The 123,804-nt window shown below is 45.8% G+C and overlaps 2 protein-coding genes and 1 long non-coding RNA gene across 6 annotated transcripts; 1 reads left to right on the top strand and 2 right to left on the bottom strand.

Moving 5' to 3' along the window:
• Positions 1-25,640: 25,640 nt before the first annotated feature.
• Positions 25,641-65,315, top strand: TP53BP2 (tumor protein p53 binding protein 2). Of its 3 annotated transcripts, none has more exons than XM_077282171.1 (19): positions 25,641-25,784; positions 28,414-28,504; positions 43,824-43,971; positions 47,381-47,494; positions 48,301-48,380; positions 48,522-48,623; positions 49,430-49,604; positions 49,738-49,919; positions 53,118-53,282; positions 54,850-55,081; positions 55,321-55,431; positions 55,730-55,878; positions 56,598-57,015; positions 57,645-58,432; positions 58,917-59,054; positions 61,043-61,176; positions 61,451-61,617; positions 64,498-64,697; positions 64,789-65,315. In XM_077282171.1, the coding sequence occupies exons 2-19, from the start codon at positions 28,478-28,480 to the stop codon at positions 64,828-64,830; spliced, it is 3,372 nt and encodes a 1,123-aa protein (XP_077138286.1). In that variant the 5' UTR covers positions 25,641-25,784; positions 28,414-28,477; the 3' UTR covers positions 64,831-65,315. The 3 variants fall into 3 exon arrangements, with proteins under 3 accessions (XP_077138286.1, XP_077138288.1, XP_077138285.1); XM_077282173.1 differs by lacking the exon at positions 25,641-25,784 and adding an exon at positions 25,819-25,957 and having other exon boundaries at positions 54,877-55,081; XM_077282170.1 differs by lacking the exon at positions 25,641-25,784 and adding an exon at positions 25,819-25,957.
• A 373-nt stretch (positions 65,316-65,688) lies between these two features.
• Positions 65,689-66,400, bottom strand: LOC143804255 (uncharacterized). Its single transcript, XR_013221003.1, has 3 exons — positions 66,281-66,400; positions 66,080-66,110; positions 65,689-65,809 (listed from the first exon to the last, which is right to left on the bottom strand). It is a non-coding gene; the product is annotated as an uncharacterized LOC143804255 (long non-coding RNA).
• A 257-nt stretch (positions 66,401-66,657) lies between these two features.
• Positions 66,658-117,445, bottom strand: LOC143804254 (calpain-2 catalytic subunit-like). 2 transcript variants are annotated; one of them, XR_013221002.1, is made up of 22 exons: positions 117,097-117,445; positions 109,179-109,248; positions 101,092-101,210; positions 99,691-99,824; positions 99,132-99,300; positions 83,312-83,395; positions 83,118-83,203; positions 82,268-82,342; positions 80,516-80,676; positions 80,141-80,310; positions 80,010-80,021; positions 79,119-79,330; positions 78,685-78,721; positions 77,555-77,620; positions 70,341-70,398; positions 69,879-69,943; positions 69,529-69,597; positions 69,260-69,338; positions 69,013-69,129; positions 68,582-68,640; positions 67,400-67,519; positions 67,174-67,312 (listed from the first exon to the last, which is right to left on the bottom strand). XR_013221002.1 is itself a non-coding variant. In XM_077282174.1 (21 exons), the coding sequence occupies exons 1-21, from the start codon at positions 117,331-117,333 to the stop codon at positions 67,496-67,498; spliced, it is 2,103 nt and encodes a 700-aa protein (XP_077138289.1). In that variant the 5' UTR covers positions 117,334-117,445; the 3' UTR covers positions 66,658-67,495. The 2 variants fall into 2 exon arrangements, 1 of the variants encoding a protein (XP_077138289.1); XM_077282174.1 differs by having other exon boundaries at positions 66,658-67,519.
• Positions 117,446-123,804: the final 6,359 nt, after the last annotated feature.

Raw genomic sequence — 123,804 nt, 5'->3', positions numbered from 1 at the left:
CATTGCAAAAACAAACAAGATATTTCTCAATACACATTCCTGCCCGGGTGACGGGGAGATTCATGACGAGCCGTGGCAGACACCAGCGAGAGGAGGAAACAGCAGAGAGAGTCCCGGACTGTGTCCTGATCCCTGGCCATATACATAGGAGCACCGGGGGCGACGCACAGGGTTTTGGGGGGTCCTGTACCTTCATTGGCGGCATGAAAAAGTTGGTCATGTTGGCAGATGACTCAGCAGCCCAGATGTTTAGCAGCTTATTCCCTATTGAAAGAACGTGCACACTCGACCAGAAAGAGCATGCATGGATGTGGGGGGCTTGGCTGACAGATACTGACGGTGTTTGGACCCCTGTAGTCTTACTTGTACCCCTATGGCCACTGGTATCTTATACCAAGGAGAATGGGAAGTTTTTGAAACTTTTTTTTGCCAACTTTTCCTGACATGACCCCTGACCAGCCGGAAGCAGCAGCTTGGTTACAACCCTGTTCACATGTATGTAAAATAATAGTGCCCCAATCATAGCGCCATGCCCCGATTACTGACACCATACAGTGCCCATATAGGACCGGCCACAGCTTCTATACAATATTACCCCAAAACCGGGCACGCTGAAGACATATATACTGCGGTCCATGTTACCCCGGGGGGTCTATGGGAGGTTTGTAAGTGTCCCCCAGTTATTTGTGGCATATAATTAGCTCTGATGGAGAAACCCCCACATCTGAATGCCAATTAGGATGCCTATGATATGGAGACACCGCCGCTGCTCTTTATATGGGCACTGTATGGCAGTATTATAGTGACGTGGAATGGGCACGATAGGAAACACCTATTCATCCAGGCCCATGTGACACTACATGGGCTCCTTATGGCACTATTATTATGGGCACTGTGAGACACTTGTGGGCATAGTGTGGCACCGCATGGCACTATGCAGCTATACAGGGGCACCCTTGATCAAAATTACTGTTATTGTGAACAGTCAAACAAGTTGAAGATGAAATTATCTCTAAAAGGCCTAAAGTTACAGATGACACATTTCCTTTGTAGTTTAGGGGGAAAAAAATAATAATATAGTCATCTTTTATATTTTAGTTTCAATAATTTTTATTTTCAATAACATAGTAATTGAACAACAGTTTCCCTTACAAGGGAGTTCAATAAGAAAAACCATACATATATTAACTCAAATTCAAAGATACAAATATGACAAGACAAGAACATGGGGAGACATAAAAGAGGGAAAATGGGGAAGGTAATGAGATGCTGCACTTTATTTCGTGATAAGCTGCAGTATATTTACCAGACCAGGTTATACTATGTTCCATTTTATGAGTTCTGCCCCCCACCTCCCCGCATCCCACCCAACGCCGGCTCAACCCCAGTGTTATTAGAATCTCTCACAGGGTAATAGAGTCTCAAATAGATAAGGTCAAGGTTTGTTCAAGATTTAAGTTCGTGTTAAGATCCATCCACGGTTTCCAAATCTGGTAGAAGGCCTCCCACAGATCCTCCCTAGTCGCATGTATACGTTCATATAAGAGGATTGAATTCATTTTATCTCTGTCTGGACAGAGAGAAACGGCGACCTCCAGCTGGTAGCTATATGTAGCTTAGCGGCCATAAGCAGTTGGCCTATAAGCTTGTGGAATTTATTAGTGAATCCAGGGTATTTGGCTCCCAAGAGGAATGTGGCCGGGTCAGGTTGTATTGCCCCGCCATACATTTGTCCAATTATTAATCCTACTTCCTGCCACATACCCGAGGCTATCGGACATTCCCACTAAATATGCTTCATATCTCCCACTGCGCCACATCCTCTAAAGCATTGATCTGAAATGTTGGGGTATATAGCGTGAAGTTTACTTGGGACTTGATATGTTCTGTGTAAGACCTTAATTGATGTCTCTGCCAGGGAGGCTTGATGGCTACCCCTGGAAATTGTGTCACAGCATCGTCTCCAATTTTCCAAAGTTAATTGGATACCTAGATCTTCCTCCCACTGTTTCATGTATTGTAGTTTGTCAACACCATGTGCTGCATTGAGGGATCCGTATAGCAGAGAAATAGTTCCCCTTCCCAGTGGGTCATCCATGCATCTCCGTTCAAAGCCAGTCGCGCGAAAAGGGATTTTCCGTTGTAGAAACTGTTCCGCAAAATGGAAAACCTGATAGATACGGAAGGTTTCGCTAATGGGTGGATTGTATTTATGGAGGAATTCTTGTCTAGATAAAATTATATTAAAGGGTGAGCAGAGGTGCTTTAGAGTAGTAATTCCGTTTACTTTCCACCATGCAAAAGAGCGTGGGTCAAGTCCTGGTGGGAACATGGGGTTGCCGAAGAGGGGGGTCAGTGGGGCAGACCCAGATTGGAGTTCGAATTTAAATCTTTCCTTCCTCCAAAGGATTAGGGAGTGTGCTGTGAAAGGTGCTGTGATGTGTAGACCTTTTGGTAGTTTTTGTGTGGACCACATAAGGCCCGGCAAGGAAAACGGAAGTAGAAGGGACAATTCCAGGTCAACCCATCTCGGAGCACGGTCGGCAGCACAGGCATTAGTCAATTGGGCTAACTGAGCCGATTTGTAGTACAGTGTGAAGTTAGGCATGGAAAGCCCCCCCAGTCTTCTATGTATGAACATAGTTCTTTGACGGATTCTGGTTTTTTTCCCCTGCCAGATAAATTTTGAAACCACAGAGTGAACCTCGTGTAGGGTCTCATGGGGTAATGATATGGGGAGAGAGCGGAATAAGTACAGAAATCTAGGCAAAGAGACCATTTTAATTGCATGCAATCTGCCCAACCAGGTTAACTTCATGGCAGACCATCTAGTTAAGTCAGCTCGGAGATTTTTTATTAATGGGAGATAATTCCACTTAAATAGGGTCGACTTATGAGAGGTAAGGTTGACACCGAGATAAGTTATATAGTGTTCATTTTTTGTAAATTTAAACTGGGAGATAATATTTGTTTGCATGTCCTTAGTGGTGTTAAGAAATAGAGCTTCGGATTTGTCAACATTAATTTTGAGTCCTGAGATCGACTCAAATTTACGTAGAACTGAAAATAAATTTGGGAGAGTGGTGAGTGGGCTAGATAGAGTCAACAGTAAATCATCTGCAAATAAGCTTGCCTTATACTGTGCGCCAAGTCCCATAGGCCCAAGTATGTTTGGGTTAAGTCTTATTGCCTCGGCTAGTGGTTCCATGGCCATGGCAAACAGGGCTGGAGAAAGTGGGCAGCCCTGTCTCGTCCCCCTTTGTATGTTAATAGGAGTAGGCTTAGTTGACGGGAGTTTCAGATAGGCTGTAGGACTGTCGTACAATAGTTGGAGGCATGAAATAAGGGTGCGAGGGATGCCGAATCTGGATAGGACTTCAAATAGATAGGACCATGAGACCGAGTCGAAAGCTTTTTCTATGTCTAAAGCTAATAGTAGTAGGGGTTGTTTATGGTAGTTTGCTGAATGTATAATATTTAGATTTCTTCTAATATTGTCGGGACCTTGTCTATTAGGTATAAACCCCACTTGGTCACGGTGGATAAGGGTGGGTAGAAATTTGTTGAGCCTAGTGGTAATAATGGATGTAAAGAGTTTGAGGTCAACATTTAGTAACGATATAGGTCTATAATTCTTGGGAAGGAGACGGTCTTTCTTTGGTTTTGGGATTACCGCCACGTGGGCGATATAGAATTCAGGGGGCATCTGGGTGCCATTTAGTAAAGCATTACAGTAAGTTTTAATGTGTGGTGTGAGGATGTTTGTAAATTTCTTGTAGTATAGCGCCGTGAGGCCGTCAGGTCCGGGAGCTTTGGTTTTTTTTAGGTTTTTAATTACTGTAGAAATTTCGTCCTCAGATATTGGTGTATGCAGTTGGTCTATCGAGGAGTTGGGAATTTTAGGTAATTTCAATTCATCTAGGAAGGAGGATAAGGATTGCGGTGAAGAAGTCTGTGGGGAGGTATATAGTTTCTGATAGTAGTCTCGGAATGTTTCGTATACTATATCCGGGTGTGCGGAGATTCTGCCTTTGGAGTCTTTGATGGAGGTGACATTATTTAAAGATTCTCTGCATCTGAGCCTACGTGCCAACATGCCAGAAGGTTTATTTGCATATTTATAAAAAGTTGACTTAGTCCATGTTAACGCTCTCTCTGTTTTGTTTGTAAGAATAGTGTCTAATTGTAGCTTAGTGTCTCTGATTTGTTTAATCAGAAAGAGGGAAGTGGTGGCCTGGTTAGCAAGTTCAAGTTTCATAAGTTTAGTCTCTAAGCGTGTTTGTAATTCAGATCTTTGTTTCTTTTTATTGGACGCAATTTTGATTAGAGAGCCAGTAATACATTTTTTATGCGCCATCCACAATAGTCCAGGAGAAGTGTCATCAGTGGAATTAGTCTGGAAGTACAGTCCCAACTCCTCTTTAATTTTAGAGAGTGTAACAGGGTCAGTAAGTAAGGATTCGTTCAGTCTCCATTTGAATAATTTAGGAGTGGTGACATTGAATTTAAATGTTGATAGGACAACATCATGGTCAGACCACGATGATGGAATATGACGAGAGAATAGGACCGATGGGATCGTTCTTGCAGTAGTTAAGTGTAGGTCTATTCGAGAATAGGACTGGTGTGCAGGTGAGAAGTATGTGTAGCCCTTTACAGGACCGTTTAGTTCCCTCCATACATCGACCAGGCAGTTGTCTTTCATTAGGTGTTGGATTTTCTTTTTGTCAGCCTTTGTTAAATCCGATCGCTTCTGAGCGCTGCTATCTAATTTAGGATTAATGATAAAGTTAAAGTCGCCGCACCAGATAAGGTGGTCATACGTAAGAGTGGCTAGTTTTGATATAATTAGCTGGAAGACCGCTCTCTGGGAAGTTGCGGGCAAATAGCTATTAACAATGCAAATTGTCTGGTTTTGTGATGTTCCAAGAGTAATGAGGAATCTGCCCTCTGAGTCCGAATGTGTGCTGATGAGCTGAAATGGGAAGTTATTCCTAATGAAAGTGGCGACACCTCTCGTTTTTTTATCCCAGTTGGACATATAGTGTTGTGAATACTTGGCATCAAAGTGCTTAGGGTCATCTTTTATATTTTAAAATGTCAAAAGGAAAATGTGCCAATGCAAAAGTTTGGGCACCCTTGGAGGTTTGTGAGCTCAGATAACTTTGACCAAGGTTTCAGACCTTAATTAGCCTGTTAGGGTTATGGCTTGTTCACAATCATCGTTAGGAAAGGCCATGTGATGCAAATATCCCAACTTTATAAAAACCCAGCCCCCTCTAACCTTGTGCCAAAACACAGCAGTCATGGGATCTTCTAAGCAGCTGCCGAGCACTCTGAAAATGGTGGAGGCCACAAAGCAGGAGAAGGCTATAAGAAGATAGCAAAGTGTCTTAAAGTTTTCCTCTCCTCAGTTCGAAATGTAATTAAGAAATAGCAGTTACCAGGAACAGTGGAGGTAAAGATAAGGTCTGGAAGACAAAGCAAAATTTCAGTGAGAGCTGCTCGTACGATTGCTAGAGAGGCAAATCAGAACCCCCGCTTGACTGCAAAGACCTTCAGAAAGATATAGCAGACTCTGGAGTTGTGGTACAGTGTTCTACTGTTCAGAGACATCAGCACAAAAATGGCCTTCATGGAAGAGTCATCAGAAGAAAACCTCTCCTGCGAACTCACAATAAAATTCAGCATCAGAAGAATGCAAAAGAACATCTAAACAAGTCTGATATATTCTGGAAACAAGTCCTGTGGACCGATTAGGTTAAAATAGAAATCTTTGGGAAGATGTAAGAGCCTTAATTGGCAGGGATCTTTTTTGTGGAGGTTGGGTTAGATCCAGCTATCTATCTCCTAAATGTCTCTCCTAAAGGGATGGGGAAGAAGGTGCCTGATAACTCTTGACTGGAAGCAGACCTCTTCCCCTCTCATCAACATTTACTGAACAAAATTGATGACATTCGTAGGATGGAATATATGACGGCCTTGTTGGGAGCAAGAGTGGAAAGATTCGATACGGTTTGGGCCCTTTGGGACTATTATTGGGCTCAAAATGGCATCTAGGTCTTTTTTCTCTTTTTTTCCTTGTGAGGCAGTGAGCGGGGTCATATGCCAGGGTCACTATGTATCCCCCAGGATGCACACAGAAGCATATGGAGGCCGTGAGAGTGCATTGCAGTCACAGGTGTAGCTGTGATTGCAATGCAGAATAAAAGTGATTGTTTGTCCTGGACAAGCTATTTGTCAAAGGCAGATTTAGGAAAACCTGCTGTGGGCTTTTATTTTTTAAACAGACTACAGGAAGGTAGTAAGGCAGTCTGTTTCCTCCTCGGCCAGGTTTTCCATATGGCCTACGGCCATGGGTTCCTTGTAAAAACCCTGCAGCAGAGGGTTTGGGTGTGTCAGTTCGATTTTGCAAGCATGCAGAGCAGAAGGCTCTGCAGAGCTCCACCTGTGTGAAGCAGCACAGAACATAAGCGGAGCCAGGAGGCCTGGCACTCTCAGCGTACACTGCGGCACAGTCGCCCACGGTAACCAGTCCCAGTTACGGACTATGTTTCCCGGCTGCGATACTTTTCTGTTTGTGAGTACGCTGACCATTAACAGAGACTTTGTTTTTGAACTTTCCTGGGTCACTGCCTGTCTGTCACACTGCACCAACCGCACTGCATCACATATGGTTGGAGAATGTGGGCAGTGTGAACAGAGGCATACCACAAAGCGTGCAGCATGCACCAACCCCGCTGAACCACAATTTCTTTCGGACTTGTGTCTTCCCCTCCTATCCCCTTTTGTATATGTCTTGACTTTTATGTGAAGTTCAGTTTTCATATATTATGTAGCAGAATAAGGGACGGAGCTAGTTCACTACGGTGGTAAATATACCTTTATTAGGAAGTCTTTTATTATTTACCATATCACTTTACACTTTGCTTTCTCACCACTGGGGGGAGCAGTCCCTTTTATTCCATTTTACTGTACTTTGCATTGGAAGCTCCTGTATTTTTCTTTAGATATTTACATTGTTCTCTGACAGATGATGTTCCACAACGTAATTGTTCGGATTTTGGTTTCCAATTGTTTTTTTTAATCAGATACATTTTTATTTGGTTTGCAATTGTTAAATTATTTTCATATAGTTACCCTGAGGATAGTTAATATAAAAGGGACAGCACCGCGCAGGATCTAAGCGCAATATTAAAAATATCACAAGTAAAAGTGCAAAGCTGATGCACTCCCCTGAGGTTGAAGGAACGACGTATTGCCCCTGGGGAAGTCTCCCAAACCAAGGTCCGGGCTGCTCGGTCTGCTGCACGGCTCCTGGTCAACAGGGCGATCGTCAGTCGTCCGCAGGTGAAAAGTAAAAAGATGCAGAAATCCAGTCTGGTGCCGGCGATCCCGAGAATTGTAACATGTGATCGGCCTATTTTTTTTTTTTTTTTTATTATTATTATGAAATGTACCAAGTAAAAACAACCCGTTTCGCTCTGGAAAAGAAACTCACCAGATTCCATTTCTTCCAAAATGTGAAGGTGTCATCGTCTGGAGGAACAGTTATTATGGATAGACCTTAAAGGAATGATCTAAGACCTGACTAAGAACTGCAAGTACATTACTAAGAAATCACGTCCATCAACGCTGCAGCCAATCGCTGCCACTAAATGACAGGTCAGGTACCAACTGTGTCATACAGCCGGCATCTGCCTCTAACAGCAGAGATCAGAGCTAACTCAGATCTCAGCTCTAACTACCCAAATACTTCTGTCTAAACTCTAAACATCAACAGAGAAACAAAAAAGTTACAGGTGTCGAGAAACAAAAAAGTTCCAGGTGTCGGGAAACTTTTTTTTTTTTTTTTTTTACAAAGTTTTGATTTGTTTTTAATTCCAAAAAAAAAATATATATATATAAAAGTTTGGTATCACTGAAAAAGTTCTGATCTAATGAAACACATCGCCAGGTCATTTTTACAATGATCGCTGTAGAAACTAAAGGCAAAAACAACAATGGCGGAATTGGGTTATTTCTTTATTTATTTATTTTTCAACATTTCACCGCACATTGTTTAGTAAATCATTCGTGTCTTTCAAAAATACAAAGCATCCTGCAAAAACACATAAAGCCATGCAGAAATAAATGAAAATATTTTAGATTTATTTTAAGAAGCACAAAAACTGGAAAAAAACATTAATTTTAAAATAAAAAAAATATTTTTTTTCTTTTACTTAACTGCATGTATTTGCACCTAAAATATTTATTACAATTGGTTTTAATTAAAAAAAAAAAGTGCCCTGTTTACCTTCTATAGTCTCTGTGTTGCACTGTTTTTTTTTTTTCCCTGGCTCCAGGACGAGTTAACTGAGAATCCATCAGTGAGCTCATTCTAGTTTGTAACTATTTTTTCCTGTATTTTTCTGAGCTCTTCTCAGTTGATTGATGACCACAGACCACATCAAAGGTAAATGTGCAGAACAAAAAAAGAGCCAACTGGTGCAACGTTTTTAATAGAAGCAAAAAATAGTTTTAACCCCAAATATACATTGTACAAGAAAATAGTCTTAAAGTTGGACAACCCCTTTAAGAGCTGATTAGTGATTATACATTGAGCTCACTAATACAAAAAGTGCGTTGTGAGCTCCCTCTAGTGGTGGCCACAGTTACACGCTATCTTATCAATGATGAACATTCACTTTGAAGGGGTACAACAAGCAAAATATGGAAACATAGAAGGGGGCTGGCTTGGCCGTTGAAATTAGTAGTCAGACAGCCTCCTTCACACGCTAAGGCCGGCCTCACACTAGCGAGTTTTACGGACGTATGAGCGCATAAACTATGTCCGTAAAATACGCATAACACACGGCCCAATGATTCCCTATGTCCCAGCTCATATCTGCCGTATATTACTGATCCGTAATATACAGTCTTCTACGGCCGTACAAATCGCAGCATGCTGCGTTTGTCACTGTATTGCGCAAAAAAATCGCCAATGAAAGTCTATGGGGCCGAGAAAAATACGGATTCCACACGGACCAGCAGTGTGACTTGCAAGAAATACGCAGCGGTGTTAGTGAAAAGCCGGTAATTCAATTGTCGGCTTTTCATTTCTCCTTCCCAAACCCGACAGGATATGAGACATGGTTTACATACAGTAAACCATCTCATATCTCCTTTTTTTTTTGCATATTCCACACTACTAATGTTAGTAGTGTGTATGTGCAAAATTTGGGCGCTGTAGCTTGTAAAATAAAGGGTTAAATGGCGGAAAAAATTGGCGTGGGCTCCTGCGCAATTTTCTCCTGCGCAATTTTCTCCGCCAGAGCGGTAAAGCCAGTGACTGAGGGCAGATATTAATAGCCTAGAGAGGGTCCATGGTTATTGGCCCCCCGTGGCTACAAACATCTGCCCCCAGCCACCCCAGAAAAGGCACATCTGGAAGATGCACCTATTCTGGCACTTGGCCACTCTCTTCCCACTCCCGTGTAGCGGTGGGATATGGGGTAATGAAGGGTTAATGTCACCTTTCTATTGTAAGGTGACATTAAGGGCTCATTTCCACATGCGAGGCACACGTCCGTATCTCGCATGTGGAAACCAAGCTCTGGCGCCGGCACTTTGGAGCGGAGCTGTGCAGCTCCATGTGTTCCTATGTGGCCGCACGCTCCGCTCTGGAGTGCCGGCTCCACAGCTTGGTTTCCACATGCGAGATACGGACGTGTGCCTCGCATGTGGAAATGAGCCCTAAGCCAGATTAATAATGGAGAGGCGTCAATTATGACACCTATCCATTATTAATCCAATAGTACGAAATGGTTAATAAAACACACACACATTATTTAAAAGTATTTTAATGAAATAAAGACACATGTGGTTGTAATATTTTATTAGACTCTTAATCCACCTGAAGACCATCGTCCTGAAACAAAGTCAAAAAAACAAACAACAATATTCCATACCTTCCGTCGTTATGTCCCACGATGTAAATCCATCTGAAGGGGTTAAATCATTTTACAACCAGGAGCTGTGCTAATGCACTCGCTCGTGCCTGTAAAGCCCCGGGTACTGAATGGAAAGCAGGGTGACCTGTAGTTACCTTGAGTTGCGGTGATGCGCCCTCTGCTGGATGTCCTCATGAACTGGAGCCTTGGAAAAGTTCCCACGCTCGAGTTCATATGAGGACATCCAGCAGAGGGCGCCTCACCGCAACTCAAGGTAACTACAGATCAAACTGCTTTCCATTCAGTACCCGGGGTTTTACAGGCAGGAGCGAGTGTTTTAGCACAGCTCCTGGCTATAAAATGATTTAACCCCTTCAGATGGATTTACATCGTGGGACATAACAGCGGAAGGTATGGAATATTGTTGTTTGTTTTTTTAACTTTGTTACAGAACGATGGTCTTCAAGTGGATTAAGAGTCTAATAAAATATTACAACCACATGTCTTTATTTCATTAAAATACTTTGTAATAATGTGTGTGTGTTTTATTAACTATTTAGTACTATTGGATTAATAATGGATAGGTGTCATAATTGACGCCTCTCCATTATTAACCCCTTCATGACCGTGGGATTTTTTGTTTTTCCGTGTTTGTTTTTCACTCCCCTCCTTCCCAGAGCCATAACTTTTTTATTTTTCCGTGAATTTGGCCATGTGAGGGCTTATTTTTTGCGGGACAAGTTGTACTTTTAAACGACATCATTGGTTTTACCATGTCGTGTACTAGAAAACGGGAAAAAAATTCCAAGTGCGGTGAAATTGCAAAAAAAGTGCAATCCCACACTTGTTTTTTGCTTGGCTTTTTTGCTAGGTTCACTAAATGCTAAAACTGACCAGCCATTATGATTCTCCAGGTCATTACGAGTTCATAGACACCTAACATGACTAGGTTATTTTTTACCTAAGTGGTGAAAAAAAATTCCAAACTTTGCTAAAAATAAAAAATAAAAAATTGCGCCATTTTCCGATACTCGTAGCGTCTCCATTTTTCATGATCTGGGGTCGGTTGAGGGCTTATTTTTTGCATGCTGAGCTGGCGTTTTTAATTATTCCAATTCGGTGCAGATACGTTCTTTTGATCGCCCGTTATTGCATTTTAATGCAATGTCGCGGCGACCAAAAAAACGTAATTCTGGCGTTTCGATTTTTTTCTCGTTACGCCGTTTAGTGATCAGGTTAATGCTTTTTTTATTGATAGATCGGGTGATTCTGAACGTGGCTATACCAAATATGTGTAGATTTGATTTTTTTATTGATTTATTTTGATTGGGGCGAAAGGGGGGTGATTTAAACTTTTATATTTTTTTTATTTTTTTCACATTTTTAACTTTTTTTTTTAACTTTTGCCATGCTTCAATAGCCTCCATGGGAGGCTAGAAGCAGGCACAGCACGATCGCCTCTGCTACATAGCAGCGATCTGCTGTTCGCTGCTATGTAGTAGAAAATCAGGTGTGCTGTGAGCGCCGACCACAGGGTGGCGCTCACAGCTACCGGCGATCAGTAACCATAGAGGTCTCAAGGACCTCTATGGTTACTGTCCTGACACATCGCCGACCCCCGATCATGTGACGGGGGTCGGCGATGACGTCATTTCCGGCCGCCCGGCCGGATGCGGTAGTTAAATGGCGCTGTCTGCGCTTGACAGCGGCATTTAACTAGTTAATAGCGGCGGGTGATCGCAATTTCACCCACCGCTATTGCGGGCACATGTCAGCTGTTCAAAACAGCTGACATGTCCCGGCTTTGATGTGGGCTCACCGCGGAGCCCTGCATCAAAGCAGGGGAGCTGACATCGGACGTACTATACCGTCCGATGTCAGTAAGGGGTTAATCTGGCTTAATGTCACCTTACAATAGCAAGGTGACATTAACCCTTCATTACCCCACATCCCACCGCTACACGGGAGTGGGAAGAGAGTGGCCAAGTGCCAGAATAGGCGCATCTTCCAGATGTGCCTTTTCTGGGGTGGCTGGGGGCAGATGTTTGTAGCCACGGGGGGGCCAATAACCATGGACCCTCTCTAGGCTATTAATATCTGCCCTCAGTCACTGGCTTTACCACTCTGGCGGAGAAAATTGCGCGGGAGCCCACGCCAATTTTTTCCGCCATTTAACCCTTTATTTTAGCAGCTACAGCGCCCAAATTTTGCACATACACACTACTAATATTAGTAGTGTGGAATATGCAAAAAAAAAAAAGGATATGAGATGGTTTACTGTATGTAATCATGTCTCATATCCTGTCGGGTTTGTGAAGGAGAAATGAAAAGCCGGCAATTGAATTACCGGCTTTTCACATATATCGCGCTGAATGAAATATAAATACAGAATATATATATATGTGTCTCAATGATTATATATATATACTGTATATATGTTTTACCGAACATTTGAGCACATAAATCCATTAGATGTCAGTTTTGCAAGCCTGCGAGAAAATCTCGCAGTACGGATGCCATACGGATTACATACGGAGGATGACATGCGCAAAATACGCTGACACACCCTGACTACGGATGACATACGGACCACTATTTTGGGGACATTTCTGCGTATTACGGCCGTAAAAAACGGACCGTATTCACATACGCTGAGTGTGACGACGGCCTAATGGTCTGTTTTATGTCAGATACAAAGAGGAAAAGGACTTGTCAGGACTGGAGGTTGCGGTTGAAGAACTTTATTAGTAAGGTTCATGAAACTGAAGAATGTTTTCCTTTAGCTAGACCCCCTCCCCTTTAAGTGGCTGAACAGGTTGTAAATCAGTTTCTTCAGGTGTGACTTTGGTTTCACAGATATTGATGTATAAAGGACTGGATCAAGAATCAGGTTTCTCCGGTGTAATCACTGACTGATCCCGGAGTCATCCCCGTGCCTGGAGGGATCTTTCCAGGGAAGGCGGCGCACAGGTTTCTCATATCGTAAAATGCCCCAGACCGCCTCCCTATGTGCCCCCCATACACCTGCGCTGAGTATCTGATGTTCCTTCCAGGCTGTACAGATGTACTGAGATCCCTCAGGCTAATCCCATCCCGGACAACTCATCACGGTGACAGGAGACGGCTACGGTGCTCTATACGGAAGCTCAGGTTTCGCCACTATCTTCAGGGGTCGTTCCCACAACTTAAAGAGGTTTTGCATATCACAAACTTTGAACGACTCGTTAGTAAATACTTATTAAGCTATAAAATAGTCAATATATAAGACATTAGGCAGTGGAAAGAGCAATGAATGCTGGAAAGTGAAGAGAAAGAAAGTTCTAGTACCTATAGTGCTGGCAGAATGCTGATTTAGGGGGACTGTTCTTTTGATGGTAATATATAGAGGAAAGAGCAATGTATGCTGTGAAGTGAGGGAAAGAACATTCCAGCACTTACAGTGGCAGCACATGCTGATCAAGAACAACTGTCCTTTTGATGGTTAGTTATAGAGGAAAGAGCAATGTATGCTGGGAAGTGAAAAAACACAAGGTCCAGCACCTACAGTTCTGGCAGAATGCTCATCCAGAGGAAGTACCATTTTGATGGTAGGATACAGAGGAAAAAAATAATATATGCTGGAAAGTGAGGGAACACATGGCCCAGCACCTACAGTTCTGGCAGAATGCTCATCCAGAGGAACTACCCTTTTGAAGTGAAGAAACACAAGTCCTGGCACCTATAGTGCTGGAAGAATGCTGATAAAGAGGAACAGGCGTTTTGATGGTGACATAGAGGAAATAGCAATATATGCTGGGAAGTGATGGAAAAGATGTTCCAACACCTACAGTACTGGCAGATTGTTAATGAAGAGGAACCACCCCCTGGATAGAACATTACAAAGCATGAGAGTCAGGACACTTCCTGGACATATTATGACTCTTATGACTGTATACACTTTGACAGACATGAGCGGACAAACAGACAAGGACCTGCCCCCATTACGTGGTACAGGATGGATTCTGACTGGCTGACAGAGGGGGTTTCCTTTTTTAAACTTCTTTAGATGCCAAAGGTGAAATTCCTCTTCATCTTCAGCTTTTTAGCAGAGTCCTGAAGGTTTTCTGCCAAAATATACTGATATTTGGAACTGTTTATAACTCACTCTACGTTGCCTAAAACTCCAGTTACAGTTGCTCCAAAACAGCCCCAAAACACAATTATGTCTCCACCATGCCTCACTGTGGGTATGGTGTTCTTTTCATGATGTGCATTGCTGGCTTTGCACCTTTTGGGATTATGGCCAAAAGGTTTAACCTTGGTCTCATCAGACATAACGGGTTCCCCACATGCTTTTGGAAGACTTGATGTTTGTTTTGGCAATCATAGCCAAGCTTGGATGTTTTTCTTTGTAAGAAAATGCTTCCGTCTTGCCACCTGACCCCACAGACCAGATATATGAGGGATACAGGAGATTGATGTCACATGCAGGACACAACCAACACTTGCTAGAAATTCCTGCAGCTCCTTTAATGTTGCGGTCGGCCTCCTAGACCAATATTCTTCTTGTCTTTTCATACATTTTTGAGGCGCTTCCAGTTCTAGAAAATGTCATTGTTGTGCCAAATGTAAGCCACATCTTCACAGTATTCCATGGTAGATCTGATGCCTTGGAAATGTTTTTGTCCCCTTCTCCTGACAACGTTCAACCATGAGATCCTTTGCTGTGTTGTCAGCTGTTTAAGGACCAGAAAACATCAGGAAAATCCTCGTACAACAGCGAAGCTTTCCCTGGCGTTAATCAGAATCGCTGTAGAGGGTGTCCACACTTATGCAACCACATTACTTTACTTTTGTTATTTTTATTTACCCCTAAAAATGAGGTTAGTTTGTTTCTTAATGGATTTGTACAGATTATGGGTGAAGGGAAAAAGTTCTTTAATGACTTTTCTTGGTAGGATTTTTTTTTACATGACAAAAACCTTGCTGTATAGCAGGGGCATGTAGACTTTTTATAGCCACTTTAAGTAGTGATAAAAAAAAAAAATCACACAGTAAAAAAAAATGTTTTGGGAGTTAAAAAAAAATCCAAGTAACAGAAACCAGAAGAAATGCAATTTTGCCAAAATTAGTATTCATATTAACCCATTCATGACCCAGCCTATTTTGACCTTAATGACCTGGCCATTTTTTGCAATTCTGACCAGTGTACCTTTATGAGGTAATAATTCAGGAACGCTTCAACGGATCCTAGCGATTCTGAGATTGTTTTTTCGTGACATATTGGGCTTCATGTTAGTGGTAAATTTAGGTCGATAATTTCTGAGTTTATTTGTGAAAAAAAAAAGGAAATTTGGCGAAAAATTTGAAAATTTTGCAATTTTCACATTTTGAATTTTTATTCTGTTAAACCAGAGAGTTATGTGACACAAAATAGTTAATAAATAACATTTCCCACATGTCTACTTTACATCAGCACAATTTTGGAAACAAATTTTTTTTTGCTAGGAAGTTATAAGTGTTAAAATTTGACCAGTGATTTCTCATTTTTACAACAAAATTTACAAAACCATTTTTTTAGGGACCACCTCACATTTGAAGTCAGTTTGAGGGTTCTATATGGCTGAAAATACCCAAAAGTGACACCATTCTAAAAACTGCACCCCTCAAGGTGCTCAAAACCACATTCAAGAAGTTTATTAACCCTTCAGGTGTTTCACAGCAGCAGAAGCAACATGGAGGGAAAAAATTAACATTTAACTTTTTAGTCACAAAAATGATCTTTTCGCAACAATTTTTTTATTTTCCCAAGGGTAAAAGGAGAAACTGGACCATGAATGTTGTTGTCCAATTTGTCCTGAGTACGCTGATACCTCATATGTGGGGGTAAACCACTGTTTGGGCGCACGGCAGGGCTCAGAAGGGAAGTAGTGACATTTGAAATGCAGACTTTGATGGAATGGTCTGCGGACGTCACGTTGCATTTGCAGAGCCCCTGATGTGCCTAAACAGTAGAAACACCCCACAAGTGACCCCATTTTGGAAACTAGACCCCAAAAGGATCTTATCTAGATGTGTGGTGAGCACATTTTTTATTTTTGCAAGGGTAACAGGAGAAATTGGACCCCAATAGTTGTTGCCCAGTTTGTCCTGAGTACGCTGATATCCCATATGTGGGGGTAAACCACTGTTTGGGCGCACGTCGGGGCTTGGAAGGGAGGGAGCACCATTTGACTTTTTGAACGCAAGATTGGCTGGAATCAATGGTGGCGCCATGTTGCGTTTGGAGACCCCTAATGTGCCTAAACAGTGGAAACCCCTCAATTCTAACTTCAACACTAACCCCAACACACCCCTAACCCTAATCCCAACTGTAGCCATAACCCTAATCACAACCCTAACCCCAACACACCCCTAACCACAACCCTAACCCCAACACACCCGTAACCCTAATCCCAACCCTAACCCTAATCCTAACCTTAATCCCAACCCTAACCCTAATCCCAACCCTAACCACAACTGTAACACCAACACACCCCTAACCCTATCCTTAACCCTAACCACAAGCCTAATCTTAACCCTATTTCCAACCCTAGCCCTAATTCCAACCCTAACTCTAATTCCAACCCTAACCCTAAGGCTATGTGCCCACTTTGCGGATATGTGTGAGATTTTTCCGCACCATTTTTGAAAAATCCACAGGTAAAAGGCACTGCGTTTTACCTGCGGATATACAGCGGATTTCCAGTGTTTTTTTTGTGCGGATTTCACCTGCGGATTCCTATTGAGGAACAGGTGTAAAACGCTGCGGAATCCGCACAAAATTGACATGCTGCGGAAAATACAACACAGCGTTTCCGCACGGTGTTTTCCGCACCATGGGCACAGCGGATTTGGTTTTCCATAGGTGTACACGGTACTGTAAACCTGATGGAAAACTGCTACGAATTCGGCCAATCCGCTGCGGATCCGCGGCCAATCCACTGCGGATCCGCGGCCAATCCGCTGCGGATTCGCAGCCAAATCCGCACTGTGTGCACATGCCCTAACCCTACCCCTACCCCTAACCCTACCCCTAACCCTACCCCTAGTTCTAACCCTAGTTCTAATCCTAACCCTAGTAGAAAAAAAATATATATATATTTTATTTATTTTTATTATTGTCCCTACCTATGGGGGTGATAAAGGGGGGTTATTTACTATTTTTTTATTTTGATCACTGTGATAGGCTATATCGCAGTGATCAAAATGCATCTGAAACGAATCTGCCAGCCGGCAGATCCGGCGGGCGCAGTGCGCATGCGTCCGCCATTTTGGAAGATGGCGGCGCCCATGGAGAAGCCGGACGGACACCGGGAGGCCCGGTAAGTATGAAGGGGGGGTGATCGGATCACGGGGGGGGGACCGGAGCACAGGGGTGGGGGACCGGAGCACGGGGGGAGAGGACAGGAGGACGGAGGAGCGGACAGGACGACTTAGGGGGGCGGACCACATAACGGAGGACTGGGGAGGAGATCGGTGGGTGTGGTGGGGGACAGATTAGGTTTTCCAGCCATGGCCGATGATATTGCAGCATCGGCCATGGCTGGATTGTAATATTTCACCTTTTTTTGGGTGAAATATTACAAATCGCTCTGATTGGCAGTTTCACTTTCAACAGCCAATCAGAGCGATCGTAGCCACGGGGGGTGAAGCCACCCCCCCTGGGCTGAAGCACCACTCTGTTATGATCCGGTGGTAGGATCACCAAACTGACCTGACAGGTAACCAGAATAGTAGGACAAGCTCTGAGGATGTGGTAACTATACTGACCGCAACCCTGATCCTATCCACACACACTAAAGGCAGCCGTGGAGCGTTACCTGAAAACCTAGACGCCTCTTCACAGCCTGAGAAACTGGCTACCCCTAGAGAGAAAGCAAAGACCTCACTTGCCTCAGAGAAATAACCCCAAAGTTATAGACAGCCCCCCACAAATAATAACAGTGAGTTAAGGGGAAAAATACAAACGTAGAAATGAAACAGGTTTAGCAAATGAGGCCCGCTAACACTAGATAGACAGAAGATAGTAAGGGATCTGTGCGGTCAATACAAAAACTATCAAAAACATCCACGCAGAGAATGCAAGAACCCCCACACCGACTCACGATGTGAGGGGCGCACTCTTGCACCCCAGAGCTACCAGCAAGCGAAAAAATCACATAAAAGCAAGCTGGACTGAACTCATTATATACTGAGAAACATTTTCAAGGAAATAATGAGCAATATGAACAAGCAAGACTTAGCTTCTCCAGGAGGAGACAGGTCACAAGGGAGGTCCAGGAGAAATCAGAACCAGTACTGAATACAACGACAGCAGGCAACAAGTAAAGGTCCAGGTGAGTTAAATAGGAGCCAGCCTAGCAGGAAATGATGCAGCTGAGCCCAGCTACAGACCAGCCATATCGCTAAAGGCCACCAGAGGGAGCCCAAGAACAAACTCACACAGTACCATTCATGACCACAGGAGGGAGCCCGAGAACGGAATTCACAACAGTACCCCCCCCCCCTTGAGGAGGGGTCACCGAACCCTCACCAGAGCTCCCAGGCCGGTCAGGACGAGCCGAATGAAAGGCACGAACCAAATCGGCCGCATGGACATCCGAGGCGACAACCCAGGAATTATCCTCCTGACCATAGCCCTTCCATTTAACCAAGTACTGGAGCTTCCGTTTCGAAATACGAGAATCCAAGATCTTCTCCACCACATACTCCAACTCCCCCTCGACCAAGACCGGAGCAGGAGGATCCACAGAAGGGACCACAGGCACCACATATCTCCGCAACAATGACCTATGGAACACATTATGAATGGCAAACGATGCTGGAAGGTCCAAACGAAATGACACAGGGTTGAGAATTTCCAAAATCCTATAAGGACCGATGAAACGAGGCTTGAACTTAGGAGAGGAAACCTTCATAGGAACGTAACGAGAAGACAACCATACCAAATCCCCCACACGAAGTTGGGGACCCACACAGCGACAGCGGTTAGCAAAGCGCTGAGCCTTCTCTTGTGACGACGTCAAGTTGTCCACCACATGGTTCCAAATCTGCTGCAACCTATCCACCACAGAATCCACCCCAGGACAGTCAGAAGACTCCACCTGACCTGAGGAAAAACGAGGATGAAAACCAGAATTGCAAAAAAAAGGCGAAACCAAAGTAGCAGAACTAGCCCGATTATTGAGGGCGAACTCAGCCAAGGGCAAAAAGGTCACCCAATCATCCTGATCAGCAGAAACAAAACATCTCAGATAAGTTTCCAAGGTCTGATTAGTTCGTTCGGTTTGGCCATTCGTCTGAGGATGGAAGGCCGACGAAAAAGACAATTCAATGCCCATCTTAGCACAAAAGGACCGCCAAAACCTGGACACAAACTGGGATCCTCTGTCAGACACAATGTTCTCCGGAATACCATGCAAAGGAACCACATTCTGAAAAAACAGTGGAACCAAATCGGAGGAGGAAGGCAGCTTAGGCAGGGGCACCAAATGGACCATTTTAGAAAAACGATCACAAACCACCCAGATGACAGACATCCTCTGAGAGACAGGAAGATCCGAAATAAAATCCATGGAAATATGCGTCCAAGGCCTCTTCGGGACAGGCAAAGGCAAAAGCAACCCACTGGCACGAGAACAGCAAGGCTTAGCCCGAGCACAAATCCTACAGGACTGCACAAAGGAACGCACATCCCGCGACAAGGAAGGCCACCAAAAGGACCTAGCCACCAAATCCCTGGTACCAAAAATCCCAGGATGACCCACCAGCACCGAAGAATGAACCTCGGAAATGACTCTACTGGTACATCTATCCGGGACAAACAGTCTCTCCGGTGGACAACGGTCAGGTCTATTGGCCTGAAACTCCTGCAGCACCCGTCGTAAATCAGGAGAGATGGCAGACACAATCACCCCCTCTCTGAGGATACCAACCGGTTCAGAAACTCCCGGGGAGTCAGGCACAAAACTCCTAGAAAGGGCATCAGCCTTCACCTTTTTCGAACCCGGAAGATAAGAAACCACAAAATCAAAACGGGAGAAAAACAGCGACCATCGAGCCTGTCTAGGATTTAACCGCTTAGCAGACTCGAGATAAGTCAAATTCTTGTGATCAGTCAAGACCACCACACGATGCTTGGCTCCCTCAAGCCAATGTCGCCACTCCTCAAATGCCCACTTCATTGCCAACAACTCCTGATTACCAACATCATAATTCCACTCGGCAGGCGAAAACTTTCTTGAAAAGAAAGCACATGGTCTCATCACAGAGCCATCAGAGCTTTTCTGCGACAAGACGGCCCCTGCTCCAATCTCAGAAGCATCAACCTCGACCTGGAAGGGAAGAGAGACATCCGGCTGGCGCAAGACAGGAGCCGAAGAAAACCGACGTTTCAGCTCCTGAAAGGCCTCCACGGCCGCAGGAGACCAATTCGTCACATCAGTACCCTTCTTGGTCAGATCAGTCAAAGGCTTAACCACACTAGAAAAATTAGTGATGAAGCGACGGTAAAAATTAGCAAAACCCAAGAACTTCTGAAGACTCTTCACCGATGTAGGTTGAGTCCAGTCATAAATAGCCTGGACCTTGACTGGATCCATCTCAATAGTAGAAGGAGAAAAAATAAAGCCCAAAAAGGAAACCTTCTGGACTCCGAAGAGACATTTAGAGCCCTTCACAAATAAGGCATTGGCTCGCAGGACCTGAAATACCATCCTGACCTGTTTTACATGAGACTCCCAATCATCAGAAAAGACCAAAATATCATCCAGGTACACAATCATAAATCTATCCAGATACTCTCGGAAGATGTCGTGCATGAAGGACTGAAACACAGAGGGGGCATTAGAAAGCCCAAAAGGCATCACCAAGTACTCGAAATGGCCTTCGGGCGTATTAAATGCTGTTTTCCATTCATCGCCCTGCTTTATGCGCACAAGATTATACGCTCCTTGAAGATCTATCTTGGTGAACCAACTGGCCCCCCTAATCCGAGCAAACAGATCGGACAACAGTGGCAAAGGGTACTGAAATTTGACCGTGATTTTATTTAGAAGGCGATAATCTATACAGGGTCTCAGAGAACCATCCTTCTTGGCCACAAAAAAGAACCCCGCACCCAAAGGGGACGAGGACGGGCGAATATGCCCTTTCTCCAAAGACTCCTTTATATAACTCCGCATAGCGGCATGTTCTGGTACAGATAAATTAAAAAGTCGTCCCTTAGGGAACTTACTACCAGGAATCAAATTTATAGCACAATCACAGTCCCTATGAGGAGGTAGGGCACTGGATTTGGGCTCATCAAATACATCCTGGTAGTCCGACAAAAATTCAGGGACTTCAGAAGGAGTAGAAGAAGCAATTGACACCAAAGGAGCATCGCCATGAATTCCCTGGCAACCCCAACTTGACACAGACATTGCTTTCCAATCCAGGACTGGATTATGAACCTGCAGCCATGGCAGACCCAACACGACAACATCATGCAAATTATGTAGCACAAGAAAGCGAATCACCTCCTGATGTACAGGAGTCATGCACATGGTCACTTGAGTCCAGTACTGAGGTTTATTCTTGGCCAATGGCGTAGCATCAATTCCCTTTAGTGGAATAGGGAATTGTAAAGGCTCCAAGATAAAACCACAGCGCCTGGCAAATGACAAATCCATCAGATTCAGGGCAGCACCTGAATCCACAAAAGCCATAACTGAGTAGGATGACAGAGAGCAAATCAAAGTAACAGACAAAATGAATTTAGGCTGTACAGTACCAATGGTGACAGACTTAGCGAAGCTTTTTGTGCGCTTAGAACACTCTGAGATAACATGAGCAGAATCACCACAGTAAAAGCACAACCCATTCTGACGTCTGTGATTTTGCCGTTCAATTCTGGTCAGAATCCTGCCACATTGCATAGACTCAGGTTTCTGTTCAGCAGATACCGCCAGATGGTGCGCAGGTTTGCGCTCCCGCAAACGCCGATCAATCTGAATGGCCAAAGACATTGACTCATTCAGACCCGCAGGCGTGGGGAACCCCACCATAACATCCTTAAGGGCTTCAGAAAGACCCTTTCTGAAAATCGCTGCCAGGGCACACTCATTCCATTGAGTGAGCACAGACCATTTCCTAAACTTCTGACAGTAAACCTCTGCTTCATCCTGACCCTGAGAGAGAGCCAGCAAAATCTTTTCTGCCTGGTCTACCAGATTAGGTTCCTCATAAAGCAATCCAAGCGCCAGAAAAAACGCATACACATTTAGCAATGCAGGATCTCCTGGCGCCAGAGAGAATGCCCAATCTTGAGGGTCACCACGCAACAAAGAAATAACAATTTTAACTTGCTGAACAGAGTCACCAGAGGAACGAGGTCTCAGAGAAAGGAACAACTTGCAATTATTCTTAAAGTTTAGAAACCTAGATCTATCTCCAGAGAACAGCTCAGGAATTGGTATTTTAGGCTCTGACATAGGACTGCGAACTACATAATCCTGAATGCTTTGTACCCTTGCAGTGAGATGATCCACACTAGAGGACAGACTCTGAATGTCCATATCTGCAGCTGAATTCTGAACCACCCAGAGATTAAGGGGAGGAGAGAGGCTAGACACACTGCAGAGGAAAAAAAAAAAAAAAAGACCTCAGGACTTCTCTTATCCCTCTTCTGCGATGCATTAACACTTTATGGGCCTGCTGTACTGTTATGGATCCTGGTGGTAAGGATCACAAAACTGACCTGACAGGTAAACCAGAATATTAGGACAAGCTCTGGGGATGTGGGAGCTATACTGACCGCAACCCTGATCCTATCCACACACACTAAAGGCAGCCGTGCAGCGTTACCTAGAAACCTAGACGCCTCTTCACAGCCTGAGAAACTGGCTACCCCTAGAGAGAAAGCAAAGACCTCACTTGCCTCAGAGAAATAACTCCAAAGTTATAGACAGCCCCCCACAAATAATAACGGTGAGTTAAGGGGAAAATACAAACGTAGAATTGAAACAGGTTTTGCAAATGAGGCCCGCTAACACTAGATAGGCAGAAAATAGATAGGTGTCTGTGCGGTCAGTACAAAAACTATCAAAAACATCCACGCAGAGAATGCAAGAACCCCCACACCGATTCACGATGTGAGGGGCGCACTCTTGCACCCCAGAGCTACCAGCAAGCCAAAAAAATCACATAAAAGCAAGCTGGACTGAACTCATTATATACTGAGAAACATTTTCAAGGAAATAATGAGCAATATGAACAAGCAAGACTTAGCTTCTCCAGGAGGAGACAGGTCACAAGGGAGGTCCAGGAGAAATCAGAACCAGTACTGAATACAACGACAGCAGGCAAAAAGTAAAGGTCCAAGTGAGTTAAATAGGAGCCAGCCTAGCAGGAAATGATGCAGCTGAGCCCAGCTACAGACCAGCCATATCGCTAAAGGCCACCAGAGGGAGCCCAAGAACAAAACTCACACAGTACCACTCATGACCACAGGAGGGAGCCCGAGAACGGAATTCACAACACCACTCTCCCTGTCCCTGCAGATCGGGTGAAATTGCAGTTAACCCTTTCACCCGATCTGCAGGGACGCGATCCCTCCATGACGCATACGCTGCATCACAGGTCAGATTGGCACCGACTTTCAAGACGCAGCGTATGCGTCAAAGGTCGGGAAGGGGTTAATATTCAGGAATTTAAAAAAAGTATGTATGATGCCTTCCCAAGTTCACTGAGGAGGAGAAAAGTCAGAGACATAAGAGCAGCCTCAGGCCGCGTTCACACTGTGCGTCACCCGTCACCGATACTTCGGCTCTCGCCCCAAGGAACACGGAAACGTCTCACTGTGAGCAGCCGGAACGTTCCCGCGTCCTGTCACTCTGACTGCAGTCATGTAATGAGACACCAGACAGAAACAGGAGCTGCGAGGGAAGGATTACTGCTGGAAATATCAGGGTGCAGGGTCCGGAGGGAGCAGATACCAGGTGTACCACCGACCACCAGGGGGCATATACCAGGTGTACCACCGACCACCAGGGGGCATATACCAGGTGTACCACTGACCACCAGGGGGCATATACCAGGTGTACCAGTGACCACCAGGGGGCATATAACAGGTGTACCAGTGACCACCAGGGGGCATATACCAGGTGTACCAGTGACCACCAGGGGGCATATACCAGGTGTACCACCGACCACCAGGGGGCATATACCAGGTGTACCACCGACCTCCAGGGGGCATATACCAGGTGTACCACTGACCACCAGGGGGCATATACCAGGTGTACCAGTGACCACCAGGGGGCATATAACAGGTGTACCAGTGACCACCAGGGGGCATATACCAGGTGTACCAGTGACCACCAGGGGGCATATACCAGGTGTACCACCGACCACCAGGGGGCATATACCAGGTGTACCACCGACCACCAGGGGGCAGATACCAGGTGTACCACCGACCACCAGGGGGCAGATACCAGGTGTACCACCGACCACCAGGGGGCAGATACCAGGTGTACCACCGACCACCAGGGGGCAGATACCAGGTGTACCACCGACCACCAGGGGGCAGATACCAGGTGTACCACCGACCACCAGGGGGCAGATACCAGGTGTACCACCGACCACCAGGGGGCAGATACCAGGTGTACCACCGACCACCAGGGGGCAGATACCAGGTGTACCACCGACCACCAGGGGGCAGATACCAGGTGTACCACCGACCACCAGGGGGCAGATACCAGGTGTACCACCGACCACCAGGGGGCAGATACCAGGTGTACCACCGACCACCAGGGGGCAGATACCAGGTGTACCACCGACCACCAGGGGGCAGATACCAGGTGTACCACCGACCACCAGGGGGCAGATACCAGGTGTACCACCGACCACCAGGGGGCAGATACCAGGTGTACCACCGACCACCAGGGGGCAGATACCAGGTGTACCACCGACCACCAGGGGGCAGATACCAGGTGTACCACCGACCACCAGGGGGCAGATACCAGGTGTACCACCGACCACCAGGGGGCATATACCAGGTGTACCACCGACCACCAGGGGGCATATACCAGGTGTACCACCGACCACCAGGGGGCAGATACCAGATGTACCACCGACCACCAGGGGGCAGATACTAGGTGTACCACCGACCACCAGGGGGCAGATACCAGGTGTACCACCGACCACCAGGGGGCATATACCAGGTGTACCACCGACCACCAGGGGGCATGTACCAGGTGTACCACCGACCACCAGGGGGCATATACCAGGTGTACCACCGACCACCAGGGGGCAGATACCGGGTGTACCACCGACCACCAGGGGGCAGATACCAGGTGTACCACCGACCACCAGGGGGCAGATACCAGGTGTACCACCGACCACCAGGGGGCATATACCAGGTGTACCACCGACCACCAGGGGGCAGATACCAGGTGTACCACCGACCACCAGGGGGCATAGCGCTAGTTGTGAACGGTTCCCAGAGTCCTGCAGTCCCTAGTCACTGACAGCAAGCAGCGCTCCTGACCGTCCTGTGACAGAACACGGCAGTGTCGGGGATTTTTATTTCCAGGAACACTGCGGCTGCGCGGCTGAACACTAGAGTGCGCCTTCAGCTGAGAAGACGTTGCACGGGGGCCCGGGTCTGTCACCATGGCAACACATGTTTGTGCCCCTGCAGAGGGCGGCGGCCATTTTAACTTTTCACAAACTGCCGAAAAAGTCGTCGTCGATAGTAAACGCGACTGGGACCACCCGTATCCGTATCGCCGCATGTCGCCGATAATAGCAAAAAGACTAAAGTAACCGGAGAGGCGAGTCACGTGACGGAAGGTAACTAGGAGTGACGTCACCCGGGGGCGGGGCCGTGCGTCACGGGGTCGGGCGGCGCAGTGTCGGCCTCTCACGCAGCGGACAGACGGCTCCATTCTCCTGCGCAGGAGTCAGGACAAAGCTGGGGATCCCGGGAGGAGGAGAAGCTGAGGACGGGGCTGCGGAGGCCACAGGTGGGGCCGGGGCCCGGGAGCCGCCATGTCTGTGGGGGAGATAGTGGGGATGCCCGTGTGTTACGTGGATGTGGGGGGCTCGGGAGACCCCGGGGAGGTGGGGGAGGGGCTGGTCCTAGTGGAGACTTCTGCACCGGCCTAATAGCCTTCATGTCTCCTTCTCTACCAGTCCTCTGCTTGCTGTCAGTGGATGGAGGCAGAGCCGGGGTCCTGTGCTCATAGCTGCGGGGTTGTTACAGTTGTGTCCCCTGCGACAGATACATTGTAGCCGACCACTGTTGTACTGGGTGCAGGTGTCACGGACCCTCAGCTGTGAGGAGTGTGGGGGGTGGGGTACAGATCCGTCACACATAGCTCTGAGCCGGGGCGTTAGTGTGTGACTAGTGGGGGCGGGGGAGACGTCCACAACTAGGGGGACCCCAACCTGTGCTGCGATTACAGCCGCATTGTATGGGGGGGTGCTGGGGTACAGGTGCGTCAGACGTAGCTCTGAGCCGGGGCGTTAGTGTGTGACTGGTGGGGGCGGGGGAGACGTCCACAACTAGGGGGACCCCAACCTGTGCTGCGATTACAGCGGTGTTGTATGGGGGGGGTGCTGGGGTACAGGTCTGTCACACATAGCTCTGAGCCGGGGCGTTAGTGTGTGACTAGTGGGGGCGGGGGAGACGTCCACAACTAGGGGGGACCCCGACCTGTGCTGCGGTTACAGCCGCGTTGTATGTGGGGGTACAGGTCTGTCAGACGTAGCTCTGAGCCGGGGTGTTAGTGTGTGACCAGTGGGGGCGGGGGAGACATTCGCAACTAGGGGGGACCCCGACCTGTGCTACGATTACAGCGGTGTTGTATGTGGGGGGGTGCTGGGGTACAGGTCCGTCACACGTAGCTCTGAGCCGGGGCGTTGGTGTGGGGGCGGGGGAGACGTCCACAACTAGGGGGACCCTGACCTGTGCTGCGATGACAGCGGTGTTGTATGGGGGGGTTCCAGCATTTGGACCCCCTGGCACCGTTAGAACGGGGGCTGCTTGAGACAGGGGTGCTGTGCTCACCATCCCATAGACGGCGGACCTCTGCTGTTTGTCCCTCACTCCAGCGCTGGTCAGTGGAGCAGCTGTCAATCCTGCGGCTTTTATGTACGCTGATAACTTCTTATACCTGGAATACCCCTTTAAGAGCCCCGCATGGTGGCGAGGTGGGGGTCTGTATCACTGGTATATAGGCACTAGATGAGCTGCTATTTCTTCCCCTCCCCCCACCTTTATACCAATGAGATTCTTGGGTTGGATTCGTTATTGCATTCAGGCTTTTTTTCATTTGTTGTTTTTCCTTTTTTGTCTCTTATTCTGGGTGCCCACGATCCGGAACCAGCAGCGCTTTGGAGGCAGTGTATGTTCTCTGCGTTCTATGGAGCGCAGGTAAATCTGTGTGTGTTCACTGAACCGTGCGGATTCACCGCATCCAATACATTTCTATTGATGACATTTCTCCAATTTCTGCGGTCTGGAAAGACGAGGAGCATGGCAGTCTCCGCGGGCATCTGTGCACACACTGATAGAATGGCGGTCGCGGATTAATTGTGCAGGAATCCTGCAGTCATTATTATGGATTGTGATTTATTACCTGGGGGGGGGGGAATTAGACTGAGGTCACACTACCCTTCTGGCTTCCATCACGGATCTGTTTCATGACTGACCCCTATTTTGGTGGGATGGGTAAGCGCTGCATGCTGTGCTCTTCTTCCTCTTTGATGTGATGATATCTGCAATGGAAGATCCTGATTGAGCCTCTGATGGTGGCGTGAATACTGCAGATGTCTGGAATAAATACGGTTTCTCATGGGAGCGCTCTATGGCGGCACACAGTCCCTAGTACTGATGTATAGGGGCTCAATGTGCTGCTTTGTGGGGTCCGTGCATGCAGCCATGCCAAGTATGGGGATATAAAGGCCATAATTAATGGGAAAGTTCTGACATAGCTCTGCCCGTATACTGCGCCACTGATCTCAGGTCATTGCAAATCACTACAAAAGGATCTGTGATCGCTGGGGGTGTTAACGAATTGGATTGTTCGGGGGGGGGCAATCACTTCGATGTTATACTGCAGGGTGATAGGATCAGACATGACCTGGATGGATCAGTGGCGACAGGTTTATGGTCTCGCCAACGGGTATAAGGATTGACACTCAAACTTGAATGTCTACCGGACCCTCAGATGTAAAATTAACATATTTTATGTATGAATTCTTCACCATTTTCAAGAGCTCTGCTTTCCATCAGTGAATGGAAATGTGTATAGATCTAATCAGGATCCACAATTTTCCCCTCAAGAAGTAAAAATAGACCAGGGGAAGCCATAATGGTGAGGACTCGGACTCTCATCATTCCCGGTGATCTGTTATCAGTGGCAGGGCTGGTATGATGATGGGGGTGACACTCATTTATGCCTTTCCTTCTCTGCAGGTCCTGAATGATCGCGGTCCCATCATCACTTCTCTATAGCTGACGTTTCTTTTGGCTTCTATAAATGCGTTACGGGGCCAAGATGATGCCGGTGAGTACATGGGGGGCCGCACGGGTACGGCGGTGGGGGGTGTGATACCTGCAGATACGCCTCTGTTGGCTCTATGTAGGTCGTTCTGGCCAGTAACCCCCCCTTCGTGGGGAAGCCACGGTCAGCCACACGAACCCTGTAATACATGGTCGCCCGCGTTCTGTCATTGTAGGACCCCCTCTGTGAGCTCCATACCCCTATAAGATTGCTACAGGTGTCTGTAGTATCAGGTGAGACCCCCACCCCTTATTCTGCGGTCACCGGGGGTCTATGATGGTGTATTGTGTGGTATCTGGTTGCAGGTTTTGTAATGTAAATGGTCTTGGGAGTGTAAGGTGGGAATGTGAATGTTACTCTGTGCTTCTGTAGAACTACAAATCCCAGCATGCGTTGCCTTTTATTACTATGGCAGCTGCGGACTCAGTCCCGTATGGCTCAGGAATATCTCCAGATGTATATGGAGAGCAGTAGAGAGCGATTGCTATAAATCCGTCATGGTGGGTGCGGCGAGGTTATCCGCAGGTTACCGTCCTGTCTGCTCATCTGGGGGAGGCGCAGGAATAGGTAGATATTTTCTGACAGATCTGGGGCTGAAACATGTCAGCTGTTCGCTCTGTTCCCCCCCCCCCCCCCTGCCCTGGAACACTTCCTGAGACCACCTATTGATGTGAGTGATCACTGTGTAATACTTGCTGTCACCTCTGGGGGGAGTGCTGCACGGAAATTGAACACTTGTAAGGTTTGGCTGATTGCTGGGGGGGGGGGGCTCAGCGGTGAGACCCCCTGTGATCAATTATTGTCAGGGACCCATGTAACAAAAATGATTGTCTGAAAAGAACGACTATTATCTGCAGCCATCCGATGAAAGCCTGATGGCGACAGATTGCCGGACATGAATCTCGCCTTGCTGTTTTTGAGCAGAAAAATTACACTCGGCCGATCGCCAAGATCATATTGAAAAATGCAGTGCATTGTGGGAGAGTAAAGTTCACTCCGGCGGTGACTGATATAATGCCGCAGCGGAGATTGCATGTTGTACATCGGTTATGTCCAGCCTGTCCCTCACTGCCATTTTCAAAACTACAATTCCCAGCATGCCCTGGCAGCTGCAGGCTCTTGGCTTGCTGGGAGTTTTAGTTTTTCCACCGGTTGGAGATCACTGTTGTATATTTTTCTCCTGCAACTTTCTGTTCCCTTTTTTTTTGTCCTTCCATTCCTCATACTTAAAAATTCTGCTTGCTGTCAGCGAAAGACAAAACTGTCGTCTTTGCAATGTTTTGCATTTCGGTTCTTCCCCTCCAAGATCTCTGCTTGCTGTCAGTGAAATGGAACTCCTCTCTAGCTCCAGAATCTGTTTGTCACGTCCAGTAGAGTCGGACATGATCTAGTCGGGGTGTTCAGCCTCCGAATGCAAAGACGACAGTTTTTCAATGACGGCAAGCAGAGATTTTTATAATTGTCTAATTGAAGAACAAAGCTGATCAGAAAGTGTCAGATCTGTCCCAATATGTTACAGCTCGCTCCTATTCTCTCCGGGGTGCACGGTAGATTCGCCCCCATAATTTTGTGTATTATACACAGGTGACGTCATGTTGTTCCCGTATACAGGTGGGGGAGGGGGAGCCTGCGCCCATATAACCAGTTATCTCCCCTCAGCGGCTTCTCGCCCCTGTGGGATAATTACACACAGTAAAGAGACGTCTGCTGTTCTCAGTCCGGTGATCCGTAAATTGCTGCATTGGATCAGATGATTGTCAATAGGAGGTTCAGAGAAGCCTCATTGTGTGTAATGGAGCCAGTGCCGTATTGGGGGAAAACCTGCAACACCCAACATCCATGTCATCTACTACTACTCCAGTCATTACAGCAGAATAGTGAGTGCAGCTCTGGGGTATAATACAGGATGAGTAATGTATGTATACAGTCACTCTACGTTATATGTATGTTACTTCTGTATGAGGCTGACATGTAGAATAGTCCATGAGCCGGGCCAGATATCGGTACCACCCGGAGTGACTAATTTTCTTTGGTATTTTTAGGTAGATGCATGTCTGTAGTTTATTTTTTGATATGATAGCCCTTACATATACGTAGCTTATTAACCCCTTCAGCCCTAGGCCTATTTGTACCCAAGTGCCTAAGCCAATCTGACCTGTGCCACTTCATGGGCTAATAACTTTGGAACGCTTTCACCTATCCAAGCCATTCTGAGATTGTTTTCTCGTGACATATTGTACTTCACGTCAGTGCTAAATGGGAGTCAATATATTTTACCTTTCTATATAAAAAAATGCTAAATATTCGGAAATTTTGGAAAAATCGGCAATTTTTTAACTTTGAAATTCTCTGCTTTTTACAAAAATACTGATACCCCCCATAATAGTTATTAATTTACACTCCCCACATGTTTACTTCATATTGGCATCATTTTGAAAATGAAACCTTATTGTTTTACGACGTAATAGGGCTTATAGTTTTATGCGCAATTTTTCACATTTACAGCAAAACCCACTTTTCAAAGGACCAAGTCACTTCTGAAGTCACTTTAAGGGGCTTACATAACAGAAACCACCCATAAATTACCCCATTTTGCAAACTACACCCCTCAAGCTGTTCAAAACTCATTTTTAAAAACTGTTAACCCTTTAGGTGTTCCACAGGAATTTTAGCAGAATGAAGGCGAAATTTCAAAATTTCATTTTTTTTCCAGATATTACATTGTAATCCAATTTTACCTGCAACCTAGCAAGGGTTAACGGCAAACCCAAACTTGGTTACCCTAATTCTGCAGTTTATAGAAACACCCCACATGTACTCGTAAACTAAAGTATGGGCACACAGCACAGCTCAACACGGAAGGAGCGCTATGTGGTTTTTGGGTGGCGGATTCACTGGAAGAAATCTAGGGGGCCATGTCACATTTGAAGGCTGCCTGAGGTACACCCACAGTGGAAACCCCAAAAAGTGACCCTATTTTGGAAACTACACCCCCAAGGAATCTTTTAGGGGGTATAGTGACCACTTTGACCCAACCAGTGTTTCACAGTAGTTGGAAACACTTGGTTGAGAAAATGGAAAAAGTGCATTTTTTACATGAAGGTGTCATTTTAGGCTCATTTTTTTATTTTTAAGAGGTGTACCAGCAAAAAATGCACCCCACTATTTGTTCACCAATCTCTCCCGAACACAACAACACCCGATATGTTGTCGTACACTGCAGTATTGGGGAACGGCAGGCCTCGGAAGGGAAGGAGCGCCAAATGACTTTTGGAGTGCAAATTTTACTGGAAGAAATCTAGGGGGCTATGTCACATTTGAAGACACCCTGAGGTGCCCCAACACACGCACACACACTGACACATACACGTTCTGTGCTGAACAGGACTCTCCGGTCTTCTCTGCAGAGCTCCTATCTCCCTCTGCTTGCATGGAAAAACTTCCTTCCATGGCTAGAAGAAAACCATGCAAGGGACCTTCACCATCTGGATGAAACACTGAAGAACATCACAAACTTTCGCATCAGTGTGTCGCAGGGATCCTTCGAAAAGCTCTTGGATAATGAATCTTGCACACTTACCCTGAAGCTCTTTCAAGTTTATCTTGAGACCCTCAGAAATGAACAACTCTCAGCATTCTGGATGTCATACTTGGACATGGTCGAGACCATGCTGGCCCTGGTTCGAGCTTCAAGAGAAGGCAACTGGATGCTTCACCTAGGAGCAATCCGACAGATGATACCATGGTGTTTTGCCTATGACAAGGTCAACTATGCCCGATACCTAACCTATTACTATGCCACAATGTCTCGGCTGCCCATAGAACACCCAGAGGTCCATGAATACTTCATGCAAGGTGGCTTTTCGGTCCAGATCGGTAGCAAGAATCCTTTTGGACGAATTCCTGTGGACCAGACCATTGAAGAGACAATCAACAAAGACACCCAGACACCAGGGGGCACAAAAGGCTTCAGCCTCAAAGTTGGAGCTGTTTCCAGGTTCTACCTGACATCAGAGTACCGCAGTATGTACTTGAGGCAGCTGAGGGCCCTGGTAGGCCAACAATATACTGACTTCAGCCATTCAGACCTACAGGTGTCTAGGATTAGAAGAGATGAAGCCGATGTCCAATCTTTCGTTCAACTGCTGGAGACAGGTTGGGTGAACCCCTTCAACAAAGAGCATAATGGTGAACTTATCAGTTTGTCAACAGCGACTGTAGCACCACCAGATGTAGCCAAAGACCTTCAAGGGGCATACAGTATAGGAGAGGATGCATATCAAACATTCAAGGATGAGCGTTTGGGTACCGATAAGCCAACTACATTGTTTCATGACAAGATGACGAAGAACAAACTTAAAACGTTCTCTAACATCCAAATGAAGACACGCAGACAAGGTCTTGGCAAGGAGGTAATTTTGAAGGCTGACAGAAACCTATTTGGCCAGATGATACTTGTAGCTGAGAACAGAAAGCTACAAATGAGTGATGTCTTGACTCATCCCCTGGGTCCATTGCCATGGGCACTTGCCAATGGTGATGGGTCTATCCGCAAGACCAACAAGGCTGCCCTCGCAAGGGAGTTGGAGAGGAATGCTCGTCCTGCAGAAGTGATCCCCGAGCCCTCTGCAACCATCATTGATGGGATGAGCCTGGTTCAGAAACTGAAGGGAAACAATGCAACATTTGGCCAGCTAGCAGGCACAGCAATGAGTCGCGCTATCCATGAGGGTGCTAAGAGCAAGCGCATTGATATTGTCTTTGACGTCTACAAGGAGACATCCATCAAAGATACAGAAAGAGTCAACAGATATGAAGGCACAGGGATCCATTTCAAGAACATTCAACATGGGCACAACATCCAGCAGTGGAAAAAGCTTCTAAGTAGTTCCTCCAACAAGGCAAGTCTCATAAAGTTTCTGGTAGAAGAATGGAAGGCGAAACACCACAGGGAGAAGCTTGAGGAGAAGGAGCTGTATGTCACATGTGAGCAGCTCTGCTTTAAGATCACCAAAGAACAGTGGGAAGAGGCTGCTGACCTTAAGTCAAATCAAGAAGAAGCAGACACACGCCTCCTTCTCCATGCTCTTCATGCAGCAGAATCTGGTTACAAGTCGGTCATCATCACTTCGGAGGATACTGATGTCATGGTCCTGTGTCTGGGCATGTGCCACAAAATCCCATCCCACCTGTTCCAGAAATGCGGTACACAGAACCGGACAAGATTCCTGGATATCACCACTCTGAGCCGAACATTGGGAGGCAGCGTATGTGATTCATTGATTGGTATGCATGCATTTACAGGCTGTGACACCGTCAGTGCATTCGCTGGCCGTGGGAAGATGACGACACTCAAGCAGTTGAAGATGAACAAGACATACCAGGATGCCTTTCAGGAAGTTGGTCGTTCATGGGAAGTGTCTACTGAACTTTTTGAGAAGTTACAGGAAATCACCTGCCACATGTACCTGCCAACTACCCAAACAACTGAGGTAAACAGGCTCCGTTATCAGCTGTTCTGTGCCAGACGTGGAGTGGTAGAGTCAAGTCAACTCCCTCCTTGCCAGGACTGCCTTTTCATGCATGCACTGCGTGCAAACTACCAGGCTGCGATCTGGAGGAGAAGTCTGCAGAGCCAGCCATGGGTTGCAAACCCAACAGACTGCGGTTGGATGATAGATAACGACGGAAAGCTTGTTGTCAAGTGGATGCAAGGGGCACCAGCACCAGAAGCTATTATACAGCTACTGTCCTGCAAGTGTGTGCGGTCATGTGAACTTCCTCAGTGTACTTGCCTCAGCAATGGCCTGAAGTGCACAGACATGTGCAGATTACAGACATGCCAGAACAAGGGTACTGAAGACGAGCCAGTAGAACAACAGTCAGATTCAGAGTCCGATGTTGAAGATATTATGGAGTAACATATATATATATATATATATATATATATATATATATATATATATATATATATATATATATGCACATGACATGTTCAGTGTGTATTTACATAACTTGGATTAAATTTTGTTACAAATACTACATCTAGTCACTCCGGGTGGTACCGATATCGTCATATTTGGTTCTTGGCTCATGCTAAAATTCCTGTGGAACACCTAAAGGGTTAACAGTTTTTAAAAATGAGTTTTGAACAGCTTGAGGGGTGTAGTTTGCAAAATGGGGTAATTTATGGGTGGTTTCTGTTATGTAAGCCCCTTAAAGTGACTTCAGAAGTGACTTGGTCCTTTGAAAAGTGGGTTTTGCTGTAAATGTGAAAAATTGCGCATAAAACTATAAGCCCTATTACGTCGTAAAACAATAAGGTTTCATTTTCAAAATGATGCCAATATGAAGTAAACATGTGGGGAGTGTAAATTAATAACTATTATGGGGGGTATCAGTATTTTTGTAAAAAGCAGAGAATTTCAAAGTTAAAAAATTGCCGATTTTTCCAAAATTTCCGAATATTTAGCATTTTTTTATATAGAAAGGTAAAATATATTGACTCCCATTTAGCACTGACGTGAAGTACAATATGTCACGAGAAAACAATCTCAGAATGGCTTGGATAGGTGAAAGCGTTCCAAAGTTATTAGCCCATGAAGTGGCACAGGTCAGATTGGCTTAGGCACTTGGGTACAAATAGGCCTAGGGCTGAAGGGGTTAATAAGCTACGTATATGTAAGGGCTATCATATCAAAAAATAAACTACAGACATGCATCTACCTAAAAATACCAAAGAGAATTAGTCACTCCGCTTGGTACCGATATCGTCAAATTTGGTTCTTGGCTCATGGACTAGAAGTGTCCTAGGCTTCGTTGCCTCCTCCGTTGGTGTCGGCCCGGTGGTGAGTGTCCTGTATAGTTTGTATCCAGTTGCATGAGATAATCTTGTGACTTTAGATGGCAGATAAGTGACTTTGTGCAGGGCTCCTCTAGATTATGGCTGGCCACTTTGTGCTGTGAGTGTTTGTGCAGTAGAGCTGTGTACATAATACGAGCCCCTCTTATCTATAGTAGGAGATGGGTCCTGACACTTTGGGATTTCTGTGTACACAACAAGTAATGGGACAGTGACTACCTGTGACCTCCAGGGCTGGTGCAGAGCAGGTCAGGGGCCACCTCCATGTCCGGGCAGATAAAGGCAGGATGGGTTATAAACCTGACATAAACCAGAGGCCTGAGGAGGAGTCCAGGATATAGAGGCGGGGATGGGGACACATCACGCCACCTCTCCCATCCATACCTGGCCTCTTAGCTGAGCTGTTTGTGTTTTCAAAGGGGAGAGCAGAAAATGCTGCTGGTGGGGGGGATCGGTCGGAGGAGAAAGCTGCTGGTGGGGGGGGGATCGGTCGGAAGAGAAAGCTGCTGGTGGGGGGGGGGGGATCGGTCGGAGGAGAAAGCTGCTGGTGGGGGGGATCGGTCGGAGGAGAAAGCTGCTGGTGGGGGGGATTGGTCGGAGGAGAAAGCTGCTGGTGGGGGGGGGATCGGTTGGAGGAGAAAGCTGCTGGTGGGGGGGATCGGTTGGAGGAGAAAGCTGCTGGTGGGGGGGATCGGTCGGAGGAGGAGAGCTGCTGGTGGGGGGGATCGGTCGGAGGAGAAAGCTGCTGGTGGGGGGGATCGGTCGGAGGAGAAAGCTGCTGGTGGGGGGGGATCGGTCGGAGGAGAAAGCTGCTGGTGGGGGGGATCGGTCGGAGGAGAAAGCTGCTGGTGGGGGGGGATCGGTCGGAGGAGAAAGCTGCTGGTGGGGGGGATCGGTCGGAGGAGAAAGCTGCTGGTGGGGGGGATCGGTCGGAGGAGAAAGCTGCTGGTGGGGGGATCGGTCGGAGAAGAAAGCTGCTGGTGGGGGGATCGGTCGGAGGAGAAAGCTGCTGGTGGGGGGATCGGTCGGAGGAGAAAGCTGCTGGTGGGGGGATCGGTCGGAGGAGAAAGCTGCTGGTGGGGGGATCGGTCGGAGGAGAAAGCTGCTGGTGGGGGGATCGGTCGGAGGAGAAAGCTGCTGGTGGGGGGGATCGGTCGGAGGAGAAAGCTGCTGGTGGGGGGGGATCGGTCGGAGGAGAAAGCTGCTGGTGGGGGGGGGATCGGTCGGAGGAGAAAGCTGCTGGTGGGGGGGGGATCGGTCGGAGGAGAAAGCTGCTGGTGGGGGGGGATCGGTCGGAGGAGAAAGCTGCTGGTGGGGGGGGATCGGTCGGAGGAGAAAGCTGCTGGTGGGGGGGATCGGTCGGAGGAGAGAGCTGCTGGTGGGGGGGATCGGTCGGAGGAGAAAGCTGCTGGTGGGGGGGATCGGTCGGAGGAGAAAGCTGCTGGTGGGGGGGGGGATCGGTCGGAGGAGAAAGCTGCTGGTGGGGGGGGGATCGGTCGGAGGAGAAAGCTGCTGGTGGGGGGGGGATCGGTCGGAGGAGAAAGCTGCTGGTGGGGGGGGGATCGGTCGGAGGAGAAAGCTGCTGGTGGGGGGGGGATCGGTCGGAGGAGAAAGCTGCTGGTGGGGGGGGGATCGGTCGGAGGAGAAAGCTGCTGGTGGGGGGGGATCGGTCGGAGGAGAAAGCTGCTGGTGGGGGGGGGATCGGTCGGACTCCTCTGACAGAGACTTGTCAAAAGAATTACAAAAGTGTTTAGTGTTAATGCAGACTCTGACCCTTTTCTCCCCCAACAGAAACTGCGGCCCCCATACATATTCGGATGACATTTTTGTAATATGTATGGGGGCTTTTATGCTGGTCCTCGCATTGTTCATTTCTATGGCATGGTTACAGGTGTCAATTCTTATCTAGTACTGGCCCCTTAAATGTCATTGACTTAAAGGGATATTCTCAAGTTTGAAGTACTGATGGGGGGGCTGCCAGTGATCCTGAGAACTGAAGGGAACACAAGTTGATCATGTGCGCTGCTGCTCCATTCACTTCTAATGGGACCGCCCGAGCTCTGCTCTCAGCTGAATGACCCCATGTCAATGAATGGAGCTCAAGTCCTCCTGATCAACCTTCGCTCCTGCCCCAGGTTTTGGGATTGTGGGGGCCTCAGTGGTCGGACCCCCAGCATTCATTAAGTTATTCCCCATCCTATGGGTTGTGGTCGGTTCATGATGCAAAACAGGGGCTTTGATCCTGTGGGCCCCCATTATATTTACTTTGGGCTCCATCCATATGATAGAGTGGTGGCACCAGGTGAAAGCGCCGCAGCTGAACCCTAAAGCCCTGATGCTTCACTTATCTGATAACTTGTTACAATGTATCAATCTGGATTCCAAACTGTTACCATTATGGATACAGCTGTAACAAGCTATCGGGAAGTATCCGGTCTGTGCTGGTTCTTACCACCTGGATGTCAACGTTATCGATCACATTTACTGACAGCAAGCGGCACCAAGATCCGGCAAAACAAAGGCCCTGATTCATCAACTGCGTTTTTATTTATTCTGTCGAAATGGTGAATCGACCTCAATCATCTGGATACTAAAAGCCCAAATTGTGGAGCAAATGTGAATAATGGCGAGAACCGAAACAAATATAGTGTGGGGAGAGAAAAAAAAACAACATAATGAATTTGATGCAAAATTAACATTTTTTGAAAACTAAACATTTAGTCCCCCAATAATATGGGGGGGTAAAAAGAAAAACCCGGGACAAAGAACAAGTCTATTAGAAAGTTGAAACTTGGTGCGAATAAGTGACTGTACAGGGATGTATCTGCTCTGTACATCCGAGGTTATGGTGGCATCAGGGGTGGGGTAGGGTGATGGAGGAAGGATTTTCTTGGCTCTGCCCTTCTGTGGGGTCTTACCCTTCATGGACTGTGGGGTCTTACCCTTCATGGACTGTGGGGTCTTACCCTTCATGGACTGTGGGGTCTTACCCTTCATGGACTGTGGGGTCTTACCCTTCATGGACTGTGGGGTATATACGGAGCTGTAGAAGACGCCCCCACCTGTGGAGTTGTTGGATCTTCTCCATGTTTTATGGCTTTTCCTCCTGTGAACTCTGCGCTGCTCTTCAGTTTTCTTTGTGCTGACCTATAATTGATCTTGCAGGAGGCTGATTCATCCCTTTGATTCATGGGGGGAGGGAATAAAAAGCGTTTCCTAGGACAAACAATACCCTTCTTTATATGGGGGCATCAGTCATGTGTGATCTCAAATAAAAGGCAATTTCAGCTTCTATGGGGGTCGGTAATGAGCTACGAAGTATCACAATCGGGGTCGCTGAGGGATATAGCTGGAGTTGCCGCCATCTTGGTTGTCATCCAGCCTTGTTCTGCAGCTTGTTTCCTCTCCTTGCCAGATCTCTGCTACCTGTAAGTGAATGGAAGCGTTGTTTTTACATTTCGGGACTGGAAGTTGGTTGCTTTTCACAGCTGAGATTTGCGGTCACTGTTAGAACCCACTTAATGTCGTTTCTCCAGCTGCAGTTACTTTCTTGTTTTTTTTTTTTTTTTTCCAAGTGCCATTGTTTTTCTTGGTAAACACGTTCTGGCGCACACAATGGGTTTTTCCTTAAGTACAATTAAAAGGAAAAACCCGTCATTTCTAATGGCACTGCAAACAATTGACCCAGTTTTATAGCCTGTCTTCCTGCACTCCACCTAGCTGAGCCGAGCCAGCGCTAGTATGAGCCAGGCACTGGACCCGGTGCGTGCAGAATTAACATGATCCACATACATTCCTGATCTCCAGGCCCCGGCAGCCGCTGTCACCGGAGACGTGTAGTACTTCTTATTTACCAGGAGCAAAGAAATTCTAGTCCGTCCTGTTGGATTGTCAGTTCCTCTCCGCATCTTCTCCCCTTACCAAACCTGTAGTGCTAAATATACACATGCTTCTTACTAAATTAGAATATCATCAAAAAAGTTAATTTCAGTTCTACAATACAAAAAGTGAAACTCATATATTATATAGAGTCATTACAGATCAAGTGATCTATTTCAAGTGTTTATTTCTGTTAATGTTGATGATTATGGCTTACAGCCAATGAAAACCCAAAAGTCATTATCTCAGTAAATTAGAATAACAAAAAACACCTGCAAAGGCTCCTAAGGGTATGTGCACACGTAGTTTTGAGCTCTGCGGATTTTTCTGCAGCGGATTTGAGAAATCCGCAGGTATAAGGCACTGCATTTTACCTGCGGATTTTGTGCGGATTCCACCTGCTTTTTTACACCTGCGGATTCCTATTATGGAGCAGGTGTAAACCGCTGCGGAATACGAACAAAGAATTGACATGCTGCGGAATGTAACCTGCAGCGTTTCCACGCGTTTTTTTCCGCAACATGGGCACTGCGGATTGCGTTTTCCATAAGTTTACATTGTACTGTAAACGCATGGAAAGCTGCTGCAGATCCGCAGCACATAGCCTTAGCCTGTTTCAGTAGTTCCACAATCATGGGGAAGACTGCTGACTGACAGATGTCCACAAGGAGGGGAAGCCACAAAAGGTCATTGCTAAAGAAGCCGGCTGTTCAGAGTGCTGTATCGAAAAATATTAATGAAAAGTGGAGTGGAAGGAAAAAGTGTGGTAGAAAAAGGTGCACAAGCAACCGGGATAACCACAGCCTGGAAAGCATTGTTAAGAATAGGCCATTCAATAATTGGGGGGAGATTCACAAGGAGTTGACTGCTGCTGGAGTCATTGCTTCACCACACACAGACGTCTCCAGGACATGGGCTACAAGTGTCACATTCCTTGTGTCAGCCACTAATGACCAATAGACACCGCCAGAAGCGTCTTACCTGGGCCAAGGAGAAAAAGAACCGGACTGTTGTCAGTGGTCCAAGGTGTTGTTGAACTGAAATTGTTTTATTAGAAGATTATTACTAGATGACTAGATGTCTTGTGCTTCCTAGTCAACTGCTGTATATAACCCCTCCCTCACCACTGATTGGTTGCTTTCTGAGTGTAAGCAATATGCTGCCAATCAGTGCTGTGGGCGGAGTATACAGGGTTTTGTACTCTGAGCTCTGCTAGATCTGAAGCAGGGAAAACTGATTTGTATGAGAGTGACAGTTGGAATCAGGGTCTCTGCCACTACATCGTGCTGCTCTCAGATTACATGGCAGTAAGTTGGTGACAGATTCCTTTTAACTGATAATCCATCAGTCAGCTGGTTGTGCTGGTCTGATGGAGAGTTAGTAACTCCCTTATCTGTCTCTTTCTGAGCTCCTCTTAGCTGATTTATGACCACAGAACACATCAAGATTAAATATGGAGGGAAAGAAAGAGCCTGTAAAGCGAAATGGAAAGTGGTGGTTGTTCCCTTTTCGTTGCTCTTTCTGCAGGATCTTTGTTCAGAAAATATTTCAGTAGCGAGAAGTTATCTGTCCGTAGTAATGCAATAGTAGGAAGGCTGGGAGGAGGGGGCTGCAGCTGCAGGGTCTGTGCAGGCTGTGAGAGGGGAGAGGAAGCTGAAATAGGGAGCTGTCTGGGCATGTATACAGTAAGGGCAGAGGCACAATATATACGGTTGATAAAGACCCCCAAACTGGAGTTTAGAGCCGCCCAGGAATGTATGCCAGGACCTACTCACACCAGTGCCCCATAGATTTCCATTATTGAGGAGCTTGTGGTTTCCTGCCCGGACTCCATCAGGCCTGAATCTCCTCTCTGCTGATGATGGGGGCTGTGGTGCTTTAGTCTTGTGCTGTACCTCTCTCCTCCTGCACAGAGCTATTCCTGGAATGTCTGACACGTAGATAAGGCTGTAATATGTGCACAGCACACGGTGCTGCTGTGACCTGTCCCCCTCCGCCCAGGACTGCCTGTACTATCTGCAGAGAACCTGCCGCCTTCTCCTAATGCTTCCTGCGCCATTAAGGGCTTGTGCACACGCTGCGGATTCCATTGCGGAATTTTCCGCAGCGGATTTGATAAATCCGCAGTGCAAAACCGCTGCGGTTTTTACTGCGGATTTATCACGGTTTCTATCGCGGTTTCCGCTGTGGGTTTTCACCTGCAGATTTCTATTGGAGCAGGTGTAAACCTGCAGCGGAATCCGCACAAAGAATTGACACGCTGCGGAATATAAACCGCTGCGTTTCCGCGTGTTTTTTTTCTGCAGCATGTGCACTGCAGATTTCATTTCCCATAGGTTTACATTGTACTGTAAACTCATGGGAAACCGCTGCGGACCCGCAGCTGCGGAAATGCTGTGGTTCCGCAGCAAAATCTGCAGCATATGCACATACCCTTAATATGATGACCTTATTAATGGTCGGCTTTGTCTCAGTATTCCCTCCCACATGGTGTAGTGGAGGAATCTACAACTTGCACATATAATCTATGATCTGCTGATTAAAAAAAAAAAAATACAATGGTGGCTCACACTCCTGTGAGATGGTTGTGAACCCAACATGTTGCAGGTCCTTCATTGTATAGTGATTAAAGACACATTGGAAACCTCCTTTGTGGTATGATCGGTGGGGGTCCGATCCCTGGGAATGAAGGGGCGCTGCTTTAGATAAGTGAATGGAGCCAGCTGCTGTTCCTTGTGCGGCCAGCGGAGGTGCTGTGCAGGGAGAACTTCACCAGCGGTGCACCCACTTCATTCATAGGATCGTTGGGGGTCTCAGATATTAGACCCCCGCTCATCATAAAAAGAGGACATATTTTGGCACAGGAATACTTTTTTGTTTTATTGGTGGCTGAGGGGCATCATTTGAACACCCCAATATTTTTCAGGCCATGGTAGCCAGCCGCTCTTAGTCTGGATTTACTTCTATCAATCCTCGACAACTGACAAAGCAGTGTGCTGCTGCCAGTATTGCCCATCTTCATATCCGGGCCCCCATTTTTTTTTTGTCTTCAAAATGGTCAGAATTGGAAGAGGGTTTTTCAAGGTTTTTAAAGTCCCTGTCCTTGAAAATAGGAGAATCTCTAACTTTGGGGGCTGGATGGTGTGGGCGGCTGGTAAGGACTCTGTGGGGGAGAGCCAAGCAGCCGGATACAGGATTTCCTGGCTCTGCCGGCGGTGGTCATATTTGGGCCCCGTGTAGCCCGTTTTTCCCATGCGTATAGCATTCTATATTTGTGCTATCTTCCGGATGAGGATTTTTCCTAGCCACATAGGGCAGCGATACACAGGACAGGAAGAACCAGTTATCAGGAGGAGGTGCCCGCTGGTGACTCATGTATACTGGTTACATCATTGCCTATAGGAAGATACAATGTGTTACTTTGTGTCACACCGCGTGTTACTGTGTGTACAGCCGCCCTACAACAACGTGCACCTCATCTGGGCTCGCTGTGGTGCGGCCACATGTAATGCCGCTACGCTCCGACCCTCGCTCATCTGTGTATGGAAGGAGACGCTGCACAATATTTGGGGCCACTTCTGCTGCGCCGCACCCTCTTTAGCCAATTGATCAGAGACTATATCCAGAGTCAGACCCCAGCGATCTGATATTAGGTCATCAATATTAATCTTTGAAAATCCCTTTTAAGTTGAGGTTGTCAGCTGGCATGTCGCCAAGGATCACCGTGGTAGCTGCGAAATAGATGTAAACCTGTCCTTAGTTGCCACAGGTGGTGGCACAAGCCCCTCTGCCTTGGTATATAGATACATGACCTGGGCAACAAGCTGAATCCCTCTGCCCTCTGTGTGGCGCCTGCCGGCCTCTGCCCTCTGTGTGGCGCCCGCCGGCCTCTGCCCATCTGTGTGGCGCCCGCCGGCCTCTGCCCATCTGTGTGGCGCCCGCCGGCCTCTGCCCATCTGTGTGGCGCCCGCCGGCCTCTGCCCTCTGTGTGGCGCCCGCCGGCCTCTGCCCATCTGTGTGGCGCCCGCTGGCCTCTGCCCTCCGTGTGGCCACTAATTTTTTGGCCATAGGGACCCTTCATCACTTGTACGGTGTCCATTGGTTACAGTTGCTGTTTACACTGGAACATTTCCCACCTCCTGTGCCAAACACAGAGCAAAAGCAAAAAGTGTCCAGATCCTGCCGCACATCCGGGTGCCGTCCCGCTTCCTCTGGTGGATCACTTCTGTGCTGACGGTATCTGTTTGCTTAGCGCGCTGCACTGATGGCGGACATTTCCATACGGCCGGGGAGCTGTGTGTTTATCAGCTGTTTACATGGAGGACGAGCCGCAGAGAAAAGTAAATTGTTAGATTTCTAGCTCCTTGGTCCTCTGCAGATTGGAGATGGCAGCAGGGGCTGCGGGGGAGACATTGGGGCCCATGTGGTCCCCGGTCACCTGTAGCTCCGGGACGGGGAGACGTCTTATAAACCAGTATGGCAGTATTGTGCTCCGTCTCGTGTTGCGCTCCGTCTCTGCGGTATGCTCGTGGCTCTTCGCTGTCACTTACCTGATTTGTTTTCTTTTTGGTTTTCTTCCAGATGTTTCTCACGGTCTACCTGAGTAACAATGAGCAGCATTTTAGCGAGGTGCCTGTCACCCCCGAAACCACCTGTCGAGACGTGGTAGAATTGTGCAAGGAGCCCGGAGAGTCGGACTGCCACCTGTCTGAAGTGTGGCGGGGCACAGGTATGTACGACTGGACTGAGAACGGAGCATCCGCGGACGCTACAGGTTATATCGGGCATGGAAATGCTAGATCTGTCCCGAGAGCTGCGGCCATAGACTTCACTGGTGGTGTGTAGATTACCAACTGTCCTTAATGATCAGGCTGAGCGCGAGTGAATGGCTCTGCCCAGTCGGATCACACCATTCTCTCTACCCCTGCTCTACATTGATCTCTGATCACACGACATTCAGCTTTTAGTCAGGAGACCTAGCAGGGACCCAAGAGGATGAGTAAAACCACAGGGCAATAGGTTTCAAATCCTTTATATTATCGTCCTAGGCCACCAGGGATTCTGACATTACCCTCCATTTATCCTACAACGTCAGAACTGGTAATAACTCCTGCATTACCTAGACTACCAGGAAAGCTAGCAGTGAACCCTTCCTCTACACTAGACCACCAGGGAACCTGGCAGTGAACCCCACCACTAGACCACCAGGGAACCTGGCAGTGAACCCCACCACTAGACCACCCGGGAACCTGGCAGTGAACCCCACCACTAGACCACCCGGGAACCTGGCAGTGAACCCCACCACTAGATCACCCGGGAACCTGGCAGTGAACCCCACCACTAGACCACCCGGGAACCTGGCAGTGAACCCCACCACTAGACCACCCGGGAACCTGGCAGTGAACCCCACCACTAGACCACCCGGGAACCTGGCAGTGAACCCCACCACTAGACCACCCGGGAACCTGGCAGTGAACCCCACCACTAGACCACCCGGGAACCTGGCAGTGAACCCCACCACTAGACCACCCGGGAACCTGGCAGTGAACCCCACCACTAGACCACCCGGGAACCTGGCAGTGAACCCCACCACTAGACCACCCGGGAACCTGGCAGTGAACCCCACCACTAGACCACCCGGGAACCTGGCAGTGAACCCCACCACTAGACCACCCGGGAACCTGGCAGTGAACCCCACCACTAGACCACCCGGGAACCTGGCAGTGAACCCCACCACTAGACCACCCGGGAACCTGGCAGTGAACCCCACCACTAGACCACCCGGGAACCTGGCAGTGAACCCCACCACTAGACCACCAGGGAACCTGGCAGTGAACCCCACCACTAGACCACCAGGGAACCTGGCAGTGAACCCCACCACTAGACCACCAGGGAACCTGGCAGTGAACCCCACCACTAGACCACCAGGGAACCTGGCAGTGAACCCCACCACTAGACCACCAGGGAACCTGGCAGTGAACCCCACCACTAGACCACCAGGGAACCAGGCAGTGAACCCCACCACTAGACCACCAGGGAACCTGGCAGTGAACCCCACCACTAGACCACCAGGGAACCTGGCAGTGAACCCCACCTCTACACTAGACCACCAGGGAACCTGGCAGTGAACCCCACCTCTACACTAGACCACCAGGGAACCTGGCAGTGAACCCCACCTCTACACTAGACCACCAGGGAACCTGGCAGTGAACCCCACCTCTACACTAGACCACCAGGGAACCTGGCAGTGAACCCCACCACTAGACCACCAGGGAACCTGGCAGTGAACCCCACCACTAGACCACCAGGGAACCTGGCAGTGAACCCCACCACTAGACCACCAGGGAACCTGGCAGTGAACCCCACCACTAGACCACCAGGGAACCTGGCAGTGAACCCCACCACTAGACCACCAGGGAACCTGGCAGTGAACCCCACCACTAGACCACCAGGGAACCTGGCAGTGAACCCCACCACTAGACCACCAGGGAACCTGGCAGTGAACCCCACCACTAGACCACCCGGTTACCTGGCAGTGAACCCCACCACTAGACCACCAGGGCACCTGGCAGTGAACCCCACCACTAGACCACCAGGGAACCTGGCAGTGAACCCCACCACTAGACCACCAGGGAACCTGGCAGTGAACCCCACCACTAGACCACCAGGGAACCTGGCAGTGAACCCCACCACTAGACCACCAGGGAACCTGGCAGTGAACCCCACCACTAGACCACCAGGGAACCTGGCAGTGAACCCCACCACTAGACCACCAGGGAACCTGGCAGTGAACCCCACCACTAGACCACCAGGGAACCTGGCAGTGAACCCCACCACTAGACCACCAGGGAACCTGGCAGTGAACCCCACCACTAGACCACCAGGGAACCTGGCAGTGAACCCCACCACTAGACCACCAGGGAACCTGGCAGTGAACCCCACCACTAGACCACCAGGGAACCTGGCAGTGAACCCTTCCTCTACACTAGACCACCAGGGAACGGGGCAGTGAACCCCACCACTAGACTAGACCACCAGTGATTCTGAAACTACATTTCAGCTACCTTAGACCACCAGGATCTAATCCAGTAAACTAGAAAACAAGACAAACTGGTATTCTGTCCTACTAGGTCCGCTTATCTGTCTGTCTAGGATTCTGATTAATCCCTCCAGTATACTACACCACCATGAAAGTGTGCATTAACCCCACTAGTACCCCAGGACGCCAGGAAAGTGTGCATTAACCCCACTAGTCCCCCAGGACACCAGAAAAGCATGCATTAGCCACACTAGTCCGTGGAGTGAGGCCGGGGATGTGTCGGCATGTGACATTGGCCCCTGACTGCTTCCCAGCTATTTTCGGTGCTGTATGATTGAACACTTTGTATACACCCCGGTCGGGAGGGGAGTTATGTGCAGATGATAACGGGGAAATACTGCGCGTCCTGTTCTGTGGATCCAGCGGAGAAGAAAGGGGCTTTGTGTTGGCAGGTTTAGCTTTTGGCAGGATAAAGCACATTGCTCCGTGCCCGTAAGTCTCTATTCATGGGAAGAATGTGCGGGCTGTGCTGGTGGAGCAGCATCTAGTGTAATTCTGACATCCCCAGCTGATCAGTAAGGATCTGTGCGATCTATGATGACATACATAATGTGCAGCTATCAGCCTATAAATAAATGCTGGGCAGTGCCATCAGGAGCCCAGTGGGAAGGTCACCCAGTTATTCCTGAACCTGTAAGACCTAGAAGTCTGCACTTATCTGCAGTCACACGGGGAGGACTCGCAGGTAGCACGGCTGCTAGGTCAGGGGCCCGGCTGACTTCTTGGAATTCCTCAATATCGCAGCACTTCTGTAGCTTTTAACTATATATTTTTTTTCTAAAAATATTTCAAATTTTTCATTTTTTTTCTTGTTTTTTTGTTTTGCTTGTAGAAGCTGTATCCTAAAGCTCATGACATGTTGTATGAGGTGGAGAAAGACGCTTAGAAATGCAGAGAGGGAAATGCCCTTTGCCACCATTATTGTGTGTATGCGGTGTTTGGTGTGAAGTGTATCCCCTGCCCCCTACAAGACAGGAAGGACTGGTGCAGCTCGTGTAGAAGTTCTTCCTTTGAACGTGCCAATAACTTTGTGTTCCAGAACGCCCCATGGCCGACAACGAGCGCATGCTGGATGTTCTGCAAAAGTACGGCATGCAGAGGAACGAGGTCCGATTCTACCTGCGCCACGAGCGCCCCTCATCTAGAGAATCTGGTGAGTGATCCTGAAGATTACTTTTTTTTTTCTTGATCTCTCTCTCCCTTTTTTCCCCCCTTTCCCCCCCCCCCCCTTTTTTTTTTTTGCAGTTTTTGCACTTGCTCCCTTTTTCTGTTTGCACGTGTTTGCTCGCTCTTTTCTGCTTTACTCTCACAATCCGTCTTTTTGTTTTGATTTTGGAATACCGCTTATTTTATTTTGCGCGTACGCTTTGTTTTTGCCAGTGTGTTGTTGGATTTTGCCATCCCGCTTTTTTCTTATTGCGAGTGCGTTTTTTTTTTTCATTTTGCGACTCCCATGTTTTTCATTTTTTCTTCTTTTTTTCCAATTTTGCATAAATCGGTGCAGAACACTTCACGTCCTTCTCTTCCAGCCGCCTGGAGTTCCCTTCTTCTGTCTGTATTCTCTCCCTCTTCACTAATGATCAGTCTACAATATACAGTATATGGGAGGGGGGTAGGAAGGAGATGCAACTGCAGGTTTTTGGGGGTCTTTCTGTGAGACGGATGCTAAGAGGGGGAGACAGAGACTGCAAAGCCCCAAACTGTTAAGACATCCAGAAGATCTCGCCCCATATACCGGGATAGAGAAAATGGCTTTTCAGTAAGCTGCAGCGCAAAGTTGCCAAAGTTGAACTTTCCTTTTAAATATTGCCACCCAATAGTCACCTGCGAGTGCTCAGTACTGCCCCCTACATTTCGTTGTGTGCCGCGCTTTGATTTTGCGCAGTGCTATAAGTTTAATACATTTTGGGGGTCTTATCTATGTACTTGGATAACATTTCCTGGCTTTAATCTTTTTAGGAAATCTGCAGAGAGCCCCTGATCCCAATATGAAGAGAAATGGGGTGAAGGTTCCATCTGACCGAAGGATTGAAAATGGGGTAAGTGTAATATGTCACCAGTCCTCTGTTCCCCCTGTATGTAGTGCTACACAGTGAGTAGGGGATACAATAAGCTGGTAATCGGAGGTCTGCAGATAGGAAGAGCGCTGCAGTGACTGTGATTCCATTGCCTTTAAATAGGTGAACGGCCCCAGAATGGACATGACTCTGGCCGAACTGCAGGAGATGGCAGCGAGACAACAGCAGCAGATCGAGGCCCAGCAGCTAATGCTGGCCACAAAGGTACGTGACTGCACCAGCAGAAAAGTGAGTGCAGCTCTGGAGTATAATACAGGAGGTAACTCAGGATCAGTAATGTAATGTATGTACACAGTGACTGCACCAGCAGAATAGTGAGTGCAGCTCTGGAGTATAATACAGGATGTAACTCAGGATCAGTAATGTAATGTATGTACACAGTGACTGCACCAGCAGAATAGTGAGTGCAGCTCTGGAGTATAATACAGGATGTAACTCAGGATCAGTAATGTAATGTATGTACACAGTGACTGCACCAGCAGAATAGTGAGTGCAGCTCTGCAGTATAATACAGGATGTAACTCAGGATCAGTAATGTAATGTATGTACACAGTGACTGCACCAGCAGAATAGTGAGTGCTGCTCTGGGGTATAATACAGGATGTAACTCAGGATCAGTAATGTAATGTATGTACACAGTGACTGCACCAGCAGAATAGTGAGTGCAGCTCTGGGGTATAACACAGGATGTAACTGAGTATCAGTAATGTAATGTATGTACACAGTGACTGCACCAGCAGAATAGTGAGTGCAGCTCTGGAGTATAATACAGGAGGTAACTCAGGATCAGTAATGTATGTACACAGTGACTGCACCAGCAGAATAGTGAGCGCAGCTCTGGAGTATAATACAGGAGGTAACTCAGGATCAGTAATGTATGTACACAGTGACTGCACCAGCAGAATAGTGAGCGCAGCTCTGGGGTGTAATACAGGATTAGTAATGTAGTGCTTGTACTGCTCAGTATGACGGGGATTTTGCTAATAAGGTGCTCTGTGTGATAACTGTAGGAGCAGCGTTTGAAGTACCTGAAGCAGCAGGACCAGCGTCAGCAGCAGCAGGCCAGTGAGCAGGAAAAGCTGAAACGTCTTCGGGAGATTGCGGAAAACCAGGAGGCGAAGCTGAAGAAAGTGCGGGCGTTAAAGGGTCATGTGGAGCAGAAGAGGCTCAGCAATGGCAGACTAGGTGAGCACTTATATGGATTCATTGTTTGTTGCTTCTTTTTCCATCTTTAGTATATTTTGTGTAAAAAATTTTTTCACCTGTTCTTAATCTTTTTTTTTTGTTTTGTTTTGTTTTGTTTCCCATGTTCTTGCAGTGGAGGAAATTGAACAAATGAATAACATGTTCCAGCAGAAGCAGAAAGAGCTCATGGTGGCCGTGTCCAGAGTAGAAGAAATGAGCCGCCAGCTGGAAATGCTGAAGAATGGACGGATTGAGGGTTATCACGACAACCAGTCCGCCGTGGCCGAGCTTGATCGTCTCTACAAAGAGCTTCAGGTAAGTGATGGGGATGGCGCTAATGTCTCATGGAACGGAGCTGCTGCTTCACCAACGCTTCTAGCCCAAAGTAATGGGCTGTCATCCATGGCTTGTACAAGTTGTCAACTTTGTGATGGTGGGGGGGTGGAAAGCAATTCAGTAGAGGAGCAGGACTTGCATGGTTTCTATGGGTGGCAGGAGCAGGACTCACAAGCTTCTCTGTGGCTGAGAGAGAGGAGCAGGACTCGCAGGCTTCTCTGAATGGCAGGAGCAGGACTCGCAGGCTTTCACTTGAGTGGGTGTCAGGAGCAGGACTCGCAGGCTTTCACTTGAGTGGGTGTCAGGAGCAGGACTCGCAGGCTTTCACTGAGTGGGTGTCAGGAGCAGGACTCGCAGGCTTTCACTTGAGTGGGTGTCAGGAGCAGGACTCGCAGGCTTTCACTGAGTGGGTGTCAGGAGCAGGACTCGCAGGCTTTCACTTGAGTGGGTGTCAGGAGCAGGACTCGCAGGCTTTCACTGAGTGGTTGGCAGGAGCAGGACTCATAGCCTTTCACTGGGTGCCAGGAGCAGGACTCGCAGGCTTACACTGAGTGGGTGTCAGGAGCAGGACTCGCAGGCTTACACTGAGTGGGTGTCAGGAGCAGGACTCGCAGGCTTACACTGAGTGGGTGTCAGGAGCAGGACTCGCAGGCTTACACTGAGTGGGTGTCAGGAGCAGGACTCGCAGGCTTACACTGAGTGGGTGTCAGGAGCAGGACTCGCAGGCTTACACTGAGTGGGTGTCAGGAGCAGGACTCGCAGGCTTACACTGAGTGGGTGTCAGGAGCAGGACTCGCAGGCTTACACTGAGTGGGTGGCAGGTGCAGGACTCGCAGGCTTACACTGAGTGGGTGGCAGGAGCAGCAGGACTCGCAGGCTTTGACTGAGTGGGTGGCAGGTGCAGGACTCGCAGGCTTTCACTGAGTGAGTGTCAAAATCAGGACTCAGGTTTCCCTTTGTGCTCTAACAGCTGGTAAACAACAATTTTTTTTTTTTAATGAAAATATTGAATTAAATTCTTGATAACTGCTGTCTCTGAGTTCAGTACCAGCCCTTCTATGGTGTCCTCATGTACAGTGGTATGTAAAAGTTTGGGCACCCCTGGTCAAAATCACTGTTATTATGAACAGTTAATCAAGTTGAAGGTGAAATGATCTCTAAAAGTGGTAAAGTTACAGATGACACATTTAAAAAACATATGTATTATCTTTTACCTTTTTAAAAATTACATAAAAGAAAATGGTCCAATGCAACAGATTGTTCACCCTGCATGGTCAGTACCTAGTAATATCCTTTTTTGCAAGTATCACAGCTTGTGAACCCTTTTTGTAGCCAGACAAGAGTCTTTTAGTTCTTCTTGGAGGGATTTTCCTCCATTCTTCCTTGGAGAATTCCTCCAGTTCTGTGAGATTCCTGGGGCATCTTGCATCCTTTGCTATTTTGAGGTCTAGCCACAGATTTTCAATGATGTTCAGATCAGGGGACTGTGAGGGCCATTGTAAAACCTTCAGTTTGTGCGTTTTGTGGTCGTCTATTGTGGATTCTGATGTGTTTAGTATTATTATATGTAGAAGCCATCTTCTTCCTCTTCTCACCTTCAGCTTTTTTACAGATGGTGTTATGTTTGCATCAAAAATGTGTTGAAATTTTATTGAATCCATTCTTCCCTCTACCCGTGAAATGTTCCCCGTGCCATTGGCTGCAATACAGCCCCAAAGTATGATTGATGCACCTCCATTCTTAATTGTTGCTGAGATGTTCTTTTCCTGAAATTCTGTGCCCTTTTTCTCCACACATACCTTTGATCATTATGGCCAGAGATTTCTATTTTAACCTCATCAGTCCACAGGACTTGTTTCCAAAATGCATCAGGCTTGTTTAGATGTTATTTTGCATACTACTGATGTTGAGTTTTATGGTGAGGATGCAGGAGAGGTTTTCTTCTGATGACTCTTCCATGAAGGCCATATTTGTGCCGGTGTCTGAACAGTAGAACAACGTACCACAACTCCAGATTCTGCTAAGTTTTTTCTGAAGATCTTTTGCATTCAAATGGGGGTTCAGATTTGCCTCTCTTGCAATCCTACGAGCAGCTCTCACTGAAATTTTGCTTGGTCTTCCAGACCCTATCTTGACCTCCACTGTTCCTGGTAACTACCATTTCTTAATTACATTTTAAACTGAGGAAAGAGCTACTTGAAAACTCTTTGTGATCTTCTAGCCTTCTCCTGCTTTTTGGCCGCCACCATTTCCATTCTCAGTGCTGGGCAGCTGCTTAGAAGAACCCATGGCTGCTGTTTTTTGGCACAAGGTTAGAGAAGGCTGAGTTTTTTGATAAAGCTGAGAAATTGCCATCACCTGGCCTTTCCTAACAGGCTAATTAATGTCTGAAACCTTGGTTATAATTATCTGAGCTCACAAATCTCCAAGGGTGCCCAAACTTTTGCATCTGCACATTTTCGCCTTTGTAATTTTTACAATGTAAAAAATGACTGCATACAAAGGAGTCGTTTTAGAGATCGTTTCATCTTCAGCTTGCTTAGTTGTTCTCAATAACAGTAATTTTGACCAGAGGTGCCCAAAATTTAAAATGCCACTTTAAATTATTAAGACACGCCGTGTTAAAGGGACGTGTGGCTATTCTGCCGCCCTGATGGCTATAACAAGTCACGCATAGTCACATAACTAGGAAGTTTCCTATTGAACGACAGCAGAGAAAAGTAAGGAATGAAGTGACTAGGAAAATGGGATAAATGCTCCTAAAAAGATCAGGACATCTCGGGGGAATAGCGGGGTGGTTGGTTCTCTGCGTGTGGGTCCGGCACGTGTCTGCACTATATGGCTGGGCTATTGATGTAATGCCTCCTGAATATACGGTTTTTATTGGGACCCCCATCTCCCACCGTGATGAGATCAGACACCATTTCGCCCCCCAGAAACTGTCCAGGATGTCTGGGAGATGGCGGCCGTTATTCTTAGCCCTGTAATTGCCGGGTGCCCGTCCCTCTGTGGTTTGGCGATTCCCACAATATCCCCCGTCTAGGTAGATTCAGGGTTTTTCAGGAAATGAAGCGGCGCTGCGCTCGGCCTGGACAATTAGCATGCAGGGCTTCGCTTCGCCCGTCTTTTTTGGAGCTCCTCCGTCTTAAGTGTTTGCCGTTGTGTGACTCCATTCAGTTGAGGAACAAGCTGAATCAGGAGCAGAATGCCAAACTGCAGCAGCAGCGGGAGAGCCTGAACAAGCGCAACTCGGAGGTGGCCGCCATGGACAAGCGTGTGACCGAGCTGCGGGACCGGCTCTGGAAGAAGAAAGTGGCTCTGCAGCAGAAGGAGAACGTACCAGTAAGTGCCGCACCGTGAGAGCGCCTCGTGGTGACCCCCCGCCCTGCGCTGCCTCCCTAATGAACTCCCGCTCAGTAATTAAAGGGACACTAAACCTGTAGCACTGCCTCCTAATAATAACCTCCCGAGAATAGATCCTGACGGGTTCCCATGCCTTCATTTACATAAGCCCTGGTTAATAACATAAGCCGCGCTCGTCTATAAATCAGCGCGGATGTGGGGCGTGTGGCCCTGGGGATAATGTATTCGGCTATTTACAGCCGTCCTGATATACCGCGGCGGGCTCACATGTCGGCTCGTGTGCTTGTGCTGGCTCCACCTTGCCACCCGCCAATTCTTTGGCAGCAATGGGTTTTTGTTTTCATGAACGGGCGTAGAAAGCCCTGCTGTGGATGGCATCGCATGCACTAAAGGCAACTCCATCAGCGGAGTCATGTGTGTGGGGCTGCTCCATAGACCCGTGCTCATATTTTGTCCTTCATGTTTGTTTTTAAAGGGGTTTATTAAGCTCTAAGGGGGTATCCGGTGCCCTCCAGAGCCGCTCCCTTCCGATGCGGTGGTTTCCTCTTCATCACCGCTCACTTTCGCTCTGGACGGGGCCATATTACCGCTCATAATCCCTTTAGTTTCTAGACATTGGGCTTCAGTTTTCACGATTTTCAAGATCTCCGCTTGCTTTCAGTTAATTGATGTAGACGAGTTTATTATCTGTCCAGTGGAAAAGTGATCCTTGTGGATCTCAATGCTAGGACCCGCTACGTTTTCCGGTATAGATCTCCTCCCCATTCTATTTCGTCCACAAGACTTTGAGGCCCCCTATACACCTTAGACGGTCGTCCGAGCCCCCTGATATCGGTGAGAGGGATTTGGCTGACTTCAGTCTGTGTGTTAAGGGCTTTTGAAGAAGGCCAAGCACCGCGCTGCACTCGGCCAGAATGGAGCAGCAGGTCGCACGTGCAACCAGATGCCTCAGAAGAGAAGCAGCCGAATGGCCACATTGCATAAGACCCCTTTTCAGGAAATCGGAGGGGGTTCGAGCAGTCGGACCTACACCGATCTAACGGTTACTAGTCCAGTGAATACGTGGTTTACATTATCAGAAGTTACCCGCCTGCAGTCCAGGATGTGTGCAGCTTATGATTTAGGCAATATACAATTGCAACAAACCCGCAGATGTTCTTTTTCACTGACTGCAAGCAGAGATCTTGAAATCAGATGTTGTTTTCCCAGATCATCACTATTATAAACTTGCATAATCTTTCATTATGCAATGATTTCTGTGTGCTGAAGCCGGGCTGAGAGGGATGGGGGGGGGCGACCAGAAGGTCCGACCAAATGTATAGCATTACCGCTGGCCGTCTGCCAATCCTCTGTGCCCCGGGTGCTGGTGTTCTCCCCACTCTGAGTGCAGCGTAGATGTGCAATCCTCTTCTGATCGGCTATATTGGCCGGGTATTTGCCTGCTTTGCCGTCCCTCGCCCATCATGCATGCTGCCATCTGCTGCTTTATTGCTGTGTTTTTTTGTTTTTTTTGGGTTGAATACCTTGCCACCTCTCTTCAATTTAGATTTCATCTGACGGGAATGTACCTCAGCAGGTAGCGGGCGGTTCCAGCAGAGTGGCGGCGGTCGGCCCTTACATCCAGTCCGCCACCATGCCACGTCTGCCTTCCAGGCCCGACCTGCTGGTGAAGCCTCCATACACCGAGGGCCCCGCAACCACACAAGTGCCTGACGTGCCACTGAAGTCCCAGACCTTGCCCAACATGAAGACTGCGTCCCAGGGCAAAGCACCATCCGGTAATTATTCACCCTGCTGCAAATATACCGTGATAAAGTGACGCTATCCTGAGCCCGTCTTGCAATGCAGCTACGATAGCATGACCGTGTCCCTTTAATAATGCCCGCTCTGCCGTGCCCACCCTGTGTCTATAGATCACATCCATCCAGATGCACAATGGATCCAGTGTTGGTCTCGAGGCCCCCTGACAGCTGACGTGCGCTTTGTGCTGATGTTCTTGTCTCCTTGTTTTTGCCAGGGACGGGAACTCACAACATCAAACCTCAGCTGCAGCCTGGCACCGAATGGAGCGCTGTAAATGGCCACGGCCAGGGACCGGCGAAGGGCGCCCCGAATACCACCACGCCAGGTGAGTCCCCAGAGCAAAGCATTACAGCCTGTACGCCACTCATATTGGGGTCCATCCAGTGCAGGGGTCCGAATGTCGGTGTCTGGACACGGGTACAGCATGTAGCCTTCACCGATCGCTTCCTACGTATTACGCCGACCGTAGATCTAAGTGGGACAGAGGCTAAAAGTCATAGGTTTGGGGATATTTGCACCCACTATTAACTATATAACGGCTGGCGACCATAGTCAGGATGGTGAGCGTCTGCGCCCAGATTCCCGCCGTCTGATCACCTCTCTCTGATCCCTGCACTTTCCAGCTCCAGACATTGACCCGTCCGTGAGGGATAAAGACAAGAAGACCAGACCCAACTCAATGTTCGACTCCGTCCAGCTGCTGCCGACACCGCACAATTTTGGGACATTGAGGAAGAATCAGAGCAGCGAAGACCTCCTGCGAGACGCCCAGGTGGGTTTTCTGTACCACGTCCATAATTATCCAGAAAACTTAATTAATGGAGGATACCACCAATAACATACCCCCGTACAATTATATGTTATAAATGTTCGCTCAGTGGGGTCTCCGACCGCTGAGCCCAAGAAAAGAGATGCGAATGCCGTAGTGACCACCGCTCCCGCTCAGTGATTGGAGCAGGAGGACACGTGTGACCACTTCTGCAGTCACGTGAGAGGGTCGCAGGATCCCCAAGCTTTGAATTTTGAGGGGTCCCAAATGTGGGGCTTCCTATCCTTCCTACGGATTGTCAGCTCTAGCCTCCTATCAAGCCTCGGTAATTCCGACTTATTCATACATGGCGGGTGAATGGGTGGCCACCGTGCAGAGATGATTGGGGTATAACTGCACCCCCTCCATGCTAAAGACTTATAGGGGTGCCACTTGTGACCCCACCCAACTGATCTGTAAACAATGTCATATCCTAGCGGTACAGTATCATTTTCTGTGGATACAAGATTGGATAAACTGTTATTGTCCAGAGCATGTTGCGCCCGCCAGTCTCTTTAAGAAAACAGCGCCACTCCTGTCTGAAGGTTGTGTGCAGTATTGTAGCAGCGTTGCCACACTGAACACAATCTGTGAACGGGAGCGATGGGTGAAGGCCGCCATTATAAATTCTTGTTTTATATAATTATATCGCTCTAAATAACCAAAATGTTTGTATCCCACAGACTAATAAAAACGTGACCAAGGTGCCACCGCCAGTCCCTTCCAAACCCAAGCAAGTAAACCTGCCTTATTATGGCCAAGCCGCTCCATCGCTGCCCGCCACCGAAGCAAAGACTGACGTTGTCCCAAGTAAGACCCCTGCAGCCGGCAAGCAAAAGGGAGCAGCTCCGCAGAGGGTCCCCGCGCCTCCTAGGGAGGAGACCCCTCCTCCAGCCAAGACTGAGACTCCACCTGCACTGGCAGTACGTCCGTTCACACCACAACCAGTAAAGGAGCCGCCACCGCCGCCGTTCCGCAAGCCTCAGACGGTGGCCGCCAGCTCCATCTATTCCATGTACACCCAGCATCAGAAGCCGGGGAAAAACTACAGCGTGCACGGAGCGCTGAACCGAGCGCAGACCCGGCCGCACTACCCCAGCGGTACGTCCAGTCATATGCTGCCTGTAACTACGAACACTAATGTTTCAAGATCTCTGCTTGCTTTTAATGAATGGCTCCAACCCAGAGGCTGAGCACCTGTCCAGCTCAGGGTGTATTTCCATGGCTCAGTCTTTGCTTTTTATAACCCTTTGCCGACATGGAAAATTTCCGTTTTTGCTTTTTTCCTTTCTTTTTCCGCCCACATAGATGTATGAGGTCTTGGGTTTTTGCAGGACGAGTCATACTTCTGAATGACCTTTATTTTACCACATGGTGTATGTGGAAACAGGAGAAAAATTCCAACCCTCTTCCCCTTTCTATTCTGACATTGTTTTTTGGGAATTGTTTTCACGGTGTATATTGTGTGGTATAACTGACCTGAAATAATGATTATCCAGGTCAGTATGATATCGGCGATGCCAAACTTGTCCAACTCTTTTATTATTTTACTGGTGAAATATAAAATATTTGTAAAAAAAAAAAGGAGACACTGAGCTCTGCTGCTTCCATAACTCCTATAGAAATGGATGTTTGGGAAGCAGCAGAGCTCAGTCGCACCCAGCTGTATCTCCGGCGGTCAGCGTCCCGGTGGACCTGTTGAATCTAATGGCACATTATCTTTTATTCAGTGTATGGTAAACCAGTGATCGGTGGAGGAACCGCTCAGAACCAGCAGAACGGCAGCCTGTCCACAGACGGCACCCAGGTAGATGGTAAATCGGGCAGTCCGGAGCCCGAGACGGAGGTCCCCGCGTCTGGTAACGAGACCCAGGAAAATGAAAGGATCCCACGCCCGCTGAGTCCGACCAAACTCCTTCCATTCTTATCCAACCCGTACCGCAACCAGAGTGATGCCGACCTGGAGGCCCTCCGGAAGAAGCTCTACAATGCCCCCCGGCCTCTGAAGAAACGGAGCTCCATCACCGAACCCGAGGGACCAAACGGCCCAAATATTCAGAAGCTCCTGTACCAGAGGACGACTCTGGCCGCCATGGAGACCATCTCTGCCCCTAAACAGACTACTGTCACCTCCATCTCGGAGAGTTCTGCAGAAGCGACCCAGGTATCGGCTGACATAGACACTGAGGTCTCCTCGGACACCTCTTCCACTCTACACGTCATGGACGTCGCTCCTCTCGAGGAGGATGTGATGATGTTCCCTGAGGACATTGATCTGCCGTCACCAGAGCTGGGTCCTGACAGTATACCCGAGGGCATTCCCTTTGAGGCTATCCCACCTCCTCCTGTGGAAATAGAGCTGAGTCCAGAGCTGCCACCGCCCCCTGAAGTCTACGTAGAAGAATACCCGCCTTATCCTCCACCTCCCTATCCCACCGCCGGAGAACAGGACATCGTGGCGGAGGATAGCAGTAGCCTAAGCCCCCCGGAGATCACCGGGCAGTTCTCCCTCCCTCCAGTAAGTATTGGATGTGTGCAAATTAGAGTCCAGTGGCCCGTCAGTAGTCCGAGATCACCAGACCGGCATCCTGGGCCATCTTCTGATCAGTACGCCTGCTAAGACGCGATGCATACATTGTGTGACAACAATGGCGTCACATCAGGCCGACTAATCTGAAGTGGTGCAGGAGATGCCTCCCGGGCTCTAGCTGGTGGCTCAACTTCTGTTTTTATAGCTTCTATGCTGATCTGTGTCTCCATGGTTACAGACTACAAACACATTTGTGTAGTCAGAACCTGTGGTCATACTCCCCTACTTTTATTAAAGGGGTATTTCAAACAAGGGCATAGTCACGTTGACCCCGCTGCTGACATAGGTGCAATGTGTAGACCAATATGTCGTATGGGGCAGTCAGGAATACCCGTTTTTTTAGGTTGGGCATAGGTAACGGGTGATAATGGGCAGTGCAGTAGGGCTTATATGTCACCTTTCTTGTGTATAGGGTAAAAGGACAAACCTGAGGAAGAACGGCTCGGAGAGGATCAATCACGGCATGAGGGTGAGGTTTAACCCCCTGGCTCTGCTCCTCGACTCCTCACTGGAAGGAGAGTTTGACCTCGTCCAGAGAATAATCTATGAAGTAAGTGACATGACGGCTTTTCCCTAAATCTGTGTATTTATCTACAAAAATCACATCCTCTGGGTGTCACAGGGGAGCGATGGATCCTCCCGCCATATAAATCAGAGGTTTGACCATGAGAGAAATTGAAAGTGTGGTGACATTGGAAAAAAAAAAATATATACAATTCACTTTTTTTTTGTCTGTTTTTTTTTTACCATGTTCACTAAATGCTAAAACTGACCTGCCATCATAAGACCCGTTGCGTCTCCATGTTCTGGGGCTGCGGTTGGGTGACGGTTTTTTTTTTTTTTTTGCATGACAAGCTGACGCTTTTATTGATACCATTTTGGTGTGGATACGATCTTTTGATCGCCCGTTATCGCATTTTAATACGAAAAAAGAGATTCGGTTGCTCCAGCTTCAAGTCCATAATACAGCAACATGTTATAAAATCTGAAAACTTTATTTCAATAAGTTTGATAAAAGAGAGGAGACCAAGTGAAAGCTGAAAAACCTTGGTAACCAAGTTTAACAATGCCTTGCTTATAGAATGCGTCTGGTTCATCTAGATTCCTTCTTGCCATCGTCCCCCTCTACCTCTAATTTCGGGAGGTTGTATTTTCCCGCTTGCACTTGGTCTTCTCTTTTCTTATCACTCACACTTTCAAACTTTTTTAAAATAAAGATTTCATATTTTTAATGTGTTTCCTTATGGACTTGACGCTGGATCATCCCCTTCCTTTTTTCGTGGATCACGAGCTTCTTCGGGAGGGTGAGGCGGTTTCCTTTTCTTGTTACAAATTGCTTTAATGCAATGTTGCGGCGACCTAAAATTCTTGCTTTTTTTTCCCTCTCTTTGCTCCGTTTACGGAACAGATTAATTCTTTGTATATCTTGATAGATCGGTTGATTATGAACGTGGCGATACCAAATATGTATTTGTTTTTTTTTAAATTTATTTTGAATGGGGGGGTGATTTAAACTTTTAATATGTAATTTTAAAAAAAACATTTTTTCTTCACTGGCTTCATTAGTCTCCACGGCAGACTAGAAGCTGCGATCATCTGATCGCCTGTGCTGCACACATGGAGGCTTCAGCCCTGAAAAAAGGCTATCTGCTAGGAGGGCCGACCACTGTGCGGCGCTCCTAACTATCCAGCAATAACTGCAGGGGTCTGCTGCAGACCTCGGTTTGTTATGCCAACCCATTGGCAACCTGCGGTCATGTGATACGGGTGCCGATGGCCAGGGTTTGTGACTCTGTTTGACAGCGGCGTATAACATGTTAAGAGCCCCAGGTGGATTGCCCACGGCTGTTGGGGCACATGTCAGCTGAAAAAAGTCAGCTGACATGTGCCAGAAAGTTGCAGGCTCCGACCTTGGACGTACCTATGTCATGGGTTGTAAATGGGTTGTGAAATACTGAGCATCCGCCACAGTTTGCAGCACGACACGCCGGGATGGGGGTTTATAGCAGGAAGAAATCTCCGTGGAATATGTTGCACGTTTAGCTTTTTTGCAATGCCATAATCCTCATCACATTTGGCACTTGAGGCCTCGGACTTTTTGTGAAATTCTTGTGTGGGGGAGAGAAGCCACGTGTGGATTCACTGCAAGTTCAACTCCCTGCTTTGCAAAGAGCGAAATCCGTGGCCACATCTGCACCAAAATCTGCAATAAAGTTTCCCACAGATTTTCCGTCCCGTTTTTTTTCTTTCTGACTGCAGACCGCTCAGGTGTGAACAGCCGGCTATGTGGCGAGACCCCCGCTCTCCGGCTACGTCATCCCTGTCCTGCAGCCAGATGATATACATATAATTACAGATCCCCCCCCCTTCATTACTTTCCTCCGCTCACTGCGGCCCCTGTCCCTCCGCTCATTACCCCGCTCGTCACCCCGCTCCAGCGCTTTGGTGGATGAGGTCTATTGATGACTCCTCCGCTCTAGATTTCTGCCGGTGACTGCGCCGCTAATGTTCTGTCTCCTCCATCATCCTCATCCGCAGGTGGAAGACCCCAGTCAGCCCAACGACGAGGGGATCACAGCCCTGCACAACGCCGTCTGTGCCGGCCACACCGAGATCGTCAAGTTCCTCGTCCAGTTCGGAGTGAACGTGAACGCGGCAGACAGCGACGGCTGGTACGTCCCAACCTCTGCCCACGTTATAGGGTCGATAGAAAACCTTCCCGATATAGAGTCCTGAGAGCACTTATTAAGCACTACCCCTCTCCCATGGCCACCATGTGACTCAGACCCCCGGCCAGATTGGATCGGCGGTAGCTAAAAAAGATGGTGTCCCAAGAAATAGTAAGGTTGAACCGCCAAGATCCTGGGTGATGTAGGACAGACGTTCTGGTTTTGGGGGGTTTCTGTGGCGGCTTCTGTAGGTTTCTCCCCTTTGTGTCGCCGTCAGGACCCCGCTGCACTGCGCCGCCTCCTGCAACAACGTCCAGGTGTGCAAGTTCCTGGTGGAGTCCGGAGCCGCCGTGTTCGCCATGACCTACAGCGACCGGCAGACGGCGGCAGACAAGTGCGAGGAGATGGAGGAGGGCTACAGCCAGTGCTCCCAGTTCCTGTACGGTACGTACCAGACAACCCGACCGGCCACATGGAGGAAATCGTCCCAGGAGACGACACCGAGGGGCTGTTCTTCTACATTTTCCTAAATGCATAGATTTTTATTTTTATTAAAACTTCTTGCAGCATCTGACTTATGCAGGCTGCAAAATGAGTTAACTGAGAATCCATCAGGGAGTTTGGAAATCTTATTATTTTTTTTTTGTATTTATTTATTTTTTAGCTGTCATTTTACTGAGCCAGAACATTGCGGACACAAGCCTGCAGCGAGGAGCTCACTGACAGGTTCTCAGTTAACTCATTTCACAGCTACAAAAGTGCAGGGAAACAAAAAACAAAGCCTGTAACAGCCAACTGTAACAATAATATTGGGCCCAATATACATGCATTTAATTATAGGGAAAAAGTTGATACATTTTTAAAGGGGAAATGATCGCTTAAACCTGATCCTTATGATATAAGTTCAGTGATAAGAAATCTTGTGGACACAGCCCTGCTCAAAGTAGAAAAACATGGCAGCTCTTGTCCAGAAACAGCGCCACGTCTGCTCACAGGTGGTATTGCAGCTACCAAAAACAACCCATGGGTCAGGGTGGCGCTGTTATCACTCAGAAGAACCGTAACCCTTATTTTTGTATTCCTGGACAGTAAATAAATAGTGAAGAATAGAAACACAAGGATTATAAGTGACTCTGCTCTTTATCCCGGGCGGGACGATGAGGCTTTGATCCCCGCGGCCGGGGGGACGCTCCTGCCCGGAGGTTACACATTGGCGGGCGCTGTAGGCGGATTACGATGAACGCCTGGAATGTGTCAGATTATAGGGCTCCTCTCACCGCTCCGGGCTGAGAAAATAATCGTCTGCACGCTGATGAGATTACTCAGAGGCCAACACACATTAACCCTGTGCGGCCAGGTCTGCAAGTTACTGGTGAGGCCACAGGCCAGTATAGCGGCAGGGTGGGCCCTGAACACTGCCCATACACAGGGGTCCGTCATATCGGGGGAAATATGGAAAGTGCCATAGAAACCATAATGGCCGACTATTTCCTCCAAGTGCAATCTGCAATGGTCCAAGTATGGAGTCCTGTACATGATCTCCTACCAGGGAGCGGTAGAAAGCGGATACCAATAATGGCAACACAGCCACTCATTCCAGTTATATTCCTTTACATAGGGCAGTATTATAGTAGTTATATTCTTGTACATAGGGGCAGTATTATAGTAGTTATATTCTTGTACATAGGGGCAGTATTATAGTAGTTATATTCTTGTACATAGGAGCAGTATTATAGTAGTTATATTCTTGTACATAGGAGCAGTATTATAGTAGTTATATTCTTGTACATAGGGGCAGTATTATAGTAGTTATATTCTTGTACATAGGTGCAGTATTATAGTAGTTATATTCTTGTACATAGGAGCAGTATTATAGTAGTTATATTCTTGTACATAGAGGCAGTATTATAGTAGTTATATTCTTGTACATAGGGGCAGTATTATAGTAGTTATATTCTTGTACATAGGAGCAGTATTACAGTAGTTATATTCGCGTACATAGGAGCAGTATTATAGTAGTTATATTCGCGTACATAGGAGCAGTATTATAGTAGTTATATTCTTGTACATAGGAGCAGTATTATAGTAGTTATATTCTTGTATATAGGGGCAGTATTATAGTAGTTATATTCTTGTATATAGGGGCAGTATTATAGTAGTTATATTCTTGTACATAGGGGCAGTATTATAGTAGTTATATTCTTGTACATAGGGGCAGTATTATAGTTGTTATATTCTTGTACACAGGGGCAGTATTATAGTAGTTATATTCTTGTACACAGGGGCAGTATTATAGTAGTTATATTCTTGGACATAGGAGCAGTATTATAGTAGTTATATTCTTGTACATAGGGGCAGTATTATAGTAGTTATATTCTTGTACATAGGAGCAGTATTATAGTAGTTATATTCTTGTACACAGGGGCAGTATTATAGTAGTTATATTCTTGGACATAGGAGCAGTATTATAGTAGTTATATTCTTGTACATAGGGGCAGTATTATAGTAGTTATATTCTTGTACATAGGGGGCAGTATTATAGTAGTTATATTCTTGTACATAGGAGCAGTATTATAGTAGTTATATTCTTGTATATAGGAGCAGTATTATAGTAGTTATATTCCTGTACATAGGAGCAGTATTATAGTAGTTATATTCTTGTACATAGGGGCAGTATTATAGTAGTTATATTCCTGTACATAGGAGCAGTATTATAGTAGTTATATTCTTGTACATAGGGGCAGTATTATAGTAGTTATATTCTTGTACATAGGGGCAGTATTATAGTAGTTATATTCTTGTACATAGGGGCAGTATTATAGTAGTTATAGTTATATTCTTGTACATAGGGGCAGTATTATAGTAGTTACATTCTTGTACTTAGGAGCAGTATTATAGTAGTTATATTCTTGTACATAGGGGCAGTATTATAGTAGTTATATTCTTGTACATAGGGGGCAGTATTATAGTAGTTATATTCTTGTACATAGGGGGCAGTATTATAGTAGTTATATTCTTGTACGTAGGGGGCAGTATTATAGTAGTTATATTCTTGTACATAGGGCAGTATTATAGTAGTTACATTCTTGTACATAGGGGCAGTATTATAGTAGTTATGTTCTTGTACATAGGAGCAGTATTATAGTAGTTATATTCTTGTACATAGGAGCAGTATTATAGTAGTTATATTCTTGTACATAGAGGGCAGTATTATAGTAGTTATATTCTTGTACACAGGGGCAGTATTATAGTAGTTATATTCTTGTACATAGGGGGCAGTATTAGAGTAGCATAGCACTGATGTTGCATTTGATGGGTTCACAGGTGTTCAGGAGAAGATGGGTATCATGAATCGGGGCGTCATCTACGCTTTATGGGACTATGAAGCAGAAAATGACGACGAGATGACCCTGAAGGAAGGAGACTGTATGACTGTTCTGCACAGGGAGGACGACAATGAAACTGACTGGTGGTGGGCCCGCTTACAGGAGCAGGATGGATACGTCCCACGTAATCTGCTCGGGGTGAGTAGTTCTTGCAGCGCTTTTCTTCCTTTTATCTAGCATAAACCACATGAAGGCTTTTATAATGTTTATTGCATTTGTGTAATTTCAGCTTTACCCAAGAATTAAACCAAGACAAAGATCTTTAGCGTAAATATAACGCTGGGTCTCGTTCCTTCATGCGCCGCTTCCTCCCCAAAAAATAAAAATAAATAAATAATGAAGGATTTCAACTTTTAGACTGGAGTGTTTGAGTGGATTTACAGCATCTGTATCTCCTGGTATTAATGGGACTACAGGCCTCCTGCAAACAAGGGCGCCCCCCGGAGGCCGGCTCTGCGACACCCATTCTCAAGCATCTCCTCCATCTTGGCTGCCATTTCTCCATCTCGGATTTGTCGTACATCACGTAACTGTTGTACATTCAGAAGACGGACTTTATATTTTCTATGAACTTCATGAATTCTTTTTTTTTTCCACTAATAGAACTCATAACATTTTTCAAAGTGTAGATTTAGCTATTTTACTAAAATTGTTATATATTTATTTTACTTGTAGCTTAGACATCGTAAACCGAGAAGGAAAAGGAAAAAAAAAAAAAAAGATTTTAATAAAATGTCTCATTGTGATGTGTAAAAACCGACTGGATGAGATGAAAACTAATATTCCCTGTGATGGGGGCGACGTTTGGTTCTTCTGCTTAGAATTGAAATTATATATATATATATTAGTATTGTAGCAGGCGATTCCTTCATAACTGCTAAAAAAAGGCTCGGCTGCCATTAAGATTACTTATTCTGCATCGGTCCAGCAGATCAGAACCCCATGAAATTCACAAAATGTTACCTGACTGCAGCTGGAGACCCCCACCCCACCGCTGTGCCGAGGGCTTGTGAAATGCTGGAAGGGGAAGGGTTTCTTTATTAGAGATGGGCAAATATGTTCAGAAAACAAATCGCTAAGTCCTTCATATTGGTACCCTATTTGTGACGAATTTGCTCATCTCTATTCCCATTGACTCCAATGGCTTTCGGTCAGTATTGCAAATACGGCGATTGTAATCCGAACCAAATATTGAGAAATTCACTCATCTCTATTCTTTGACAGGTAACATGGGATCTGTCACAGCTCACCTCCTCCTCCTATACAATGACTGATAACACCTCTATATACAGTAGATAACACAGGATCCACCATTCACAATAGGTGATATCACAGCTCACCTCCTCCTCCTGTACAATGACTGATAACACCTCTATATACAGTAGATAACACAGGATCCACCATTCACAATAGGTGATATCACAGCTCACCTCCTCCTCCTGTACAATGACTGATAACACCTCTATATACAGTAGATAACACAGGATCCACCATTCACAATAGGTGATGTCACAGCTCACCTCCTCCTCCTGTACAATACCTGATAAACACCTCTATACAGTAGATAACACAGGATCCACAATTTACAATAGGTGATGTCACAGCTCACCTCCTCCTGTACAATACCTGATAAACACCTCTATACAGTAGATAACACAGGATCCACAATTTACAATAGGTGATGTCACAGCTCACCTCCTCCTTATAATGACTGATAACACCTCTATATACAGTAGATAACACAGGATCCACCATTCAAAATAGGTGATGTCACAGCTCACCTCCTCCTGTGTAATGAGTAACGAAAGCTCCACCATTCACAATAGGTGATATCTGTTTATAGAGGCGTTAGTGGGCATTGTACACGAAGTGGAGGAGGTGAGCTGTGACAACGCTGGATCCACCATTCACTGTATATCAGTTATCACAGCTCACATCCGCCCAGCACAAGGTGGTCACCGAGCATGCCCACGACACTCCCCCGCCTAGATCTTACAAATGTCCATGTAGTTGCTGTAAAGCACATTTCTAAATGCTGTTCAGACCCGATCACTGCTTCCACTTTGAGAAGAAAATGTAAAAAAAATAAAGCCCCATACGTGATTTAATCTCTTTATTGATCAGTAAGTAATAAAAATATCCCCGACCTTGCAGTGTCACATTCTATAAATATATGTATACAGCCTGGCAGGATTCTGGTTTTGCATAGATCGTTGTATTAGTAACTGAATGGAGAAGTCGTCCCTGACTGCTGCGGCACCTCTTTGGATATTTAGCACATGCACATTATTGAGCTCATGCTGTATATCGCCATATTATTGGGGGTGTATTCTCTTAACACATCGCAGTTTTCTTTTCGCTAACTCGTTTGTCCTTGCTCTGCACAAATAAGGGAGAAAGTCAGAGCAGCGGGAGCGAAGAGTCCGCAGTCAATCTGGACAAGCACAGCTGCAGTGTAAAGTATGGGGAGGAAAAGAGCAGAACTCGGGGAATGGATTTCCAACTGCAATAGACAATGCAGCTCATCCAGAGCCACCCATCGCTGAGCCGAGGTAACGACGTATAAGAGGGAGCATAGAGGCATTCCGGTAGAAGGCAATTGGGTGATTACAAAGTAACGACACTACAGCTCTGAGGCGACTTCTATCTATGCTGACATTACAAATGTCCCCGTGAGTGCAGAAAGAGACCAAACTTATTATCCCAGACAATCCCTTTAACAATTAGACATTTTTCCCCCAAGAGGCACCAAATTGCTAAATCAGACTCCCCAGACCTATAAAAACTAGTATAAGTGATTGACCGTGACTCGTATCAACCAATCGGATCCCTTCATGAAAAATGGCAGCTGACACCCGCTTGGCTGCTATAGGTCACGTCGCATATTTCTTGCGTTCGCGGTTTCATCGTTGAGCGCAGGCAGTTCTCCGAAATCCTCACATTACAGTAACCGACAGCCACTGGGGAAAAAAAAAAAAATATAAAAACATTATCAATTTTACACTCAAACTGGAAAACCTGCACCGATGTAAAACTTCTCACAACTGAACGTGAGCCCCGATAATGTCCGATATAGTGAAGACGATCAGCAGAAACCTCTCCTGTCCGGATACAATGTATCAGTCTGGAGTCTGTTTACATGGCAACGCCCCTTGTCATGTAACGATAAGCTCTGGAGGCAGATTCTCGGGGAGATCTATGTCCGGCCCATAGATCTTAACAGCTCATTTCTATATTAAAGAGAAATGTGGATTTCTCTGGAATAAGAAATCGGATCTCACATCTCAAGGTATCATTTTAGTCGTCTTCTTATGACCTACATGCCCATATTGATCGCTTAGGAGAGTGGATCCTACTGACAGATTAACTTTAAAAGACCATCCCGAGTTTGGTCAGTTTTTCCCAGATAAAAAAAAATGCTATTTCTCCAGCTTCTGAAATAGTCAAAAATAAATAAAAACCCAGGCAGCTCACAAATCACATCCTGCTCCATCCATAAATAATAGAAAAGTACTGAATGAGGCCTTAGCGTGGAGGAAAGACAAGGAAAAATAAAAAGGCATAAATTACTAAAAATAAATAAAGAGTACGCCTTTTATGTGTCCTGTACACAAGGTTTATACACAATTGCTTTTTTTCTGATCACGGTGGTATCCTTGCTGTTTAAAATGCTGCACTTATACCAGCTTCTAATTCTTCCCTCAATTATTTCTCCCCATGCCGATGGTCAGAGCATTTGTCCCAGCTAGCGTTTCGCCGGCTTCTTCTGGTGCTCAAACACGGAACTTCGACTAATCTACATTAATGACTCTGTGCACTGATCGTTCACATTAGTAACACCCAAATACTATAATGGTGCATCCTCCATTTTCACTGGAACAACATCAATGTGTGTCAGGTTATTCCTGGCTGAATCCGCAGCGGAGCCCCAGAGGCTGCCCTAAGGGGAAACCCTGCAGCCATTGCATCATAGAGAGCGGTATAACCCCAGCATGGATGACAGTGTTCATGCTTCTACTCACATCAGTCATTGTTAGAGGCACCACGCCGCTGTTTTCTGTGTCCATTTGCTTGAAAATTTCTGCAAAGAAAAAGTAAAATGACCATTGAGTAAGGCGGATTTAATCTTGTGTGTGTATCAGTGGCTGATTGTCCTTGTGGAGAGGAGTCTTACAGGAAATGCTTTCTGGGAAAAATATGCAAATTAGCTCTCCCTTAAAAATGGAAGAGAGCCATCTCTCTAGTGCCATCTGCAGGTAGGGATCATGTAAGACAATATTTCATCATGTTTCAAGGCCCCATCTAAAGTCAGACAAATAGCATTACCACTGTTTAGCTGCTTTCTGGCAGGACTGGCTGGGACTTGTGGTGCAACGGCAGCTGGCTAGTTATAGATTGCCACTTTTGGCTATAAAGTGAGTTGTGTTCATCTTGTCTGTAAATCGTCACTTACTGAACATGATCTCCAACCGAAGAAGACAGCGCACAAAGTTATCAAAGTCAATACAGAGATTGTCGTCGGCGAAACGCGCCACTACCAGCTGATGCAGCTGGGAATTCAGCTTAAAGCCTGAAGACAGAGAAAAATTTTTTTTTTATTAAATTAGGTTGGTCTGCAGCAGCACTGTATACACAAAACGGAAGACTTTTAACCAAGTCTATATACAAAAGTGCGTTGTTGGGTTTTTTTTGTCACCGACCTGCTGCCTCTAGAGCTTTCCTCATCTCGTAGGCGTTCATTGTCCCTGAGCGATCCACATCGATGGCCCTGTAAATTCCCTAATACACAAAAAATAAAATGTCATAGCCATATTGCACCACTAGATGGCGGCAGAGCAACACCAAGTAAACTTATGAAAAAGAAAAGTGGGCTATGGGCGACCATTGCAGGGGGTCACCAGGATCTACACAGCCATCAAGGGTTAATCATGTTTTACTTATGCATTGGATGATGTGATGGCCGCCTTACCTGGTATTTTACTAATTTTGACCATAAAATATTGAATTCTTTCAGTCCCAGTTTGCCGCTTCCATCAGCCTAAAACATTGGTGCAAGTTAAAGAAAAAGAGAAATTCCAAGAAAACAGTAAATTTTACCATTTTTCTACATTGATCTGGTCATATAGATAGATTGGGGGTCCCCTAATTGGGGGCACCTCAGTACGTGGCAGCTCCATATCTGACATGGTCCATTGAAATCAGTGGGTGGTGCTACAGGAGGTGCATCAAGAAAACGTCTGGTCCTAGGTGACTTTCCGCTTCTTATAATCAGGTTGTGGCATCACCCCAATATATCGTTCAGTACTAATAGGAGGATACGTCCAGCAGATCCACGATGGTCCTACAGGTCTCCAGACTGAAGCCGTCAGACTTGATGTCCGCCTCTACAAGAAAACACAAGAACACAGATTGCAGCAAAGTGGTGAAGCCAGCGCCTCCATGATCATCGGCGTACGTTCACTGCACACAGGGCAAAACTAGGGCAGAGGACGGGCAGCTTAGTCTTCCCATCCCATAGCTTGTGAATACATGTGGGCCCCCCTATTGGGGGTTTTCCATCCCTCGTCTTGTGTAAGGAGAGATTGCATTTATCAGATATTTACAGCATGCTATCACTGTGTGAGAGTGGAACACCCCTTTAATTTCAATATGGCTGCACTACCATACCCCATATAGGGACTCGTACACTCCTATCGTCCCCCGGTCTGTACATATAGATGGGGGGGTCTCTAGGAACGATAACAGGAGCGCAGAGGACACGGCCAGAGTTTAGTAACTTACGTTTGGAAATCACTTTCTTCAGGATGTTAAAAAGTTCAAAAGCTGAAATCTCTGCGTCCTGCGGAGAGAAGACGGCGTGAGATTGTGACAGTGACGTCTCCCTTGTGGGGTCTGCAGGGAAACCCAGCGGCCAGGACCGGAGGGGCTTATTAGTCTCTGGTGGTCAAATCATGGGGTGCGATTTTTTTTTAGTGTTTTTAAATCAATTTTGTAAAAATCGTGTGATATACTGCAACATGGTAAAACATCTAAATGTAACAAAAGGATCGGCGGAATGAAAAGTTCTGCAAGTTGTAAATCTACCTTCTGTACCGTTTCTTGCTGTGAATGGAAGACTAAAAGTAACAGAGCTCTGGTACATAGTAAGGAATCCTGCACCGTCAGTTTGCCCACGATCAGGGTGGGTATTCAGCCCCCAGATGTCAACAAGAATGTTTCCACTCACTGACAGAAAGCAGGGATCTTAGAAAGTGAGCAACTGAAAGTCAAAGGACATCACACTTGGAAAATTGGAATTATACACCTACAAGTGTCATGGCAGCGGCCCCCATTTCTCCAGATGCTGCAAACTACAACTTTCAACATGTCCTGACATTTGAAGATTTTAACTGTAGCCTGGGAGCAACTGTGAGGAAAGGAAAGACATTTCTATGATGACGATGATCACTGGGGTAAATTTCCTAAAGCCACCACTAGGGGGAGTTCAGTACATAAAATGTGTACAGCCACCACTAGGGGGAGCTCACTACATACAGATTTATGCAGGCACCACTAGAAGGAGCTCACTACAGATTTATACAGCCACCACTAGAGGGAGCTCACTACATACAGATTTATACAGCCACCACTAGGGGGAGCGCACTACATACAGATTTATACAGCCACCACTAGGGGAGCTCACTACATACAGATTTATACAGCCACCACTAGAGGGAGCTCACTACATACAGATTTATACAGCCACCAGTAGAGGGAGCGCACTATATACAGATTTATACAGCCACCAGTAGAGGGAGCTCACTACATACAGATTTATGCAGGCACCACTAGAAGGAGCTCACTACAGATTTATACAGCCACCACTAGAGGGAGCTCACTGCATACAGATTTGTACTGACACCACTAGGTGAATCTCACAATCTCACTATATACAGATTTATACAGTCACCACTAGGGGTAAGTGCACTACATACATATTTATACAGTCACCACTAGGGGGAGCTCACTACACACAGATTTGTACAACCACCACTAAGGGGAGCTTACCGCATTCAGATTTATACAGCCACCACTAGGGGGAGCTCACTGCATACAGATTTATACAGCCACCACTAGGGGGAGCTCACTGCATACAGATTTATACAGACACCACTAGAGGGAGCTAACTACTTACAAATTTGTACAATTGCCACTAGGGGGAGCACACTGCATATGGATTTATTGTCACCACTGTATATAGATTTATACAGCTCCCATTGAAGTCAATACAAGAACGTCCATGACAGTCATCTATGAGAATACACTGATGCAGTGTGTGCAGTAATATTTACAATAGCAGAGATTCATTCCGATTACTGTAAGCAACTTGCAATGCACCCTGGGATATAGCGTAACACTGGTGGCCTCAGGGTCACATTGCAGACAGCTGATCTCACCGCACATAAGCTCAAAATGAAAGAAAACCTGTTGATTTATCTATGAAAACATGCTGCATATGAACACAGAGCACATGCAAGAGGCAGCGGCTTTAACATCTTAAACGAGATGTTAAAAAATATGAACACCTTCAAGGGCTTTTTTTTTTTTTTTTACTTGAAAGAATGCATTTTTGGCTAAAAATAATTTTTCGTGATGAGGTTTGATTGAAGCTATAGGAACTAAATACTCAAAAATAATCTATGTATTACAGTACACAGCAAACTGCAGCATGAGAGCTCGTTCTTCTCCTGAACCATCTTCTAAGATGATTTATGACCAGATGAAAGTTTAACAATATAATTTGGCCATTGTGACGACACAGCATTTAATCATAATTATCCAGACATCTATTTTCAGTACGCCAGGAGGCATAGACTTATCTTTATGTTGTCCTTTCTTGTAGGTTGAATTATTTGTAAATTGATGAATGGTTGTTATTTACCTCTTATATCAGCTCCTACAGTTTATTCTACTGTTATCTTTGCAAAACAGGGTTGCAGGGTCACGGGACAATGATGTTTGCAGATATGTTGATTATACATTATACCAGGCCATGCAGTTTGTTGACTTGCAAACTTTGAGGGATAAACTGAATGTTCAAACAATGTGAGTTAATCTCATCACCCCCCCCCCCCAGCCTGTGAATAATGGCTTGAAGAACGGTTGTGAACAATAAAAAGGGGATATGCCTGTGTAACTATATACATCCAAGGGATCCAACGAACCAGAGACTCTTTACGAAACCACAGCCTGGAATACTCTGCAGGATAGCTGCCAAATCATGGCTCCACCATGAGGGACACATTTGTTATTCTACAGAATGTCAGCTTAGGGAACCACAGCACCAGCTGAAAGAATACAGATCTGCTCGATTGACCATCACTGAACCCATGGATACGTTTGGGGTAGTCAGGATTTGGACCCACCGGTCACCCGAGCCCCATGGATACGTTTGGAAAAGTCAGGATTAGGACCCACTGGTCACCTTGCTCCATGGAAATGTTCTGAGAAGCCAAGTCACCTGGACTTGTACTTCAATGGATTATCCTCTTCCTAGGCTCGTCGTTACCTCCGCTCTTTGCGTGCTGCAGGTGGGGCAGTCGGCCCTGAAAGCTCTGGCGTCACAGCTGCTCTTATCCCGACGAGTCAGCGGAAGGGTGAGACTCAGTAATTTCCACCCTCTTGAGTATTTTGTTGGACAGTTGTATGTTATTTGCCTGTTTTGTGATTCCATAAAGTATTGTCTCCACAGCCATAATTCAGCTTAGAGCGCACTGACGGAATCACTGGTATCATTCTGCAGTATGTTATATACAGTATTGTGATACATAAAGGCTGTAGAAACCAAATGGCACAACATTTTTAATAAAACCCTACTGCAAAAATATTTTTAAGCCAAAAATAAATGCATTGAAGAAACAAAATAATGTCCCCAAAAGTGTCTCATAAATATAGGCATGAAAGATGGGAAAAGGCTGTGGAAATGGACACACTGTCTGTCATACCTCTGCTTGGGTCTATACCGATGGCAAGAAAATCCAGAATAATACGGTTAGTGGCAGAATGATAATGAATTAGTCCTGAAGAAGACTATTAGCCGTGAGCTAATGGACCATAAACAGTCGCGATTGGCGGCAGCGCAGTGATTTACAGGGGATTCACATAAATACAGTCATGGGTGGAAATGCTGGTACCATTGAAATTGTTCCACAAAATTAGGTATTTCTCCCAGAAAATTACTACAATTACACGGGTTTTGTTACACACGTTTATTTCCTTTGTGTGTATTGGAACAACACAAAAACACAGAGGGGAAAAAAAGGCAAATTGGACATAATTTCAGACAAAACCCCCATGGGCCAGACAAAAAAAATTCTTGGCACCCTCAACTTAATATTTGGTTGCACATCCTTTGGAATAAATAACTGCAAGCAATTGCTTCTGGGGAGACACGTTTCGGGGGGGGTTTCATCAGTGGGTGCTCTAGTCTATTGGCCCGAGACCGCATGGACCAGGGCTCATCCCGCCGGACGCCCGCTCTCTTTTTACAGTGGGCATAAGGCTACTCAGACAACACAGGGTGAGGGTAAAACAGTGTGACAATACTTTATTGAACCACAAAATAGGCAAATGACACAGAACAGTCCCAGCAAAATAACCAAATGGTTCAAAATTTACAGAGTCTCACACTTCCTCTGACTCGCTGGGATAAGAGCAGCTATGACTTCAAATCTTCCAGGGGCGACTACCCCACCAGTGGCATGCACACAAAGGAGGTAATGACAAGCTTAGGAAGATGACAGGCCATTGAGATAAAAGGCAAGGTGGCCGGATGGTCACAACCTGGCTTGTCCAAACGTATTCATGAGTTCAGTGATTCTACAGGATGCCAGCTTAAGGATCACAGGCCCCGGCTGGAAGAATACAGATCTGCTACATTGACCAACAATTAACCCATGGTAAAGTTTGGGGAAACCAGGTTGTGACCCTCCGCTCATCTGGCTCAATAGAGATGTTCGGAGAAGCCAGGTTGTGACCATTCGGTCATCTGGCCACGTGCCTCAATGGACTGTCATCTTCCTAAGCTTGTCGTTACCTCCTCTCTGTGTGTGCCACAGGTGGGTTAGGCTACTTTCACACTAGCGTCGGGAAAGACCCGTCGCTGTGCGTCGGGCCGACGTTCCCGACGCTAGCGTGGTCTCCGCCGCACAACGGGGGCAGCGGATGTATTTTTCCAACGCATCCGCTGCCCCATTGTGAGGTGCGGGGAAGTGCGGGGAGGTGGGGGCGGAGTTCCGGCCGCGCATGCGCGGTCGGAAAAAGCGGACCGTCGTGAGCAAAAAACGTTACATGTAACGTTTTTTTCTCCCGACGGTCCGCTACCACACGCCCAAGCGTCGCAAAACGGACGCGACGTTTGGCAATGCGTCGCAAATGCGTCGCTAATGTTAGTCTATGACGAAAAAACGTATCCAGCAAGAACTTTTGCTGGATGCGTATTTTCGGCAAAACGACGCATTTGCGACGTATTGCAGTTAACGCTAGTGTGAAAGTAGCCTTAGTCGGCCCTGGAAGCTCTGAAGTCACAGCTGCTCTTATTCCGGCGAGTCAGCGGAAGGGTGAGACTCTGTAATTTTGCACCATCTTTGGTATCTTGCTGGGACTATTTGCCAGTTTTGTGGTTCAGTAAAGTATTGCCACACCGTTTTACCCTGTCTTTTCTGATTAGTATTATGCCTACGGGAAAGAAGGAGTGCAGATGTTTTGGGAAACAGTAGAATTATGTGCTTTACTCAAACCCTCTCTCCACAAGAGGCTTTCCTCTTTGACAATTTTCGAGAGGAGCCAACAATTTTGTCCAGCCCTTTTTTGGAGTTTTGTGTGAAATTATGTCCAATTTGTCTATATTTCCTTTGTGTGCATTGGAGCAGCACAAAAAATAAAAATAAAAAAAGAAGCAAATAAACATGTATATAACAAAACATGAAATACTTCATTTTCTGGAACAATTTAAAGGGTGCCAACATTTTCGGCCATGACTGTAAAGCTCAATCCTTGTATAGTGGAATACTTGCAAAATCGTTTCCCATTCCGCTGCCAATTAAAGGCTATAAAAACATCTATGCAGATCTAATACTTATTAACCCAAAATTCAAAATGTACATAATGAGTCTATTGGGGTCGGGAACTTAATAAAATGAGATGTAGTTCCTCCATGATAGATAAGAAATGCGAGAGTGGAGTAAGCTGGATAATCCTACCTAACAAAGAAAAAATGGAGTAGCCGTAAACCACAGAAGTGGAGAAAAAGGAGAACTTTATTGGAAAAAATACATTAAAAATATCAAGTACCAAATTTTTGGGTCATGAGAACAAAAGGAGGAACAACCCTTGGGGGGTATACCAGAAAAGGTGTTATGTATATGTATAAGTACCTCCCCTTGAACAAGCGGTAGCGAAACGCGCGTCGGGGCTGTGTGGGGCATTCCATTCTACCTTCATATGAGTAAGTGGTAGATTGTACCGACGCTTTATGACTAACGGTGACTCCAGGGATACATGCAGGATTCTAGGCAGTGTTGCTTCTGCCCAGTTTGACTAGGATACCATCTTTATGAATGTAACTTACTCTTACATACCTGTCACCAGCATTTTCCCTCCATGCATATGTACCTTTTCTATTAGGTCTATTATAAGTTGTGCTGATGAATCATGTGTAGTACTGAGCACCTATAGAATTGATCTCTACTCTGTGTTTCTTATCCCAAATACATAACACCTTTTTACGGTATACCCCCCCCCCCCCCCCACACAGGTTGTTCCTCCTTTTGTTCTCATGACCCCCCAAATTTGGTACTTGATATTTGAATGTATTTTTTTCCAATAAAGTTCTTCATTACTTCACTTCCGTGGTTTATGGCCACTTAATTTTTTTCTGTTAGATCTAATACTTAACACAGCTGAGGGTTTGCTACAATTGTATCTAGCCTAGACCATCCCTCAAGCTAAACACCAAAATGATATTTGTTGCAATGTATCAGTGCAGATAAAATCTATGTAGACAGAAGAGATCTGTGCTACTAAGGTGCTTAACCTCACAGAGGATTGTCCAGACCGTAAACCATTGAAGCAAACCACCAGTTGGGGGAAGGACTAGGTTCTCGGCGGGCTGTGAGAAATCCTGTAAATGACGAGCGGGTTATACACAGATTATGACGGAAATTCTCATTATACAATAATTCAACTTTACTTTTATAAATCCAGAAAACCCGACCGTGTACAGAGAGGACTGCAAGATCAGACTACACCGGCGGTGTTTGTAGTCTGTTACCATGGAGACACACAGATGTTTCACAACTCCACAAATATCTATATTTTTTAAGTTTAGAAGCATTTAATCATTACAAAAAAACTGATTTAAAGGCATTTCTGGTGTGACGTGGCGTGCAGTATAAATGAGTGCTGTATGCATAGTTATATACTTTCTGAGAATAATTCGTCAGTCACTTTTCTCCAAGTTACACCATCAATGAGGACGCTTATACAATGTAAAAACTCATACCCCTGTGAAGCTTAAAGGATATACACAGTGTTGGGGTAATTTTTATATTTTTGCAAAAGAATCTTTTTAGAACAATTTCTGCATCCTTTATGTATCACAGTACATAGGAGATTGCAGAAGGAGTTACCAGGGAATTAGCAAGGTCTCTCCTGGACTCTTTCATGTTGTTTTATGACCTGCTACAGACCAGACATGAGCTTGCTGACTAAGTCACTGACAACTCTTTCTGCAGTCTGCTATTTACTAAGATAAATACAGGATGCAGAAGAGTTATCGTGCAAAATTTATAATGAAGCCCTAATGCAAAAATGATTTTTAGATTAAAAAAAATAAATATATGCATTTTAATAAAAAAAAAATTAAAATTCCCCCAATAGGTGTCTATATCTATTTTAATGGAGCATATCAACCCTCTTATCTGTATAAAAAGACCAAACCACTGCCGAGTCCTCACCTCTCCAGCGAGCTGCAGAAACAATCTCCTGAAGCTGGGATCAATATGATCTTCATCAAGGTCAGGCTATAAAAAAAATATATAAATAAGAGACAGCGGCATTACCTCTGGCCGGCCATTAATTGGTTTAAAAGGCCAGTAAAACCCCTGTCTGTATGACCGATGAGCCTCATAGTGAAGGGGCCTGGCTTGGGACCACCAGCTATTAGCTAGAGAGCAGCTGTAGGATTAAACAGTCATATAATACCACATCGATCCGGAGATGACAGCTATAATGTCACTATAGGATCAGGCGATGTCTGGGTTACTTTGTCTATAGTAATACATTTTCCTTATTGCTTCTCAGTTATGGGGTCTGGCAGGTATTCTCTGAAAACCAGGAAACTGGAGGGGTGTCAGGAAATCTATCAGCAGGTTTTTGCTATGTAATCTGAGAGAAGAATGATGAAAGGGCAGAGACCCTGATTCCAGCAATGTGTTGCTGTTTCAGTGCAATCAGCAGGAGATTATCACTACAGGACTGGGTGTCTCGTGCCTCCTAGTCCAGCCATTGATAAGCAGCGTTCTATCACAATACAGTGTAAACAGAAAGCTGACAATCAGTGGTGTTGGGCGGAGTTATATACAGAAAGCTGCCAATCAGTGGTGTGTGGGTGGAGTTATATACAGAAAGCTGCCAATCAGTGGTGTAGGCGGAGTTAAATACAGAAAGCTGCCAATCAGTGGTGTGGACAGGTGTTATACACCAGAGGTGTCAAACTGCATTCCTCGAGGGCCGCCAACAGGTCATGTTTTCAGGATTTCCTTAGCATTCCACAAGGTGCTGGAATCATTCTGTGCAGGTGATTAAATTATCACCTGTGCAATACAAGGAAATCCTGAAAACATGACCTGTTGGCGGCCCTCGAGGAATGCAATTTGACACCTCTGTTATACACAACTCAGCATTCCGAGCTCCGCTAGATCTGCAGCAAAGAAAAAAGTGATATATCACCGGAATCAGGATCTCTGCCCCTACATCGTGCTACTCTCGGATTACAAAGCAAAAACCTGCTGACAGGTTCCCTTTAAATATGGCACCAACTCATGTTTTGGCTATAGACCCCCGTCTGGTACTGTCCGTAGATTACCTCGTCAATGTTGGCCTCAATGTCATCATCGATAACCCTAAAATCATCCAGAAAAAAATAAAAGATTAGAAATCACAGCCAAGTGTTAAATAAAAGCTCAGATTATCAAGGTGGACACGCATCTCTGGGGATGTATTGTCTGTAAGGTTACCCAGCGGGTACAAGTCACAGGGTCCAGCGACCACTAAATGCAGGAATGTTAGGGCACCTGTTCACATTAGTCAGCTAGACTTGCTGAATTTCGTTGGTCGTCTGGTGGAGAAAGATGGATCCACAGAGGACAAAGGGCCCAAAGGGGCCCGGACGGGACAGAGTTATACATGCATGCTTAAGGGGGTGGAGGCCACAGTCGTTGCGGGTGTTTAGTTCACTGTATATGAGGGGAGTGACGATGGTGCAGGACGAGGACACCACACCCCGCTCCGGACACTTACTGAGACTCCGCATTCTTTTCGGAGAAAACGCGAAGACAGAAGTCTCCTAATTTATTAGGCTCAAACGTGGAGGGGACGATGATGTATTCTCCGGCAGGAAGGCGGAATCTATTCAGCACTTCTCGCAGATTTATGAAGGTATCCGATCGATCTCGCGCCTTGTTCCTCATGAAGAAGTCTTTGCTCAAGTGCACATTGGTCTGACCCTGCAGCTGAAGAAAAGAATTCACCTATTAACGACCACCGGGAGAGAGGTGATACGTGTCCAATGTAGGATATCCATTTAATAAAGGCTCAAATGTACTGCACGAGGCAGGATAGTAACACTATACACACAAACGTGTCTGTGTGCGGCTCCGCTGTCACTCCCTGGTCCTCGGGGGCTGGACTTCATCACTCCCTAGAGAATGCATGGACTCCCATTTATTACACCAGATGTTTTCGGCTGATTGATTAATTTGATATTTTAAAAGTTGCTCAATTTTTGCAAAAAAATAATTCCACAATCCTTTCCCCCTGGAGTGATTTCATGTAAGCCTGAAATTTTAGCTCAGTTTTAGCCAATCATGAAATGCTTTTTTTCTACTAAAAAGTCGCAATAAAAGCTATAGGAGTAAAAATCAAGTGCATGTTGGAGTTTGTACAAAATTCATATACAGTCCATCATTTTTCAAGAATTAGGTGCAAAAAAAACCAAAAAAACAATGAATGCCACAAAAAAAAAAAAGAAAAAAAAAAAAAAAAGAGTCCTGCACAAATATATAGTGTGAAAAAAAAGGAGGTAAATATTATAATACCGCCCCTGCGGAGCAGAACGCTTGTATTCTGCAGTGGAAGGTGATTATTTCTGCACTTACCTTCCGGCAGACTGAAGGTGCACAATGTACGTACCTGTGCGGGGACCTGGGGGCAGAAGAGGACCACATTATTACACGGCACAAGCAGCCTATAATCTCGACTTTAGATCTCGTTTTTTAGAAGGAGCTTATGAGCATCAATGACATCTTAAGTGTTGAACCTGCCTCATAGATTGCAAATCCAATGGTGTGCATGTCCTCGCCCATCTTCCTCGCCTTCCTGCGGTTCTTCTGGATCAGGCCCACAATGAAGGTGCAGCCTTCCTCCCCGTCGTCCGGGTCATCGTCCTGCTCCTCCAGCTTTATCAGGTACTGGGGGTTCATCCAGAAAGTGTCTGCGAGAGAAACGAGAAAGCATCGGAGTTCAGGTCTAGTCTCCTGAAATACTCTGCGCTGCTGGGAAACCCCGCTTCTTCCACTGTGTGACTCTCGGGCCTGTGACCGCTCCGTTGTCCTCAGATTATGACACTCCCACGAGGGGCCATCATATCTGTCCCTGCTGGAGCAAAAAGCCACGTGAGGCCCCTATAATATGGGCACCTGGATAATTCCTGCAGCCTCCGGCGGTCGATCCTCTCCTCCACATGCCGTCCATCTTTACCAGGCTCCACTTCTTGTATTTGTCTGATGACAGGGTGTCGGGGGTGAGGTTGCAGATTTCCAGCCTTGAGTATTGTCTTAAGAAATCATTATAAGACATCCTGACGGGAAAAAAAACAAAAAACAGATGAGTTAGGACATAATAAGGGGGACCGAAATCCTTATGGGCTTAGTGCTAACTGATATGTAGGGAAACAAAGCCTAAAAGAAAGTAAATGAACCCCCTGTACAAATGTGGTGAGAACACACCCTTATAAATGTGCATAAACCAAAAACACGTCAGTCTTAAAGACGTTGATACAACCATATCATATCCACTGTATAGACAATAAAAAACAAACAACATTTGCCATTTACATGCTGTTAAAAAAAACTATCCAGTGAGGAGTTATGACATTTTTTTTTTAACATAGTTTGACGCCACCTAGTGTTCACAGTGTATAGCAACGTGCATGTCCTACTAACGAGCTGGACGCACATGCAAATTTCAGAGGAAGGCAGCCAATAGAAAGTGCAGACAGAGCAAAAAGTTGTTTCTATTGACAAACTGTACAGACGATCACCAGGCTGTAGAGAGAGTGACTGAGCATGTGCGACCACCAGCACTCCGTTCACTAGGTGGTCGTGCATTTTTTTTGTACTCTAAACACCAGGTTGCACCCTATAAGGTCAGAAAATGTCAGTGTCCTTTTGGATAATTTACTAAGTAATTTTTTATACACTGGACAACCCCCTTAACTACTTTCGATCTCAACTATGGCCAATGTTTTTTTGTTTGTTTTTTTTTTTATTTGGTTTGTCGCTTCATTTTCTGTGACTTTTTCTTTCTACAGCTGATGGAGCAGTGTTGATGCATGTTTTTGTTTTTTTTATATATACAAGGCAAGCAGTAGTTTTACTCATTTAGTGGCTAATGCAACTTTTTTTAAACATTTCATTACATTTTTTGGGGGGGAGATAAGTTTTTAGAAATATATTAAAAAAAAAAGAAAGAAAAAAATAAAATAAATAAGAGAAAATTGTCTGGAACAGGAAGGGGTTAATACATCGATCATATTAGTGGTGGATGGTGATTTGTGGTTCCCAGCAGTGCTGCCCTTGCAGCCAGACAGGCATTTCCTGCTCTCCTGGGCGAGGTTCTGTGACTCCGCTTTGGTTTTATGTTTTTTTTGTTTTGTTTTTTTAATTATTTATTTATTTTTTTTTACTTGTGACATAGGAGAGCACTCGCCCCCCGGGCCACTATTCAGCTATTCAGGTCTTTACAATAACTTGTATGGCTGAATAGTAACAGGAGCCAACGCAGCAATCATTCTATTATCATAAGAAAACTTTCCCATAACCCCAAACTTCTCTAGAAAGTGAATTAACCCATTGCATTTTTATTTTTATTCTCCTCTTTAGATAATCCTTCTCGTTAGTGGGAATATCAGAGATCATCTAGAGAAACCTGGCATTAAGTGTTTAATTTCCCTGCAGCACCCCTGCAGGAGAAATGAAGTATTACACAGCTACCACTTGTCTGTATAATGCACGCCCTCCACACACCCCTGGGCCCTCCAAAGCAAGATAAGCTTTTTTTTATATAACCACTCTCACTGCTCTGGTAAATAGCAGGGGAATGCTGGGACTTGTTGTTTTGCAACAGTTGGAGACCACAAGCAAATAAAGCGATAAGACAGGACGTCCTACCAAAACTCTCCGTCGTCGCAGCGTTTAATCAGTCTGTCTCTTTCCTGTGGATCCACGTTATTCCATTCACTAGAACTGGACATGAAATCATCAGATTATTTCTTGTGCAGAATCAGCGTTCACAGTATCAATACCTCTTTGCAGGGACATAAGAAAGGTAATTGCTAATAACTTGCTGAAAGGCCCTCAATCTGCGATTATTGGGTGCGCCAAGGACAAATGCGTACAATAGTGTTGAGTATTTTATATATTATACTCCAGAGCTGCATTCATAATTCAGCTAACTACTGATTTCTTCAATTCCCTGCAAATCTGGGCAACAAAGAATTTGTTATCTCTGTACACTGAACGTTCTACAGTGTTTCATTGTGGGAGACAGGTTTTTTTTTTTGTCGTTTGCTACATAGCTGAACTCATAATTCTGCCGACTTCCTATCAGTTCAATGTAATTGTGTACAATCCACATTTATATGCCAGTACACAGCATGTATGGCATTGGGCGCTATTGTACGGAAATTACTCCAGAGCTGTACTCATAATTCGTCCGACTTCCTATCAGTTCATTGCAAAGCTGAGCAACCCACAGTTATAGCTACCGTAAACACAGTACATTTATCCATGTTGTATTGTGAGATACGTAGTGTAATAGCCCAGTAAATGTAGAATCTCAGCTGAGCTTCAAGACTGTCGACACAATGCTTAAAACTCCAAGTTGCATTCTGCTGAATTTTAAATGCAGCTCTGGAGTAGAAAGCAGCTAGGCCAAAAATAGTGAAGTCGCAGAAAACCTCCTGTAACAGCGGAGAGTCAATATGATCAATGGTGAATGTTTATATCATTTTCTTCTCACTTATCGCTCCACGCTCCAGTCCACTCCACCTCTCCCCAGGGATTTCGGATCCTGATGAGTTTTTCCTGGCTTCCTCTGTAGTTTACCTGGTTGGATAACAAGAAGGTGTATGGAAAATTATTAAAAAACAAACAAACAAAAAAATAATAATAAAAAAAAAAAAAAACTGCGCCAAAAAATTAAAGTGTTCGCACCTCTTCTGCGGCGGTCACCGAGTACGCGTGGCCCTTCACCAGCTTCTGGTGGGTGATTGCTTCAGTCTCGGCAGCACTTGTGATCTGAAATGTATAAATGTATCAATAATGTTGCAGGAATGGCCGTCGCTGTGTCACCTGTGAGATATAATTCCTCTAGAATTGTCAAATCAGCAGAGTTATGGTTTGCAGCACATGCGCAACAGAGGAGTCCCGTGCCCGACTCTGTTGTCCGTGCACACTTGGTGCAACCTTCCTCCAGGTTGTAGCAAAGCAGAGAAATCCAGGAACCAGTCATCCTCCCTTTGGTAACTTTATTAATGCAGAAAAATCACAACGTTTCGGCCACGCAGGGCCTTTATCAAGCCATAGAAAGAGAGAAATATGCATGCGCATTTTGACGTACCGCACCTAATTAGTGTAAAGACTTTAAAGTCTGATTTTTATGGAATGGGGTGGTGTTTGGGAATGGGAAGAATGCCCTTCTATAACCTGGGCATGAGGATGACAAGTTCCCCTTGATACTTGGATGCAGCCATCCCTCTACTTCAGAACTACCTAAAAAAAGTGCCAACTAGTAATAAGCCCAGGAATGTGCGCTTCTCATTAACTGCTTTACCATCTGCTACAAGGAACATTGCATTTCCAAAAAGACAATCAAGACCTTTCCTATTAGGAAGTCGTAAAGTGCACCCAATGGACATGTAACATTTCTAAAAAGACGTCATAATGTTCTATCGAGATAGTCAAAGTTTAAATTAGTTGACCACACACTATCAATGGCTGGTGGCCGATCGATCATTTGGTCGGGAGTTATCGTTCTTGACCCCTTTCTGATGATTGTGAATGTGTTGTGCATGGGCACAGAGGAATACTCTCTGGCAGACATCTATAGCATTGGCTTCTATTTCCGGAGAACAAAAAGTTCAGGCACGTTGAAATCCAACTGTCCGAGTCTTATCTGTTGTGTCATCTGCTTTGGTGGTTATTCGAGAGGCCTCCATACATATTGGATGGTTAGCGGGTGGTCCCAGGATCGGTGACAATAATCTAAGGAATATTGGCAGCTTAGGCAAATAAGTCAACTCTAATGGTCTATTTTGTGTACAAGTGTTCCTAGACATCTAATCAGGACGCTGATCAATCCACATCATCCGTTCATCAGGTGAAATGATCTATTGGTTTACAATAAGGATCATCGTTCACGGCAGCACATTGTCTTGAGTAAAACTGGACCTGCCTCTCCAGGTCGATTAGGGAAGATGACTTACCAACGTCAAGACGACCCGGACTACGGTCACCAAAGTTCATCGAAGACTACATAAATTGTCACCAGTAAAAGGACCTCCAATTATCAAGTTTTAGACAATTGTCAAGAGTTGACAAAATGAAGAATGATGTTCTCTCCAGACATCTTCTTACAGGACAATATTAATGATGTCTCAGTCCACAAAATCTTTTCGCTCAATGATTACAGGTCAATGACTCAAATATATGTTGCCACAAATCATCGATGGCCATATTCTGAACATGTGCAGTTCATCTAGCGGACAAAATGATGGATGGAAGATGGTACAGGTCGTGTGCTACGATCGGTCATGTGCCACCAGAACAGACCACATACCACCAAGTGAATGCTTTTTCCTGTCTAATACTTTCTCGTTTCTACTTACTTACTCCAGTGGATCAAAGACGCAAGGAGGCTACTGGAATTTAGACTTCCAAATGGATCCTGGATTCCACATAGACTAGTCAGAATTGGAACCACAAGAGAGGGATTGCCTAAAACTCTTCTGTTTCTACACTTCCACTTATCTAACCAACATTGTATCGTCCTCATAGATGCACATGGTGCAGAAGCCAGCGATTTCAGTGCACCTGGCCGACCATCTAATGGGCATGAAACTATTGTTCAGAATATCGTTTCCAAAAACAAACGGGATAGGCAGGTCAAATTGCAGTGTGAAGGAGAATATGTCTAATGAAATCAATTAGTAAACCTTATATAAGTCAGTTCAGATATGGTGTAGCAAGATGGCGATTGTGTCTTTGAAGCTGTCTTGGAGATCCTTGAAACTGACCTGGAAGGAATCTTTGGAATGCAGGAGTGAAGGCACTGGAATACCCCACATTTGGAAATGAAGTTGGAATGAACCAATCAGAGTGACACTAACTATTCAGAAGTTGTGCGACCTCCCCTATTTCCTGTTCTTAACATATTCTTTTGTTCTGAGAATAAAGTTCAGTTGGGCATCACCTTTGACTGAGAGAGGCTGTGTGTATCGTCTTTGTGAATCTGATGCATTCTTAGCCTCTAAGCTAGCACTCAGCTTATATTTGGTCAGGTACAAGCAATCATATTGATCTCACTTTAAGAGATCACCCTCACATTTCTGGCATCCCAACGTGCGGCTCATTGAGGATGTACACTCCCCAGACATTGACACCCGGAATAAAATCGAGGAAGAGCGTCCAGAGTGGTTCGACTAGGAGACTGGTCACCTCCATAAAAACATGGTAAGTCTGCTGATTCCTTTATGAATCTGTAGTACTTGCCTGTGTTTCTCAAACCATTCTGTGTGTTCTCTACTCGTGTTTGCCGAGTGTCTGTGCCGCCCTGACACGGTGGGTGTGGGATACGTACACCTGGTGGCCTTAAAAGAACCCACGGCTACTGGCTGTGAGGAACACAAACCGTGATTGATTGCTTATAACCTGTTGTATGTGTCATACCAGCACTGTGCTGGGCTATCTGAGTCTCTACCTGTGTGAAGCAGGCAGGGGGAGAGGAGGTTGTCTATGATACGGTGAGCGCAAAGTTGCTCCTAGAGTCTCGGGTGCGGAGCATGGCGTGATAGAATCACGGGTGGTCGAACCACGTAGTGCAAAAAACGGTAGAAACCTCTTTGAACCCTAGCATTGTGCACAAGGTCTGAGATAGAAATCCCAGTTACAGAGGACGGTCAGTTTTTGTGTTTGTCCGTCCGTCTGGTTATGTGTGTCTAAGAGTGTTGTCCCTCTTCCAGAATTAGCTATCCTGTCTGTGACCGCATGTGGAACGGCGAGATTAGTGTTGGTGCTGGGGTGAGCGCAAATTCTGTGTGGTACCAGGTAACTCGGTCCAGGTCCGAGGGGAGACACAGCGTCCAGCAGACATGTCATTCTCTGTGCGGTTCATAAATTTGGGATGGGACTTCTGGTGACTGGATAACAACTCCGTCTTTTTATTTGTCTAAAGCCAGCAGAAAGTGGAGAAGTTTTTGCAGTTCCGTAAAAGAGGAGGGAATGTGATGATGGCAGATAAGACTGCTGTATGATAGTGATTTGATGAAAATATGTGTATTCCCCGAGAAAGGCAGATTACAGTAGTTAGAATGGCAGGGAGTTATTAAAGGAAAGAAAGGAAGTTGGAAGATGAGGAATTGCTGCAAGTAAGTTTAGCATGGTGCAGAACAACAGAAAATCTGTCTGTCTAAGGAAAGTTGGGTGACTGACTTAATGAGGGTTTTCTGGAAAAGTGTTGAAGTAAAAAAGAGGCTCTTTAAATGATGCTGGCTTGTTAGATCAGGCTGAGATATTATGGAAAAACCTGCGTAAATAGAGGTGATGTGCAGGAAGAAAAACATGGTGATAAGTTTTAGTATGAGAAAGTATGAAACAAAGATGCAGATCCCAGTTTGTCTCCACCCCTTACATTGTGTATGTAGGAACTAGAATTTAGTTTTGGTGGAGACCTGTATGTGGTGCCCCCTGTTGGCACATAGGAACTATTAAACTTATTTCTAAGCTAGGATTGTATCCTTTCTTATGCCCCCCCCCCCACTACCGTTCATGTGCATAGTATGCCTCTTGTCCAGGGCCCCAAAGGCTATGCCCCCATAAGTTTTGTCCATGCCATGAATGAGTATTATGCCTGCACTGGATGGCACCAGCACCCCCTTCAGGCCCTGCCCTCTAGTTCTTTTCTTGATAAAATCCAAATGGATGTAGCAGTTACTAACATGTCTGTCTTTTGCTGCCATCTGAGACTCACTAGGATGATTACTCAGCCAGGGTGGGCAGCCCACCTCAACTCCCTGCTGTTCTCTTGCAGTGCTTATCTGGGTTATCGCCACCAGACCTTACATCTCAGCCTAGGGGACCAGTTATGGTGGAGCCCCAGGAGAGTGTATGGCGTCCCTGGGATCCTAGTGAAATGCTGGCCATAATGAGTAGAATGAAAGACCCTGGAATATTTCCCATGTCATTGGTTACAAAGCTTAATGAAAAAATAGTAATGCTTTCTACTGTTGCTGGTGAGATTTAGAGGAACAGATTAGCCTCCCAGAAAGTCATCCTTCATGATATCCAGCAGGATTCTACTGAATCATGAGAAAATATTATACCCGGTTCTGGCAAAGTTAAAGGTATAAAGTCTGTGATTATAGAGCCACTAATAATGTCCCACTTAGAGTATTAAAGTCATATTCCCAGCTCTGATAACGTAAAAACCTGGTCCAGAGCCCCTGTTACGTAGACCAGGCAAGGGCAAAGAAATTTAATGTGTAAAGTAGAAAAATATTTAGAACTGAGAGTCCTCAGTGTTTGATATATATCTTTCCTATATGTGTAAAGTATGCACAGGGGGATAGCCCCCTCCTTCTCCCCTCTTCAGTCTCTTAGGGTACCGTCTCACAGTGGCACTTTTTGTTATGATCCTTAGTGGCTGAGGATCACAGAATGGACTAGCTTAGTTACTGAACATAGAACGAGCTCTAGGAAGGTGGTAACTGGACTGACCGCAAAACCTGATCCTGACCAAACACACTAAAGGTAGCCGGTGAACGTGTCTAAATTCCTGGACGTCTCGACGCAGCCTGAGAAACTTGCTACCCCTATAGAGAAAGTAAGACCTCACTTGCCTCAGAGAAATGACCCCAAAGATATAGGAAGCCCCCAACAAATAATAACGGTGAGGTAAGGGGAAAATACAAACGTAGAAATGAAAAGAGATTCAGCAAATGAGGCCCACTAATACTAGATAGCAGAAGACAGACAGGGAACTGTGCGGTCAGTAAAAAACCCTATACAAAATATCCACGCTGAGAATTCAAGAACCCCCACACCAACTAACGGTGTGAGGGGAGAAACTCAGCCCCCTAGAGCTACCAGCAAGCAAGGAAATCACATATTAGCAAGCTGGACAAAGACAAATAAATAACCAAGAAACATATTGAACTCTGATGAGCAAAAAATAACCAAACAGAAACTTAGCTTCTCTTGGAGAGACTGATAACGAAGGAATTCAGGAGAGATCAAAATAGCACTGAATACATCGACAGCAGGCAACCACTGAAAGTCCAGGTGAGCTAAATAGGAAACCAGCAACAGATAACGAGACAGCTGAAGCCAGCCCCAGACCTGCAGAATGACACAAAGAGCCACCAGAGGGAGCCCAAAGACAGCACTCACACAGTACCACTTGTGACCACAAGAGGGAGCCCAAAAACAGAGTTCACAACAGTACCCCCCCTTGAAAAGGGGTCACCGAACCCTCATCAAAACCCCCAGGGCGATCAGGATGAGCCACATGGAAGGCATGAACCAAATCGGCCGCATGAACATCAGAGGCGACAACCCAGGAATTATCCTCCTGACCATAGCCCTTCCACTTAACCAAATACTGAAGCCTCTGTCTAGAAATACGAGAATCCAAGATCTTCTCCACCACGTACTCCAATTCGCCCTCAACCAGCACCGGGGCAGGGGGCTCAACAGAAGGAACCACAGGCACCACATACCTCCGCAACAAAGACCTATGGAACACGTTATGAATGGCAAACGACGCTGTGAGGTCCAAACGAAATGAAACCGGGTTAAGGATTTCCAAAATCTTATAAGGACCGATGAAGCGAGGCTTGAATTTAGGAGAGGAGACCTTCATAGGAACATACCGAGAAGACAGCCATACCAAATCCCCAACACGAAGTCGGGGACCCACACCGCGACGGCGGTTGGCAAAGCGCTGAGCCTTCTCCTGTGACAACTTCAAATTGTCCACCACATGGTTCCAAATCTGCTGCAACCTATCCACCACAGAATCCACCCCAGGACAGTCAGAAGGCTCAACCTGACCCGAGGAAAAACGAGGATGAAAACCAGAATTGCAGAAAAAAGGCGAACCAAAGTAGCAGAACTAGCCCTATTATTAAGGGCAAACTCGGCCAATGGCAAAAAAGTCACCCAATCATCCTGATCAGCAGAAACAAAACATCTCAAATAAGTTTCCAAGGTCTGATTAGTTCGCTCGGTTTGGCCATTCGTCTGAGGATGGAAGGCCGACGAAAAAGACAAATCAATGCCCATCTTAGCACAAAAGATCCGCCAAAATCTGGACACAAACTGGGATCCTCTGTCAGACACAATATTTTCAGGGATGCCGTGCAAGCGAACCACATTCTGAAAAAATAGAGGAACCAAATCAGAGGAGGAAGGCAACTTAGGCAAGGGCACCAAATGGACCATTTTAGAAAAACGATCGCACACCACCCAGATGACAGACATTCTCTGAGAGACTGGAAGATCCGAAATAAAATCCATGGAAATGTGCGTCCAAGGCCTCTTCGGGACAGGCAAAGGCAAAAGCAAACCGCTGGCACGAGAACAGCAAGGCTTAGCCCGAACACAAATCCCACAGGACTGCACAAAGGAACGCACATCCCGCGACAAGGAAGGCCACCAGAAGGACCTAGCCACCAAATCTCTGGTACCAAAAATCCCAGGATGGCCTGCCAACACCAAAGAATGAATCTCGGAAATAACTCTGCTGGTCCATCTATCTGGGACAAACAGTCTCTCTGGTGGGCAACGGTCAGGTCTATCCGCCTGAAATTTCTGCAGCACTCGTCGCAAATCTGGGGAAATGGCAGACAAAATCACTCCCTCTCTGAGGATACCAGCCGGCTCTGAAACTCCCGGAGAGTCAGGCACAAAACTCCTAGAAAGAGCATCAGCCTTCACGTTCTTCGAACCAGGTAGGTACGAGACCACGAAATCGAAACGGGAGAAAAACAACGACCAACGAGCCTGTCTAGGATTCAGCCGCTTGGCAGACTCGAGATAAATCAGATTTTTGTGATCAGTCAAGACCACCACACGATGCTTAGCTCCCTCGAGCCAATGTCGCCACTCCTCAAATGCCCACTTCATAGCCAACAACTCCCGATTACCAACATCATAATTCCGCTCGGCAGGCGAAAACTTTCTTGAAAAGAAAGCACAAGGCTTCATCACAGAGCAATCAGAGCTTCTCTGCGACAAAACAGCCCCTGCTCCAATCTCAGAAGCATCAACCTCGACCTGAAAAGGAAGAGAGACATCAGGCTGACACAAAACTGGAGCCGAAGAAAGCCGGCGCTTCAGCTCCCGAAATGCTTCCACAGCCGCAGGAGACCAATTAGTCCCATCCGAACCCTTCTTGGTCAAATCCGTCAAGGGTTTAACCACGCCAGAAAAATTAGCAATGAAGCGACGGTAAAAATTAGCAAAACCCAAGAACTTCTGAAGACTCTTAACAGATGTAGGCTGAGTCCAGTCATGAATAGCCTGGACCTTGACTGGGTCCATCTCAATAGTAGAAGGGGAAAAAAATAAAACCCAAAAAGGAAACCTTCTGTACTCCGAAGAGACATTTTGAGCCCTTCACAAATAAGGCATTAGCACGCAGGACCTGAAATACCATCCTGACCTGCTTCACATGGGACTCCCAATCCTCAGAAAAGACCAAAATGTCATCCAGATACACAATCATAAATTTATCCAGATATTCTCGGAAAATGTCATGCATGAAGGACTGGAACACAGAAGGAGCATTAAAGAGTCCAAAAGGCATCACCAAGTACTCAAAATGGCCTTCGGGCGTATTAAATGCTGTTTTCCATTCATCCCCCTGCTTAATACGCACAAGGTTATACGCACTACGAAGATCTATCTTAGTGAACCAACTGGACCCCTTAATCCGAGCAAACAGATCAGATAATAATGGCAAAGGATACTGAAATTTGACCGTGATTTTATTTAGAAGACGATAATCTATACAAGGTCTCAGAGAACCATCCTTCTTGGCCACAAAAAAGAATCCTGTACCAAGAGGGGAGGAGGACGGGCGAATATGTCCCTTCTCTAAAGACTCCTTTATATAACTCCGCATCGCGGCATGTTCTGGTACTGACAAATTAAAAAGTCGTCCCTTAGGGAACTTACTACCAGGAATCAAATTTATAGCACAATCACAATCCCTGTGAGGAGGCAGGGCACCGGATCTGGGCTCATCAAATACATCCTGGTAGTCTGACAAAAACTCAGGGACCTCAGAAAGAGTGGAAGAAGCAATTGACACCAAAGGAGCATCGCAATGAATTCCCTGGCAACCCCAACTTGAAACAGACATAGCTTTCCAATCCAGTACTGGATTATGGTCCTGCAACCATGGCAGACCCAAAACGACAACATCATGCAAATTATGCAGCACAAGAAAGCGAATCACCTCCTGATGTACAGGAGTCATGCACATGGTCACTTGAGTCCAATACTGAGGCTTATTCTCAGCCAATGGTGTAGCATCAATTCCCCTCAGTGGAATAGGGAATTCTAAAGGCTCCAGGACAAAACCACAGCGCCTGGCAAACGACAAATCCATCAGGTTCAGGGCAGCACCTGAATCCACAAAAGCCATAACCGAGTAGGATGACAAAGAACAAATTAAAGTAACAGACAAAATGAATTTAGGCTGTATAGTACCAACGGTGACAGTTTTAGCGATTTTTTTTAAGCGCTTAGAGCATGCTGAGATAACATGAGTTGAATCACCACAGTAAAAGCACAACCCATTTTGACGTCTATGACTTTGCCGCTCAATTCTGGTCAGAATTCGGTCACATTGCATAGACTCAGGTCTCTGTTCAGAAAACACCGCCAGATGGTGCGCAGATTTGCGCTCCCGCAAACGCCGATCAATCTGAATGGCCAAAGCCATTGAGTCATTCAGACTTGCAGGCGTGGGGAACCCCACCATAACATTCTTAATGGCTTCAGAAAGACCTTCTCTGAAATTTGCAGCCAGGGCACACTCATTCCACTGCGTAAGCACCGACCATTTCCGAAATTTTTGACAATACACCTCAGCTTCATCCTGACCCTGAGAGAGAGCCAACAAGGCCTTTTCTGCCTGGTTCTCAAGATTAGGTTCCTCATAAAGCAATCCAAGTGCCAGAAAAAACGCATCCACATTCAGCAATGCAGGATCTCCTGGCGCCAGGGAGAAAGCCCAATCCTGAGGGTCGCCACGTAACAGGAAGATAACAATTCTAACTTGCTGAGCGGAATCACCAGAGGAACGAGGTCTCAAAGAAAGAAATAATTTACAATTATTCTTAAAATTCAGAAACCTCGATCTATCTCCTGAAAACAACTCAGGAATAGGTACTTTTGGCTCAGACATAGGACTGTGAACAACAAAATCCTGAATGCTTTGCACCCTTGCAGCAAGACGATCCACACTAGAAGTCAGACTCTGAATATCCATGTCTGCAGCTGAACTCAAAGCCACCCAGAGATTAAGGGGATGAGAGAAGCTGGACAGACTGCAGCAAAGGGAGAGGAAAAAAAAAAAAAAAATTGTACTCAGGACTTCTCTTATCCCACTTCTGCGATGCATTAAACACCTTTTGGCCTGCTGTACTGTTATGATTCTTAGTGGCTGAGGATCACAGAATGGACTAGCTTAGTTACTGAACATAGAACGAGCTCTAGGAAGGTGGTAACTGGACTGACCGCAAAACCTGATCCTGACCAAACACACTAAAGGTAGCCGGTGAACGTGTCTAAATTCCTGGACGTCTCGACGCAGCCTGAGAAACTTGCTACCCCTATAGAGAAAGTAAGACCTCACTTGCCTCAGAGAAATGACCCCAAAGATATAGGAAGCCCCCAACAAATAATAACGGTGAGGTAAGGGGAAAATACAAACGTAGAAATGAAAAGAGATTCAGCAAATGAGGCCCACTAATACTAGATAGCAGAAGACAGACAGGGAACTGTGCGGTCAGTAAAAAACCCTATACAAAATATCCACGCTGAGAATTCAAGAACCCCCACACCAACTAACGGTGTGAGGGGAGAAACTCAGCCCCCTAGAGCTACCAGCAAGCAAGCAAGGAAATCACATATTAGCAAGCTGGACAAAGACAAATAAATAACCAAGAAACATATTGAACTCTGATGAGCAAAAAATAACCAAACAGAAACTTAGCTTCTCTTGGAGAGACTGATAACGAAGGAATTCAGGAGAGATCAAAATAGCACTGAATACATCGACAGCAGGCAACCACTGAAAGTCCAGGTGAACTAAATAGGAAACCAGCAACAGATAACGAGACAGCTGAAGCCAGCCCCAGACCTGCAGAATGACACAAAGAGCCACCAGAGGGAGCCCAAAGACAGCACTCACACAGTACCACTTGTGACCACAAGAGGGAGCCCAAAAACAGAGTTCACAACAATTTTTGTCGCTACGACGGTACGAGCCGTGACGTTCCAGCGATATCCGTACGATATCGCTGTGTCTGACACGCAGCAGCGATCAGGGACCCTGCTGAGAATCGTACGTCGTAGCAGATCGTTTGGAACTTTCTTTCGTCGCTGGATCTCCCGCTGTCATCGTTGGATCGGTGTGTGTGACACCAATCCAACGATGCGTTCGCTTGTAACCAGGGTAAACATCGGGTTACTAAGCGCAGGGCCGCGCTTAGTAACCCGATGTTTACCCTGGTTACCGTCGTAAATGTAAAAAAAAAAACAGTACATACTCACATTCCGGTGTCCGTCAGGTCCCTTGCCGTCTGCTTCCCGCACTGACTGACTGCCGGCCGTAAAGTAAAAGCAGCGCACAGCGGTGACGTCACCACTGTGATCTGCTTTCACTTTATGGCCGGGAGTCAGTCAGTGCGGGAAGCAGACGGCAAGGGACCTGACGGACACCGGAATGTGAGTATGTACTGTTTGGGTTTTTTTACATTTACGACGGTAACCAGGGTAAACATCGGGCTACTAAGCGCGGCCCTGCACTTAGTAACCCGATGTTTACCCTGGTTACCCGGGGACCTCGGCATCGTTGGTTGCTGGAGAGCTGTCTGTGTGACAGCTCCCCAGCGACCACACAACGACTTACCAACGATCACGGCCAGGTCGTATAGCTGGTCGTGATCGTTGGTAAATCGTTTTGTGAGACGGTACCCTTAGGGTCATAAAGCTGTGCTGCTGAGATAGCCCCCTCCCTCTCTCCCCCTTCTCTCAGTGCTGCTGAGATCTCAGGTTTCACTGTGTCTGATAATATCAGCATTCATGGCGCACTACTGATTTCAGCCATCCTGCTGCCTGTGGGGGGGAAGAGGAGGGAAGTGGGTGGTAGTGGAACCTGCCGGACCTGGCAGTTGAACTACAACAGGGCTATGACTGTGTACAGATAAAGTCCCACAGGGGGGTTTCAGTCATGGTGTTGATGTCCCACTAGATTACCCAGTCCATGAGCTCTTTGTGGATGGATTGCAGTATTGTGTGTATGACCAGTTCTACGCAGAGTATGCTATTGGTCCATGAAACCATAAATGTGGAACCGTTGCCCCCACATGGCGGTCCAGGAAGAGTACTCTGACATGACGCACAAACATGACTGCATAGATGAGTCAGGAGACAGTGGGTTTTGCACATGTCCATGATAAACCTGATCCTAATGCATATTTTGAGTTTTTTCTTGTAGATGGCTCCAGATACCACCAGGATGGGCGATTCTACATTGGATATGCAGTAGTATCCTCACATGAGGTAATCCAAGCTGAACCACTCGCTCCTCACATGTCGTTGTAGGAGGCAGAGTTGAAGGCACTCACTGAGGCGTGTAGAGCCGCTGCAGGTAAAGTCGCTAATATTTACACAGATTCGAATTCCCTAAGAAAGCGACACTCAGGCCTCTCTACCCGTTTCAGTGACTGCAGACTGGTACATACAGCTACCCAAGGTAGGAGTGTGTGAATATGTCCTAGTATGTGTAGATCTGTTCTCTGGTTGGCCGGAAGCCCATCCAGTAAAATGTGCTAATTAATGCTAAAATAACACTTAAACTTAAAAATTCAGAAGGCCATGACAGACACATGAAAGAATTGGGTAGAGCGTTTGTCTCTTGCACTCTCTTCAGTCAGACGCAATCCAAATAGAAAGGCAGGCTTATTTCCTTCTGAAATCCTGCTTGGTAGTGCGCCAAAGACTGGTCTGTACTTCCCATAAGTACTACAGCCTATGTCCAGGCCTTGCAGAAAAAGACTTAATGTGGTGCATAAACATGTGTTCTCATCCATTCCAGAGCCTAATTAAAGTGCAGACGTGTATCAGCTGAATCCAGGTGATTGGTGGTCATATGCAGACACGTGAGAAGCCTAGATCCACAGTTTGAGTGGCCATACCAAGTTCTCCTGACAATGCCTACCTCAGTGAAACTCTAAGGGAGACCACCATGGATTCATGCCTAACATTAAAAAAAAAAAAAAAAAAAGGTGGACGGACCACCCGAGTAATATATATCCTTGCCATCATCTACCTAATGTTGTTATGTATAGGAAATGGGTAACAGGTAGCTGTAACTAAAGAAAAGGGAATTATTACTTTCTGGTACAATTCCTCGAGTACAGTGGTGGCTACATATGGGTTTGATGCCTGTGACATAATACAGGGAAGTGGGAGTGGGGAGCCAGGAGTGTCACGACTATCGGGAAAGACAGAACAATTTGTATTCTTTATTTGTGGTAATTGGGAAAGGAGAAAATAAAAACTGTGGTTCTTGGACATCTGTAGGGTGGGATACAAGTGATAAAGAGTGGGGATATAAACCGACCCCTGCCTTCAAACAAAATAGTAAAGGGAAGTTCTTACTTACGTGGATGACGCTACTCAAATCTGACTCTAGTGACCAATGTAGGACAAAATGTCATCCTTTGATGCTAAGTATTGAGGATCCATCACCCAATGATGTAGGAGAGTATACTTTGGGTGCTGGAATACCATGGAATCCACTTCAACATGTTTGTGTTTTTAGGGGCATGACTTCAATCCAGAACCCCACTTATGAGGATACACTTGCTATAGAGACTGGGTATACAGATGTTAACGCCTGGGTTGAGTGGATGAGGTACACTGCACAACAACAAAATAGAACCAATTGTTATGTGTGTGCAGCAGCCAGGCCACATTTGGGATCTGTTCCCCTATTAATCCCTGAATTGGAGCAGGAGTGTGTCCTTGCCCTCTTTACCAACACCTCCACTAATTATACACAATGTGGGAGATGGAGGGATAAATATCCTGTGTTGAATAAAACTCCGTCTCTTGGTCGAAGTATTACTATCTATCCTGGGAATTACACCTGTATGCAAATACAAGGAAAGGGGCGTTTCTTGGGGAATTCTAGTAAGGGTTTTTGCCATAATAATTCCTCAGCAACCCCCGAGAAGTTAACACAGCAAGTCTTCTCACTAGCGGACATATTCTGGATATGTGAGGATATGAAGATAAGGTCTAAGTTAGAGGGTAATTGGATGGGACAGTGTACTTTGGCCAAAGCCATCATGCCTTTTCATCTTATCCCTGAAGGTTCGCTTTTGACTAATCAGAAACAGCCCCAACATATTAAAGGGGAATTGCCCCCAAAGAAAGCTTTGACCCTCATATATATGTACATGTATATACATGTATACTGATGCTATAGGGGTACCAAGGGGGGTCCCTGATGAGTTTTAAGCAAGGGACCAAGTTAAAGCAGGATTTGAGTCTATAATCCCTATTGTAACTGTCAATAAAAACGTAGATAGGATTAACTACATATATTATAACCAACAAAGATTCATAAATTATACTAAGGATGCATTAAAGGGGATAGCTGAACAGTTGGAAGCTACATCCACTATGGCTTTCCAAAACCGGATGGCTTTGGATATGTTACTAGCAGAGAAAGGAGGGGTATGTAAAATGATTGGAGAAACTTGCTGTAACTTTATCCCCGATAACACAGGTCTGAATGGAAAGGTCACCTTAGTTAAAAAAAAGCTTGAATCCCTATCTGAGGAACTTAAGAAAAATTCAGGAATTGGTGATCTTTAGGATACTTGGTTTGGGTGGATGGCAGGATGGCAGAAATCGTTGACACAGATTGGTACAATTATTATGGTAATCCTTATTTTCATGTCTGTAGTTTCTTGTATATTTCCTTGTGTTAAACAGATGGTTACCAAGAGCGTGGACAGCCAACCCCTACACTGGTTTTCCAAGAAGATGGTGATGGCCATGATTCTACTATAAAACCCCTGAAGACCAATTTGATTTATTAAACAGGGATAAATATATATATCTGATTTCCACATGAATAAAGACTGTATCAAGGGTGGTAAAAGCTTAACATTGTTGTTTAATGGACAGCTCCGATGTCATGATCCATGTACTGTGTTTTCTCCTTGTCTTTTTGTGTTTGTCACTGTCCCCTGTGTGTATTATCTGCAGTGGTGAGGCTAGCATCCCTTGCCGGCCATTGCACTAGTCAGGGCAGAGTTAGGTATCAGTGAGGGACGAGGTTCCTGGTGGCGGTGGGGGGGAGAAGGACCCACTTAGGGCGTTAGGGCAGTGCAGGGACAGGTTCAGGTTAAATTCAGGTGGTGACCATTCCCCATTTCCCTATCGGTAAGGCCTTCCTTTCCCCATTTTCCATCCCTTTTTCTGTGTGTTGTGCATTCATTGACTGACCACCTATTGGGTCATATTATATTGTGACATCAGGTTAATAATTGATTTAGGGGGGACTGTGAAGGAGAAAACGTCTAATGAAATCAATTAGTAAACCTTATATAAGTCAGTTCAGATATGGTGTAGCAAGATGGCGATTGTGTCTTTGAAGCTGTCTTGGAGATCCTTGAAACTGACCTGGAAGGAATCTTTGGAATGCAGGAGTGAAGGCACTGGAATACCCCAAATTTGGAAATGAAGTTGGAATGAACCAATCAGAGTGACACTAACTATTCAGAAGTTGTGCGACCTCCCCTATTTCCTGTTCTTAATATATTCTTTTGTTCTGAGAATAGAGTTCAGTTGGGCATCATCTTTGACTGAGAGAGGCTGTGTGTATCGTCTTTGTGAATCTGATGCATTCTTAGCCTCTAAGCTAGCACTCAGCTTATATTTGGTCAGGTACAAGCAATCATATTGATCTCACTTTAAGAGATCACCCTCACAGCAGCATGGTAAAGGACAGAAGCAACTTGAGAACTCGAGTGCTTTGCACACATTATGTCTCTTACATCCCCCATACACAGGAGCGCTCGGCTCAGTGCGTTTATGTGTTCTATGAGAGAGTGGCTGACAACTGCTCTGGTGGTGGATTATGTCACGGGGAACAAAAGGATCGGCTGTTGAAAGTCCAACGTGCCAATCCCTCTATTCTTCAGCATTATGATGGGGGACATTCAGTTGGCCCCCCGCACACATTAACCTGTTGGTCAAGCCCTCTGTGATAGGCGAGTTCAGTAAACTTTAGGCTTATGTGTATGTAAACACGCCAAGCCAATTGCCAGTTCTTTGGATGATCGGGTGGTTATTTGGCCCAAAACTTACTTTGGTCGGCAGCACATCTCTCAGTGTAAACATGACGCATCTCCATTGCATATATTAAACCTAGATCATGGCAAAACATGGAACTATGAGCACCGTTACCCCAAAACCAAAGATGACAGGATAGGACCAGACTCACATCTATGGAGCAGCCCAGAAGAGACCCGGTCCTCAGGGCCTTTTGTATGATCTTGAATAGATTGTTGGGAGCTTTCTTCAGTTCATACCACTCTGCCAGACCTCCGGTGAAATCTTCAAAGCCCTCGGTTGTGGCACCACCAGATAACGCTTCGTAAGATCCATTCAGCCTTAATGTAAAGTCACACAAGTCACAACTGAACTCAGCTACTCACGTCCCTCCATGACACTACTTCAAAAGGAGTTTAATGTTTGGAGTATACAACTCCTACGCACACTTAATGGTCTATCCTATAAAAATAACCCCAGTCCATATACCTTATTACCCCATTAGGGATACTAGCCAACCTTCATAAAGCATCTGGGAAGTCCCTGGAAAAGGGGAACTTTTCGGAAGCGTTGGCAAATTCCCCAATTGATTATGAAATGTGACCCCAACACACTGGGAGAACATTAGACCCTTGAAACCTGTTCTGAGAGGTTGGATGGCAGTGTATATCTATGGGGTCTCAAAAATGTTGGATGTGTGTCCCTTGGATGGATAATGTGCATGGTCTTACTTGGCGTAGGCCTTCTCCATCAGGGCACTCCAAAATTCAGTCCCTTCGGCAGAATGAACAAAGACAAGCTCATTGTTTTTTGTAGGCAGCCGATCATCTATCACCACGTCCACCCATTCTCCGAACTGCCAGAACTGGAGCGGGAAGGGAACAAGTCATTAAAAAAAAACAAAAAAAAAACACAACATTAAAGATGTTACCCCATAGACATCATTTATACACAAGTCTGACCACTGAGACCCCCAAGGATCCGAGGAAAGGGATGAATGGAGTAGTAGTGACCATGTGCCACCACCACTACCATAGACACAACCCCAATCCATTCACACAAATTCCCGAGATCACTCGGGGCCCGTGGGCGTATATTGGGTTTTGTGTGGATGAAATCTATCTATTGTAGCATTCCTCACAATTTTCAAGATCTCCGCCAGAAGTCAGTGAACAGAAACATTCCCTGAAAACCAATGGGGTAATTCCACTGGAGACAGACCAGACCACGCAACCACTAGTTGAGAGGGGTCCGGAGCCGAATGACTGTGCTCCCTTCTCCCGACATCTGCCAGGAGTTATATGTAGGGGGCGCATGGGTGGACTCCACGCTATACCCAGTGGGCGTAAGCTGTTTAACACAGCAGACATCCGCCAGTAACTGCTGTAATTGAAGATGGCTTTGCTTGCAGAAACTTAACCTCTTTGATGCCACAGTGAACAGCAACCATAGCACCTTAGGCCTCTTTCACATTTCCGTCGGTACGGGGCCGTCGCAAACCATCGGCCCGACGTACCGACGGACGTTGTGCAAAATTGTGCACAACGTGGGCAGCGGATGCAGTTTTCCGATGCATCCGCTGCCCATTCTGAAGTTCTGGGAGGAGGGGGCGGAGTTCCGGCCACGCATGTGCAGTCGGAAATGGCGGATCCGACGGACAAAAAAAACTTTCCCTTGAACGTTTTTTCGTCACGACGGTTCGCAAAAACACGACGCATCCGTTGCACGACGGATGCGACGTGTGGCCATCCGTCGCAATCCGTCGTCAATAAAAGTCTATGCCAAAAAAACGCATCCTGCGGGCACATTTGCAGGATCCGTTTTTTTACCAAAATGACGGATGGCAAAAAACGGAAATGTGAAAGAGGCCTTAGTGGTTAAGTTCATAAGTAAATAATTTTTGCTATAGAGCTCCTTTATTTCTATGTAGACCCCTCTTGAAAATCTGTGTAAGCAGTGCTCAGATTTTAAAAAAATAATAATAATTCATTTAATATATCTATATCTATATCTCTCTCTCTCTATATATATATATATATATACACGCATACATTTTTTTAATCAACTTTTATTTCACATACTCAATACATTTTCTTAGACAGTTGGTTCTCATTCCTGCTAATATATTTTACCTGGAAGTGGAATATTCCAGCATAATTCTCCTGAAAGCTTTGGTCTTTAGGGACGACACGATACAGGATCTGCTCATTGAGCGTGAGAGAAGCGATGGCGGCCAGCAGCCAGCAGTCACCTGGAGGACGATGAATAGCTTATTTCAGGCACACAGAGAACGGCTGTAATACAGATCCAGCATCGGATATTCACTGCAGACACTATTATAAATACCAATGTAGCAGAGCCGAGTTACTCACGACACAACCCAATGCTCCCTCCTGCACTCTGTAGATCCCCTTTCTATACATTTACTATAATCAGAAATCCGCTCCGCTTCTAAACAACTTAGTTTAAAACAGTAAGTAGAAGAAGGGGAGGAGGGGGATGCAGCTGCAGCTTCTCACCAGTGTTTCTGTAGGTGATGGAGATGGGAGAAGCACTAGAAGATATCGGAGTGAAGGAATAAAGCTGTACTGTACTTATTTCTACTGGAAATGCTTTTTTACAGCGCTGCTGATCATTCATGTATGCTTTTTCCGTTGCATGTTAATGGAGTTTCATACTGATTTTGGCATAGAATCTGCATTGACACTTAAGTAATAATCTGGCAAGTAGATGAATTCAGCTTTTCTACAGAACTAAAGACGGAGCGGAGGCTTTCTCTGTGGCTCTTAGGACATTAGAGGTTTACGTGTGCCCACCCTGCTAGAAGTGAAGGGGCGTACTCCCAAATCCAACTATGACGATACAGCATTTAATCTTAATTATCCAGACGTCCATTTTCAGTAGGCCAGGAGACATAGGCTATTGTCTGAACATAGACTATTGAATTTATGTGTTTTGGTCAAGAAACAGACTGTTGTCATAGAGACGTAGGCTATTGTCTGAACGTTGACTGCTGAAATTGAGGTTTGTGGATTTTTGAATGACTGCTGCTTGCCTCTTATATCAGCTCCTACAGGTTATTATATGAGATCTTTGCAAGAAAGGGACGCTGGATCTTTGAACAATCGATATTTGCTAATATGTTGATTACACATAGTACCAGGCCATGAAGTTTGTTGCCCTGCAAAAAAGAGGACAACCTATGCAAATTGATTAAACAATCAAAAACAATGAGACATGAGCCCCTGCCACCTTCCCTCAATCCTGTGGAAAAATGCCTGAATAAGAGCTGTGAACTATAAAAGGGGGAATCTGTATCAAGGGACTCTTTACAAAACCACAGCCAGGAACACTCTAGAGGACAGCTACCAGGACACAATAGTCACATCAAGTGGGACAAAGATTTTACATTCTACAGGATGACAGCTTAAGGATCACGGCCCTAGCTGGAGCAAATACAGATTTGTTTTATTGACCATCACAGAACCCATGGATACATTTAGGGAAGCCAGATTGGGACCCTCCAGTCACCTGACAACCATGGATACGTTTGGAAAAGCCAGGTTGGAACCATCCGGTCAACTGGCCAGGTGCCTCCATGGACAGTCAGATTCCTAAGCTTGTCATTACCTTCTCTTTGTGGGTGCCCGCCAAAAGCGGGGATCCACTGGTGGGGGTAGTCGGCCCTGGAAGCCCTCAAGTCACAGCTGCTTTAATCTCGGCTAATCAGCAGAAGGATGAGACTCTGTAATTTGCACCATCTGGGGTATTTGCTAAGACTGCTCCATATGTTATTGTCTTGTTGTCAGTTCAATAAAGTATTGCCACACTGTTTTACCCTCACCCTGGTGTTTGAGTAGTATTATGCGCACAGGAGAGGAGAGTGGGCTTTCAGGGGTATGAGCCCGGGTGCATGCGGTCTCAGGCCAGCAGAAGAGAGGACCAACTGACCATCGTATCTCCACAATGACCTTTGACAACAATGCCAGGAATAGAGGGGCTTGTTCTGAAGGCTGATCTGCGACAATACTGCCAGGAAAAGGCCAGAAGGCTCTTGAGGTTGCTCTGCGACTTCGCGAGGGTAAGAGCATCCTACTCTGGAGGCTGCCCTGCAACAACACTGCCAAGGAAGGAGTGCCCAGGGACAACACTGCAGGAGAAAGGGCGGCTCGCTGTGGAGGCTGACATGAGAGAACACTTGCAACCAGAAAAAATGTAAAACCTGTCCATTTATAATGACCACGGACAAGATAAAGATCCCCAATTCACATCAGGACTACAAGATACCAGGTACATTCAGCTGCGTCACTTCTTATGTGGTGTACTTAATTATTTGTACTAAATGTCCAACTGGGGGTCTGTATGTGGGGGAGACAGGGCAGAAACTGAGAACAAGGATGAACTCTCATCGCCATACAATAAGAGAAAAAAGAATGGATATACCTGTGGCAATACATTTCTGTCTCCCAAATCATAACATTATGGACATGAAATTACTTGTATTAAAGGGTAACTTCAAATCGCAGAAAGACAGGAGAGTCTGGGAATATAAACTGATGACGACCTTTGACACTCTAAATGCAGGAATTAATGTGTCACACGGATTTATGTCTTTTTACATCAACTAATGAACTTGCCCATCAGACCATGTGGGGTCATCACAACAGAACCAGACCCTAATCACAGGACAATAAAACATTCTTATCTAAGAATTGGCCCAATATTTATGGACGTAACTGTTTATCACCCATGGTAATTCTGCTTCATGTCACCTGGCTTATCCATGTTTTTTTTTTTTTTTTCTATACTATGTTGTGCATAAATATGTGATTCTTCAGAATTTGTTTTAGTCTTTGCCTGATGAAGAGACGTATGTAGTCTCGAAAGCTTGCAATTTGTTACCATCTTTTCAGTTAGCCATTAAAAGGTATCAACCACTGAGGACTCAATTCTAAATATGAGACAACACTGACAGGGGAAGAGGGTGGAATATACTGAAGATATGGTGGCATCTACATCGATAAAAACTATACTGTAAAGTGGTAATATGGTTCTAAATCCCCCCCCCCCCCCCTTTGCTTGGGTTCAGGAAATTCTTAGAACCGCTAATTTTTTCCAGAATCAGCGCCTCTACTGTCAATGGGAAATGTCTGTAAGTGGGGCTGAGCAGCAATATCAGGTAGAATGGAGGATGGAGCCCCCATATAAGAAAAGCCTTGCAAGCAGCTGTTGCTAGTCAGACAATGTCCTTGCAGTGGCCAGTGCAGCCCCTCTTTCGAAGGCAGTGTTGTCATGATGGCTCTATGGATGGGGGTCTCAAGTGGAGATCTCCTCTATGACTAAAGAGGAACAAATGCAATAAAAACCATTTATAAAAAGTACCGTATATTAGTGATAATAATATAAGTATCACACTAAATAACAAAATCTCCAATACTTTTTTAATTGTAACATAAGATACAAAATTCTGTATCTGTAGGAGAATATGCGACCACAAGCCCCGCAGGAGGAATAATGAGGATTCTGCAGGAGGAAAAATGTGACTAATCTGATGAAAAGGAGGTTTGTGCCTTCGGCTGAACATGAATCACAAAACTGCATTCCAGGCGTGATGGAAAACTCCAGAAATGTTCAGCCGCAGAAGGAGGAAATTCCCATGTGGGTAAAAGGCAGGCAATCCCCGCTCACAGCTACAGTGCTGTACAGAGACGTGGGGCCCTAGGCACTAAAGTTCCTGGGGCCCATGCTACAACTTTACCAGGTAATACTTAAGATCAGCAGATCAGAGTGCGCAGAGGGGGTGAGCATCTAAGGCTTCAGGAAGGGCAGATCACACAAGCTGCACTGTGTCACAGCGAGAATCAGAAGAACAGAATACGCAGGGCAATTGGAGGTAGTGATGAAGGGTGGGAGAGCGCCTGTAAGGAGATGAGTGTTACCCACATTCCCTCCATGAAGACATGTGTTGTTGTACTTAAATATGTTATGTTGGTGTTGTGTTCCTCCCAACAGTAGAGAGAGTTAGGATTAATGATTGGGATTACCCCAGAGTGGGAGAGGCCAAAGTGAAGGGACTGGGACAGCTTCCGGCCAGGAGGACAGATAAGGCCTAGCGTGTAGCAGAAGCAGACCTAAGGTCTGACCAGAGATGCATAAAGTGGGTGTCCCTGAAGTGAACGGAAACTGAGGCGACGGCTAGCGTGATCCAGGGTAGAGACGAGGAAACGTTATGGAAAGAGATTAGGATTAGGAGTGAGTCAGAGGAACTGACAGAACCGAGTGAGATCAGGAAGGAAATGAAAGAATGTGTATGAAGATATTCTGTGTTTAGAGAAGAGTCAATGAAGTTTTGCACCCGCTATCCACTGTACATACTCTAATCAACTATATTGTTCAGTTAAAAAAAAAAATCAGTTTATTTTTCAGTGGTGATCTCCCTCAGTGAATGTTACATCTGATCCTGGCCAACCAAAGTCACCGGCATCATAGACAAGGTCCACAAAGCCAGCCACAAACTCCATTATCATGTAGTGTTCCGGGGTGTGAAAGACGAGGACCTCGCCCACGTTACACACACGCCCATGGAGCAATCTGCAGAGACGGGGATTGAAAAATCACACACTCCAGGAATGAGGCCGAGCTGATACATAAGAGCCTGTAAAGCCAGCAGCATCCTGGACCCCCATTTATTACTGGGCAAGGGACCCACAAAAGAAAAGTCACCACCTAGGAGCAGGCTGCACCCTGAATATCAGGGGTCTGGAAACTTTTCATTTGTTCCGCTCTTTGGTTCCTATAGAAATAAGGTGCAGATATGATTATATAACTATACACACACTTTTTTTTTTTTTTCTTTTACAAAAGATGGTGTTTGATATTTTTGCATAGCTTCCCAGTGACTCAGAGACTGAATCATAGTGAAAAAAATGAGAAGTACAGAGAGGAAACCACATTGTTATTCATGTGTTTGCTATGACAACCTGCTAGAATATCTGCTGACAACCAGTCGCCAACATGGGATATTCATACAAATGTCAGTAAAGATGGAGCCGCTGTTAGATTGTATCACTAAGAGACCTGGGAGGTGTTATGAAGGGTTTTTATTTGCTTTTATTAAAAAAAATGCTACCAGGAGAAGAGGCACGTTTCTGGATGTGAGCAATAAAAACTACCATTTCCTGAGCACAAGCAGAGAATAGTAGCATAGCAAGAAATTAACTTAAAATTTATATTCTGTTTTACAAAACTTTTTTCATTTGAATTTTTTACTTTTATGACTTATTAAGATAAATGTTAGATGATGGGAGTCCGATCCAACCTGACAACTACTGTGCTAGAGAGTACAAAGCCTCAAACGTACAACTGTCTGCGAGATGAAAATGGGAAATGCTGCACTCGCTATTCTGCTGGTGCAGTCACTGTGTTTTCAACAGCAGAAAAAAAAGGCAGCAACACTTACCTGCCCAGATCTTGGAACAAATGCACTGCAGGGTGCAGCCAGACCATAAAGCAAGATGTTAGCAACACAGGTGCAAAATACCAGATCAACAGCCACTCACCACATACCCACTCCTGGAGGGGGTGACTGCCCAGTATACCAGACACTATGCAGTACCATTGTGTGAACAACGCCCTATGTGGACCTTTATTGTGCACTTGTATACTGGGCAGTCACCCCCTCCTGGAGTGGGTATGTGGTGAGTGGCTGTTGAGGCAGTGCATTTGTTCCAAGATCTGGGCAGGTAAGTGTTGCTGCCTTTTTTTTCTGCTGTTGAAAATTGAATTTTTGTAGCCCTTGAGTCTCTAGTAGCTTTGCTATTTAGTGCAGTCACTGTGTACATACATTACATTACTGATCCTGAGTTACATCCTGTATTATACCCCAGAGCTGCACTCACTATTCTGCTGGTGCAGTCACTGTGTACATACATTACTGATCCTGAGTTACATCCTGTATTATACCCCAGAGCTGCACTCACTATTCTGCTGGTGCAGTCACTGTGTACATACATTACATTACTGATCCTGAGTTACATCCTGTATTATACCCCAGAGCGGCACTCACTATTCTGCTGGTGCAGTCACTGTGTACATTCAATACTAATTCAGAGTTATATCCTATATACTTCACAGCTGCACTAATCCACACAATGTCCAGTGTGACGGCTAAAGGCCTGTTTGTTGTGATCGAATCTTTGATGCGGGGATATACGGTAATTATCACTGTTTGGCGGCACATTTCATCAGGTAGACAGGAATGTGCTGCTGACAGTAATGTTATGTGTATGACGGGAGCTAATGATCACACAAATTATCAAAGTTACATGTAAATGTTATTTAAATCTGAGCCGGACTCCTGCCCTCTGCCCCGGGGGGCTGTGTCTGTCCTCCGCAGGCAGCTATGATGCTTGTACATTTTAGAGCTGCTGATTCATAGTCCTGTGGAGTTTCCATGCCGGGTGTGTATGGACAGGTCACGCCTGCGCCATTAAGAAACAGGTTACACAGATTTTGTAACACGAAGAATTAATTAGGGAAAAATTAGTTGAGAAAGAAACAATATACTGAGAAACCACAAAATCCTCTGCACATAAATCCACAGCGAGCAGGTACAATATAGAAATTCTGTATACACAACGGATATCCACCAGCGGACACAACGGGGCCTAGGATATCCACCAGTATACACAACGGGGCCCAGGATATTCACCAGTATACACAACGGGGCCCAGGATATCCACCAGCGGACACAACGGGGCCCAGGATATCCACCAGCGGACACAACGGGGCCCAGGATATCCACCAGCGGACACAACGGGGCCCAGGATATCCACCAGCCGACACAACGGGGCCCAGGATATCCACCAGCCGACACAACGGGGCCCAGGATATCCACCAGCCGACACAACGGGGCCCAGGATATCCACCAGCCGACACAACGGGGCCCAGGATATCCACCAGCCGACACAACGGGGCCCAGGATATCCACCAGCGGACACAACGGGGCCCAGGATATCCACCAGCGGACACAACGGGGCCCAGGATATCCACCAGCGGACACAACGGGGCCCAGGATATCCACCAGCGGACACAACGGGGCCCAGGATATCCACCAGCGGACACAACGGGGCCCAGGATATCCACCAGCGGACACAACGGGGCCCAGGATATCCACCAGTATACACAACGGGTCCCAGGATATCCACCAGTATACACAACGGGGCCCAGGATATCCACCAGTATACACAACGGGGCCCAGGATATCCACCAGCGGACACAACGGGGCCTAGGATATCCACCAGCGGACACAACGGGGCCCAGGATATCCACCAGCGGACACAACGGGGCCCAGGATATCCACCAGCGGACACAACGGGGCCCAGGATATCCACCAGCGGACACAACGGGGCCCAGGATATCCACCAGCGGACACAACGGGGCCCAGGATATCCACCAGCGGACACAACGGGGCCCAGGATATCCACCAGCGGACACAACGGGACCCAGGATATCCACCAGTGGACACAACGGGGCCCAGGATATCCACCAGCGGACACAACGGGGCCCAGGATATCCACCAGCGGACACAACGGGGCCCAGGATATCCACCAGCAGACACAGCGGGGCCCAGGATATCCACCAGCGTACACAACATGTCGTCATGGTGACAGACTACAAACATACACTGTGTGGTCTAATCCAGGATTCGCGCATTACTCTACTCTGTAACCATGGAAACCCATACAACTGCATAAGGGCTGTATACATCAAATGGTATAGAATTTTTAACTAAGGCTTTTATTCTTGATAGATCAAAGTAATATAACTTGTAGCTGCAAATGTCTACACGGCGTTTAAATACAAATTGAAAGAGTTCAGGAATCACTGACGTGCGACTTTCATTGGATTTATACTCTGTAAATTAGAGCACCTGTAATTTTCACAACTGGGACAAAATTTCCATACCTGCTCCACCGTGTGAAAAACAAACGAGTTGTACAGGGATTAATCCAGAAACAGCACCACACCTGGCAGTGTCTGGTATTGCAGGTCAGCTCTATTGAAGAGAATGCAGATTACTGCAGTACCGCATACAACCTGTAGACAGGCGTGGCGCTGTTTTTGGAAAGAAGCAGCCCAGTTTACATGTAGAGCCTCTTTATGATGCATCTTCTCAAGTCTAACTAGAAGTAATGAAACTTTTTATAATCGGTCTTACCCAGAGCTCCTTGGCGAATATCGGTACGTGTGGCTCCTCCGCTGATGAATTGTGGGTTGGAACACAGATCCTGAAACAGAAAAAAAAAATAGTCTTAGAATGACAAATCCTATTTATTTCCATGGGACTCAAACTGATGAATTACAAGAATCTTCATCTGTCCCTTCATTATTTTTAATCTCCAGGGTCAATAGGAAGATGATGAAGTAAGTTGTAGGACAAATGTGAAAGAAGCGAGCTCATAGCTTTACATCTGGTTCCTGTGGGCATTATTCACATCAGTCCTGTATGACATGGGTTAGAAAAATGCGGCACTCCAGCTGTTGTAATATTACAATACCCAGCATGCCCTGACAGTCACAAGCAGGTAGGTTCTCAACAGCTGGAGTGCTGCAGGTTAAGTTGCTGCTGAAACCCGCTTCAGGTTGCTGCTGAAACCCGCTGCTGGTTGCTGCTGAAACCCCCTGCAGCTTGCTGCTGAAACCCGCTGCAGGTTGATGCGGAAACCCGCTGCAGGGTATTAATGTAAGCACTGTTTAGCAGTATATATTTGATTGCTGTAGCCCAATTAACGTAGACACAGTTTAGCACTATTGATGGTGTCATTATTTGGCCCATTCATATGACCACTGTGTGGCATTACTGAAGGAATATTCCGAACTTTTGCTATTTATTTGCTCTAAGTCTGACCTCTGGGAACCCCACCGATCCTGAGAATGAAGCTGAAGCAGAATTATTATCCCACCCAGGGCACTTTTAGGATGTTTGCCCCACCACCACCACCACCACCATCCCATTGTGCCAAGTCCTGGCACTCAGACCTGCTTTGATCAACAGGTTATCACTGAACTACCTAGCTATATGCCATCACTAACAAAGATGGGAATATAAATGTTTTATCGGAATTATGCGTATGAGCGCTGTGTGGCATTATCCATATGGGCACTGTTTGGCATCATTTAAATAATCACCGTGCGGTATTATTTATATGGGCAATGTGGCTTTTTTCAGAGCCATAACTGTCATCCATATCGGTATATGGTCTCTTTCTTTACCTCCAATTTCATAAAGGAGTACAGAGTAAGGATAAGTTGGGCCTAGTCTCGCATTCTGCATGTATTAAGTGCTGCTTTGCTTCTGCTCATCTCAGAGGTTGCTTGGTCCCCTTCTCCACGCAGCCATAAAAAAAAAAAAAATTACAAAAAGTGCTGCAAGTGCTTTCAAAAAGTTGCAAACTCACAGGATATTGATAGTTATGTAAAACATTAAATTACCATGAACCCCAGGAGGATTGATACAGGAAAGTGTCTGTTCACTCAGAGCATTATTAACCTAAATATATCAATCCCGGGAGCGGCGCTGCGCTGTACACGTCATGCTCTGCACAGTCCGTCCATTAATCGATCACTGTTAATGGAGGACTGCTGACGCTGCACTTCTAAGCTTTTACCTGGAATCCGGATCAGCAATTATCAGAGATTGGAGATAAAGGACCTTTACAGTTTTATTTAAATGAGCCTAAAACTTTATTAAAATTTAGATTTGGTGATATGAATGTGCCCGACATCCAGTCCTGATTAATTTGTATGGTTGTACGTTGCAAGTGAATTTACCAAGTTGTGTGCTTGACCCCCTCGTCAGGTCAAATGCCACCTTGAGGTGGTCTTCGCTTTGAGATGGTCTTAGGTTTGAGATGGTCTGGGGTTCAGTGGAGGCCCTACTCCAATGGGGACCCTATGACAAATCTGGAGAACATATTGCCTCCTGCCTCTCTCCTGAACAGCTAGTTTCAGAGACACCGAGCAGAGAGTCCTCCTCTACCACCCACAAAGGCCTTCACCCCGCAATCAGCAGGTCTAATGTTGAAGCAAGTGGCTCCCCCACACATGCTTCACTATGGGCGGTCCGCAGTAAATACGTCCCGTGGTTACGTAACCTTACAGGATGGTTCTGGCCACAGAAGGGCCCCATTAATTAAAAGGGTGTGTCACCTCGAATGGAGACACTACCTGCACTGGAGAAGTCGTCCATTGCCTGCTGTTGCTAGGCGACAACCTGAACATAATGACGTGTCACTAGTACACAGTGTATTATTTATCACACTGCTAATTACTTATTACAGAGGCAGACGTACAGTAAATGCAATAATTACATGAGAGAATCTGGTTTTTAGCAGCAGTCACATATGGAGTTTGATGCAACTAAGGCCGGACCTGGGGACAACGGTCGCTTAATAGTTAAAATGGGAAAACCTCTACTACAAAAAAGCCCCGGCCTAAAACAATTAGACATAATAGTCCAGGCCTAGCCGCAGGGAGATCTGTGTAATGTAATAACACCCGTCTTCTGGCCGCTCTGTAAACAAGAGGACGGTGTTTGTTCATGGAGTCGCCGCTCTCCAGTCATAACTGGTCCGACCGATGAGATCAAAGCCAGTATGACGCCCCCGGATTCATTGTATGCGCCAACAGGTGGCTATCGCACATTGCAAAAGCCGACCGGCGCACCCAGGAGCAGCGCTCGTGTCATAGATAGGCTAATGAAATATGGAATCCATCTTGACACTACAGTAACAAGGCTTAGATGACGTCTTGGGGGAGCTCCTTATACAGTCCAGAAATGACATCTGCCCTACCCTTTATAACCACTTTCTAGGGAATCATTACTTGATGAGATTTTACCTCATAATTAGCCAGATGATGAGTATTTTACCTCATAATACACAGGGCTGAGTGGTCGCCTCCAGTCGGTTCCTCTTCACTCTCCATTTTTCATCTTCTCGTTCCAAGAGCTATTACTTTTTTTTATCCTTTGATAGAGTTGTATCACTGCTTTAGTTTTGATCAGTACCATTTTGGGATCCATACGACTTTATGACCCCTTTTTTTGGGGGAGGCAAAATGACCAGAAAACAGCAATTCTGCCATTTAATTTTTTTCCCCTTTCATTTCAGTGTTCACTGTGTGGTAAAAAAAATATTCTTATATTGAACAGTTATGTAATATGCACATTTTTATGTTTTGGGAAATTAGGTGTGAGATGAACTTTTATATTTTACTAAAAGTATTTTTCTTTTAAGGTTATTGATATCTCTTTGAGTCTTCAAACTGCACTTACTTGTACAACTCACTATAATACTGTAGTAGTGTACAGTATGTCAAAATTACAGATCTCCATGAAGCCCGGACGCAGGTCTACAAATATGGCAGACAAGGTGGGGCCTTCAATAGGCCCGAGGCGGCCATGACAATGCCATGGGCAATCCTCAGTCATATTGTGGCTATATAAAACATCTCTCGAGCCCGCTCCACACATGTGCAGTGCTCATATAAATGGTGGTCAATGCCAAGTTTCTGCAAAGTGGGCTCCTGCATGCCACGGGCCTCGACACTTGCCCTGGTTTGCCGACCTGCATGTCAGTTTTCCAGACTTGTGCTGTATGTTTACTCCATGATACATCGTATTTTACCCTAGAGATATCAAGTCAAGGAACAGATGACAATTATGGAGGATTTTTAGGAAATTTGTGAAGGAAAATAAATCTCTGTGCGCTTTTCTATGAAATGAGAGGTAAAGTTTGGCCCTAAATTACAGATGTGTGCCATATAGATCTAATAAGGCCCAGTACAAGGACATCCAGATTTCTTTATGCAAAAACAATGCAATTTACATTACAATAAATGGGGGTGAGGTCGTCAAAAAGCCCTCCGCACCTGACGGAAATATGGCTGAAACCACAACAAGATTACCCAGCGGAGGAATATGCCATGTATTGTATCCGGCCTTTTTTGATAGGCCACTTAGGCTACTTTCACACTAGCGTCGGGCTCGGCCCGTCGCCGTGCGTCGGGCCGAGGTCCCCGACGCTAGCGTTGTCTCCGCCGCACAACGGGGGCAGCGGATGCATTTTTCCAGCGCATCCGCTGCCCCATTGTGAGGTGCGGGGAAGTGCGGGGAGGTGGGGGCGGAGTTTTGGCGGAGTTCCAGCCGCGCATGCGCGGTCGGAAAAAGCGGACCGTCGTGAGCAAAAAACGTTACATGTAGCGTTTTTTGCTCCCGACGGTCCGCCACTGCACGACGCATTCGTCGCACGACGGGTGCGACGTGTGTCAATCCGTCACAATGCGTCGCTTCATGTTAATCAATGGCGAAAAAACGCATCCTGCAAACACTTTTGCAGGATGCGTTTTTTCGGCAAAACGACGCATTGTGACGGAATGCAGTTAACGCTAGTGTGAAAGTAGCCTAAGGCGCATGCGCGGCCGGAACTCCGCCAGAACTCCGCCCCCACCTCCCCATGGGGCAGCGGATGCGCTGGAAAAATGCATCCGCTGCCCCCGTTGTGCGGCGGGGACAACGCTAGCGTCGGGGACCTCGGCCCGACGCACTGCGACGGGCCGAGCCCGACGCTAGTGTGAAAGAAGCCTTAGATACAAGTGCGACGGATGCACATCTAGTGGCCGGAACCAACTGCATCGTAGGGATCTGTACACTTATGCATAGTTATACCTCCAATGTCAGATTTTTATCTGTGTGATTCAGAGTTATTCTATAGAATATATGTCCTTAATATGGAGTAAAAAAAAAAAAGACACTATACCGCGGCTAAGACTGGCTCCAGATTCTTGCAGTCCCCGCTTCAAATTTTTTGGTAACATTTTGGGGTCTGTGCAAATCTCTGATCTTTTTAAGGGTATGTGTCCACGTTCAGGCTTGCTTCAGGCTTTGGCCAGGATTTTATGCAAGTAAAATCCTGACCAAAACTGCACCTGAGGTCACTGGCAGGTCACCTGCGGTGTTCCTGCGTGTTTTGCTCAGGCGCGTCCCCAGGAGTCCCTGTTCAGTGTGCGGTGGGTACTTTGCGGCCGTAACATTTTGATCTATGCGCAGACTTTGTGGATATGCCTTTAGTGCTCAGCAGTGGATAGGTGCCTTTATTGTAGCCTGCTATGATATCCCCTACTCTGTCTATTGGTGCATAGGTGTTATTTATGGGCAGTCCGCACTGTAGTTGCCCGCATGGCTTCCTATTTATAGGTTATATTTTTTGTTATGTATATTTTGTAGTTTATTGTTTGTTTTTTTCCTTTTGCTGATTTTTTCTTATTGCCAGTATATTAATATGTCACCATTATTTCAGTGAACAGTTTTTCCTGGGCACGCGCCCCCTGCTATTTATCCAGTGCCACCTGAGTAGTGTCACTAATTGTCCTTCCATTCACTTGTGTTTTATTATCAATTTAATAAAGTTTGTACTTTTTTCATCTACCTTATTGGACCATATGTCATCATTTTTCTGAAGTAGTTGTGTTTTGCTCATTGTAGCAACATGCTGCGTTTTGAAAAAACGCACCGCGCATGCGTTTTCGCGGCAAAAACGCATGCGTTTTTTAACGCATAGTGGAGTCGGGATTTCATGAAATCCCCTCCACTATGCTGTAACATCTGGACGCTGCGTTTTTGACGCTGTGGAAAAACGCAGCGTCAAAAACGCAGCGTTTCCTGAACGTGGAAACATACCCTTATGCAGTTTTTTGTGAGTTGAACTAACCAAATCCCATTTCCAACCACTTATGCAGTTTTCAAACTAGACAGTGGCATCTATGGAGTTACACCGATGCATGAGTCTTACTAGGAACAGAGCAGGCAGGTCCGGGTGGGCCTCCTGGATGTGGTGGGCCCTGACACTTTGCTGGATGCTGACTCCAGCCATTACTGTCTGTAGCACACAAAATGGCTCCACAGTACGGACGCATAAGGACTCCATGTTTTCTCGTACACACTGCTCTGCTGTACAGGACATAATATTCTGGCTCATTGCTTTGTATTTGCTGAAAGGTGTTTCTACCACGTCATATGATATACAACTTCACACCACACTGAAAGTAACAGTATAAGTGTACGTAATAAAACATCGGCGTCCAGTGCTCAGATCAGTGATCCATTTACAGCAAACGTTGGCTATATCATAGAATGGTAGAGTTGGAAGGGACCTCCAGGGTCATCGTGTCCATCCCCCTGCTCAATGCAGGAGTCACTAAACCATCTCCAGCCTCTGTTTGAAGACCTCCATTGATGGAGAACTCACCACCTCCAGTGGCAGCCTGTTCTACCCATTGTTCACCCGCACTGTCAAAATTTTTTTTTTTTTTTTTTTTTTTTTTTTATAATATCTAATCTTTATCTTCTCCCTTTCAGTTTCATCCCATTGCTTCTTGTGTTTCCATGTAATGAACTGTTATAAAATTATATATATATATATATATATATATATACACGCCAGACTGCAGGGCTTATGACCTGAACTAACATCCTCACATACGCCTATGATGCTGTTAGTTCAGGTCACGAGACCTGCGGTTAACAATGGACTATATATTCTATACGGTCATGTGAATTAGCCCTTTGTTTTGTATTTAAATCTGAGTTGGTCCTGTACTTTATGGAGTAATAATCTACGTGTCATGTTATGGTGCTACATAGCTTTTGGGGGGTTTCTCCTACAGAAACAACGCTCCCTCATACCTTTGTTTTATGACATCCAATGACAAGCTATATAAAAAAAATATATAATATTGTATGATATTTGTACAGAGGCTGTAGGAGTTTATGGGCGGCCTATAATGGTCCCGTTCACGGCATTGTGTGGAGTCATAATACCGCCGTTTGCATAACGCCTTATCATTGCTGGGCCGATGTTATACCAGAGGAGGTCCGGACTCTGCAGAGCGGCAGTGACTTTTCTGCAACATTACGGGGTCTCCACTTTGTAGCTGAGTTGCTGCGGTTCCTTCCACTTCTCAATAATATCACTTGCAGGTGATGGAGGATTTGCTACCTCGGTAGCTCTTATTACAGGACCACGCAGGTATCAGTGACCTCTGCACCACCAGCCGGTCTGTTAGGTTAGGCAAACAAGTTATATGGGGGGGTGAAACTGCTGCGTTAGGTAGTTCAAGCACAGTGAATGGGATTTAATTAAAATTTGTGCCTACTAAGCGTTTAGGTTCACTTAAATTGTGCATTTCTTTCTTCTATGGAGAGGCGGAAAAAAAAAAAGCAAATTAATTTTCAGGCTGTAATCACACAGCAAAAGCGCAGCTGAAAAAGAACATTGTTTTCACAAATGGGAACACGGCCTTAGGGTATGTGCACACGTCTTTTTGATGTCTGTGGATTTTTCCGCAACAGATTTGTGAAAACTGCAGGTAAAAGGCACTGTTTTACCTGCAGATTTCCAGCGGAATGACTGCAGATTTATTGCGGATTCCCCTGCGGTTTTACACCTGTGGATTCCTATTGTGGAGCCGGTGTAAACTGCTGCGGAAACCGCACAAAGAATTGACATGCTGCGGAATGTAAACCGCTGCGTTTCCGCGTGTTTTTTTCCGCAGCATGTGCACAGCGGATTGCGTTTCCCATAGGTTTACATTGTACTGTAAACGCATGGGAAACTGCTGCGGACCCCCAGCTGCTGAAACGCTGCGGATCTGCAGCAAAATCCGCAGCGTGTGAACATAGCCTTAGAGGTAGAGTGTCTCCGCACTTGTGTGTAGTAGTCACACGTGTAGCGCCACTCAGCAGACTGCGGACATGTGTTACATGAGAGTTTTGCAGTAAAGCCTAAATATTAAGTAGCAATTCACTGGTCACACCATTACAGTATAGACATTACCAAAATGTAGCTGCTTGTAATGAGGCAGAGGAGGACTGCAAGGACACAGATGCAACCAGAGTTCTGCAAACTGAATCTGCTTATTAATATAGCAATAAGTAGTCATGAAAAACACAAGGCATCATGTCACACAGCACCATTATGTACTGCTAGTACTGTGATACTACGAGTCCTGACAGGTTACTACCATTATGAGACTTGTAGTTCCACAGCAGCATTCACTCATAGAAATCTAGGACTTACCGAGGGTCTCTTCCACACCACGCCCTGGACCTTTGACGAGTTCTGTCCCAGTTCATTGAACCCTAAGGAAGAATGGATGGCGGGGAAGTAGGTGTCTTTGAAGAGGGTCCCGGACTGGAGACATTCGTCCCTGAGCGCCTCGTAGTCCTGGTTCAGATATTTCATGGCCTTCTCATTGGTGCCATAGCCATTAGCCAGAGCCCTGTCACGGGCCACTTGGGCAGCGACCCCGCTCATCCCTGCACCGTGTAATGGCCGGACAGATACCGGGCAGACATCCACCAGCAACCAGTGTGAGGTAAAGTAATGCTGAGCGGCCCCTCCTCATGCTCAGCTGCAGGGTGTGCCCGGGCTATGGGCTGCAGGCAGGAATTACCGTATGTCACTGACACATAAGCAGAGCAGCTACCGACCCGGAGGAAGCGCCATGTGGAAGTGATATAATATACCCAGCAATGGAGACAATATATACTGATATACCTCACAAAACACAACACTATGTACAACACACACCCACCTCACAGGATCCCACCGTGCAACGTGCACATCCATTTATCTGTACCCCGAGTGTCAGCGTCACCATCATCCTGTACCCCAAATGTCTGTATTATTACTTTGGACCCCAAGTCAGTTATAAACCTATTCCTCAAGTGTGTTATTATACTGCACCCCAAATGTTTGTCATTATCCTGTACCCCAGTGTCAGCGTCATTATCCTGTACCCCGAGTGTCAGTGTCATTATCCTGTACCCCCAGTGTCAGTGTCATTATCCTGTACCCCCAGTGTCAGTGTCATTATCCTGTACCTCCAGTGTCAGCGTCATTATCCTGTACCCCCAGTGTCAGCGTCATTATCCTGTACCCCCAGTGTCAGTATCCTGTACCCCGAGTGTCAGTGTCATTATCCTGTACCCCCAGTGTCAGTGTCATTATCCTGTACCCCCAGTGTCAGCGTCATTATCCTGTACCCCGAGTGTCAGCGTCATTATCCTGTACCCCGAGTGTCAGCGCCATTATCCTGTACCCCCAGTGTCAGTGTCATTATCCTGTACCCTGAGTGTGAGCGTCATTATCCTGTACCCCGAGTGTCAGCATCATTATCCTGTACCCCCAGTGTCAGCGTCATTATCCTGTACCCCCAGTGTCAGTGTCATTATCCTGTACCCCGAGTGTCAGTGTCATTATCCTGTACCCCGAGTGTTAGCATCAAAATTCACTATGATTCTGTTTCTGAAGTGTGGAAAGAAACAGGACAACTCGGAGGACACCTACACAAAACACGGGAAGAACATACAAACTCGTTACAGATGTCATCCAGGATATGATTTGAAACCAGCTACTCAGTGCTACAAAGCAACAATACTAACCACTGAGCCAGCGAGCACTGGTAATATACGGTCACAATGTTACGTAGCGATTTTTTTCATTTGAATGTGTTATAATTGGTAAATTAATCTTGGTATAATGGTTTTTGTTTACTTACAAGATGGTGGTTATTGCCATAAAGGAAAATTGAAAATCCCTAAATACATCTCCACAGAAGGGACATATCACCTTCACATTGAACATATCGGATTAATAACTGGGGAAGTGAGAGAGAGAGCTGACACTTCAACCTCCATTGAACTAGGGACCTCCTGTAGTGACAAGGTAATTACAACAAGAGATTTGCTCTGAGAGCCAGAAACTAAGGGTATGTGCACTGTTGTGATTTTGCTTTTTGCTCCCTCTAGTGGTCATTAGTGATTTGACTCTGGAGCTTCTGTCTTTTCCTATATCCTCACCTGGGCCGTTAGTTCAGGGGCGTTGCTATATAAGCTCCCTGGACCTTCAGTTCAATGCCTGGCATCGTTGAAATCAGAGCTAATCTGTTGTGCTCTTGTCCTATGATCCTGGTTCCTGTATTTCTAGCTAAGTCTGCTTCCTTGCTTTTTGCTTTTGTTTTGTTTGGTATTTTTGTCCAGCTTGTTCCAATCTGTATCCTGACCTTTGCTGGAAGCTCTAGGGGGCTGGTGTTCTCCCCCCGGACCGTTAGACGGTTCGGGGGTTCTTGAATCTCCAGCGTGGATTTTTATAGGGTTTTTGTTGACCAGATAAGTTATCTTGCTATATTCTGCTATTAGTAAGCTGGCCTCTCTTTGCTGAACCTGGTTCATTTCTGTGTTTGTCATTTCCTCTTACCTCACCGTTATTATTTGTGGGGGGCTTGTATCTTGCTTTGGGGTCCCTTTCTCTGGAGGCAAGAGAGGTCTTTGTTTTCTTCTCCTAGGGGTAGTTAGATTCTCCGGCTGGCGCGAGTCATCTAGCGATCACCGTAGGCATGATCCCCGGCTACTTCTAGTGTTGGCGTTAGGAGTAGCTATTTGGTCAACCCAGTTACCACAGCCCTATGAGCTGGATTTTTGAATCTCGCAGACTTACACGTTCCTCTGAGACCCTGTCCACTGGGGTCATAACAGTGCACACGTTGATGGAACCTCTTATTGTTTTTTGTTTGTTTTTTTAATTTACATAAATAAATGGATTTATTGGGAATTTTTTTTTTCCTTTATTTGGGGATTTTTTATTTATTTTTGTTTTTATACATTTTATTTTTTTTTTTAACTTTCTACCATTGTCCCAGGGTGGGACATCACTATATTAGATCAGATCGCTGATTTGACACTGTGCATAGCACTCTGTCAGATCAGTGATCTCACAAGCAGTGCAGGAGGCTTTCCGGCACCTGCTCTCAGCAGGCGCCGGCTAGCCACGTCACTTCATGACCCGGAAGGAGTCCTGCGGCCATCTTGGATCCGGGGACTCCTTCCGGATCACCGGAGCAACGCGATCGCATCGCGTTGCTCCGGTGGGAGAGCGCAGGGAGCCCCCGTCCCTGCGCGATCCCCCTCTATGCCGCTGTCACTACTGACAGCGGCATCAGAGGGGTTAAATGCCTGCGATCGGCGCTAGCACCGATCGTGGGCATTGCTGCGGTGTGTCAGCTGTCATATACAGCTGACACCCGCACCCGATCACAGTGGCGCTCAGCGCGAGTCCGCGGTGATCGGTGCGCCGTACTAGTACTGCGGCTGGCACAAATGCAGTGCCGGCAGCGCAGTACTAGTACGGTGCATGGCGCGAAGGGGTTAAACTGACATATAAAATGAGTAAAACATACATTGACTTTCTGGATGTGTTGATTCAGGTGGACGAACATGGATTCCTACAGACTGACTTATATCGGAAATCAACTTCAACAAACACCCTACTGCATGCATCCTCCCAACACCCAAGACATCTTATTAACAACATTCCTGTTGGCCAATTTCTACGTGCAAGAAGAATTTGTTCTGAATCAGGTACTTTTGAGAAACAAGCAGCAGATTTGACACAGAGGTTTACGGATCGGGGGTATGGGATTCATTCAATTTGTCGGGCCTATAGAAGAGCACACATGGGTAACCGCAGGGAACTTTTCAGATATAAAAAAACGGAGAAGAAGAAAGATGATCAAATACAGTGCATTTTGGATTTTAACTCCAGAAATGAGCAACTCCGTAAAGCCATATCCAAACACTGGTCAGTATTGCATTTCGATAAAACTCTTTCTAAAATTGTTAGTAAAAATCCTCTGATTACCTTTAGAAAATCCATGAATCTGCAAGATAAATTGGTACATAGCCATTTCAAAAAGGAGAAAGAAAAGTATTTTTTTTGGATCTAAAGGTCCCGCATGAGGGTGCTCTAAGTGCGGCAAATGTGTTGTGTTCACATGGAAGGACATATAGGATCACACACAGTATTAACTGCACTACGAGAGGATATATATATACTATGGTACATGTCCATGTGATCTTATATACGTTGGAATGACTACCAGGGAATTACGGAGGCGGGTGAGGGAACATGTTCTTGACATTGAATCCGCAAAGGATGAGGATGATCTTTCTAAATTGAAACCTATCCCTCACCATTTTATTTGTGATTCAAGGAGGTTTTTGGTGAGGGGCATTGACAGGGTATTTATTGGCCCCCATGGGGGGGGGATTGGAAAAATCTCTTAGCACAAAGGGAAACAAAATGGATTTTCAAACTTAATACTCTGACTCCGTCCGGCCTTAATGATCATAACAGTTTTGTGCCATTTCTCCCGAAATAAGAATCATGAGAGTCAAATTTGAAGTGTATCCATATGCATGGACAAGGTTAATGTTCCCTGTGTTATATCCACATAGACCATCGCAATATGTAAAAGTTGCATTGACTTTTTGGTATTTTTAAATATTATAAAAATAACATTTTTTTTGTTTTTATTTTGCGTTTTTGTGTTTGTATTTTTATTTTTTCGTTATATACTTTTATTCACACATTTTTTGTCTTTTTCATTAATTTCTTTCTTTAGTTTTCTGCTATTGTGAAGTTGGTACTAATATCATTTTTTGTTCTAGGCCATTTGATATTATCCTTGATTATCACCTTGCCTGTTTAACCCACAGATGATGACTGGACCGGGGGTGGATGGAATGAGCGTGTATCGAACTTCAATCTTTTTTCACAATTGCACACGTTCATTTTGTGTCCTATTTGTGTATATCTATATCGGTGTATTTATACACATCTATATTGACATATACACTTTGTAGCACTTCTAGATTTATTCAATGAGATATTACATACATTTATCTATATCTGTTGCTATACATTTTTTACTTTCATCACGATAATAATTTTTTCATGCTCACTTATTATTAGTCATATATTATATTAATACACATTTGTTTTATATTGGTTCACATCTGTGTTTGTGTTCGCCTTTAGGGGCTCAATAATTATCTACTATTCACTATTAGTCTTTTATTCATTTTATTTATTCATTTTTGCTGATTATGCATAGACACATATATTATATATTAATATTTGTTATTTATCACTGCGTGCGGTATATTTCCTCTTCTTCTCCATCTGAGAGATGCAGTTTACATGTGGGTGTATGTGTTTGGTATGAATGAGACAGTGTTCTCACACTAGACTACGGACATGTGACTGCACCATGTGATCAATGCAGCCCCTCTGATCTCTGGGTAATGTAGTTTTCATGCGCGCTTAGGTGATTAATCAACAGAGGCTGGTTTGCCTGTCTCATTGGCCCATGATAGGTTAAATAGCTAAATTACCAGCTGCCCATCACCCTTGGACAAAGCTCTCAGAGCGAAACGTACGTCGGGTGTGGTGGGCACCTGGATACCTATACTCTAGAGGTAAATATGCAGTGCTTAATTTGACTTGCTGTCTTGTATTATTCATGTTTTGACAACATCCACAGGACCTTAGGTCTGGAACATGTGACATTGCACTTTATATATATCTTTCTTTCTGCCATTGCAAAGGGATATGCTGTGACAGTCTTGTATATTTAAATAAATTTTCTTGTTACACACATATATAAAATATATATATATATATATATATATATATATAATATATATATATATATACATACACTAGATGTTTCCAGCCAGCCAACGCTCGGCACGCTCATTGCTATCTAATTAACGCTGCTGGTGATTAAACTAAAGTAAATAATGACAACATTCAATAGCACTTATGCAGGTGGTAAATTAACTTAAGATGAAGTTAATAACAATAGTGTGGTGTTGTGGTGGGGGCAGGATTATGTGTGGTAATATGGTGGGGGGCGGGATTACGTGTGGTGGTGGGGGGCGGGATTGTGTGTGGTAATAAGGTGGGGGGGCGGGATTATGTGTGGTAATGTGGTGGGGGGCGGGATTATGTGTGGTGATGTGGTGGGGGGGCGGTATTTGTGGGGGGCGGGATTGTGTGTGGTGATGTGGTGCGGATTGTGTGTGGTAATGTGGTTGGGGGGCGCTTGAAAAAGGATTTTGTATCCGAAACGTTGCCACGCCGTTCAGGCAATAAAGTCCACTTTTTTCTATTATTTTGTGCTGCTTTTCTTTTTTTGATACTATAGATATATATATATAGAGATATATTTATATATATATATATATTTTGCACTAGCACTTTAGGTTTAATAGCATTTATATGATATATTATATATTAAAAGAAAAAAAAAACTTTTACACAGTATACCCATTTGATAGCAGTCTATTTTTTCAGGTTGTTGCTGCTCTGCTATTTCCAGGTGTCCCACTTGTATCTCTGTCCCTGTATGCTCCCCCTATGGTACATTGTTATTATATTATTTTGAACATGATTATGTATTTTTGATATAGTGTATTAATAAAAACGTATTTTTTAACCCGGGTTTGGGAATGAGTTTTCCTTCTTTGGTGTAGTTTATACAGGTGAACACAAATTTGTAGGCTTTGGCAATGCCACCGAGGCCCATGAATCTGAGCAACGTCCTGGCCCACAGGACTCTAATTACGCCACTGGTACTACTGTCACTTGGCACTGATCATGGTCGATCCCCATGCACACATAATCTGCAGGGCCTGATATACTTCAAGTTTTTTTTTGTTAATATTTAAATAATTTTAAAAAGTGGCAATGGGGTACCCCCCATTTTTGACAACCAGCCAAGCTAAAGCAGCCAGCTGGGGGCTGGTATTCTCAGGCTGGTAAGCGGCCATGGATATTGACCAAAGGAAAAAAAAAAAAAGGGTGGTTGTTCCAGCATCTGGTAAAATTAGTTCTTTATTTTAAATCCATTAAAACTTGTAAAAATTACAATGGTTGCATAAA

This window comes from Ranitomeya variabilis, chromosome 2 (genome assembly GCF_051348905.1).
Source record: "Ranitomeya variabilis isolate aRanVar5 chromosome 2, aRanVar5.hap1, whole genome shotgun sequence".
Classification (NCBI taxonomy): Eukaryota; Metazoa; Chordata; class Amphibia; order Anura; family Dendrobatidae; genus Ranitomeya; species Ranitomeya variabilis.
The sequence above is the reverse complement of the archived record's forward strand: the minus strand, read 5'-3'. Positions and strand labels throughout refer to the sequence as shown.

Coding starts and splice junctions, on each gene's coding strand:
- TP53BP2 (XM_077282171.1), top strand. CDS start 28,478: ATGCGTTACGGGGCCAAGATGATGCCG. Junction 55,082..55,320: donor CCAGGGCAAAGCACCATCCG/GTAATTATTCAC, acceptor TGTTTTTGCCAG/GGACGGGAACTCACAACATC. Junction 61,618..64,497: donor GTGCTCCCAGTTCCTGTACG/GTACGTACCAGA, acceptor ATGGGTTCACAG/GTGTTCAGGAGAAGATGGGT.
- LOC143804254 (XM_077282174.1), bottom strand. CDS start 117,333: ATGAGCGGGGTCGCTGCCCAAGTGGCCCGTGACAGGGCTCTGGCTAAT. Junction 78,722..79,118: donor GAAAAGAATGCGGAGTCTCA/GTAAGTGTCCGG, acceptor GGATGATTTTAG/GGTTATCGATGATGACATTG. Junction 69,130..69,259: donor GAAAGCTCTAGAGGCAGCAG/GTCGGTGACAAA, acceptor CTCTGTCTTCAG/GCTTTAAGCTGAATTCCCAG.